Source organism: Rhinichthys klamathensis, unplaced genomic scaffold, assembly GCF_029890125.1.
Source record: "Rhinichthys klamathensis goyatoka isolate OS25496 unplaced genomic scaffold, OSU_Roscu_1.1 h1tg000391l_1, whole genome shotgun sequence".
In the NCBI taxonomy this organism is placed as follows: Eukaryota; Metazoa; Chordata; class Actinopteri; order Cypriniformes; family Leuciscidae; genus Rhinichthys; species Rhinichthys klamathensis.
Window position 1 is genome coordinate 2,310,593 of NW_026606894.1, and position 144,179 is coordinate 2,454,771.

At 39.5% G+C, this 144,179-nt stretch overlaps 5 protein-coding genes across 7 annotated transcripts; 4 read left to right on the forward strand and 1 right to left on the reverse strand.

The window, feature by feature from the left end:
• The first annotated feature begins 5,641 nt into the window (after positions 1–5,641).
• On the forward strand, positions 5,642–89,826 carry sphkap (SPHK1 interactor, AKAP domain containing). Of its 3 annotated transcripts, none has more exons than XM_056234160.1 (12): positions 5,642–5,730; positions 34,231–34,333; positions 40,677–40,787; positions 65,465–65,524; positions 65,943–66,080; positions 66,169–66,430; positions 67,826–71,198; positions 71,684–71,848; positions 76,500–76,583; positions 77,027–77,073; positions 83,411–83,595; positions 88,370–89,826. In XM_056234160.1, the coding sequence occupies exons 1-12, from the start codon at positions 5,687–5,689 to the stop codon at positions 88,523–88,525; spliced, it is 4,728 nt and encodes a 1,575-aa protein (XP_056090135.1). In that variant the 5' UTR covers positions 5,642–5,686; the 3' UTR covers positions 88,526–89,826. The 3 variants fall into 3 exon arrangements, with proteins under 3 accessions (XP_056090135.1, XP_056090137.1, XP_056090136.1); XM_056234161.1 differs by lacking the exon at positions 5,642–5,730 and adding an exon at positions 26,129–26,192; XM_056234162.1 differs by lacking the exon at positions 71,684–71,848.
• A 1,850-nt stretch (positions 89,827–91,676) lies between these two features.
• daw1 (dynein assembly factor with WDR repeat domains 1) lies at positions 91,677–99,884 on the reverse strand. The gene is made up of 13 exons (XM_056234181.1): positions 99,833–99,884; positions 99,641–99,713; positions 99,135–99,279; positions 97,425–97,483; positions 97,216–97,338; positions 96,875–96,974; positions 95,816–95,923; positions 95,123–95,229; positions 94,929–95,031; positions 93,467–93,581; positions 92,632–92,708; positions 91,801–91,963; positions 91,677–91,711 (listed from the first exon to the last, which is right to left on the reverse strand). Exons 1-13 carry the CDS (start codon positions 99,870–99,872, stop codon positions 91,677–91,679), a joined length of 1,248 nt encoding a protein of 415 aa, XP_056090156.1. The 5' UTR covers positions 99,873–99,884.
• Positions 99,885–100,451: 567 nt separating this feature from the next.
• On the forward strand, positions 100,452–106,090 carry slc19a3b (solute carrier family 19 member 3b). The gene is made up of 5 exons (XM_056234178.1): positions 100,452–100,780; positions 101,388–102,141; positions 104,543–104,735; positions 105,101–105,242; positions 105,834–106,090. The coding sequence occupies exons 1-5, from the start codon at positions 100,634–100,636 to the stop codon at positions 106,026–106,028; spliced, it is 1,431 nt and encodes a 476-aa protein (XP_056090153.1). The 5' UTR covers positions 100,452–100,633; the 3' UTR covers positions 106,029–106,090.
• An 815-nt stretch (positions 106,091–106,905) lies between these two features.
• Positions 106,906–110,819, forward strand: irf2bp1 (interferon regulatory factor 2 binding protein 1). Its single transcript, XM_056234172.1, has 2 exons — positions 106,906–109,069; positions 109,484–110,819. Exon 1 carries the CDS (start codon positions 107,218–107,220, stop codon positions 109,054–109,056), a length of 1,839 nt encoding a protein of 612 aa, XP_056090147.1. The 5' UTR covers positions 106,906–107,217; the 3' UTR covers positions 109,057–109,069; positions 109,484–110,819.
• A 6,817-nt stretch (positions 110,820–117,636) lies between these two features.
• On the forward strand, positions 117,637–120,470 carry foxa3 (forkhead box A3). Its single transcript, XM_056234180.1, has 2 exons — positions 117,637–118,085; positions 119,060–120,470. The coding sequence occupies exons 1-2, from the start codon at positions 118,014–118,016 to the stop codon at positions 120,308–120,310; spliced, it is 1,323 nt and encodes a 440-aa protein (XP_056090155.1). The 5' UTR covers positions 117,637–118,013; the 3' UTR covers positions 120,311–120,470.
• Positions 120,471–144,179: the final 23,709 nt, after the last annotated feature.

The following is a 144,179-nucleotide window of genomic DNA, read 5'->3' on the forward strand; positions in this document are numbered from 1 at the left end:
CTAGAAAATGTCAATTTTCAACACAAAATATATGTATAGCTATATAGTTTATTTCTCTTTTGGTTTAGTTATTTTTTGTTTTGCTTAAAGTGTACTTGTGCTGTGTTTCTTTTAAATTATGTATGTACGTTATGTATTGCAATGATACATTTTCAAGTGGAACTGTTAAAATCCTTTACGGTCACTCACTGTATTCGAACTCATAATACTCCATAATATTATCATATTCACACTTTAAATCTTTTCCAGCAAGTGTTCACATGTATAAGACTGATTAATAATGTTCTAGCAAGTAAATTTTTAAGTTTGCATTAAACAGAGGTGTGTGTGTGTGCGTGTGTGTGTGTGTGTGTGTGTGTGTGCGCGCGGGTGATCCTAGTATTCACTATGTTATGGGGACTAAATTTCCCCACAAAGATGGAAATATCCTAAATTGTTTTGATCCCCATGAGGAAAACGGCTTATAAATCATACTAAGTGATGTTTTTTGAAAATGTAAAAATGCAGAAAGTTTTCTATGATGAGTAAGTTTAGGGATATGGTTAGTGTAAGGGAAGAGAGAATACAGTTTGTACAGTATTAAAACCATTAAGTCTGGAATGTCCCCATAAAACATGAAAACCAACGTGTGTGTGTGTGTGTGTGTGTGTGTGTGTATGTGTGTGTGTGTGTGTGTGCGTGTGTGCGTGTGTGCGTGTGTGCGTGTGTGCGTGTGTGCGTGTGTGCGTGTGTGCGTGTGTGCGTGTGCGTGTGCGTGTGCGTGTGCGTGTGCGTGTGCGTGTGTGTGTGTGTGTGTGTGTGTGTTGAGTGCAAGACCTGAGGAGGTGAGATAAATTGTGTTGGTAATGCTGCGTGATGCCATTCAGCTCCATGCCTCGGGCAGTCAGGAAAAGAATGTGAAAAAGTATTATCATTACCATTTCATTGCAAATTGTTTTAGCTCGTATATTGCAACGGCCCCTGTGGAGAATATGACTGCACTGAATTGAATTAACGCTGAAGAAACTCTGGACAGAGCGAAAAGATGCTCTTGTGAGAGCTGAGCATGTTGTATGTCTTTAGTTGTGTGACATTGTGCACCTGTAAGTTGTGTTACGCTTTACGCCACATTTAGCAGATTTGGCTGGTTATCTGCCCCTCAATAGGGTGTGAACAGTAAAATCAATATTGCACTCGTCTTTCCGTCAGCTTAAAATGGATAGAGGCACTTTGGGCTTCAAGTGCACACATAGTAGCACACACACACACGCACACAGCACGCCGAGAAGCCAGCGTTTCAAGTGTAGCTGGCTAATGGATTACACACTGTGCCTCTATAACTGGACTTTAATGAATGATGGATATTATCGCTCTCCATTTCTGCCCATCATACTTTCTGTTTATCTTCCCTTCAGTTAAACACTGTCTCTGTTGACTCAGTTTTTCAGAGGAGAGCAACATACTAAATCAAAACTGTGCTAGATCTGTCTGTCATACAGCCTGAATCATTTCGTAATTACCCAGAGTGCTGTGCAGGATGAGACAGTTTGAAGGTAAGGGTGTTTCAATCAGCTCACTGATTCAATAGTAGATCACTATCTGGTGAGTCAGACATTTTATTCACTCCGTAAAAATATTCCCAGCATGCACCATAATCAGTGTGTCAGCCAGGTTTAAAGGGGGGCGTGACCAAAAAGTTTAAGAAATGGTTTGCGTTCCCAGAGAAAGTTTGCTTTCCCTCGCAAAAAAACTTTTGTGTTCTTTGCGAGTGAACGCAAAGTTTCTCGGGGGAACGCTAAACATTTGTGAGAGAACGCAAAAGCTTTGACTTATTGCTTTGAGGACCCCAATGAAAACGAGATGTTTCATCTCATGGGGCTGATCCTCTAATAAATGTTCATAAATAAATAAACTTATTATTTTTCAAATATTTTTTTTATTTATATAAATAATATTTATTTTAATATTATTATATAATAATTTAATAATGAAATAATATATTTTCCTCCCATCTCATATCCCCCCCACCACCACCACCATTTCCCCTTACGCCAGTGGTTCTCAAACTGTTTTGGTCGCGCCACCCTTTAAACCTGGCTGACACACTGATTATGGTGCATGCTGGGAATTTCTAGGAAGTCAATCTCTCAGTGCATTGTGATGATTTTGACATCAATAATTTTTTCTCCCATGTCATATTTTTTTTCTTCACCATGTCCCTTTAGGGGCTCCGTACATTGATACTTATTTTATGAGAAATCCTGCACGTATAATATAGTCAAGGTAAAGGTCCGTGAAAGTGATTTTGTGCCTCTTTGAGATGGCACCACGAGGCGACGTTCACTTGCAGAATGCAAGCTTCTAGATGGCACGTTAGTCTGGAGTAATGAGTTAAGGTAAAAGGGAGCAGAGCAAGACCACTCTTGCTGCAGCATCTGGATCAGTTGCTGAGGTTTGACAGTTGATGCTGGAAGGCCTGCCAAGAGAGCATTACAATTGCCCAGTCTGGATAGAAGAAACGCTCGGATGTGGTATACTCCGATTGAAGGATCTGATTCTCCTAATGTTGTATATGGCATATCTGCAGGACCGGGCAGATCTAGCAAAGTTGTCTGTGAAGTTCAATTGATCATCAATCACAACTCCAAGGTTCCCTGCTGACCTTGATGGAGTTATGGTTGACGAACCATGCTGAATGGAGCAGTTGTGGTATAGTGTTAGGTCGGCTGGGACCACAAGCAGCTCTGTCTTCGTAAGGTTTAGTTGAAGGTGGTGGTTCCTAATCCAGCAAGAAATGTCTGTCAGGCAGGCTGAGATGCGAGTATCTACCGTCGGATCCTCTGGATGGAATGAGAGGTAGAGTGATAGGAAAATCCTAGTGATGACATGTAGATGGAAAAGAGAAGTGGTCCAAGCACTGAGCCCTGAGGCACCCCAGTGGCTAGATGTTGTGACTTACACCTCATTTCACCTCTCCATGACACCCTGAAGGACCTACCTGAGAGGTAAGACTTGAACCATTGGAGTGAGGTTCCCGAGATGCCCTTCGTCTTTAGGATTGACAGGAGGATCTGGTGGTTATCTGGGTGAACTGAGGATTTGGAAGCTGCTCTTGCCAGTCTCAGAGCTTCAATAACCGAGACCAGGGCAGTCTCACTTGAGTGTCCGCTTTTGAAAACAGACTGGTTGTTGTCCAGGAGGTTGTTCTGTGTAAGAAAGGCAGAGATCTGGTTGAAAACAACTTGTTCAAATGTTTTTGCAACAAATGGAAGAAGGAATACCGGATAAATACTGGATTTAGAGAGGGTTTCTTAAGCAGTGGGGTTACCCGAGCCAGCTTAAATGCTGTTGGAAAGGTACCAGTGTGAAGAGAGGTGTTGATGATGTGAATGAGTGCCGGTACAACTGAGGAAGAAATGGCTTGAAGTAGATGAGTGGGAACAGGATCAAGCGGACAGGTAGTAGGGTGATTGGAAAGGATGAGTTGGAGACTTCTGCCTCTGAGAGCAGAGAGAAGGAGGGAAGAATGTGTGTGTTAGCTGTTAAGATGTGTGTGTCAGTTTGTGGTGTGGGAAATTGGCTGCTGATGGTGGTTGTTTTATTTATGAAGAATGTGGCAAAATCGTCAGCTTTTAGGGTTGATGAAGGAGGAGGAGGAGGGTTAAGAAGAGAGGAGAAGGTTTTGAAAAGCATGCGAGAGTCAGAAGAATGGTTATTTATTTTATATACATGAACTGTTTTAATAAGTAATAAAATGCAGGATAAATGCATATTTCACAATGCCAACATATATGACGCTAAATGATGCCATGTGCGTCGGATTTCGACGAAATGTCAAAAGCGTCACATGTATGACGCCTTGGGATGAGAACGGGCTGGATATGCCATACATCAATTTTGTTTATACCAGTTACGTTTTATGACCTGATGATGTAAATCCTCATAATCATGTCAGGATATTGAGTCATCAGTGCCTCAATGTTTAGTGGATCAAGGCCATTGCTAGTGTCTGAATCTGTGTTCACAATATACTGATGGATGAAGTAGGGAAACAGGGAGTGGATTGAGAGACGGCCAAAGAGTAGCGAGTGAACTACAACATAACGGAAAGCACTATTATTAAATCATCCTAGTTTACAGGCACAGTGTGATACAGGACCAGTGATGTGCTTTTAGGTTGAGGGCTGGAGAGAATGTAATTGCGTGTTTTATGTGGCAGTAAAATACACATAAATTTTAGCACACTCACAAATTGGGGGCGTTTGTGAAGGTATGTGTTTTGTGCTGAATTTTAGATGAATCCATTCTCACTATGCTGTAAAGCAGCAGTCCAGCACCTGTCACATGAAGCTCAGGGAAAGCACAGTGCTTAGCAGGAGCCGAAGAGACAGGCTGCCATCTGTTTCACACGCACAAACACACTCTCACATCCAAACCCACCATTTCACACATACAGAACGCATACCCGAGACTTCGCTTCATGACAGATGACCCCTGCTACAGTCGTGACTTCAAAAAACCCGGAAAGCTCATTTGCCAGTGGTTCCTCGAGATTTTCCGATGGGATTTTTCAATTTATGAGTAAAATATGGTCTGTGGTAAAAATAAGTTGATGATACTGGACGTTTTGTTCTGTAATGTAAACTGTACACACCTACACCCCAAACGTTCTTGTAGTTACTTATTAGAAACATACTTTTTTTTTCTTAAATTTGTGTTTCCGATATGGGTGTTCGATATGGGTTATGTTGTAGAGCAAAACGTTTCAAGTGTCATCAAGTTGTTTACCACAGAATATTTTACTCATAAAATTTTTAAAAAAAAAAGGAAAATCAAAAGGGAACCAGTGGCAAATTAGTCTTCCGGCTGCAGCACTCTAGCCTGGTTAAAACCAGACCATTCTCATTTGTAACAGAGTTATGGTCTAGCAAAGCGTCATAGACAAATCATTCCCAGAGGGGCGTCACCAACGGACGTCGCGGATAGACCTAAACCCAATCAGAGCGATGAAGGAGATGACGTATGCAGAGCGGCGGAGAAACATCTCCGAGTGTTGTTCTTTGCTCAGTTTTTAACAAAAAGGAAACGTTCAAATCGCTTAAAACAGACGCGATAGCTGATTCGAACGAGTGATGTTCGACGGCGGCATCCATCTTTGTAATGTCGGCTACAAAATCTGCTTCAAAATCCCAGCGCTGTCGTCATCGTGTAAAGCCCGCCCCAACGTTTCTGATTGGTGCCTCGATTTCGGCGGATTGGAAATGGGTTTGAATGAGCTCTTTGCCAGACTAACTTTCAGAGCAAATCTAAATTTGCCGGAAGTTGTCTGGGTTTTCCCAGGCTAGCAGCACTCTATTACACTGGACAATTGAGGATTGTGATTAGTGGATTAGAAGAATATTGTAATAGTGGATTAAAAGAATCTCCTTGAAAAATGGATACTTCCCTTCTTGCACTCTTTCCTTTTTACCTATAGTGGCCCGTAAAAAGTATTTGTACGCTTGAATGTCAAAATAAATACATTACATAACAAAATATCAAATGTATGTTATATGTATGTTGTATGTACATTAATAAAACTTTTACAGTAAACAATTAATTGTTGCGTTCTTTCTGTTTATTGTGTATTATCTTCATTTTATTCATTCTTTTCCAGGCAGAGCAACCCACACCCTAAGCACCGGAAAAGACGAGAAGCAAGGCAAACATGCTGTCTAACCTGCTCACCGTCCTCCGAAACTTCACGGAGAGGTGCGTTCATGATAAATACCCCCCTTTATTTCTATGTATCATCTCTCCATTTTTCTATCTGTAAATCTTTTCATTCATGTTTATTAGGCCACAATAAGACGTCGGCTCTTTAAAAACATGTGAGAAAGTCGGATTATATTCCTCTTAGGAAATGAAGGTGGCATCCAGGCGAGAAATCTACAGAGGATTAGTCTCTTTGGGTTGCTGTTATAATCGAGTGAATAATCTTCTTTTTAGGTGCTCCCTCTCCCTAGTGTTCCCTACAACATGCTCTCGTTCATCAAATATACACTCACCGGCCACTTTATTAGGTACACCTGTCCAACTGCTCGTTAACACTTAATTTCTAAGCAGCCAATCACATGGCGGCAACTCAGTGCATTTAGGCATGTAGACATGGTCAAGACAATCTCCTGCAGTTCAAACCGAGCATCAGTATGGGGAAGAAAGTTGATTTGAGTGACTTTGAACGTGGCATGATTGTTGGTGCCAGAAGGGCTGGTCTGAGTATTTCAGAAACTGCTAATCTACTGGGATTTTCACGCACAACCATCTCTAGGGTTTACAGAGAATGGTCCGAAAAAGAAAAAACATCCAGTGAGCGGCAGTTCTGTGGGCGGAAATGCCTTGTTGATGCCAGAGGTCAGAGGAGAATGGCCAGACTGGTTCGAGCTGATAGAAGGGCAACAGTGACTGAAATAACCACTCGTTACAACCGAGGTATGCAGCAAAGCATTTGTGAAGCCACAACACGCACAACCTTGAGGCGGATGGGCTACAACAGCAGAAGACTCCACCGGGTACCACTCATCTCCACTACAAATAGGAAAAAGAGGCTACAATTTGCAAGAGCTCACCAAAATTGAACAGTTGAAGACTGGAAAAATGTTGCCTGGTCTGATGAGTCTCGATTTCTGTTGAGACATTCAGATGTTAGAGTCAGAATTTGGCGTAAACAGAATGAGAACATGGAACCATCATGCCTTGTTACCACTGTGCAGGCTGGTGGTGGTGGTGTAATGGTGTGGGGGATGTTTTCCTGGCACACTTTAGGCCCCTTAGTGCCAATTGGGCATCGTTTAAATGCCACGGCCTACCTGAGCATTGTTTCTGACCATGTCCATCCCTTTATGGCCACCATGTACCCATCCTCTGATGGCTACTTCCACCATGTCACAAAGCTCTAATCATTTCAAATTGGTTTCTTGAACATGACAATGAGTTCACTGTACTAAAATGGCCTCCACAGTCACCAGATCTCAACCCAATAGAGCATCTTTGGGATGTGGTGGAACGGGAGATTCGCATCATGGATGTGCAGCCGACAAATCTGCGGCAACTGTGTGATGCCATCATGTCAATATGGACCAAACTCCCTGAGGAATGCTTCCAGCACCTTGTTGAATCTATGCCACGAAGAATTGAGGCAGTTCTGAAGGCAAAAGGGGGTCCAACCCGTTACTAGCATGCGGTACCTAATAAAGTGGCCGGTGAGTGTAGATATTAGTGCAATTTAATGCCTGCAAAATGGCTTTGGCTGTAAATAACCATTTTTGCACTTGATTAATCTTGGCTATCTGTTTCTGGGTTCTGTGCTGTTTATTACTTTATCCAGCTTTTGAATGTTTGAGTGCATTCACGCTGATTTAAATTGGCAAATTTAATCACATACAATCCTCATCGGATCTGTTTGCTTCATCCCTGCTTTGTAAACCACTGAAGTAACAAGATACATTTAGAATTTTTTTGAAAATTAACTAATTTTTGGGGTCTAAGAGACTCCGATAACTCGAAGTGTCAGGTTGATGGCTTTGTGACTTTTCCAAAACTTAGAGGAACTTATTATGTAAATAGAAAATCTAAATTACATCCATGAAACATCAAAAAGTTCCATTACTTCTGTTTGGAATTTCAGAGACCCCAGATATTAAACATGAACATTAAACATAAACATTAAACATGCAATTAGTTTTCACATGATTTTCTGATTAATGATTCATTCATTGTCACATACCATGTTACAGTAATTATAACATTCTGCTAACTTGTTCCCCTCCACACCTTTAGGGGGCAGCAAAATCTTCTCTTTTTTTTTCTCCCCTAGACATAAATACATTAAACTGCCACCACCCATCATGGTAGAGGCTTAATAGCTGAGTGCGTGCAGAGAGAGAGAGAGATATGAGAATGGAAAGGCCAGCACTTCTGTATGCCGCAGGGATACGCCAATGAGCGGGGTGGGGGGGTCGTAAAAACTGTTGTGGCTGACTGGGTGCTGAGTGTGCAGGTGTAAGAGTACAAGTTGTTTTTCATCGTACGCGCTCATGCGTTTGTGTATAGGTGGACTTAACTGCAGCCTTAACTTTGAGAGATGGCTGTGATTAAATAGATGTGTCTGATGTTGTTGTGTCTGTGTGTTGGGTGGGTGGCAGGATGTTTTGTAAGTAAAGATTGTTCCTGTAATCAAGCAACAGGAAAAGGTCATGTGTTCTTTCTTTAAATGCCATATCACGAAGTAATTTCTGTTATTCTGCCTCAGTATGTTGTTGGGGAATGATGATATCTGAAGGCATCTGATTAGCTTAATTATTTTAGATTTGTTTAAATGATTTTTGCATGGAAATGATAATTCATCACATGAAGCTTGAGGATATATACTCTACAGATACTGTATGCTTTAATCGTTCACACCGCTCTTTTCCATACAGTCTTTAAAATGTATTCTTTGTATTCCATAGAGGAAAAACATTTTAGTTTCTGTAATAGTCTCCACTCTTGTAGGAAGGTTTTCCACAAGATTTTGGAGTGTTTCTGTGGGAATGTTTACCCTTTCATCCAGTAGAGTATTTGTGAGGTCAGGCACTGATGTTGGACGAGAAGGCTTTGCTCGCAATTTCCGTTCCAGTTCATCCCAAAGCTGTTGGATGGACAAACAGGGCTCAGGGCTCTGTGCGGGTCAGTCACCAAGCTCATCCAACCATGTGTTATGGATGTTGCTTTGTGCACTGGGGCACAGGTATGCTGGTTAGAAAAGGGCCTTCCCTAAACTGTTCCCACAAAGATGAGAGCATAGCATTGTCCAAAATGTCTGGGAATGTTGAAGCATTAAGATTCCCCTTCACTGGAAGTAAGGGCCTAGCTCAACCCAAGAAAAACAGCCCCACACCAGTATCCCTCCTCCACCAAACTTTACAGTTGGCCCAATGCAGTCAGTCAGGTAATGTTCTCCTGCTATCCACCAAAGCCAGACTCGCCCATCAGATCGCCAACCAAAGAAGTGTGTTCTGTGATTCGTCACTCCCCAGAAAAAGTTTAGATTGCCGGCGACACACTGTTTTACACACGTGTTGTACAGTACTTGGTACATGGCATGCAGCTGCTCGGCCATGGAAACCATAGACAGTAAAAGAAATGGACACAGCGACCCCATAGACTTCAACGGAGAAAAGTGAAGTCAAATAGAAGCACTCACTTCCTGATTGCCAAGCGCACTGCGCATGCTCAAACTGAGCTTGAAGACGTAGTTGTGACGTGAGCAACCTGACTGACAGATGTACGTCTTCTAGTAGCGGTGCCAAGAGGAATCTGAATCATTCCCTTCTGAATCTTGCAGAGCCGGAGATCGTGAGTATTAGCTGTTCATGAGCTAGCAGCAGGAGCAACTTTACAACTCTCTATGGGCTTCTCCCTTGACTTTATGCCTCCACGTCCCCCGATTGCGCGTGAGCTTCTACATCTGTCTTTACGGTCATTTCTCTTCTATGCGACAGAGAGTCGCGTGTTATGACGCAATCGTTAGCCTATTTTTACAAAAACTGCTTCTACGGGGCCACAACGTAAGATACAAGGTAATGGAGCATTTTATACATTGTCGTGTTTCTTTAGAAAAAAAAAATGGACAAATGGAGTCTTTAAACGTCTCAGATGTAAAGTTATTCGCTGTCAAAGTGACGCAAAAATGAATGGGAGTCAATGGAATGCTAACAGCAGGTGAAGGCTTGTTAGCCAATGGCGGCGCCCGGGGAGACTTCAGTTTCCGGCTGGTGGATTACCCCCTTGATGGAAACCCATTCCATGAAGCTCCTGCCACACAGTGTTTTTGCTGATATTAATGCCAGTGGAAGTTTGGAACTCTATGGAATCATCAGAGTGTCGATGATTTTAAGCACCATGTGCCTCAGCATTCAGGGACATTGACTTTACAAGTGGTCTTCCACTTCGTTGCTGCTGTTCCAAAAGGCTTCTTCTTTATATTCCACAGAGGAAAAAAGTCATAGTTTTGGAACGACATGAGAGTTATAAATGACATAGATGAGGAGAATGTAAATGAAGCCTCTTCTATTTCTTTAACATAGTGAAGTGGTCCTGGAGGTTGCAATAATTTATGAATGGGACAGGAAGGACACATGGAGGATGTGTGTTTCAGTGTGTGTGTGTGTGAGTATAGATAATTAAAGAGGGTGGGTTGGGGGGATCTTCACCCTGATTGAGGTCAGAAAGGTAATGAAGAGATGCTCTCATTAGTGTGTTCGTGGATATGAGTGTTTGGAGGACTTGTGCATGTGTGTAATCAGCCTTCTGTCAGGTGTATTACCTATGTGTGGAGGGGGTCAGGAAGTAAATATGCATAAGGTGGCAAATAAACCCCCACTGAATGAACAGATAATCAGGCGACGCTCTGTTGTACTTGAGCTGAAGTTTGAGAGTCTGTGCCAAGAGTCCATAGGTGTGTATGTCAACCATTTGTGATTTGTTGTGTTCTAAATTCCAGAAATTAATTAATTTAGAAATTAAAGTCCAATTCTACTCTTATTTAAACTTAATTTAAAGGGGTGTGTCTCCTTAAGACTATGATTTGCTATCACCATTTCAAATAAAATAAGTATTACAAGGAACTCTTTCGAAAACGTTTATTACATTTGTACTATTATAGCTGCCGAGATTAACTAGCCATGAACATGTTTTATTGTAGCATTATATTTAGATCTATTTACGTCAGAGTATTGCAACCGATCACAGTCATGTCCAGGGCCTGAAATTAACACCCGACCACCTGCCAAATGCGGGTGAATTTTGCTATTGGCGGGTAACACTGTCAATCTACCTGCCACATTGGCAGGTAGCCAATGAGAATTGAGTGATTCATTAGGTTTTTTTTTTTACGTTTTCATTTTCATTGCGTTGGACCTTAGCTATAATGTGGCGGCACATTACTGGGGTAAAAAGGCCAGCTGAAACAAACAACCAACAAAAAGATGAGGATGAGTCAAAGAAAAGTAAAAGAAGACATTTTAATAAAAAAAAAAGTCAATTGGCGACAACGGCAAGGTTCGTGAGCGGCTCATTTATGACAGCCACTCTTGTTTCGTAACGTTTATGCGATCAGAAAGAAGATGAGGCCCTTTTCTGACTACGTTTGGATGTGCGAGTATTAAACTGTTGGTGAGATGGGATGAGATAATGTAACGCTGACGTAGGCTCCAGAACAATGACAGTTGCACAGATGTGTGCGTGTGCAACTGTAGTACATGTTGGGAGTTGGGAACCGGTGAGAAAATGTCCGGTACCCGGTAACTTTACCAGTAATTTAGTTCTGCTTAACGGTACCTGAACGCTGTAACTAAAAGCTGTCAGGACCTAGCTGTCTACGTGACTAAATCAGCCATCGACACAGCCGCGGGTGATTTGTTTACATACGAGCTGCGATAGGTCTATAGATCTGTTATGCGTGTGTGTGTCAAAATCAATGAATAAAAAGATTTTTTAAAAATGTATATTCTAAGAGTTATTATTACTTATATTGATTTCGTTAATAACTTGACAGCACTTAAATGTGTACAAGTTAAAGAACAATATTGTGAAATTCCCGTTTTTCACCTTTAGGCTGTGAGGCAAAAAAAAAAAGGCTGGTAAAAAGTCTCTGTGGCAGGTGAATTTTGATATCCACCTGCCACAGTGGCTGGTGGCCAAAAAAGTTAACTTCAGGCCCTGGTCATGTCTATTGAGCGCATGAATGCAATGATCTCGCCATGGCAATGGCGGTGTAATGTAATGTAAACGAATAGGTGCTGTGACCCAGCAACCCGTTGCTTATGATTTGTTTCTGCGTACTATCGATTATGCCATAAATCCAGCAGGTTGCCCCTGCTGTTAATACACGGCATAAGTGCATGTTTGATTATGGGATGCTGTTAGTTTGCTCTATCCATGTTTGAGACTCCAGCAGGTGCATATCTGAGATCATCATTCCCCGATTACAACAAACAAATGGATCCCTCAGGACTTGCCAATTCCCCCTCTTGCTTTTCCTCTTCTCTCCCTCCTTTTTTTTTTTTTTTTTTTTTTGCCTTCACCATATAGACCTGAAGCTATTCTTTGTGCTTTCCATTTTATTTGTGATGTTATGTGTTTATTGATTGGCCAGTAGTGTCTAGACCTGAATTGATTGAGGTCTTTTATGTCTCCATAGTGGGGTTATATTGGAGCAGCATGACTAGTAATGATATTAGCTGGGGTTTAGGTTTGCGAACACTCCCACACATACAAACACACGCACACAAGCAAACACAAAGAAACGTGATGCCCCAACAAGAGCTTTGGCACGAGGTGGTCTGATGTCTTGCAGAGGTCGGTTATGTTGGTCTACACTGACTGTCAATTAATACTTTGAGTGGTCTGCTGGCCTGCTACCTGCGTTTGTGAACAATAGATAGAGTCTGGAGAGTCTGGGATGAAGATGTTCTGAGAGATTAGTACGCAAAATAATGTTGTGCAAAAGAAATAAATGCTGATCTTCGTAATCTTTCATCAAAATGTAATAACTTACTCCGCCAACTTTCCTTTTCCAAGTATAGTGTTAATCAGTTTCCAAAACGTTTCTTAGGGGTTGTTTTATGCAGCTGTTGTAGATAATGCACCCTACAATTTAGCAAAATCTATCTATACATACAATTCAGTGCAGTATCCAGCTAAAAAAAACACTAGTGGCATTTAAACACCAAAAATGTTACTCCTTTTCAAACTAATTATGATCACAGGGGCATATTACTGATTAATAAAGACCTTTTCTCACACGTTTCCTTGCACAACACTATGTTATGAACTCAAAACTCGTTTACCATATGCGTTGTCTGTAAACTAATACGTTATGATGTTTGCATCACATAATCAGCTCCATATGTACTGCTTTTTTGACATAGTAAACTTGCTCTGCATCTCACCTGGTACAGCATTGCACTTGTGACGCAGTTGCTCGAGTCGCAACACTCAATAACAAATCCCTCAAACACATGTACTGTACAAGTAAGCTAATAGAGCATGGGCAGTAGAGCAACTTTGCAATAGAGCAAATACATTATTATCTCACATTTGCTTATGTGGTCAGGTTTAGTGTTGGTGGTGGTACATTTTCAAACACGATAGAGCATTAACCTTTCAGTGTCACTCACCACTGAGTCACCAGACATTCCACCTTGAAAGTGTTACAAAACATACAAGAAGCAATGTAATTTTGGAGAAATGTCAGGCACATATTTCCAATGAGCCTGAATTGCATAATCTAATGAGATGGATGGATGGATGGATGGATGGATGGATGGATGGATGGATGGATGGATAATGGATGGATAATGGATGGATGGATGGATGGATGGATCGGTGGGTGGATGGATGGGACAGAGAGCAGAATGGATGGATGGATGATGGATGGATGGGACAGAGAGAAGAATGGATGGATGGACAGATTAATAGATGGATGGATGGATGGATAATGGATGGATGCATAATGGATGGATGGATGGATGGATGGATAATGGATGGATGGATGGATGGATGGATGGATGGATGGATGGATGGATGGATGGATGGATAATGGATGGATGGATGGATGGATGGATGGATGGATGGATGGGACAGAGAGCAGAATGGATGGATGGATGATGGATGGATGGATGGATGGGACAGAGAGAAGAATGGATGGATGGATAGATTAATAGATGGATGGATGGATGGATAATGGATGGATGCATAATGGATGGATGGATGGATGGATGGATGGATGGATGGATGGATGGATAATGGATGGATAATGGATGGATGGATGGACGGACGGACGGACACATGGATGGGACAGAGAGAAGAATGGATGGATGGATGGATGGATGGGACAGAGAGAAGGATGGATGGATGGATGGATGGATAGATGAATGGATGATGGATGGATGGATCATGGATGGATGGATGGATGGACGGACGGACGGATGGATGGGACAGAGAGAAGAATGGATGGATGGATGGATGGATGGATCATGGATGGATGGGTGGACGGACGGATGGATGGATGGATGGATCATGGATGGATGGATGGACGGACGGACGGATGGGACAGAGAGAAGAATGGATGGATGGATGGATGGATGGATGGATAGATAGTGACTTCTAGAAAGAGAAGGTGAGAGAGTGAAAGGTGTCAGTCCGAACAGCAGAACCAATTTCATTTCACACTTGAAAGCCACCCTGAACGGAGGGCAAAGTGTCTCCTCTGCAACATGACATCATGACTTTGCGTAAACATACACGCCACTTTCAAGTCAAGTGGCGTGTTATCTATACGCATTTTGAGCTATCCGCGTGTCTGTCCACGCCGAAATCTTTTGCGTGTATGTCTACGCCATTAAATGTCCGAGTGATTCCGCGTGTATGCGTACGCCGTTAAATGTCCGAGCGAAACGAAGCAAAATCTATATCTGCATCTGTGGAGCGATATTTCTTTTCCTAGGATGGTAGGAGAAGACTCATAAATGGTATTAACCCCAGTGACGGGTAGGTTTGGGGACGGGGTTGGGGTAGGTCATATATCTATATATACATAATACAGTAATATAACGTTAAGTCAAAGGCGTTGATAAACACGCTGAAAAGCGATTATGCGTGTTGATAGCACGCCAAAAATGGAAATACGAATTGGCGTGTCATACATACGCCATTTCATGAGATCAGTCTGCTCCAAATAGAGTTACCCTTGCAACTTCTGACACAGATGCGCATTAAACCCGAAGGCATCCTCTGTGTTTTTGTCTCAAATCTAGTCCATATGTTTGTTGTTCCAGATCACAGTGCTTTTCTTCCTCTCCTCCCTCACTTTCTTTCTCTCTCTGTTTCTTTCTCTCTCTGGTCGGCGAGATAAACTCACGCAACACAATTTGAATTTTAATCCGCGACCATAATGCTCACACGTTTTTCTTCTCATTGCAGTCGGGCTCTGGCAAGTAAAGAAAGAGAGAGACACAGAGCTGGGCCTTAACTGTCAACCATGCGTAATGAACACAATAGGCATTATATTAGCCGTATCACACATCATGCCCATAAAATTACACAATGGTAAATTTCAGCACAAAAATAAATAGCTTATAAACGGAGCAATTCCAAGAGGGTCCTCACACCATCGGTGCTCGGGCCCTAATAAAGAGGTTTCCCCAAGATTAAATCTCTTGTTTTTTTACTTCTCTTTCTTCTTTATCATTGGTTTATTGGCCCGTGTCATGTTGAGTTGTGGTCTGATCATTTCATGCTGCCAGAGCACCAGGAACAGTGTTTCTCCTACTGGCACAGCAACCTACGGCCTTATTTAATAAATGATAGTGGCCCCTAAAGCCCATGAGCGGGCCAACACGACATGCGTGTGGCTCTCGGAGGGAGGGCAGCGAGGAAGGAAAGGAAATGTGGGTACAGTAATGCATGGCTATTTTTAGACTCACTCCTGCTCTGCCCTGTATGGCATCTGCAGATCGTTGTCTGTTAGCATCGGTGCGATGAGCCATCAGCTGAGACATTTTGCTGGTCTTAAAGGTGCACTGTCATTTTTTTCTCATTAAGAAACATTTTACACAAAAGAATGTAATATTATGTCCCCTCATGAGATGAAGACTCCAGTTATATCAGTAGCTTAAAAGCAACCGTAAAAAAACACCATAAAAGTGTGAAGGTGGATGAATTTATTTTTCTTAATTTTTCTTGCAATTCCTATGGAGGCCATTTGGGCCACGACAGAAGCTGAGACTCACACTTTCTCCTCTCTCCTTCTGCTCCTTTGATTCCTGTTACCTGCTGTTTCCATTGCAGGGTTTAATTTATAATTGATTTAAAAGGCGATCATACATAATTCATTTCTGTTTGCTAATGAGGCCTAAAAGACATTGACAGATCCAGTTGAGTATTCGTTTTCTACAGGCACAGAGTTAATTGACACTCCCAATGAATTTCGGCTCAGGTCTGAACTCTGTTTTATTATTGATAAGGATTGATTAACTTTGATAGAGACACCGTACAAGTCTGAGCGGTGGCTACAGAGAGTTGCATTACTGTGGTCAAACATGATCTCATTTGCACTTTTTGTAACCTTAAACTGTCTTTATCTCTGATTTTATTTACTGTATCTGCCTAGTTGCACAATATTTGGGTGAATGTTGTAGATCAGGTACATTTGATGAATTCATCCTTACAGAGGTCATGAGAACTCAGATGTTGCTTTGCCTATTAAAATAAGAATTCAATGTTGATCTACTATAAAAAAACATACTGTACTGCGAGGGAATAAGGCAGAAGATACTGTTACTCCTAAACACTGGAGCAACTAAAATGCCAAAGCATGCTGTTCCTGATTATGTTTTGCACAAGCTACACTGCATATCCTTCCAGAGCATCCCAACATTAGGGAAGAGTGCCTGAAGTTTATTTTTAACAAGGTCCCCAATCATTTCGGCCTGACCTTAACAGTTTTTGCAGCACATTTCTGCACAGATTAATTTGTAAACCCAATTTAATGCAAGCTTTGCATTGGAATGGCTCTTGTGAGAGCAGTTACTGCCACTGCAAGAGTCATCAGTACACTACATGCGACACATTAAACGATATATGTAGTTGCTTCAGCGCTACGACGTCCGTAGAGGACACTCCATTGATTTCCCTTATTTCCTCACGTCAGAGAGAGACTATTGGCATGGGGCAGTGCAAACTACATTTGATCCAATGGCAAACCCGCTGTGTGAGAACAGCAATGTACAATTTGTACACATTCTCAGGGGAAAAAAGTACAATCACTGGGGCGGTATACCCTTTCAAAAGGGACAGTACACCTGTGTACCTTATTTACCCCTTAAGGGTGCATATTAGCACCTAAAGTGTACATATTAGGAAAGGGTACCATCCCAGTGACAGGTTTTGCACCAATTTTTCTGAGAGTTTTTACTTTGAAACAATTTTCACTCAGATATTGCTAGTGCATTTCACAAATAATTACAAATGTGACAGCAATAACAAATTGAATGAAATGTGCATTTTGGAGATGAAAGACTTGCAGTGCACTAAAATAATCTTCAAGTTCAAAAAAATATTTTTTTACAGTGTACATCACCAGAGAAAAGTCAAGTCTGTCTTTTCACTGGGAGATCAAGTTCTGACATTTTTATTAAACATGACGAGCTCAAAAATATATGCATGGATTAATTATTTATAATGGTATGCATTTAGAAAATAGGGTCAATTTTTAATTCATGCCGACTTTAAACCCTGAAGTTTCTTTTTGTTTTAAAGGTTTTGGAGTCTCCTACATCCTTTAATTTTCTCATAATATACATTGCAGCATCAGCTCTTTTCTCACAATGTCTAAAAACGGCTCGATGAAGGACTCTGGTTTGTCTAGACCTGTCCTTTCCTACTCTGCTCTGATTGGTCAGATAGCCCAGACATGTCAGAAACGAAACACCCATTCTGAATTTGGTAATGAAAACGTATGAATTCTTACGAATTGGTAGTGAGATATATAGCGTTGCGATTTCTCATCCTTTGGAATTGCGTGCAAAGTGGATTTGCTTTCGCTGTGCAGAAAAGAGTGTCTTCTCAACATGTCGACAACATAAACTAAACTCTTCCAGTCTCAGCTACAACTAGTGTTTGAGGGTCAAAGTAGACGCTGTTCGCGGACATGCAGCCAATGAAGAGATTTGTTACAAACCTACGTAGGTCTGCTGTCAGGTTAATGCGTTAAGGAGATGCATGACGCAGATTAACAAATATAATTCACTAGGAGAGAGTCACTAGTAGAATACACAGGGAATAAACACACTTCTAACATTGATGAGAGTGGACCAAGAATTAAAGGGATAGTTCACTTTGAAATTCATTTTTGGTATGTTTTAGCTTACCTCAAGGGCATCCAAGATGTAGGTGTCTTTTGATATTTTTAGGTCAAACCGTTCTTGTCTGTCAGTCATATAATGCAGGTCTATGGTCACCACCTCAAAGAGCATGCACAGAGAAGTCCAAATTAAACATGATTTAATGACTCGTAAATGTAAGTACACATTGATGGCCTAAGACACGAAACGAGCGGTTTGTGTGAGAAAATGAACAGTATTTATATCGTTTTTACCTCTTGTAACCACAGCCATGTCCAAGTGATCTGAGGGCGCGGGCGCTTCGGTCTTTTCCGGCAAGCGCCGGAAGTGATCTCTCGCGCGTGTACGTCACTCATTGTTTACACAGAACAGAGATTGTAGGTAAGACGGCTAATTAAAATGGTACTAATTTGTGCTTATCCAAAACGATTGTATTAGTGACGTACACACGCGAAAGATCACTTCCGGCGCCATCAGATCACTTGGACGTGGCTGTGTTTACAAGAGGTAAAAACGATATAAATACTGTTCGTTTTCTCACACAAACCGCTCGTTTCGTGTCTTAGGCCATCAATGTGTACTTACATTTACGAGTCATTAAATCATGTTTAATTTGGACTTCTCTGTGCATGCTCTTTGAGGTGGTGACCATAGACCTGCATTATATGACTGACAGACAAGAACGGTTTGACCTAAAAATATCAAAATTGAAACTTCTGCGGAAACAAAGACACCTACATCTTGGATGCCCTTGAGGTAAGCTAAAACATACCAAAAATGAATTTCAAAGTGAACTATCCCTTTAAGCCAAACTGAGATTTATCGTGCACTTTCAGACCTTTTACATTCATAAACAGCTATATTACACACTACATGAAAGGTAATGTCCAAATACAAACAGGATAGTGGCGCTTTAATGATTTCTCATTGGTCTTATGCAGTGTCTTTCTGTGCAACACTGATATAGGTGTGGGTGTGCAGTCTGTGCCAGTGTAATCTCGTGCATTCTCACGCTGGCCAGCAGGACCACAGGGCTTGGCTTCTCATCACCGTTTTCATGCCAGCTAGTAAAGCATTTAGATGAGGAAGTACAGTATATTTCACTACAGACGTGAAAAATGAAAAAAGCAAACATTGATAGACAATCGTTGGCCTCAAAAGTATGAATATTCTCGTCTTGATGCTGGATGCAATAGTAATAAGAACCAGATTTATTAGAATATAAAATGAACGAAATTAACACGAAATTTGGTGCATGCGTATAATAAAGGATAATGTTACGATTTCATTTGAAAACACAAGACATATGTCACAAACGTCGTTCCCGCTGTTGTGTCAGCCTCGTGGCTTTGTTTTTAGTCTCGTTCTAATGATGCGCATTTCAGTCCCATTTCCACAGATCATTAGAACAGCTTCCATATTCCAGGAATGATTCTGGCCTTCTGTGTGCCATTATTAGCCGTGAATTATGCCTCTTTTGTATATGATAATGTCCTCTGATATGTCACTCAGCTATGTCTCAGTTCTAATCCTGATCCATAATTGTTGCATGTATTGCCCTGCCATGCAGGTCGACTGGCATTAAGGAGCGTTAATTGAATTGTGGAGACCAAACACCTGGTATTCCATTTGGTCTGCATGTTAATTACGGAGCATAATTAAGTTGTCTGAAGCATCCGTTGGACTAATTACAAATCTGAGTAATCCCTCTGGTTTGGATGACTACACACACACGCAAAACACACATGCTAACAAACAAATGTGTACACAAACATGGAGGAATTGAGATATATAAATAAGACAAATATTAAAGGACACAAAAGGTGTTCGTTTCTTAACAATAATGAGGTTCTATTTCATGAATGCAATGGTCTGAAAAGGAAATTGTTCTTAGAGAAATAATTTTGCGTGTTGATTTTCAGCCTGTGAAGATTTAAAGGAACAGTTCACCTAAAAAATGGTCGTTGCATTCTCACACTTATGTTGCTATTAAAGCAACACCAAGTAACTTTTCCTCTGCGGTCGCCCTACAGGTTGGAAGCGGAATTGTCCATTACCGCTGTCGTAAATAATTTAGCCTAGCGCATCTTACTGTCGCACGCACGCTCGCTGTTTATCCAGTAATCCAGCTTTGGAATGAACGATGTCCACAGACAAGGTAGAGTATGTTGCATGCTTTCATGAAAGTATGATGTATTGAGACATCAGAAACGAAGAAAAACGAAATAATGACTATTGTAACGCTTTCCGTAAAGCAAGTCAAATTTGTAGTTTTCTTATGTCTCATTAGAACTACAGAAACGCGACCGATCTGGCAATCTTACACAGCGTGGTTATAGCAGATATAGGACCGCAAAGCGAATCCAGAAGTGCCTTTTACCCTGTCACGACTTAATGAACCATTGAAACAATTTTGGAAACATTATTTTAAGGTAAAAAATATTACTTAGTGTTGCTTTAACCCATCTAGACATGTCAAATTGGACATTCATTGACATCAAAAGTGTATCATCAACCCTGGCACAGCACATCTTGACATGTCATATTTAAATGTAAATAAATAATATTAGATATCTATCTATCTATCTATCTATCTATTAGATATCTATCTATCTATCTATCTATCTATCTATCTATCTATCTGTCTGTCTGTCTGTCTGTCTGTCCATCTTGTAGTAGAATTAAGTAGAAGAATCTGAGACACATTCTGAGATTAATGTGGAGATTGTATGGATTTGCTCTGCATGGACATACACTGTTAACTTTATCTGTGCAGATCTTTACAGTAAAAGACTTAAAAATACACTGTTTTTGGAGAGTGTTTTGGAATTTCATTGCAGCTGTCACCATTTGCTTCTTATTTGGCTGTATTTTCTTATTTCATTTGAACTGAGAGACAGAGATATTGACAGTGGAGGATGTTGGGAATTGTGAGAGAAATGTCAAGTGAAAATGACTGTTAGGAAAAGGTGGAGAGGAGATCATAATCATAGATAAAATGGACAGTGAATAAAGATCAGTCAGATGACATATAGACTCGCCATGCCAGACAGACATGATGGACGACTGATGCTCGGAGAGAGGAGGTCTTGGCTCAGTAGACTCACTGTAGACTACTGGTCTGAATGGTGACGCTCTCTCATCAGTGGTCTGGAAACACAATCTTTCCACAACCGGAAACTCATAAACTCATAAACGCACACACACAAGGTTATCTATGTGATTTCCTCCTCGTCATAAATGGCTAGTTAATTTCACAACTAATTACAAAGAAACAGCAAGTAACGCAATTGATTTAAATATGAAAATTTAAAGTAGAAAGACTAAAATAGTATTTTTTTTTTTTGCAAAATGTTCAACGGTTTTATTTACAACTTCGAAAAAAAATGTTTTAAAGTGGAGTATCTTCTAGTAAATCCTAATCCAATAATCTTTGATTTACAAAAAATCTTTGATTAACTTTTTGATTTACAAATATTTTTTTTACAGTATAGTATTTTCTTGTAAGGCATACTCTAAGAAACTGTTTTATTTACAACAGTGTATTATTTTCCAGTAAAACATTCTCCTATAATCATTGTTTTATTTACAACTTTGAAAAATTATTTTTACAGTGTAGTATTTTGCTTGTATAACATAACCCAATAATCTGTTTTATTTACAACTTTTTTTTTTTAAATGGATTTTAAAGTGTACAATCTTTATTTCATTTACAACTTTAAAAAAACTTTTTTTACACTAGTATTTTCTATAAAACATTTCAACAGCTTCCTTTTACAGTCCTGTTACCCATGTACATACTATGTACTTATTATAGTAATTATAATTACTGGGTAATAACTAGGTACTAACCCTGAACCTAACCCATGTGCTTACCTTATATTAGCCAGTACTTTTTAGGTAAGTACACTGTAAGTACACGTAAGTACTGTACTGTAAAAGGAAGCGTTACCAACATTTCAAATAATCTTTGTTTTATTTACAATTTTTACAGCGCAGTCTCACGAGAACAGCGGCCACAAATGCACTCGCGTCGGAAAGAAACTTGCGCTCTGGTTTGCGGCGTGCGATTATCATAATCAGCGATGCAGGTCGTAACCATCTGAAATATGAGAGGTAGCTGATCTGCAGAGGACACAGACACACTTATAAATCCCCACGATTATTATAACAGCAGCCTCAGTAATTATACTGATCAACTATCCCATTAACGCTAATTACACCCACGTGTGTCGAACCCTGTGCGCCTCCTCCAATCACTCGGCACAGGAGACGTCACCTGATTGGAGTGTGTACTCTTGACAAAGGCCTTGTCTTTGATGATGAGATAAAAGGCCTGCTTATCTGACTGTGGGATTAGGTGGAAATGATTGTCAATTTAATTTCGTTCTCCAGCACAGCTGTATCGTAATCCATCACACACACTCACACACACAGACTGATCTGTCCATTACGATAGCATCTCATGCATCTGTAAAAACACCTTGCCCTGACTCTTACCCGTCCCTCCCAATTAGATGACAGACTCCTGTCTTTTTACGGCATTTAGATAACACCGGGTGTTAGCATATCATTAAAGTGACACATGAAATTTGCATTTGATTTGCATAACTCTAATGCGGCCCCTGGCGTACGCGCTCGTCATGAAAGAGCGCTCGGAAACGCATCCGAGTCTCGTCATGGCGGCCTGCCCTTTCCCAAGAGCCCCTGGGCCTGCGGGTCATGCCGCCCGTATCCCATAAATATCTCTGTCTGTGTCACGTCTCCTCTTCCTCATGTCCGCCTCTCCTTCATCACGCGTTTCTTTCATCTGTCTGTGTGTACAGTGGATACTCTCGGCTGATTTCCATAGCGCTCTCATTTTAACTTTTATTATTTTATCAAAGCAAGCTTCCTCGCAAGAGTCGTGTCTCTAGTTTTGGGGAAAAGCTCCTCATCTCTGACTTGACTGAATTTCTGAGGTTTTCAAGCCGAAGCCGTTTAGTATTCTTTTGCCGTCTGTGTTATTTTGCTCCTCGCTCCATCATCACAGCACATCTCTAGTCTTCCTCCTTCATAGGGAGACCTCTATAGCACTTTTATAGGGATACCACTTTGACAAAGCCCAGATTTTTATGGCAAGGCGACTGGGTCAGAGTATCTCTGAAACGGCAAGGCTTGTGTGTTGCTCCCGGTCAGCGGCGGTGAGAATTTACCAACAGTGTCCTAGGAGGGACAAACCACAAACCAGCGACAGGGTGTTAACTTGGGCTCCCAAAGCTCATCGACGCACGAGGGAAACGAAGGCTATCCCGTCTGGTCTGAGCCAACAGAAGGTGTGGCACAAGTCATACAAAAATGTAATGATGGTTATGGGAGGAACGTGTCACAACACACACAGCGCATCGCACTCTGCTGAATATTAGGCTGTGTAGCCGCAGACCAATCAGAATGACCCGTCCACTGTTGAAAGCATCTACAATGAGCACGTGAGCGTCGGAACTGGACCTTGAAGCAGTGGAAGAAGGTCAGCTGGTCCGATCAGTATCATTTTCTTTTACATAAAGTGAAAAGCGGTGTGCGTTATTTACCTTGGGAAGTGATGCACCAGGATCACTGTGGGACGACAATCGGGTAAAGGGAGTGTGATGTTCTGGGTAATGTTCTGCTGGGAAACCCTGGAACCGGACAGTTATGAGGATGTAAATATGACCCGTGCCACTTACCTAAACATTGTTACAGATTTAGGGATGTATAGCCGTTGCCAAAAGTATAGAGATAGAGAGGTTGTTGTTTTTTTTGGATTGTCACGGTTTGTTTTTAATAGGACATCAGACATGATAGATACGATAGAAGAAATATATAGTCTAAACGTTATTTGTCTTTGATTTGCAGACGACAAACTGACGTGACGTGGCTGCTACAGTGAAGGAAAGCAAAGCTATCGAATGTCTAAGACCTGGAATATAGTGCACAAACACATTTATGGTGGGTTTTTTTGTCCTTTTTGAGCTTAAATAGTAACAACCATATCACAGAGCATCGAATTTTTGGATCGATCCCGTCTGATCGAGTATCACTACTCCCTTATGACTACAATCTCTACATAATGAGAAAGAGATATTGATAAAGAACATAAACAGGATGAGCAAGATTGTATATCCATGTCGTAACCCTCAGGCCGGCTCTCTGCTGTCATCAAAGTCACAGTGACAGCTGTCAGTCATCATCACAACGAGCCCAGCACGACTCGGGCAGTTCTGAATAATGCACAGCCGACCTCTGTCCGGAGAGACATCGGACGCGTATCAGTGTTTGGACAATAACAGTCTTATCAGTCATTGAAAAAGTAGTGTGTTCAGAATAGTGTCAAACATCTGCTGCCTTCTGCATCATTTATATTGCACAATAAAACTGTAACAAATAATGTCATAAAAGCACGTCCCTAAAGAGACACATTTTCAGGCAACTTTTAATGTCTTAGTGTTGACTGTGGACTGAAGGTTAAAGGTGTACTAAGTAACTTTTTTACCTTAACCGAACAGCTTTGGAGTCATTGTAATGTTTATATTACTGATTTCGTGTTGAATGGTGGTCGTCTCGCACCCCCCTGGTGCCTGTGAGCCGCAAAACCACCCTTGCAACTTTGGGCCGGCCACAGTGTTAGGAAGTATCGTGTGATATCAGGTCTCGCGAGGTAACGAATTGCTTTACGGCAAAAAACAGATCTGATAAAATTCTGATAAAATGAGCATCAAACAGAAATAATCCGGCGCCGTATACATATGGTGTACGAGGCGCACATACAATACAGACTGCCGACAGTTAAACAGGGCGCGCAGCTCTTAAAGGGGCCACACCTTATTTCCACTCGTTACAGCGTCCATCCTACTGAACAGGTACCGGTGTACAGGGGGAGGTAATTCCTACTTAGTGCTGCTTTAAAAGAGGATATTTTTATTGGGGTTGAATTATACTAGTTACTTACTGAAGATACTGAATCTGTAATGGAAACAGAGAATCACTGCCGGGTTTTGTTAGTCTTGACATCTAATGAACTAAAAGATGCAGACAGCAGTTTCTCTTTTCTCTCACTTTCTCCCTGATAAATCAATGAAATATATATTATAGGGTGTGAAAAAACAGCACTTCTTTGGAGATGAGCTGCACTTCTATTGAACCACTTTTGATCTTCTATTTGCACGGTTCTCAGAAGCGGAAGTCATCGTAGACGGGCAAAACTATAATGGTGAACAAAAACGACATCAAATATCATTTTTGTGTTCCCATTTAATCCAATAGCAAAATATATAAGCCATGATAGACTTATATTTAGAGCTTGATTACGATGATCAGGATAAAGAAAGAGAGAAGTCACTCCCTCATGTATGGTAACCCAGTTGTATGGTTTTATAAATGAAATGTATAAAAACTTTGTCTGGAGGCATGAAAATTTAAGCAGTTACATCACTGTCCTGCGGTGTGACATTACAATTGATGTAAAGTGATTTGAAACAAAACTTTTCAGATTCTTCTGTGTTATTGTAGCCTACATATAGCTTGTATGACCTCATATTAATTTAGTGACTACATATCATATTTGTATTTAGTTTTTTGTAATTAGTGAAGAGGAAATGTGATTAAAATTGTGTAAAACAAAAGAAATGTTACAAAAGAAATGTTACAATGCAACCAATTACAATGCAAGATATACATTTGGGCATCTACATATGTGGCCCAAATTGACCAAACCTAAAATCTTGATAGCTAATTTAGAAAAAAATCTATCTATCTATCTATCTATCTATCTATCTATCTATCTATCTATCTATCTATCTATCTATCTATCTATCTATCTATCTATCTATCTATCTATCTATCTATCTATCTATCTATCTATCTGTCCTCATTTTCCTTTTACAGTTGGTCTTATTATGAGCACCGACGCGTTACAGCTTTCTGTTTATGAAATGAACCCGCAGTGACGTAGAGTTTTGATTATGCTTGCCCTGTCCAGCCGTCTCTGACATGCACTGCCGTCCAGCCTGTGCGCAGCTCGCGCGCGCGCGCGCCACTATATTAACTAACAGCAGAGCGCTGCGCGAGCGCTGGAAATTCCTCCGCTGCACTGACAGATTCACACTGTGATGTGCTTGCGCTCGGGACAGGGGGACCGGCACGCGCTACAGTGCTTTGGCTTCTTGGCACTCAGGATATAGGAACATAAAGCTACTTAGTGCTAATTTTTTTGTTGTTGTTTTTTTTTGTTGGATGAGTGGCAGAAGCTCAGTGCCTTCTGAAAACATTGGGGTAAGTGCTCGCATTCTTACCTTTTCATCTTAAATCGTGGAGCACGACACACGGTTCTTAACATGACATAAATCATTATGTCCGATTCTATCCTTTAATATGCTTCTTGGCAACATAGTCTGACATTTTTGGGTGTTAAACCAGATTCACTTGTACTTAAACGACACATAAAAGACTTAAATTAGTAATCAATAATTGTGCATGCACTTGCTCCAGACGTGAAAAAGGTGTCCAATATGCGGTGTGAATATGTATTTGAATTCGTTTGCTTTTTAAATACATTCGACTTAAAGAGTCGAGTTTGTTTAGATTTTAGATTGAGCGCCATTCTGCTTATTCAGCTAGTAGCTGTTTGCTCACTCCTCCAGAATAAACGTCAAAGGTATTGTATAGTAGCCTAGAATTCGTGCTCGTGTATCTGAATATAGCACAGAAAATAGCTCAAGATAATGTGTCTTTGTAAAACAACCTATTTATCTCAGGTGGCTCCTGACGTCGCGCAGCATTTATTGCGCATCTGTTCGCGCGCGCTGGCTGTGGGGAAACTCGGTCATTTTATTATTATTCTTCCCTCTAGCAGACCCACCGCTTTCCCAAATATATGACGAACTACGAGGATTACCAGCTGAGACTACTGTGACGGATATCTGGGCTCGGTTGTCAATCTTAAACCATTGTGAGAAGCGTGGAAAGCGCGGTTCTCCTTTCACCTCAATCTCTGACCTAAACGGTCAACAGGATCATTTTAAAACCATGACAGCGAAATGAATTTAATACGAAGTGCCATTGCAATCTTAAAGTTCATTAACCACATGAAATTAAGGATTAAACGTTCCCCGGTTTGTTTGAGGGAACAGCAGTCTATCACAGAGAGAAAACTATAGTCACGCTGCGCGTTCTGTCACGCGCGCGCGGAGAGCACAAATGCGCCAAACACATCTCGGAAATGTTAATTAACAACTTGTCTGTAATAGCTTTTCTGGACAAGTACGTATCGTGGAATTTTTTATTTATTTTTTTGGATTTAAAATGTTATAGTAGTACAATGGCCGAATTATCGCACTTTAAACTGCATTAAATAAACAGATTTGTAAACAGAAAAAGGCTCAGGTGAGCAGCCTGCCCTTGTGTATTATTAGCCAATCAGAGAGGTTTAATGCCTGGTAATCATTTTAGATGTTCAGGTTCCTTGGCATAGTTTTTAAGTATTGGGTTTTGGACAGAGGGCGCATGGTTACAGAAATGTGGGAAATTACATTTATTTATTGTTCATTTTGCAGATGCTTATCAAAATCAAGATCTTGTTTTATAGCTGAAGTTAGCAAATGAGTGACTATACTTGCAGTTGCACTGACATTTTAGTTATAGCCTAAACATGTTTTTCCTAGTTTTGATTCGATATGGTGTAAAAAAAAAAATGCAAACTGCCTATAGAAGTGTACGTTTTTTGTATCAAGTAACTAATTTATGCAACATTTGCATAAAGCCTTGTCATGTGCTCACATCCTGTTACAAAAGGTCACTGTTTGTCATGATGCCACTGGAAGTCACTACCCAGCTAACGAAAATATGTTCTAAAAACGTTTCATTTCATTCTCATTGAGTTAAAAACATTATTTTTAAATGTTCTCTGAACGTTTAAAACATTATTTACATGTTTTTAAATGATTTTTCTTGGTTATGAACGTCAAAGGGGAGTGTTTGGAATGTTTATTATGGGAATGTTTATTTTGAACGTTATCTGAACATTCTGAAACAAGTAAAAGTTAACTTTGAACAAACTGGTAGAATGGTTGTTCATAACTTTTAACTAAAGTTCTGAGAATGTTCCCTGGTTAGCTGGGCAACTCATTGGAAATTCAGTTCAGTTCGCTGGTGGCGTAAACAGGGCTTTAAAATATTTGCATCACTTGCTGAAGCTTTGACTGACTGACTGAGAAAATTGAATGCGCTTTTGACAGGTCATCATGTGCAAAGTGTTTATTATGTTTCAGCACCATTACTGTCTTCAGGCGATAAAATGTTTCCATTTTTTTTTGTTGATAAACAATAACAACCCTTCACATAACCATTGACATGATTTCCATAAAGACCGGAGATTCAGTGTGCTCAGGCCCACGACACATCCAAACACATCAGGCAGCTGCGCTCATGTCCTCCGGGGATAATTTGATGATTTTTAACTTCTGTTTTCATTGAGCTGCAAAGCAATCACAAGAGAAGTGCATCTGATGGCTGTCAAATGGCATTTATGGTTTTGTGTCATAAACAATTGCATTACAAGGAGAAAGAGAGTTCAATCTGACACGAGCTACACAGACGAGTGTGCTTTCATGCGAATGTTACAAGAATGGTTTTACAGTAAATTTAGCTAAAATCATGACTTCTGGTTGAGCTACGAGGATGCCACTCGAGACGACCGTCTCTTTAGCTGATTTACTTTGTCATAATTACAAATATGCATGTGCACCCAAACAAATAATGTGTGCGAAGACCCTGCTGTTTAATTCAACACATCAATAGTGAGGCAAACTTAACACACTAAGGGCCGGTTCACACAGAAAGTGACGCAGGGGAGAATGGCAAGGTCTCGATGTCATTTTTAAACGCTCAACTTATTTTAACTTAAGAAACACGTTTTTAAAGGGCATGCATGCGCAAGATTCTGCAAAAGACGTGAGACGTGAATGCAAATGTTATTGACATCCATCTAGCATGTGTTTACATAAAAAAAAAAAAACAGCCCATAAATGAGAAAATGCAGACGTACCATTAGGCTAAATGAACTGTGACCAACTGGCTCCAGAACTCAAGCCGACCCTTGATGCAGAACTTAGGCGAATTCACTATCTGAATATACTTGGAATTCATTTATACAACTCTTGTGATGCTTCATTTGCGTTAGATATATTCCTGCTGCAGCCCGCAGGATATTTCATAAAGTGATTTGGGAGAAAATCAGCAATGGCAAAAATTGTAGATGACTTATGCTTTACACAGTGTCCTAACAAAATGCGATGCAAGGTATCTCTTCCATGCTAAACCGATTTTTGTCCCAACCGTCTGTGATACACGACAAGCGACAGGGGACTTTATTTTTGCAATGGTTTCTATTTCGGGTACATCATGATGACTGACAGCTCAATGATTAGCTTACTTGTATGTTGTGTAACATACTAAAATTGAATTGAAAATAATTTTAGGTGACTAATGAAAGCGACAATGGATCATTTTCCTCAGACCGGTTCAAAATGCTATGTGAACAAACAATTAGTCCATGGCAAAGATTGTGTCGATCACTGTGTTCAGATTTTGAGTAATGTTAAAATCATTAGATATTTATTTATTTGAATACAAACAGTGTAGACAGCCCTCTTGTAGAGAGACTCCGCCCACATGCTCTTCTGATTGGCTGTGATTTGTGATTGATTTTGTCTGTGTCTGGTGTGTGGACAGACAAATTACTTGTCACACACACTGTTAGTCACATAGCCAGAAGCAAACAATTATTGACCATAGTGACGAGATAACTGAGCTAATCTCAAAATGAACTGAACATAACTAAAAAAGAACTCTGTTTTATCATTAACATGGCAGTCTTGGCAGCCCGAAGTGTTGATGGAAGAGATTCGAAGTACTGCGCGTTTCTCACATTTTCAAATCCATCACCTGAACCACACATTGCATCAAGACAATGGCTTGTGGTTGCAGCTATTTTGAGTGTTTCTTTGAGTGTTTAATGCCAAAGATCCCTCACGAGTCCCTCAAGGCTCACAGGTAATCCTCGATTCAGGCCAAAAGATATTCATAGTCATTTTAGGTGAATATAGGCTGACATCCCAAGACAGAACCTCAGAACAAAGCAGTAAAGCCTCCGGATGCTCAAGTGTTTGCCTTCCTGAAAGGAGAGCTTATGTCATTTGTTAACTAACCTTTATGACCTTGACGAAAGCCCTGTCGAACGAGTCTTTTCTCATGGGTGAAAAACAAGGGCCTGAAATAAAGAGAGAAAAACACACACACACACGTGATAAGTCACAATGGTATGCTAGTTACTGTTTTATATTTATTTTCTAATTTTGCCGTTTTTAGCGTGCTCACAGCATGTTGTGTTTGAGCTGTTAGACAGTTTTCACGGTATATAACCCTCTCTGAAATGTGAAAGACGTCACGTCACATCTTCAAGCTGTTCTTTTGAACATCCTTCCACGAGTGTTGTGTTTCAAATCACACCATGTCAAGTTCAATGCAGTCCAGACATTGAAAAACACTTGTCGTCTGTGCTCTCTTCCATTCCGTTGCACTCTGTCTAGCTGTTTTTGAACGCAAGAATATGTCTGAACGCTCCCTGAATCCGGCTTACTTATACAGGGCTTCCTCAAGGCCGATCAGTCGACTAGTCATTGAGGTAATTGATTTTGTAAAAAGTCCTTTTGAACATCGATAATATGTTTAACGGTCTATTTCAGAGTGTTTAAATAATTTATTATAGAAAATAAAGAATAGCTCACATGTTTTGACTCGTATTTAGTTCACATTTCCACAATTAGTTCATTTTCCCCCAGTTCCACAGACATGGCTTAACCAAGTCTCAGGCTAAAATGTATGTTTGAGCTGTTTTAACGGAAAGCAACTTGCACTGATATATCTTAAATTATGCTATTGTTTTGTCTCAAGATGCACATCAGTAATGTTTTTTTTTCTAATGTATATTTATAAAAGCTACTTAATCTCCTATTAAGTAAGGCCTAATCCTGGCATAATCTAATTCTGTGAAACTGGGCCATTGACAACAGTTCGTCATTTAAGCCTTGTGGACATTTTGTCTTTTCAGTTTTGTTTTTTGACCATTTTACCTGTTAATGACAACTGCATACATTTTGGCACAAGTGTGTATTTTTATTGGAATTTTATCATTTCACCCCCATTTCCTTTAATAAATCTATTTTGACGTACACAAAATAGTTTCACTCAGGACCTTAGGACAGAAAATGTCCAATTGTGCAATTTTCAATCCCATGGCCATTTAACTATAAAATAATGCAATCTTTTTTAACAGGATTTCAGTCTGTTGGCACGGCCAAATTAAAATTTGTTCTTTTTTATTTTTCAAAACAAAAATGTTTTTACCAGATGGTGCCATTTTCTCAGGTTTGGCCTATTAAGAAAATACTCACTTTATTGCTTTTTCTGCTTCTGTATATTATAGAGCCAATTGGATAAATGATGCAGCTATAATTGTGTGGGGTATTCATATGGATGTCAGAGCGTGGTTTGTATGTGTGTAATACATTTTTTATCATATTTAATAAATAAAAAAATTAAAATGTATTTAATAATTGATAATTATTTTAATACTTGAGAGAGAAAAACTACTGCAAATTACAAATCCAACCATTGTGTGCACCAGTGAAGCTTTGCTGAAATCTTTGCTGAAAATTAGGTAATTCGCCCAAACAAAATCTTACTGAAAGCTAATATTTTGAGATATCAAACTTGTTTAGATTTATGGCTTGGATTTTTTTGCAGTTCTGTAGCAGAGTTCAATATGTTTTATTAAATAAATATTTTATATAAATTAATGTTCATAAATCATTTTCATAAGCTTAAACCTCTATTACTTTTGTTTTTTACTTCAACAAAAGTCTTTAAAATGAGACCAAACTTAAGTCTGTTTGCGAAAGCTTCAAATTTTTGTGACAGTTTTTTGACATGGCCATTTTTGTCCTCTGAGGACTTCAGAGTATCTTTTTTAAATTGATGCACAAGGGTAATTTATTGTCATGTCATTTTCACCCCCTATTATTTTTATTTCGACTGGGAAACACAAAACACAATCTTGTGGAAATGTATGTTGATGCCACCGGTTTGGGCCCGTCATCGCTGCTCGCAGCTATATTTTATTATTATTATTATTTTCAAGGTTTTTGCCACTTTTGGGGCCCTTAACATGCTCAAAAACTCTTGAAACTTTGCACACAGGTCAGAACCCGTGGCCATCAGGGCTGAAAAAACACTGGACAGAAAAACACAGTAAAAGCCCCCACTAAAGCTATTAGATACCTTTATGTAGTAAAAAAAAGTTAAATTCTGTGGCTCCCAAATGTCATTTGTGTTTTTCAACTTGGGTTTGATCACATGAGATGATTATTTCATGTAATGATCAGATCGATTAATGATCCTTTTATGGGGCTTTTTTGTTCTGAGCACAAACATTCTGCAGGGAAAATATGAATATTTATAATATTATTTATAATACAAACAAAAGAGGCTAATTTGGCTGTGTTGAGGGAGAATATGGAGGAGCTGAGATTGAAATGTTCTGGAGCAGAAGAACATCATCACTGCACACTCTATGATCTGGGTAATGCTGTACTTCTGTCACCTCAGAGGATTGACTGTTTCATCCTCACTCAATGTGCCCCCAGAGCCAATTAATCTGAACAAATTTAATTAAATAGTCCATGTTATTTTCTTTTCCATTCCCACTCTCACTGTCTCTTTTCACTGTGCCATTATCTACAAATGCCATGTGAGAGAGGGAGCTTCATTTTATTCCGACATGCAAACTTTCAATTTCTAAAAGTTGCTAGCCCATTCTAGCACTTCTTTACAGTAAGAAGAAAATATAAGACAGTTGGTTAGGGCAAGAGTCAGGTTCTCCATACAGAAATAGATTTTTTGCAATAACTTATAAACCTTTAAAGGTGAATTGTGTAATATTTAGGAGGATCTGTTGACAGAAATGCAATATCATATACATAACTATGTTTTCAGTGGTGTATAAAGACCTTAAATAATGAACCATTATGTTTTTATTACCTTAGAATGAGCCATTTCTATCGACACACACCGCGGGTCCCCTTACATTAAAATAGCCATTTTGCGGCAACATGTTTCTACACTCTAAAAAATGCTGGGTTTCAACCCAATTTTGGGTCAAATATGGACAAACCCAAATGTTGGGTTAAAAATGTAATTAAAAATGTACAGTTGAAAGTGAAAGTTGAAGTTGGGTTAAAATTGTAAATTAAATTTTTAACCCAATTTGGGTTTGTCCATATTTTACCCAATTTTGGATTAAAACAACCCAGCATTGTTTAGAGTGTGTAGCCCTAAACGGACAAACGTGTTTCGTCACTACGCGCGCGCGAGAGAGAGAGAGAGAGAGAGAGAGAGAGAGAGGCGCGGGCGAGATCGAACATAAAAACCATACTCCGTCATTTTGTTCATACAGATCATTAAACCTGCAAAGTGTTTACTTATATTTGTGTACACTCGCAAATTCGCAATAAAACACAACATTGTGCATTTCAAAACAGTCTGTGGGTCCCATCTTTTGGACATTCGTCATATTGCATTGGTTTTCGTTTCTTGTCCTCGGAGCGCTAATCTTACACATTCTACATTGATTAAAAAAGAAAATAGAATGTGTTTTTAATGGTAGTATTATTTTATACAGAAATCAATTATTTATCATTCAGATGAGAATAATGTTACATTGTTAATTAAAAATTAAGGAAAACAAATATATTGATCTGAAATGCTCAAATTAATTTTAAATTAATTCAGGTACAATTACCAAACATATCGCAAGGTCTTTTTATTAATTTAATTAATAAACTAATTATATAAAACTATTGTCAGTGCACTACAAATAAACAGGTTCTATGCCTTTAATAATAAAACTTATATAAAAAATACAATGCCTTCTGCATTTTTGTTTTGCTTTTCCCTCCATTGTACCGAAATCCTACCGAACCGTGATGTCTGAACCGAGGTATGAACCGAACCGTGACGTCTGTGTACCGTTCCACCCCTAATATATATATATATATATATATATATATATATATATATATATATATATATATATATATATATATATATATATATATATATATTATTAAATCCCTATTGGAGAAATGAATAGGAAAGATTTTTTCCAGAAGCAACGCCACCGAGAAAGTGGATGGACACTGTTGCACTGTATTGAAGTGATTGTGGATTCAGTTGTTGTCTCTCTCTTTTTCCACAGTAATTTCCAATCATCTGCCATGTTTGAGGGGTCGGAGTCTGCGGACACAGAGGAAGTCAAATCTGACAGCACCCTTGGGTCCTCTGTCTCCGCCTGCAAGAAGGTATGTGTGTGTGTGTGTGCCACATCATGCCAGTGTTAAAACCTGAAACACACACTAATGCAAGTACAGAGCGCAAACACTTCCATCAATGTGAAAGCCGTTTAGTTGGCGTTCAGTCGGTTTTGGCCCAAGGCACCACGCCACACTCACCAGGTGAGCTCTTGTACTTGAACACTAGTAAGAATCGCTTGCTCCAATCACAGTGTGATTAACTTGAAGCGTGCTGATTGGCTGACTGCTTCCACCTGTCCAGGGAACAGGGACTTTGGCTTTTTGCCATCAGCACTTTTTACTCTGTAGGCAGCTGCACTACAAGTCAGGTTACATTAGCTGATGTTCTGCCAGTGTGAGAGAGAGAGGGCAGAGACAGAACAAGCAGCGTGATTAGCCCAATATCTCCCTTCTGTCTTCTAGCTCTTTTAACTTTGTCTCAGTCAGCCAGGCGCTTTATTAGTGGGCTGGGGCTAAATGAAAGTGTTCCCATGGGAGCAGATCCAGGATCAGGAGAAGAGGAAGTTACAATAGCGTGACACTGTACTAATCATTTTTGTAGCTCTCATGCGAGCTGTGACTGGCCATTATTGATGAGAACAGAGTTCGGCACCCTGTTTGACGTGGGGTTTTTAAAATAATTTTACTATTAATCATTGTCTTGTATCATCTAGATATTGAACATTGTTATTCTTTATGACTGATACAGCTTATTTTTACTTTTAAGTGTCCAATATCCACTATGTAGTATTGATTGTAATAGTTTTATATTTTTTGTTTTGATTTTGTTTTGATTTGTTCTGACATAGATAGATAGATAGATAGATAGATAGATAGATAGATAGATAGATAGATAGATAGATAGATAGATAGATAGATAGATAGATAGATAGATAGATAGATAGATAGATAGATAGATAGATAGATAGATAGATAGATAGATAGATAGATAGATAGATGGATGGATGGATGGATGGATGGACCGATAGATAGATAGATAGATAATATATATTATTAAATAATAATAAATGATAACAATTATTATTATTGATATTATTATTAAATAATTAATATTTTGTTTTATTCGTGTAGTGTGCTAAATATATATTATTATTTTTAGTAGTAGTAGTAGTAAAAGTAATTAGCATTATTATGTTATTATTGGTATTAATATAAAAATAATTAATGGTATTAACAGTTTATAATTAATAGTATTAACTGTATTTTAGTAATATTAAATGCATATTATTGTAGTGTAATTGTTTTCCGTTATTATTAATTATTTGATTATGGTATTATTGTTATTAGTACATATACATAATAATAATATAATAATAAAATATACTTAATGAAATAATATTTATATTATTTAAGTTGTTTTGGTCACAGTAAAGATTTCTTTTGGGCTTTGCCTGGATTGCGCTTGTTACATGGATCAACTTATTGAAGAAAAAAACAATACTGAAAAAAACATCCAGCTTTATCACACTTTTGTGAGTGTTTGGCTTTCCATGCATTTCTATACGAAACAGACTGCGTAACTACCAGGAAGGATTACTGTGAGAGGTCATTTAATGTGGCCAGCAGATTGAATAACTTCTCCATTTCTAAATGAAATAAATACACATTAATCTCTTGCGCACTTATCCCATGTGTGCTAATGATTACCCATCTGCCGGAGGTTATCTTTCATGTAACGGCATATTAGCTCTTTCAGTAGTTTAACAACGTTGAACCATGACGCAACTGTCCCGGCGACCCTGTCATATGGTCGTCTCTGCCAGGAAAACAGTCGGTACAGATGGCACACACAGCAAGGGCAAAGAAAACACACACATGTGCTCACACATAAAAACACAGATACAAACACCCACAAACTCGAATTAAACAAAGTAAACGCATGCACTGTCACACACACACACACGCAGGGATATGTGTTTACTCCTTAAATACACACTGAGATAATCAATGCTTACTTAGCCCCACTGATAATGACTCAGACTGAAGGTTACACACTAACAGAGAGGGTTTGTGTTTGTTTAACGTACCAGTAGTAGTGCTAATTCAATTAGAGGTCTATATTTATTTATGTAATATAGCAAACATTTTCAGTTTGCATTTACATTTTGTATCAAACCTTATTACGGTTTGTGCTTTAATGACATAAGCATAAGTTGAACACACGACCTGCACATATACATTGGCGTTACGCAGTATTAAGCAGTTCACTGAAGTGCCACACACTCAACCTTTCATTAATAATCCATAATAGTCCATTACTGACGTGGTTTCTTGGCTGTAAAGCTGGTATGTTACACACCAGCGACAGGATGATTGCCAGAAGTATGAGGCCATATTAAATATTCATATGTAAATTATAATAAATAAATGACCAATCACCACAGACATGGTGAAGTCAATGGGTGCTTGCTTGCTGTGGGCCGGATTGGTTAGAACGAGATGCTTGTGTGCTGAATATTTGATTGAGGAGAAATTATTTAAGACTGAGAAACTGAAAAGATATCAAATTTGTGCTTATGTGTATTGCAACAATTCAGTATTAAAGTAATATGCACTGTATGGAGATTATGCGCAACACACTTCCGTATTCTGTAAACCAGGTCACGTCACTTCCGGTTCAAGTTTTTTGAGTTTTTTTTTTCTTTTCAAAATATGACCATAATCGATCTCCATCGCATATGCAGACTGATATCTAAAAGTTTTTGTTTTCCTTCTTCTCACTAGCATTCAGATATTAAAATGAAATAAAACGCCAACAATAAAAATAACTAGGCTGCTTACTTTAATCTCCATCAGTTCACACTGCTGTTAACACTTTCTCTGACAAGCAGATGTGATGTTTTATTCATGTGACATTCGGCATGAAGCCTATTCTATACTGCTCACTAAATGTAGTTTTTTGCTTGCTTGTTTGTTTTTGTACAATATTTGGGGAATTTGGACAGTATGGCACCATTGTACTTAAAGTTTTATCAGTAATCCGATCAGTGAATAGGACTAAATACCGGTGTAAAGACTTTCAGAAACTCAAAGCACATTCAGAGGTCTTAATGGTGTGAACGCTAATGTGTCCTGAACCCTCCCAGAATGGCTTCTTACTCAAACTAACACATCGTCATCGTGCCGAAGGATTTAAACGAGGACTAGGTGCCACTTCAAAATAAAATGAAGAAATCAATAGTTCAGTCATTTTTTAAATGAAAAATCCCCAAAAGTAAACCAGTTTTTCAAATGAACGAATGCATTGCTCTACTATTGACACTCTAAACAATGCTGGGTTGTTTTAACCCAAATTTGGGTCAAATATGGACAAACCCATATGTTGGGTTAAAAATGTAATTTACAATTTTAACTCAACTTCAACTTTCACTTTCAACTGTACATTTTTTAATTACATTTTTAACCCAACATTTGGGTTTGTCCATATTTGGCCCAAATTTGGGTTGAAACAACCCAGCATTTTTTAGAGTGTATTATAATATTTAAAACATGTTTAAAAATTCAGGATTACGATAAATAATAATCACCATTTGTCTTAGCTGGTGATCGTACATCAAGAAGGCATGTCTTTAAATTCAGTTCATTTGATGTGTGTGAACTGTCCAATGGCATTTCTTAACACAATTGACAAATGGATCAACAAAAGCATGTGACAAAAAGATGAAGAAATGCATGTGACAAAAAAATTAAGAAAATCAATTGATTATATATTTTTTTAAATTCAATTTAAAATGAGTTATTAAAGTGTTTTATTATTACATTTAACTAACATTTTAAACATGCTTACGACTTCGTCAACTTGAAAGATTAAATAAACCGTTTTTAATGTTTATTTGTCAATTTGACCCATTTTTTAAATTAATATGTTTTGGATGGATTTAATTGACTGACATTTTTATGTTTAATGCCACTTCTAGTCGAATTGTCCGTTTGGGTATGAATTTAAAAGAAAACAGAATCCAAAAATGTGAAAAACCTCAACATAAAACTAATACATGCAAAAGCCATGCCAAACATTTCCAGGTCAAGTCACCTTTATTTATATAGCGTTTTATACAATGCAGATTGTTTCAAAGCAGCTTTACAGAGATAACAGGAAAATGACCCATTTCGGTTCAGTGTTGATTCAGTTCTGTTGTAAAGATCATCAATTATTCAATTAGTTTATTTCATCTAAAGCAGTTCTGCAAAAAAAAAAAGTCATCATCCAGCTCAGTTCAGTTCTCATACAATGGTGTCAATGCAGTCAGATCAATAATATAGTTGAATGTTAAGTGTCCCCAACTAAGCAAGCCAGAGGTGACAGTGTCAAAGTGTGTGATGAAGTGTGTGATCATGACATCAGAGATCTTTCTTGGTAAAATCGGTAACACTTTATATTACGACCCGCAAACAACTGCGTAAGTAAACCGAAATTACAGTGTACATTTACGTAATTATAGTGTACCTCCGTGTAGGTATAAGGGAACAATATGTTAAGTTTTGGGTAATAAAGGGGTACAACCAGATTTAATTTTGGTTTAACGTTAAGTAGTTTAGTAAGAAAAGCCAATAAATTCAATTTTTATCATACTGTGCAGGGCCGGATTAACCATTAGGGCAACTGGGCACTTGCCCAGGGGCCCACGACATCTAAGGGGCCCTGGGCACCAGGGGCGGAGTGGCAATCGGGAGAGTCGGGAGTTTCCCCGGTGGGCCGGTAGTGTTTCGAGGCCGCGAGGGCCGGTCTGATAAAATGTATTCATTGCAAGTTCGCCATGCGCACTTGTGGCCCAAGCGAGGGGAAGAAAAAAAAAATATTTTAGATAACGGAGCGTATATTTGCACTAAATGCCTGTCTTTTTACCAAAAAGACGCCCGTCACGGAATAGCTACAGTGGCGTAGGTCGTAGTGCGCGAACTGCTTGATAATAGCTTTTGATGCGCTCGACCCGAGTTCGAATCCGCCATTTGCCGAACTCTCTCTTCTCCCTTTTCCCAACACATATGAGATGTAAAATGTATAACCTAACAGAAAGGTCTCTAGCGTTATATTTTGCCAACGAAATAAAATCGAAACCATGATATGGCTTTGTGCCTTTATAAAACAGCACAAGACTTTAAGAATAGGCATCCTGTGTGTGCTGGGTGATTTAAAGAAAAGTGCGCTCTTTGCTCACGCGATCAGCATGGTTATCTGGTGTTTTCTCCTAAATAAAAGCTCAAGGGTTTCTTGCAAGTGAAGAAATTAGGACAAAAGTATTTTAATTTTCCTGTATTATAGTGTAATGTAGACTAAAATATACTTTTGAAATATTCATTTTCATTTATAGTACATTTATAGGCTATATGGATTTTACGTCATTGGAATAATTATATAAATCATTATTATATTATTATAATAATTGTTTGGCATCCTAAAACACCATTGATAATGTAATGTAGACTGAGACTCTCATAACTAAAAAGATGTTTGAGCCCTCTTTAATGTCCAGGTACAAATCAATGCTTTTTCTTTGTTCAACGAGCAGTTCATGGGTTGAAGCTCTTAATTTTGATCTCTCAAAGAGCACCAGATTGATGCATTTAACCTTAAAATGTACAAAATTTTCTTGCGGGGGAGCATGCCCCCCAACCCCCCTAGAGGCACAGAGGTCCACCCAACATAGTTTTACAAATTCCTATGGGAAAGAACGACCATTTATGAACTTTACTCCAGCATAGTACAACAAAGTTCCTTTTAAGTCAGTAGAACTGTAAATGCCATATTAAAATGTCCTTGGACAAAATATACATTTGGCCTGCCTAAGAGGGGGCCTACAAGACATTGTGCCCAGGGCCCTCTGAACTCTTAATCCGGCCCTGATACTGTGCTTACATACAGCCATATATATATATATATATATATATATATATATATGTTTAATTTACAACCCACAGATGTCAAAATTACCCTGTAACTACATTGCACAACAACATATTTTGCCAGAAATGTGATGATAACTTTTATATACAACAGACGTACAATTTTTGCCTGGAATATATTAACAGAATAGGTACCTGTTAGTTTTAAAATAATTACATTATAAATAATTTGCTTGTATATCTGGTTGTACCCCTTTATTACCCAAAACTTACCATATTGTTCCCTTATACCTACACGGAGGTACACTATAATTACAGAAACGTACACCGTAAAGTGTTACCGTAAAATCCAATCACACATGTGAACTTCACGAAATGTATGCATGGTATTTTCAAAAAATGTGGATGTAAACCCTGGCTGTAAGTTCACAATTGAACGTTTTGAAGTGTTGTGCCTCGGTCTGATAAAAGTGTGTGTTTGTGTCAGGTTTTGTGCAGTAACAGTGTTCTGGATTCGTCGGAGTACTGGCTGAAGAACGATAAGGCGCTCTGCAGAATTGGATTCCTGGAGGAACAGAATGATGGCGGATGCCCGACAGTGAGTCTCTCTCGCATATCACACACTCTCAGAAGAGCTGAAACCATCAACACGCATATATCCATACATGTGATTAACGTGTGTGTGTGTGTGCACATGTGACTGCGTGGAAGTGCGGTGGCATTTATATTGTGTTCAGCCTCCCACTGATAAATGTGGTCTTGATTGGGGTGATAATGGCTGTGGCTGAATAATAAATGCAGTAATTCTCTGAACTGAGAGAATACATTTAGCTGCACACGGATGACAGCTGCACAAACTGCAGGACAGGATAATTAGAGTCTAATGACAGATTATATTCCTCACTTTACTTTAATGACAAGTTTCTTGTCTCGTGCAAATGACGGCTTTGCAACCATCTTACTATGCATAAAATTATGCCACGATCACGCTAGCATTTTTGCACCTTGGTGATGAAACACTACTGATTATCTGGGTAATGCTAATTTTATGGAAAATGTATGGCAGGATTGTTCAGTGATGTAGGTCTTTGCTTCAATTTGTGAACTCTGAAGCATTTGACTAAAATTCAACAATAAAAAATTATGAATAGTTGGGAAATGCGGTGGACTCCTTTAAAAAAATGTCATATCTGAATGCTCAGTTTTGATTGGTTAGAACGTGTGCGTTATTGCATTTTGACAAAGCTACTAAAGAAAAACGCATTGCTGATAAGCGTCAGTATGAAGTCCAAGATCACTCTCATATCCGACTTTAGAATGTTGACCTAACTTAAAAAAAAAAAATAAGGCAACATATTACAGTCAACTTGGTAAGTTAACTCAACTAACAACTGAAAACTTAAAATCTAATTCCACCTTAAGATGGTTTAGTATTTAGCAATGCAAGGGGCTACAAACCTCATTCTTTCATCATGTTTGATTTTCAAAGCCCACTTCATGACTTGACAAAATATATTGAATCTCAAAGTTTCAATGAGATGCACAAATCTCAAAAATATTAATTCAGTAAAAATGATCAAATCTGACGTCTAACTAACAGTGACAACAGCAAAAACGGCAGCATAAATTAAGCCTGTAAAAACATTTTAATAATAGTCACCACATCATTATTTCAAGCTCCAATGCATGCTGGGAACTTGCAAAACATTGTTCAATGAAAAAATGTGTGTTCGGATGACTCAATATGGAAACATACTTGAGTATAAGTGCAATAAAAAAACTTTTGTTAGCAACATGTTTAGAGTATTCTTGATCAGTGCACCCAATTTCCTCTAAAAAAAACTTTTTTTTAATTTATTTTTTTATTGTTGTGCATGGGTTTTTTATGGAAGCTTGTTTCCGCCACTGAATAAAGAAAATTATAATAATAATTGCGACTTTTTATCTCACAATTGCGAGATATAAAGTCGCACTCGCAATTATGAGAAATAAAGTCGCAATTGCGAGAAAAAAAGACAGAATTGCGACTCTGACTTTATAACACATAATTGCGAGTTTATATCTCGAAATTCTGACATCTTTTCTCAGAATTGTGAGATATAAATTCGCAATTGCGAGTTATCAGGCCAATTCTAAGGAAAAATAAAATACTAACTTTTCCCCTCAGAATAGTTTATATCTCACAATTCTGACTTTACAACATGCAATTGCGACTTTATATCAATTAATTCTGACTTTATATCTCGCAATTCTGACTTTATATCTCGCAATTCTGATTTTATATCTCGCAATTCTGACTTTATATCTCGCAATTCTGACTTTATAACATGCAATTGCGATTTTATATCACGCAATTCTGACTTTATATCTCGCAATTCTGACTTTATATCTCGCAATTCTGACTTTATATCTCGCAATTCTGACTTTATATCATTCTGACTTTATATCTCGCAAATCTGACTTTATATCATTCTGACTTTATATCTCGCAATTCTGACTTTATATCTCGCAATTCTGACTTTATAACACATAATGGCGAGTTTAAATCTCGAAATTCTGACATCTTTTCTCAGAATTGTGAGATATAAACTCGCAATTGCGAGTTATCAGGCCAATTCTAAGGAAAAATAAGACTAACTTTTCCCCTCAGAATAGTTTATATCTCACAATTCTGACTTTACAACACGCAATTGCGACTTTATATCAATTAATTCTGACTTTATATCTCGCAATTCTGACTTTATAACACGCAATTGCGACTTTATATCAATTAATTCTGACTTTATATCTCGCAATTCTGACTTTATATCTCGCAATTCTGACTTTATATCTCGCAATTCTGGCTTTATATCTCGCAATTCTGACTTTATAACATGCAATTGCGATTTTATATCACGCAATTCTGACTTTATATCACGCAATTCTGACTTTATATCACGCAATTCTGACTTTATAACATGCAATTGCGATTTTATATCACGCAATTATGACTTTATATCTCACAATTCTGACTTTATATCTCGCAATTCTGACTTTATATCTCGCAATTCTGACTTTATAACACGCAATTGCGATTTTATATCTCTAGATATTTTATATCTAGAAATAAAGTCAGAATTGCGAGATGTAAACTCGCAATTGTGAGAAAAAAAGTCAGAATTGTGAGATAAAATGTCGCAATTACCTTTTTTATTTTTCATTCAGTGGCGGAAACAAGCTTCCATAGTTCTTACAGTGGAACAAACAGAAATACTATTGGTGCAGCTTGAAATAAAAATCAATACAACAATGTTTTTAATTGTGCAGAGTGGGTCTGATGTCCGCTGGTTCTGTAGCCAGAAAATAACAGCCGGTAATTTGTGATGGCAGAAAATCTCTTAACATGTTCCGTATGAGTGCGCTGGGCTGGTCAGACTGAGACTTCTCCACCCCCAGGCTCAGGTGCAGTCAGAACAGGTTTCATCAGGGCTGTGCTTTTACTGCGCTGATGTCACACATGATGTTCCTTTAACACAAAAGCTCCACACAGGGAATCAAAACCCACACACACCAGCTGGCGCCGAGATCCTAATGCCAGCGCCGAGTGCCAAGGCCACGGTGAAGTAGAGAGAGAAAGTGAGAAAGACACTCTCTAAAACTAGTTCAGGAGATTATTTCCCCAACTTTTATCAAAAATGTCTGCGGTCATTTTTATTTTATTTTTTATTGTGATGATAATGAAATTGTCTTTAATTAAAAAATTGGTCAGTGGATTTCCCAGCATGCTTTGCATAGAAAATAAATGCTGAAATAGTGTTATATTTATGTTTTTGTTTTTTTAGTAAAGGGAAAGACCTGTTAATATTTAAAGTAGCGGTTGACTAATATATCGCCATGGCTGACATATTGTCCGATATTTGGCATAAATTGCCAAAAATGTAAATATTGTTTTTTTTTTCTGTTTGGCTGATGTGTCAGAAGTGGGACTTTTATTTTGACAATGCTGAGAACACCTGACCAAACAGTGCTCCCATTCTCCGTCATAGTTTACTGTCTCCGTTTAACAGTTCTGTCTAATATGTTATTGATTGAACTGTTAAACAAAGAAAGTAGATTGTAATGGCTGTTAATTGCTCAAATCTTTGAATATCTCATAAACATTTAATTTCACAAACGAATGAATGAATACGAACATTACAGTTTTTCTCAACTGCTAAAACACTAAACCCTATTGTCTGAACCAAATGCTCAGTTGCCTGAACCCACTGATTGAATCAATTACTCTTTTGGCAAAACCATAAGCACTTTTCACCTGTTTAGACACAACTTGCCAACACATTTTCATTGTGATGCACCCATGCTGCATAATGGTGAGCACAGGTGACAAAAGTCAAACACAATTAAAGCACAGTTGTCACCACTTGAACACAACAACTCAAAATTGAACACACTTGTGGCTAATGATGTGAGGGAACATATACAGTAAGCCAGTTCAGAGAGCACTGGTTTGTGAGGCCCTACAATGGATAGAAATCTGAGAGGATTCTGAGAGAGTTTTCACAGAGCCCTCCAGGTTAGAGAGTGGTTCAATATGAACCAAGGTTTTACAGTATTAATCTTTGCCTTCCACCGTACTCCCCTTTCCTAAACCCCATTGAGGAATTCTTCTCCTCATGGCGGTGGAAGGTATATGAACGCCAACCTTACACCAGGGTAAATCTCCTGCAAGCCATAGGACTTGCCTGTGGTGACTTAGGTGTGGATGCATGCCAAGCCTGGATACGGCATGCCAGGGGTTTTTTCCCCGTTGCCTGACCAGACAAAATGTGGCCTGTGATGTGGATGAAGTCCTGTGGCCTGACCCAGTACGGATACATGATGCTGTGGCTGAGTAATGCACTTATTTGTATATTTTTGTACTTTATTTTTACATGGGCTTACTGTACACAAGTGGCAAACGCATAAGATTTCTGTTTGTTTTTACAAGTGCTACGTGTAAATGCACAAGATTTCTGTTTTGTCTTTTTGTACAAGTTCTAAATGCACAGTTATTTTTTAGGGCCGGGACTTTAACGCGTTAATTAAAATTAATTAATTACACACTTTAACGCGTTAATTAATTACACAAAAAAATATTTTTAATCGCACTTATTTTTGCACCGCGGAACGTTTCTCACTGGATGAGTTTCGGCGGACCGATTATACTGGCGCACCAACTAGCGTTCATGACGAAGAAGCTGACGAGATCGCTTTGGTTGGCCGGTGGCTGCAAAACGAACGGATGGAAGAAGCGTCGATAAGAGCATGGTTGTGTGCAAGCTATGCAACAAGGAATTCGCTATTGCTATTAGTGTAGTGTAGCAATATGCTATTTTGTTGCAATATGCTATTGCTACACTTAATGGCTATTATGGCTATTAGTGTAGTGCTATTAGTGTAGTGTAGCAATATGCTATTTTGTTGCAATATGCTATTGCTACACTTAATGGCAAAAATTGCACTGGTCTGCTGGACTTGGTTGAACAAAAATAAACAATATTTTGTTGCTTAAGCTTATGTATGCAGTCATTATTCAATGGTATACTAAAAATCCATGTGAAAAAAATTACTTCTCACAGTTCTCAGGTCAAATATTTATGCGATTAAAATGCGATTAATTTCGATTAATTAATTACAAAGCCTCTAATTAATTAGATTAATTTTTTTAATCGAGTCCCGGCCCTATTATTTTTGTTTTGCAACATGCATTTAGCCTACAGTGAACAATAAACATTTATTTCTCCAGCTTCATGTCCTGAGCATTGTGATTTCTATTTTTCTACGTAGTGTTTAGTGACTGTTCAGTATGTTTTTTATTTTGATTGACTTGGGGCACGATTTGACAACATAGTTCAGTTTTGAGCACAGATTGAACTGTTTTGAGGTGAAAGTTTGGTTTTGCAAGAAGAGTCTGAGGTTTTGTGAATGTTGCTTGAAAATTGGTGTGTGTGTCCACAGTTTAGAAAAAAGGAGAGCAGCTTTCAAGAAATGTGTCTTAGCAATCGAGAAAAACTGTAAAACGTGTTACTCTGTGCATGACGGTCGGTCCGTGCGACTTGAATGCGGACAGGAGTTCTGCTGTCTCTGGAGACACACGATAAACAAACTTTTACTAACTTTGACTAAAAGCTGATCATAAATGCAAGAACACTGCAAGGCATTACAGTAAATTGATCAAAAGGGACACTAAACAGGTTTATAATGTTACTAAAAAATTATATTTCAAATATAAATGCTGTTCTTTTGAATCCTAAAAAAATTTTTACGCAGCACAACTGTTTTCAAAATGTTTCTTGTGCAGCAAATCAGCATATTAGAATGATTTCTGAAGGATCATGAGACACTTAACATAGAAAACAGTTATTTTAAATTATAAAAATAATATTTCATTATATTACTGTTTTTACTGTATATTTGATCAAATAAATGCAGCCTCGGTGAGCAGAAAAGACTTAATTCAGAAACTTTAAAAAGTCTTACCAACCCCAAACTTTTGAACAATGGTGTATGTGCAAAAATACATTGAATTAGTGATTCCATGTGAAGGAAAATCAGGGTAACAGGTCAAAATGTACATGTAGTGTTGGTGGGTTTATCCGTTTAAGGCAGTGGTTCTCAACCTTTTTTTGGGCCAGCGCCCTCTATCCAATATCCAGGTCCCTGACCATCTTTGCCATATTATAATATTTTGGATGTATCATATACACATTCAAAACCTAAAGCTCTTCTTCTTGCATGAGCTTCTATGTACATTTCTGTACAAGATTGAAAGTAATTGGCTGAGAGATGTTGAAAAACACGAAAGCAAGATTGAAACCAAACTATTCTTTTTTTTTTTTTTACTGTAAGTGGTTGTACAGTATTACACAGTCCGAAAAACCTATAACTTGACCTTTGGCCTATTTATATGCCTATTCTAACGTCATGATTGGTTGGTGTTAAGTAAAGCAATGAGTGTTTGCACATGTGAGGAGTGTGTGTGAGGCACTGATGAATTAGTGTTGATAGGTTGTGTTTGAAAAAGGAAATCAAGATACTTCCTGTTAGATATTTGTGTGTTACATAGAGAATTGTGTGTTGTGTTTTGCAAAAAGTGTTTTATGAAATTGAAAACTAAGTCGAAGGCCAAGAATTGGTGTATGGTTTTGCAGATTTGGTGTGGTTATGGTGTTTGAGTGTCAGGTTTCAGGAATTGTGTGACAAGTAAGGATTTTGTGTGTAAACAGTTGAAAAAAACTGTAGGGATAAAATCATAAATGTAAACACAATCAATACACATGTTCAGCTCTTTCCCCTCGTCTCTATCCTCCTAATCTGATTGTTTTGTTTTTGGTGAAAAATCACTAGACCATCTTTCATACAGTTTTTCTCTCACCTTCATACTGGGTTCCATTGGCATATACAGAAATTAACTCTTGTGCATTAATCTCTGCTGGACGAGCTCAGACGAGGAATATGGCCTCCATTAAAACAGTCTGTGAGCAATTCTTTAGGTATTCATTCAAATTTAGATTAGTTGTCATTTAGCAGTCAGTCTTGCAGGAAAGGGACAGAATGCTAATTGCATAGCCAGTCCCTCTGGAGCAGCCTGGAGTTCGGTGTGTGTGTGTGTGTAACTGTGATCAAGAACCGGTGTGTGTGTGTCACTGTGATCAAGAACCGGTGTGTGTGTGTCACTGTGATCAAGAACCGGTGTGTGTGTGTCACTGTGATCAAGAACCGGTGTGTGTGTGTAACTGTGATCAAGAACCGGTGTGTGTGTGTGTGTGTCACTGTGATCAAGAACCGGTGTGTGTGTGTGTCACTGATCAAGAACTGGTGTGTGTGTGTGTCACTATGATCAAGAACCGGTGTGTGTCACTGTGATCAAGAACTGGTGTGTGTGTGTGTGTCACTGTGATCAAGAACCGGTGTGTGTGTCACTGTGATCAAGAACCGATGTGTGTGTGTAACTGTGATCAACAACTGGTGTGTGTGTGTCACTGTGATCAAGAACCGGTGTGTGTGTGTCACTGTGATCAAGAAGTGGTGTGTGTGTCTGTGTCACTGTGATCAAGAAGTGGTGTGTGTGTGTTTGTGTGTGTGTGTGTGTGTGTCTGTGTCACTGTGATCAAGAACCGGTGTGTGTGTGTTTGTGTGTGTGTGTGTGTGTGTGTCACTGTGATCAATAACCAGTGTGTGTGTGTCACTGTAATGAAGAACCGGTGTGTGTTACTGTGATCAAGAACCGGCGTGTGTGTGTTTGTGTGTGTGTGTCACTGTGATCAAGAACCAGTGTGTGTGTGTGTGTGTGTGTGTCACTATAATCAAGAACCGGTGTGTGTGTGTGTGTGTGTCTGTCACTGTGATTAAGAACCAGTGTGTGTGTGTCACTAAAATTAAGAACCTGTGTGTTTGTGTGTGTGTGTGTGTGTGTGTGTGTCACTGTGATGAAGAACCAGTGTGTGTCACTGTGATCAATAACCAGTGTGTGTGTGTCACTACAATCAAGAACCGGTGTGTGTGTGTGTGTGTGTGTGTGTGTGTGTGTGTGTGTGTGTGTGTGTGTGTCACTGTGATCAAGAACCGGCGTGTGTGTCACTGTGATCAAGAACTTGTGTGTGTGTGTGTGTGTGTCACTGTGATTAAGAACCAGTGTGTGTGTGTGTCACTATAATCAAGAACCGGTGTGTGTGTGTGTGTGTGTGTCACTGTGATCAATAACCAGTGTGTGTGTCACTGTAATGAAGAACCGGTGTGTGTTACTGTGATCAAGAACCGGCGTGTGTGTGTTTGTGTTTGTGTGTGTGTGTGTGTCACTGTGATCAAGAACCAGTGTGTGTGTGTGTGTGTGTGTGTGTGTCACTATAATCAAGAACCGGTGTGTGTGTGTGTGTGTGTGTGTGTCACTATAATCAAGAACCGGTGTGTGTGTGTGTGTGTGTGTGTGTGTGTGTGTGTGTGTGTGTGTGTGTGTGTGTGTGTCTGTCACTGTGATTAAGAACCAGTGTGTGTGTGTCACTAAAATTAAGAACCTGTGTGTGTGTGTGTGTGTGTGTGTGTGTGTGTGTCACTGTGATGAAGAACCAGTGTGTGTCACTGTGATCAATAACCAGTGTGTGTGTGTCACTGTAATGAAGAACCGGTGTGTGTCACTGTGATCAAGAACCGGCGTGTGTGTCACTGTGATCAAGAACTTGTGTGTGTGTGTGTGTGTGTGTGTGTGTGTGTGTGTGTGTGTGTGTGTGTGTGTGTGTGTGTGTGTGTGTGTGTCACTGTGATTAAGAACCAGTGTGTGTGTGTCACTATAATCAAGAACCGGTGTGTGTGTGTGTGTGTGTGTGTGTGTGTCACTGTGATCAAGAACCGGCGTGTGTGTCACTGTGATCAAGAACTTGTGTGTGTGTGTGTGTGTGTGTGTCACTGTGATTAAGAACCAGTGTGTGTGTGTCACTATAATCAAGAACCGGTGTGTGTGTGTGTGTGTGTGTGTGTCACTGTGATGAAGAACCGGTGTGTGTCACTGTGATCAATAACCAGTGTGTGTGTCACTGTAATGAAGAACCGGTGTGTGTAACTGTGATCAAGAACTGGTGTGTGTGTGTGTCACTGTGATCAAGAACCGTCGTGTGTGTCGTGTGTCACTGTGATCAAGAACTTGTGTGTGTGTGTGTGTGTGTGTGTGTGTGTGTGTGTGTGTGTGTGTGTGTGTGTGTGTGTGTGTGTGTGTGTGTGTCACTGATCAAGAGAACCGATGTGTGTGTGTCACTGTGATCAAGAACCGGTGTGTGTGTCACTGTGATCAAGAACCGGTGTGTGTGTGTCACTGTGATCAAGAACCGATGTGTGTGTGTCACTGTGATCAAGAACCGGTGTGTGTGTCACTGTGATCAAGAATCGGCGTGTGTCACTGTGATCAAGAACTGGTGTGTGTGTCACTGTGATCAAGAACCGGTGTGTGTGTGTCACTGTGATCAAGAACCGGTGTGTGTGTGTGTCACTGTGATCAAGAACCGGTGTGTGTGTCACTGTGATCAAGAACTGGTGTGTGTGTGTGTGTCACTGTGATCAAGAATCGGCGTGTGTCACTGTGATCAAGAACCTGTGTGTGTGTGTGTCACTGATCAAGAACTGATGTGTGTGTCACTGTGATCAAGAACCAGTGTGTGTGTCACTGTGATCAAGAACTGGTGTGTGTGTGTGTGTCACTGTGATCAAGAACCGGTGTGTGTGTCACTGTGATCAAGAACCGGTGTGTGTGTCACTGTGATCAAGAATCGGCATGTGTCACTGTGATCAAGAACCTGTGTGTGTGTGTGTGTGTCACTGATCAAGAACTGATGTGTGTAGTGTACTGCGCAGACTCTGGTCCTGCGTTTACCACTGAAAAGTCAGCTAGATTCACTACGTTAGTCAGCTAGAAAATTAACTATAGAAAGGGGCATTTTGCTAAATATATGCACTCACGTAATCCTTATATTTTTACTTAACCTGTTGTCTACATGAGAAAAAAATGCAAGGAGCTAAAAATGAAATTCAACACCACCGTATAATTGCGCGTGAAGAGCTTCCTTTCACCAAATGTACCTCTCAGATTTAACATAGATTGGGACAACATTACGACATACAACAACATTTTATAGTCTGTGACACTGGCTCAGATTCTGTGTAAAGAACAATTCTTTGTGACTGCATGTGGTTCTCAAGTTGGAAAATCAATTCAGTTCCTACTATAAGTGAATCTTAGTTCCCAGGACATCCACAAGATGGATGAAAATGCTGATGCTGTAAGGGAAGACGTGACAACACATGACAATATTAAAACACGTGTTTTCTTTTGTGGCACTTAAAAAAAATGTTGGCGCCTATTTTTTCCCTTTTGTCTGGAGCCGTGCCTCGTCTCTATGGGTCAATTCTATCTCATCTCACCACGAACCCCATATTAACCCCTTTCTTAAGCTCAGCGATATGACTTATTTGAAACTCTTATCTGACCCTTAACGTTGGGTTGAAATAACACCTATCATTATGTAAGTCAGTGAAAGATGACCCAGCAAACAGAGATACAGAGAGGAACAGACAAGCTGAGCTCTTCCCGTGTTAGAGGTTCACAATCACAATACATTACACAAATTAATGGCCTCAAATAATTTTATTTTTCCCTTTTCCCATGAGGTCCAATTATAATGTTAGTCATGGGTATTTTATTTCTAAAACAGTCACAATTTAGGTTTATATTACCATATTCCATCTTCTCTCTGTCCGTTTATAATTAACCAGGTTAATTATCCTGCTAGTAGAAGTTGTAATGACACAATCTAGACTCATAAAGCATATTTCTCCATTGATGTAAGTGAAAGTTTGCTATGAGCTGTTTTTGCAGTTTAGTTGCAACAAAAGGTCTGGAGAGAAAGTGTCCGGAAATGTACAGTGATATTAGCCTGGTTAAAACCAGACCATTCTCAGTTGTAACTGAGTTATGGTCTGGCAAAGCGTCATAGACAAATCATTTCCAGAGGGGCGTCACCAATGGACGTCGCGGATAGACCTAAACCCAATCAGAGCGATGAAGGAGATGACGTATGCAGAGCGGTGGAGAAACATCTCCGAGTGTTGTTCTTTGCTCGGTTTTTAACAAAAAGGAAACGTTCAAATGGCTTAAAACAGACGCGATAGCTGATTCGAACGAGTGATGTTCGACGGCGGCGTCCATCTTTGTAATGTAGGCTACAAAATCTGCTTCAAAATCCCAGCGCTGTCTTCATCGTGTAAGGCCCACCCCAACGTTTCTGATTGGTGCCGCGATTTCGGCGGATTGGAAATGGGCTTTGCCAGACTAACTTTCAGAGCAAATCTAAATTTGCCGGAAGTTGTCTGGGTTTTCCCAGGCTACAGTGATATATGATCCATTTAATGCTTATGTTAACCCTTTAAGACAGATCAGGACTGGACTTGTCAATTCATTAGCACTGTTTTTTTGTTTTGTTTTTTGCCTGAAATATGTATCATCACATAATACCTTGTAGATAAATATTCCTTCAAACATAGAGTGCTTACTACCTTGCATTTTGATATATGCATAGTTGTTACTATACCAACATTTTACATAGTACAAGTAGTACTGTGCAAAACCATCATGTTTTCCTTATTAAATTGTAAAATTTTATCGGTGGAGTTCTCATTCTGAAAACGTCCTTCAACACCACTTATTCGAATGTGAGCAAAAACCAACCAAGTTCAGCTATAGAAGCTTCAACGCTAATACTGTGCAACTTTGGAGAGAAGCGACAGCAATAGCATCCCTTGGGCTTATTATTATTTGCCCCAAGCAACAATCAAAATTTTCACAAAATGAAAAGATTCCTACATCTAACGTTAAAGTGAAATGAGATGTGTGGAAAAGAACGGGCAGTTTCTCGCAATGATCGCTCGCTGAGCCTGGATGTCAACGAAATGTGACGGCATGTGATTTCCATGGATTTTAAGACGGGGCTTTAACTGGTTAATGGTTGCAGGCAGATCGTGCCTTCAGGATGCGACAGGCTTACGTGGTCATAACCACGGGCACAGATGTGAATTTGTGAATTTGCTTCCTCACTGAGCACCTAGTGAACCAAGGACGAGGCCTCAGGCGACGCTCCCACAAACACACACACGCGTGTTTGTGTCAAAACCACGAAAACCTAAGCTCTCTGTGACATAACGGTCTGTCAAGTGTACATCGGTTCACTCTGATAACGTCAAATGGCAGGACACATTAAAGATTAACCATTCGATGGCAGCGTGTTCGAGCGTCCCCTTTTTCACTCCTTCCATGCCCCATTTAGAAGCTCAGCGGATGTGAAAGCGCAGATCAGTGTGTGTGAACCCACTCAGTCGGAAATGATAAAGAGCATGTCTGCTCTGTTCCAGTAGTGCAATATGGCAACATCTCAAAACAGCCTCTTTCCACTCCCATGATCCCCATGTTTTGTTATCTTATCCGTTCCTCTCCATCCCTTTCTATTATTTTCATTTCTCTCTCTCTTGCGCGCGACGAGGTGGCGAAGGTAATTTTTAGCCACGACGGCGAGTGTTTTCCATCTCCCCGCTGATGATAATGGGTGAAATGAGTTTGTCCTTGGAAAGGACGAGGCACAGCCATCTCTGTCCTTCCATCCATGTCTCGATATTTCTTTCCCACAAATTCCTCCCCCTCTCTCCTCTTTCCCAAGCTTGTATTTCTCTCTCTCCCATCTGACTCCCTCTTCAGTGAAGAGTGAAATGCTCTGAGTTGACCTCTCTAACCCAGCCATTTTGAGGACTCGTGAGACAGTGACAGATCATCCGAACTAGAGTTGTTACATCAAAATATCAGTTGTTGATATCAGGGATACAGTTAAGTACAGAGACAGGGATTACAAGCAATAGAACAAATAACAAAAACAACAGTAGAACCAAGATACAAATCAATCAAACAGTGCTTTAGGTATCTAATAGCGGAATGAAGTATTCAGGTAATCACATGTTTAACAACACTACATAAATTACTGGAGTAGTTTTTATTAGATAGAAAGATATGATTCTGAAATATGTAATTATAGATGAGATATTTTGAAATAAGGCTATTATGCTCACCAAGGCTGCATTTATTTTATCAAAAAATATGGTGAAATATTATTTCAATTTAAAAGAACTGTTTTCTATTGTAATAAGTTTTCAAATGTAATTTATTCCTGTGATCAAAGCTGAATTTTCAGCATCAATACTCCAGTCTTCAGTGTCACATGACCCTTCAGAAATCACTCTAATATGATGATTTGCTGCTCAAGAAACATTTATGATTATTATCAATGTTGAAAATAGTTGTGCTGCTTCATATGTTTCTGTAAACCGTGTAAAACAGTAAACTTTTTTTCTGGATTCTTTGATGAGTAGAAAGTAAAAAAATTAATTAAAATATGAATTTGTGTCTTTACTGTCACTTTTGATCCATTGAATGCCTCCTTAAGAGTTTCTTTCTATGGTTCTCTTTTCTCTATTGTTGTTTGATTAATGTTTATGCAAAATAGACATGCCATGGCAAATTATGTTTTGATATATTGAATATGTGTAAATTGCCCTCATGCTCATAGAAGACAAAGTTGGAAAGGAAAGGTTTTAGTAAAAAATGTTGAAATGTAAAATTATCATCCTTCCATGAGTTCTGATATGTGAGGAAGGCCATTTGTACAAATATTTTCAGGCAGTATATATAGAGTCAGACTGGTAACCTGAAGGTTGCAGGTTCGATTATCAATAACCGAGGTGCCCTTGAACAAGGCAAGTAACCTCCAAATCGCTCTCTGGGTGCCGCAGTGAATATCTGCCCACTGCTCTGGGTGTGTGTGTCCACGGTTTGCAGTGTGTGTGTGACTACTCACTGCTCCTGATGTCAGCGCACTAACTTGAATGGGTTAAATTTTCCCTTCACACACATCACCAGGGCTTGACTGGAAGAGTGACCCGCCAAATGCGTGTGGTACGCAGTCACTCCTACTAGACACTTTGGTGGGTTGAATTTTATATATAATATATACAGTTTCCAATTGTACTCTTTTAAAAAGGCATCTGAAATAAAAAACTAAGTGATATTGGTATGTATCTGAAACGCTTCCCATACTAATTTTCCTCAGAATAGACACAATATCAGCTGTTTTTTCTCTCTCTCTCATCTCTCCGACAACGAGTGACACACAAACCCGCCTCCACTCACTCACTCGCTTCATTTGCTCCGGATGAACTTTGTTGGTGTTACAGGGTTTGAATTTCGGCGTGGGATTGTGCGTAATTTTACTTATTCCTGCAGATGTTGTGCTCACACCCGACGTGCACGGACATATATCCGCCTCTCGGTACTAAATTGAGTTCTTTTTGTCTGCTTATTGTGCTTAAACAGGAAAATACACACAAAATAATGTCAAAATGCTGGTCTTGGCAAGTATTCACGTAAACACTGTCAGATATGTTTTAAGTGAACGTAAACAATTAAGAGAGAAAACACGTGTAATAATATGATCAATGGATCTGTGCGTCATGTCTTAAAGTGACAGCAGCCTAAATACATCTGCTGCCAAATTATGAAATAATATTGGGAAAATATATATATATACACTCACCGGCCACTTTATTAGGTACCCCATGCTAGTAACGGGTTGGACCCCCTTTTGCCTTCAGAACTGCCTCAATTCTTCTTGGCATAGATTCAACAAGGTGCTGGAAGCATTCCTCAGGGAGTTTGGTCCATATTGACATGATGGCATCACACAGTTGCCGCAGATTTGTCGGCTGCACATCCATGATGCGAATCTCCCGTTCCACCACATCCAAAAGATGTTCTATTGGGTTGAGATCTGGTGACTGTGGAGGCCATTTTAGTACAGTGAACTCATTGTCATGTTCAAGAAACCAATTTGAAATGATTAGAGCTTTGTGACATGGTGGAAGTAGCCATCAGAGGATGGGTACATGGTGGCCATAAAGGGATGGACATGGTCAGAAACAATGCTCAGGTAGGCCGTGGCATTTAAACGATGCCCAATTGGCACTAAGGGGCCTAAAGTGTGCCAGGAAAACATCCCCCACACCATTACACCACCACCACCAGCCTGCACAGTGGTAACAAGGCATGATGGTTCCATGTTCTCATTCTGTTTACGCCAAATTCTGACTCTAACATCTGAATGTCTCAACAGAAATCGAGACTCATCAGACCAGGCAACATTTTTCCAGTCTTCAACTGTTCAATTTTGGTGAGCTCTTGCAAATTGTAGCCTCTTTTTCCTATTTGTAGTGGAGATGAGTGGTACCCGGTGGAGTCTTCTGCTGTTGTAGCCCATCCGCCTCAAGGTTGTGCGTGTTGTGGCTTCACAAATGCTTTGCTGCATACCTCGGTTGTAACGAGTGGTTATTTCAGTCACTGTTGCCCTTCTATCAGCTCGAACCAGTCTGGCCATTCTCCTCTGACCTCTGGCATCAACAAGGCATTTCCGCCCACAGAACTGCCGCTCACTGGATGTTTTTTCTTTTTCGGACCATTCTCTGTAAACCCTAGAGATGGTTGTGCGTGAAAATCCCAGTAGATTAGCAGTTTCTGAAATACTCAGACCAGCCCTTCTGGCACCAACAATCATGCCACGTTCAAAGTCACTCAAATCAACTTTCTTCCCCATACTGATGCTCGGTTTGAACTGCAGGAGATTGTCTTGACCATGTCTACATGCCTAAATGCACTGAGTTGCCGCCATGTGATTGGCTGCTTAGAAATTAAGTGTTAACGAGCAGTTGGACAGGTGTACCTAATAAAGTGGCCGGTGAGTGTATAGCAGTTTTTCTCCATGGTATCGGTGTCAAATTTGTGGCCAGTGAAAATGCTGAGTGGCTAGTAACTTTGGAAAACCACTCGCCACAGTGGCTGGTGAGCAAAAAAAGTTAATGTCAAGCCTTGCTTGTCACTGTATAAAATGTTATGTGCGAAGGGAAATGTAATGTACAGATGGATACATTTTTGCCAATAGCAAGCAAGTAACCCTGCATATTTAGTTAATTTAACACACCTACACGCTTCCATGACCGTCTGTCCTTTCTAAATAATAAATGAAAAGTTGACATGCCACATGATGGCAGTGATCCAGACTATCCAGCCTGAGAGAGTTGCACCTGATTTGAAAGCACTGATTGTCATTAAAATGAATGTACTAATAATGAAATTGCTATGGTATTTGCATATTTTATCCTATAGACACATTAATATGCATTTATATAGGGCTGAAAAATAAATGATTTTCACAGCAGGTACACTGAGTTGGGACTCCTTTACACACACTGTTTTCCCTTCATCAGTATCTTAATTATTAAGTTCAGTCGCAGCTTCTGAAGGCAAACAGAGCCAGTGATTTCATCAGTTCATTAGAACAGCGCACATATTAACCATGGTATTTATAATAAGACAGGTTAAACCATGCATGGATCCTTATTACTATTAGATACAGTAAAACAGATGTAAATGCTTATTTGAGAATGACATTTCGAACCCGAATAGTTTCAACTACGTTAAATTCATGGTAAATATTTGTAAGGGTGGTTTTGAAACACCTTTTAATCCACGTTGGTGTCTGTTTTCTCTTGCCTTCCTCATCAATAATGTCTTGGCTGTTTAATGTTTCAGCTAGCTATACCAAGTAATTTTGTGTTCCTGTTGTGGTTTGTAACAGATCATTCAGATTGTGACCCATTTACACAGTCTGGCGCCCCGTGATGCCGATGTTGTATTACAGCAAATGAGGAGGAAGTAATAAGCATATTGCAGAGACAGAACTCCACAGAAAGCTCCACTGATTTCCACAGAATATAAACTCGCCTCGCCATTCTCAAAATTATTTGCATTGATTCCCATCCTTTAGTGTGTTCGTTTTTAAAATATTGTTGATTATCCTTTCAGCTGAAAAGGAGTGAAGTAATCAGTGAACAGATTTTACAATATACAAATCCATTCCATAGAAATACACAGATTTTCTCCCCAAGTCAGCACAGAAATTGCACAATAAAAAAAGATTTCATCTGGGCCTGGTAATAACTTAACACTGACAGCCAGAAACCATCTCGTTCGGAGAATGCAGTATTAGTATCACATTAATCCTGTATAGCAGGACACTTAGAAAAAACTACAATGCAAATCACACTGTAAAATTCTAATATGTTAATATTGCAGTCCAATTCAAACACATTAGTTTGCAACAATATAAATTAAATTAATTAAAGCTGCCAATGGGGAATGAAAAAACCAGCCCGATCTCATGAAAGTGCGTATCTATACAACGAATGTTATTTCTCGTGCCATTTGTAAGCCAAAAATAGTTTTTGGGTGTATGATACGCAGTTTTCGCGTGTAATCCTACACAAGGGGCTTTCATTGCGTAGCATATTGGCGTATAAATGGCACGAGAAATAACATTCGTGGTATAGATACGCACTTTCATGAGACTGTGTTGGAAAAAACGTAATTAAAGATATATTAATAAAATAAGTCTTAAAGGTGCAATGTGTAATAATTTTGAGTATCTATTAACAGAAATGCAATATGACATCCATAACTATGTTTTCAGAGGTGTATAAAGAACTTACTTAATAAACCATAATGTTTTTATTGCCTTAGAATGAGACATTTATATCTACATAACCGCGGGCACCCCCTTCTGAAGGTCGACATATTGTGACGTCATGTTTCTACAGTAGCCGAACGCGAACACACAGCGCTACAGAGCGCGTTTCGTCACTACCTTGAAAGAGAAGCCGCAGAAACCTAGAAGCTAGCCATAAACACCGTGAGTAGTGACTTTTCCCTTGTCAATGGTGTAAAATATGTAGTTGGATTGGTCCATGTAACTTAGTTCTTCTCCCTCGCTGTGTTATGGCTTTGCTATGTGGGGATAAATCTGCTGGTTACGTTTGTGAGACAGCTGATTATACTCTTGCCATTGGTCGTAAAACAGTAACGTTACAGGAATCACCAACCCGTCGATCGCGGTCGACAAGTCGATCTGGGAAGCATTTTAAGTCGATCGCGAAGAGTTTTCAAAATCAGAGAAAAAAAGCCTATTGTGTGTAGTAAATGGTGTCTAGGGGATGCGGAGGCGCGCGCGCTGTTACAATCACGTCATTTTTGCCGCGCGCACCTTTGGGCTCATGCGGACGCGTCGAGTTTAAACAAGGCTTTACGCTTTAACCAGCTCAGCCACAGTAACAGCTCATATTAGCCAGCTAAGCTTTTAATACCCTGTTCGAAAACATATACAGTGTTGGGGAGTAGTTAACTACAAGTAGCGACACTACTAACTTAACTACATTTTTCAGTAGCTTGGCAGTAGCTCAGTTGCTTTTTAAACAGTGTAGCTTTTCCAGTAGCTAACTACTTTTTGCAGCAAGTAGCGGTGTAGCGCGAGCAAAAGCTACATTGCGTTTCGTCGAGCCTGCGCGAATCAGCGCGATGCAAGGATTATTCTTCTTCTTCTTAGATTACAAACTAATTTTTTGCCATTACCGCCACCTGTTGTTTAATCACGCATCTTGCGGCTAACGGTTCATTGACGTACAGAAGTGGGTTGACACAGCCCATGATGGAGTAAGACGTGGCGGCAGATTTGGAGGATGGAGAAACAACTAACGTTAATTATCCATGGCCTTATTTGTCCAAGTTCATGTCTCTCAAAGAAACGACAAGTAAAGGTTACACTTTTGTATGCAATCTTTGCAAACCAAAGTTTAAAACGCTGTCTACGTCGAAGACCTCAAACACAAATTTAAGGACGCACATACAGTAATGGCCATTTTAAATGTATTATTTAATCCTGCTTTATTGCTCTCTATGTTAAAGCAAATTTCTATTTCTGATTTAATTACCATGACCCGCCATGATCTGTCCGCCAGTTTGGTAATGAACATAAAAGACCACTAACGTTTGCGCCATCGTGTTTGACAGTTGTACAAAAAATGTAGGCTAATCTTAGTTTGTTTATCGCACGACAAAGGCTTTGATCTAATTAAATTGCTGTATAGATTTGTTGTGACTGGTTTCAGAGCTAATTGTTTTAAACACTAAATATTTTACTTAAAACATTCCTCAGACACTTATTCAGTTATTTATAATATACGTTGTTCAAAAAAAGCAAAAGTAGTTTCAATGTAGCTAGCTACTTTTTGATAGTAACTTGTAGTGTAGCTAACTACTTTTCCAAAAGGTTAGCTTGACTGTAGTTTAACTACTTTAACTTGCGAGTAGCTTGTAGCTTGTCAAACTACAGTTTCAGAGTAGCTTCCCCAACACTGCATATATAGTTGCATAGTTTCATGTGGTTCTTCTCCCTCGCTGTATTATGGGTTTGCTATGTGGGGAGAAATGTGCTGGTTACGTTTGTGAGACAATCAGCTGATTACTATTATTATATTATATATTAAGACCCTTGATCCTCACCTGAAACTTTATCCATGATGTGGTTTATAATGGACTGTGGTACAGAAACAGTGACAATGTTACACACTCTTGGCTTACTCTGGCTATTCCTCTGCTGTCTCAGACGACAATATGTTTGTCCCGTTTTAGCCACCGTAGCTTCTTCGAAAGGGAAGGGTGAGCAGTGGGCTGAGCCCTTAGTGCAAACTCGCAACCGAACCACTAGATGTCGCTAAATATCACACACTACACCTTTAATGTCTAACACATTTTTACCAGAAATCGATGCATAAATAATTACTTTAAAAAATCCTTACATCGAGGGCCAACAGACCAATATGAGATCGCCAGTTGGAGTCCTTAAAAAGGTGGTGTGCATGCTGTATTACGTAAGTGATGAGGGGAGACTTCGAAAGACCGCCAGTGTCACGGCCGACTGTGTCTGTATGTGTCTCTGTCCACCTAGGTCCGTGTTTAGGAGCCGTAGATGAAACCCACAAGGAAATAATACAGCCATCTGTCAACTCAATGGATAACCTGAACCGGAAGAGTAGATATTCCCTGAATGTGCGAGCTGTATGTGACTACAAATACAGATTTACAGATGTCGTCATAAAATGGCCAGGGATTGTTCATAACACGCGTGTATTCGCCAATTCCAAGCTAAATAGATATTTTAAGACCGGAAATATCCCTACACTATAGAAGAAGATTGTGGGTGACAAGGAGGTGATGCCCATTTATCTTTTGGGAGATCCTGCCTACCTACTACTGCTTTTCCTGATGAAAGAATATGCAAATGGGAGCTCCGCTCCTCAAGAACAATATTTTGGACTTTGGTGTCTATTATTACTGTGAGACCATGAGATTATGGGTGACACTGTGTGTTCGATCAGGATTGCCAGACTCCCACACAGAGCAGACATATGTCTTATGAGTATTCTTTTCTGTTACTGTTTTTCTGTTGCACTTTATTTACAGTCCCGTTCCGCATGTACATACTATGTACTTATTATAGTCATTATAATAACTGGGTAATAACTAGGTACTAACCCTGAATTTACCTTTAATCCTAACCTTAAAGGTGCATTGCGCAACTTTTCATGTTAAAAATACCTGTTTTTCTATCCTATACATGCTTAAAGAACTGCCTGATGGGCTGAATGAGCCCTTCTCTGCGCACTGAGATTGCCTCTATAATCCTGTACAGTAAAATATATAAGAGGGATTCGGGCTTGAATTTGAGACTGGGCGTGACGTCATGCGCGTTCACGCTCACCAGGCTATGTCTCGCAGGTTTGTGTATTCGCCGGCGCCGCCATTCTTAGCATCAGCGAAGACAACTCGTGCGTCAAAGGTAGAAGATGGATTCAAAGAGACCGGCTTGTAGTCCATTCCAAACCCCAACGCAAACTCCACGTAAAGTAAAGAAAATAAAAATTTGGTCTAGTGCCACCAAAAGGTCCAAATTGGAGTCAGACAGGCATCGGAGTAAGATGAGAGTCAACCTCGGGAGGCATTCAACAAATGGAGAGATCTCCGGTCTGCTCTTGGTTTCAAACGGGATCCTCAGTTGGCTTTTTTCTTGATAAAACGGTAAGATATAGCCCAGTCTCTAATGTTTGATACGGCCAATCTATGTATGGCAACAAATGACGATGCGTAAAATGTGTAATGCTTTAGCGTAAGCTAGATACATGTACAATCAGAATTGGTTTTTACTACCATTGTTAGTGAACAGTTTCATAAACTAGGAATTGTGTTCGGAAGAATAGTACAACATGAAACATAAAACATATCCAATAAAAGATGCGTGTGGTCCATGAGCGTGCACAACTGGTTGCAGTTTCGCTTGTCGCCAGAGGGGGCGTAGTTCTGCAAAAACTCAGAGACTTGCGTTTTGCACCTTTAACCCATGTAGTTGTATTATTATTGTATTATTACCTTGTATTGCCCACTAATTTCCTAGGTTAGTACACTGTAAGTGCACATACTGTAAAATAAAGTGCAACCGGTACTTTTTACGGTACGAGTTTTGTAGCGGCACATTTTCTACTGAGCTTGTTGAAAATATCATTAGCTCAGTATAAAAACAGAAGTGGTCAATGGAAAGTTCCCACTATACACAAACAAATGTGTGATGTGTGTGTTTGAGAGAGAATGAGAGAGAGAGCATCCAGAATGTTGTGTGTAAGTACACTGACTGAGGTAGATGAATGTTAGTGTGGTACAGAAATCCATACAGACAGATGGGCAGTCGGTGTGCAGGAGTACTAGAATGAGCAAGCGAGAGGAGTGTGTTCTGTTATGTGCGTGTGAGATGCAAATTTCCACTCTGAATAAAAAGAGTCTAATTCAGGCTCAGTTGCTAACTCCCTTTTTGTCACCTTCACCCTGTATCCTTTTCCAGTTTCATTTAATATCCTGATTTAATGAGTAAAGTCATCACCATAACATCACTATACTCCCCTAAATCACCTCTCTTAACCTTAAACCTTCAGCAAATTCTGCTACTGGTCATGCTGTAACTGTGTGTCGCATTGAATCAGTTTTGATCTCTCAGCAGTGTGATGCGTTGATTGTGTTGTAGTCATTTCCAGAATGAGAATTTTCAGCTTTTCTTACTAATTTTACCGGGAAGACACCCACTATATTTGTATCATTGAGATACTATTATAGTTTTTATTAATATTTTGAAATAGTTTTAATTTTTTTTATTTCCATTTTCATTTAAATTTTAGTTACTGATAGTAAATCAGTTTTTATTTTTTTTATTATGTCTACATAAAATGTTTTTATTTTTAGTTTGAGCTATTTTAGTACAAAATGAGAAATGTTAGATTTTTTTTTTCAGTTAGCATTTATTTTATTATAATTTTTTTATCGTTTTAATTTCAACTACTTTTTAGCTTTTTAGTTAGTACTTTAATTTTTCGTTTTATTTAACTGCAATAACCCTGCTCAGGGAATCCCGTTTTTTATTAGTGGTGGTCCCTGTTATTTTTTCTCATTCATGGATTTGTAACCTTTCTTTCTATGTCCATGAATGACACCTCAAATCAGTAGTATCCAAAATGACCTTATTGCTTTGAATTGGTAACATAAACAGGCGAACATATTTTTCCAAAATGTAAACTTTAATTTGCATCATATTTATTTAAAATGTTAGTCCTTATAAAAAGGATTTTTAAATTACATTTTCCTGGAATATTAGTGATAAACAGCCCAGGACATTGAGAAATTAAATACGAGCAAATTCCCTTATCTGTGCGAATGGCACCTAGCAGCAATCACCTAGCAAAACACTGGCAACCATTTAGAATGGTTGCAAACCAGCATCCTAATATCATGGCAACATCTTTTGCATGGGCAAGCACAATGCATATTTTCTTCATTACGAAAAACCTAATTAGATCTACTATTTATTTTAACAATGCACATTATTTGTTTATATATTTAGTTGTTTACTAGGTGTGTGTTCGTGTGTGTGTGTGTGTGTGTGTGTGTGTGTGTGTGTGTGTGTGTGTGTGTGTGTGTGTGTGTGTGTGTGTGTGTGTGTGTGTGTGTGTGTGTGTGTGTGTGTGTGTGTGTGTGTGTGTGTGTCAAAAAAAGGCAGTGACTGAGTCACCCATCAGCACCACAATACATTAATAGTGCCACCTGACAGCTGAGACACTCCAAACCACCAGCGCAAGATCAGTTCTTATGTGTGAATATGACAGTTCAGGACAATTATGGCAGGTTACTCTCTCTCTCTCTCTCTCTCTCTCTCTCTCTCTCTCTCTCTCTCTCTCTCTCTCTCTCTCTCTCTCTCTCTCTCTCTTTCAAAAGCAGATGCATTCCTCAGGCCAGAACTATTAAACAGTACATCTGTACAGTATATACATATATACTTAACACTTATGGATGAGTACTAGATCATTTACTGTTGCATTAAGTAAGCAGCTGGAATAAGAGAGATTAAGTGCTACATCTGGGATACCTGAGAGTGAAATCCATCCTCGCTCAGAAAAACCTACAGATTCCAAAAACCTTGTCACTAATGTGATCTTAAGTGTCTTTAAGTGAAGAGGGAAAGAAGAGCTCTCTCACACACACACATCCACAAGGACACATTTGAGTTAAGCATGCGACTAGCAATACAATATGCTTTTAAGAGACTGATGAGTCATTAGAATCAATTAGTTGCAGAGTGTGTGTGTGCGTAGAGTGATGTGCGATGAACAAGATAAAAAAAAAAAAAGAAAGCTTTGTAAGAAAGCACTTAAGAGTGATAAATAAGTGAAAATAAGTGTTGTTCAAGCTCTGTAAACATGAGGGAGAAAGAGATGAAGGTTTTTATATGCAGTTGCTTAAAGTTACTCATCCTTGTGTTATTCCAAACCTGTATGCTTTTATTTTGTCGGTTCATAGTGACACAGCTGTCAAGCTGTCAATTGCCATGAAAGCGGTCCATGATGTAACTCATGTACTGAATTCTTCTGAAGCCTAACGGTAGCTCTGTGTGAGGAACCAAAATTTAAACTTGGCTGTCTGTGCAGCAGTTTTTCTTATTTATTGTTAAATCAGTGCTACATGACAAGAGAGAAAAAAGGGTTGTGGCATTCCCTTTTACCAAAAAGTTTGGGAAACTTCAACACCCATAATGCACTGTGCACTGCCTGTCGGAAAAAAATGCAACGGTACGATCTGTAGTTTTACCACAACATAAAATGGCGTGTTTTGTGTCATCTGGCAGACTTTTGCTCACAAATAAGCAGATAGAGCCGGGTGCAGGCAATATGGAGAAAGAGGTTTTTTTGGGGGGTTTTCATATCCTACCAGCATGATAACAATACAAAGCTGCTTGAAGAACTGTAAATGTATCCTTTAAGTCATTATTTTCTACATTCAATGCAAATATGAGACTTTTAGGCAACGCTCCAGATTTGACATGTTGTAAATAAAAGAATATGTGGAATGAAAATTTACATTTGAGAGCTGCAACAAATGAGAAGGTATATTCAGAGCTAATCTTCTGTGTCCTGTATGTAAGTAACCCCTCCGGTCCTACTCGCCCTGCTCCGAGCGGGACTCGAACCGGCGTCTCCGGCATGGGAGGCAGGCACGCTTACAAGGAGGCTTAAAGACTGAAGTCAGTCTCTAGTGCACCTCTTAAGATCAGGGGAGTGAGTTTTACCCTGCAGCTCTCACTAGCTGTTACATGCATAACTTTGGGTACGCTGTGTTTGTATACGAAAATGTATGTATACAGATAGTTTACCTTACTTTACCAGGTGCTATTTCTCTAAGATCAGCCTCTCTCTTCTCAGATCTGCTTTGTAAACCTGGACAGACATACCCCTGATCGACATGACGACAGCTACATCAAGGTGGGTGGAGATTGCCTTTCCTTTATTTTGAGCTGTGCATGATGTTAGCAATGCCAAAGTCATGGGCTTGGGTCTAGTACTAGTACTGCTTTGGATAAAAAGCATCTACCATTTGAAAATAACTCAATTTTAAACTATCACTAATAAATAGTCTAGTGTTTTATCATTCCCAGTTGACTGTTTTTTATTAATATCCAAATAAATATCCAATTCCCTTCACCCCCTCTCATTTCTAATTCATTCAAGTATTCTAGTTATTAACAAGTATATGAATGTCTTTCATCATTTCCTAAGCGTACAACATAAACAATGTTTCATCTAATTAAAAGGGAAATTAGAAACAAAACAAATTACCAAGATAATGCAAGCAAGGACCTTCATTTATGTGACTTGAATATTAGCATAAATTTTCCCACAGAAACTGGCCTCAGTGTGCCCAGAGCTGCCACGGTTAATTGAGTCTCTCGGAGTGCGGCAACCCAAAGAAAATGAGATTCTGCTTCTCAGCAGCCTAGAGTCACCGGACTCCTGCCAGCATGACCCAAGCCACCCACAGGTGAGATATTAATATAGACCGGAACAACTGACATAATTTTACAGCTTACAGTCTACCTTGTTAAACTGTTTATGTATGCATATTTCAGAACCAGAGAACAGCGGATGTCTGTCTGGTGCATTGTTCCTGTGGGCGCCGCCCTAACCAAACGAACAGTGTCGTTTTTGAGATCAACAAATTCCTGATTGGACTACAGTCAGGGCAAGAGAGGCAGAGACATGGCCGATTGGCTGGTCAGCGGGCTGCTGAAGATGACACCAACCGCTCTGTTTCATCCATAGAAGAAGACTTTCTCACTGCCTCCGAGCAGCTTGGAGAAGACAGTGAGGACAGTGACCCATTCAGAAATGGTAAACCGTCTATCCATCTACCAATCCATCCATCCATCCATCCATCTCTCCATCCACCCATTCATCCATCCATCCAAAAAATCACTCAGAAACCTCATTCTGACTCCATATTTTATCCACTGTGGTACTTTCTATGTCCTGGTATGTAATGAGAAAATGCGACTTTAGTGCAGCTCTGGCACTTTTGCTGCATCTTCCTACTGTCCACCTTTTGAATAGACAGAAAATTACTTGAATTATGGTTGAAAGAGCATTGAAAGAGCCATTTCTTGCTATCTGTGAGCCTGCTTCGATAAGAGTGGCCCTATTTGGAGGACTGTTTGGGAGTGTTTCCACCCCAAGGCTATTTCTTAATTTAGTAACACAAGTTACTAGCCCCAGTCACTACCAATGAGATTACGGTTTTCAAAACAATTTGGGCATGTCACATAAATTTGCAACCATAAAAAGCACTGGAAAAAAAAGTCTTTAGTTTTGCCTTCGGGAATTATTTGGACCTCAACTTAAGTTTTGTCTAGGTTGCACTGGTTATAATAGACTTTATCAAAACTGCAATCTGCTGTTCTTATTTAGATACAAAGTAACCAAGCAACAGCATGGATGCAACAGAAAAAACAGCAGTGAAACAATTAATTATCTTCAATCTATGTTAATGAGTATGTGTGTGGGAGAGAAAAATAAACAAACAAAGGTTGTATTTGCAGATATGATATACAAGACTCCATAACAAAGAAGTGCTGGCCCCAAAATGTCTTGTGCATTTTCATTGTGCATGTCTGAAAGCTTGTTTGTCTTGCATTATTCTGTGCCACTGCTTTGGCCTCTAACAGTAAGCCAGACCCCTGAATGTCTACATGTGGTGATACTCGTCCCATGTCTAATATTAAAGAGACAAGATACACTGGGCTAATCTATAATTAATCTCTCATATGGAATTAGAAGTAATACTGTGTGAAGGTTATGCTCTCCTCAAAGCCAATGTAATATTCATAAACAGATCGGCCCAGATAATGATCTGCATTTGTATGGGCTTGGTTATGGAAAAGGGAAAACTGGTACAAATATAACTGTGTGTTATGGATATCTTGCTCAGAGCTCTCACTCCGACCCTTACTATATCCACTGAACATAACAGGCAACGAGATAATTCTCATTTAGACTTTGTACCTCCTTTCCAGTTTCGTCTTTCATTTTCACATATCTTCTTTGGTCTGTCTATCTGTCTCTAATTTCTTTCTTGGGCTGTGAATGTGCTTCATTTACATGTGCATTAAATTTGACTTTTTGTGTGGGATTATGAAACAGTTTCAGAGGTCTATCTTTAATCTATTTCCTCTCTCTCTGCTCCACCACCCCATTCCTCACCAACCCTGTCACATGCCTTTCTTTCTGCAGATCCTGAGATTTCTATCATGCCGGTTAAGTCGGTTAAGGTGTTAAGAGCAGCCCACGCTCAAAGAAGGAGTGAAATGGAGAGAGAGGATAGTGAGGACTCCGAGACCCTCTGTACCTCTTCCAACTCCCAAAAGCTTTCAAGAACATATTGCTCCCATTCAAGAGGCCAACCCGCCACCCCAAAACAAGTCAATCGTCACACCAATGAGTCTGCTGGCCACTATGCCACCAATCTGGCTGAATCAGTCCTGCAAGATGCTTTTATTCGTTTGTCACAAGATGAGCCTTCTTTTGTAGCGGAAGCAGCTGTGAGTGTGTCCACAACCTCGCAAAACTCAAGTGATGCAAGTCATTCCACTGAAGAGCCACAGAGGGCTCGAGCCTGCTCTTTTGAACTTCCTAAAATTGTGATTGTCCAGAGTCCTGACAACAGTGAGGAGGTAACAGAGTGGCCAGATGAACAGTCACATGTGACATCAGAGCATGATAGTGTAAATATGGCCAGAACGAAACATGGTCACCCCCAGCACAACTCGCCAATTGGACCCCCCACTAAGCCGGTGGAAATAGCTTTGGCATGTGCTGCAAGTGTCATCGGTACCATTACCGCCCCTCAGGTCACAGAACAACTCACACTGGAGTCAGGAGAAGAAGATGAATGTGAGGATGATGATGATGATGATGATGAAGAAGAAGAAGGGAGTGAAACCGAACAAGGGGAGTATTCATTTTCCTCTGCAGTATGTGGAATGTCTCAGGTCGCTGGAGCCGTAGCCGCGGTAGATCTAGCAGATGACTCTGGGGATAATGAAGATTTGACAGACATGTATTCTGCCTCTATGGGACTTCTGTCAGTTGCCCAAGCTTCAACTGCAATACCTCTCCACTGTAGCATTGCAGAGGGCACCAGCGTTGAGGCTTTCAGAGCCAATGTGGCTGAAGTTCTCCTCAGGGAAGCTTCAGCTGTACTCACCCACAGACAAAGTTATTCAAGCGTTGCAAATTTCCTTGAAACCACACATAACAAGATCGTGGATGGCATCACAAGTCCAAGAAGGCCCTATCATGAACAACAGGACGTGGATAACTTTACCCAGGAAATATCAGACAATATATTTCAGAATGCCCTTGAGAAGGCTGAGAAGAGAAAAGAGCTTGAGGGTCCTGGAAAAGATGCCCCAAACATTGAGGGTTTCCTCTTGGATTGTGTGAATAATTTGCTCTTTGATGTCCTGTGTGTAACATCAAGGAAAATCAGTGAAATTTCAAAATGTAGCTTTAGGGAGTATGAGGCTGATACCAAGTCTGGCAGGGAAGCATTGAGCCAATTACAGCGTTTGATTGAGCCAAGCCAGGCTTATAATCATGACGAGAGACGAGGCAGTGTGGAGAGGTTGTCTGCTCTCATAGGGAAAAGAGAGAGAGAGCAAAAGCACATACAGGAGGAGAGAGAAAAGGAGCCCAAACTGAAAGAACCCTACAGACTTACTCTGAACAGAGTGACTGCCACTATGGTCAAAGAACAATCTGACCTGCAAGGGCAGCTGGGCAGAAGTGACAAGAGCACAGACTCTGCGCTCCCTTCAGCTGAGAGCTCACCACTTCACATGGCACGAGGGAGGGCAGGAGGAGAGAGCGAGATCAGACAGCAGTCTGTATCATCCTCTTCAGGAACACTTGTGGCACTTAAAATGGATTCGGGTGAGTTCAAAACTCCCGTCACATGCTTTGCGGAAGACTTGGCTACCACAGTAGTATCCATGGCTACAGAGCTGGCAGCGATATGCCTGGAGAACTCAAGCGGAAAGCAGCCATGGTTCTGCGCCTTAAAGGGTGGCTTAGAAGGTCCAGAGGGGCTGCTTCTGCCCTGCCGCACAGCTGCAGCACTGCGACGAAAGGAGATACAAAATGGCACTGCAGTCACCAAGAAACACAGACCTCCACGTCTCAGTGAAATTAAACGTAAAACCGAAGAACAGCCTGAACTTATGGAGCGTCTGGTCAACCGTGTTGTGGATGAAACTGTCAATCTAGATGAACCCACAACGTCTGATCCATTCGCACTCTTTGCGTCAGAGGTCACAGCCAGGATATTGAACTGCCCAGAATTAAGTGTGGTGGACACTTCCAAATCTGGCCAGTCATCTCGCAGTCGCAGCATTTCTCTGCAGTGTGAGAAATGGAGCAGCAGGGGGAAAGCGTCAAGCTATGAGAGCATTCCAGAGGAGGACGGAGATCCCTCCGGAATGCTAAACACTTTGGGACCAGGTAACAGGCTTGGGCATAATTTGAGCAGAGGTAGCTCTATCTCCAAGCAGTCCAGCTGTGAGAGCATTACGGATGAGTTCTCTCGGTTCATGGTGAACCAGATGGAGACAGAGGGTCGAGGGTTTGACCTTCTGCTGGACTACTATGCTGGGAAAAATGCCAGCAGCATCCTTGCAGCAGCTGTTCAGCAAGCTGCCAGTAAAAAAAACGGACACCTCAATGTGCGGACATCATCTTGTCTCTCTAAACAGTCCAGCACTGAGAGTATCACAGAGGAGTTTTATCGCTTCATGCTGAAAGACATGGACAAGGAGAACAAGGACTACAGTCTGACCAAGACCAAAGAGTGGAGTAATAGCCTATTACCCCCGTCCCCCAGAAGCCCTTTTTGTATCCGTCAGTCTTCTGTCCCTGACAGGCGATCCTCAGACTCCAGACTAACTGTAAACTCACCCATCAAGGCTAATTCATTCGATGGTTTTGCTCGAAATGTACATGGAGACTCACTCAACATCTATCCAACCAACTCTGTGTCATCAACAGGACTCTGCAAGTCTGATTCTTGCTTGTATAAGCGTGGCCAAACAGACCAAATCACAGACATGCTGATTCACGAAACCTGGTCCAGCTCTATTGAGTCTCTAATGCGCAAGAATAAGATAATTGCGGAGCCCTCAGAGGACAGTTTGGAACTCGATTCTGCCGACTCACAGCCACATGTACAGCTCTTTGCTAATCGTCTAGCGGCAGACATTGTAGAGAGTGGCAAATCCTTGCTTGGAGGCCAACAGGACATAATTGTGGCTGCTTGTCAGCCACAAATTCCAGTTGGAGAAAGAAGACATGGCTTTAAACACTCTCGTCGTGAAAATGGAGGAAACCGGCCAAGCTTGGAGCGTCAGGAAAATAGCTGTAGCTCCCACAGTTCCTCCTGTGTGCGGCAAGCGTGGCGGGGACAAAGGGAGGTACCCTTGATTCACATTGAACCAGATCAAAGAGAAGAGGCCTCGGGAGACAAGGGGAGGGTTGGGCCTCACCACTGGGAAGCATTCCATCAGATCCAGCTACAAAGTGGTAGAGAGAGTGAGACAGCAACCAAAAACAGGTACAGTCTAAATATATTTGCATACACATTCTTGCTATCAGAAGTTAAGCCTTAATTGTTGTAACTGCTCACAGCAATGCGTGTTAATGTGTGTTGAAACACTGTGTTAAAACATCTCGAATCAACCGTATGAATTTGACATGAGTGTGAGAGGTAAGTTGGTAAAGAAAATGACCGGGAAAGATAAAGAACAGCACAAATATTTAAGGGGTCATAAATTGCATTTTTTATAATCCTATACCCTGAGGTGCACTTATAATGCTTGTAAGATTTTTTTCATCACAAGGACATATTGTACTTTCTTGACCCAGGCTCTGGACAGCGAAAGACATTTTGGGGCAAAATTATCCATTGTAATTTTAAAAAAGAGCAATTTTACATTGAAAAGAACAGCAGCTGCTTCTTGAGGATCAGTCATCAGGTAGAATTACTAGGTCATTGTGACACTGCAGTTTTGCCGTGTGTCCTCTTTCCCCCCTCAACAGTGACAAAGACAGAGCCTCCTCAGTGGCCTCTGCAGGTGTGGAGGTGGAGCGACGCTCTCTCAGCGCTAGCAGTGAGGAAAGTGGCTCAGGCAGCTGGGCCCAGATTGCCCCTGAAGACGACCCCCAGGAGGAGACCACCAGTAGCTTTATCCAGCTAAGCGAGGGGTCAGTCTGCCAGTAGACCATCATGCCTTGCTGGACAGTGTGGCTTCTCCATTTGGCTTTTCATTAAGCTACATGTGCTAGATGCAATTTTTGACAGTGCTGAGCACTTCCAGAGTGTAGTGTAGCACCCATATGTAGTGTAGCACCCATCATTAATTAGAGCTCAGGCGAGAGTTAAGAGTTAAAGCACTTACTTTGCTCTCACTATGACTAATATCACAGTTTTCACATATCTTAATTGATATTAATTTGGTGTGGCTTGTGTGATTAGTCGTCACCCTGTCCCTCACATAACAGTGTTGTCTTTAAAGTCTGTAGCCGTTGCCCTTAAAGGGATAGTTCACCAAAAAATGAAATTTCTGTCATTAATTACTCACCCTCATGTCGTTCCAAACCTGTAAGACTTTCGTTCATCTTCATTTGTGTTCTGAAGATGAATGAAAATCGGACATGTTTGGAATGACACGAGGGTGAGTAATTAATGACAGAATTTCCATTTTATATATACAACATCTAGCACACAAATACACAGACATAGTGATGCAGAATGAGACATGTCTTGAAGAGACATTATGTATAAGAAAATTTCCTAATAGACTCACATGCCATTCCTATTATCCAGTACTTTTTGAGCTCTGTACATAAAAAAAATAAAAATAAAAATGCCCTAGATGTATATGCCTGAGATGTAATTACTAGTTTATGCCAGACCTTCGGTACTATTCTCTCCCCACGCTTAAAGGTGCATTGCGCAACATTTCATGTTAAAAATACCCGTTTTTCTAACCCATACATGTTTAAACAATTGCCTGATGGGCTGAATGAGCCCTTCTCTGATCACTGCGATTGCCTCTATAATCCTGTACAGTAAAATAAATAAGAGGGATTCGGGACGGAATTTGAGACTGGGCGTGACGTCACGCTCACCTGGCTATGACTGGCAGGTTTGTGTATTCGCCGCCATTCTCCGTATCAGCGAAGACAACTCGAGCGACAAAACTTTAGTCAACTTTCGACAAAAGTAGAAGATGGATTCTAAGAGACCGGCTTGTAGTTCATTTCAAACCCCAACGCAAACTCCACATAAGACAAAGAAAAGAAAACTTTTGTCTAGTGCCACCAAAAGGGCCAAATTGGAGTCAGACAGGCGTCGGAATAAGACGAGAGTCAACATCGGGGAAGGCTTTCAACCAATGGAGAGATCTCCGGTCTGCTCTTGGTCTCAAACGGGATCCTCAGTTGGCTTTTACAAAGTAATAACTTATATTGTTCATGAACGTGTTTCCATAATAATACAATCATAAGTGGATACAGTAAACGCATAAAACAGTTCAACATGGAGATAGATGGAAACAAAAACCGAAGCTTTCTACTACCCCCGTTTTCCCCTCACACATAAGTGTGTAATTTACTCAAATGCCTTTCCTTTCATATATTTAAAATGACTTGCAGATTTATAACTTTATTACCTCTGAAGACATTATGACTGTAATCAAAAGATTTGTGCGGCTGATGCTCCTTTGGTTATTGAACAGCTCGTGCAAGCGTGCGTGTGCGTGTGGTCCATGAGCGCGCACACCTCTGGTTGCAGTTTCGCTTGTCACCAGAGGGGGCATAGTTCTGCAAAAACTCAGAGACTTGCGCAATGCACCTTTAAGCACTTAAAAACTTCATTAATTTTAACATAATTATTTACACAATGGCAAAAAAAAATGATTTAATGATTCCCAACAGAAAAGAAGGGTGGAAATAAAGAGCCACAGTTAGCGCTTGCTCTGTGAGGAATTGAGAGTTAGCTTACACAAGGCTGTCAATTAAGTAAATTTGTATATTTTTCTTAACCATCTTTCAAAATCCTGATTGTTTTATGTAGTGATTTAAACAGAATATTTACCACAAAAAAATATCAAATCTCTTGAATGACCCATTTGTTTTCACATATTACTATTTTCTTCCGAACGCTCGCCTATAAACACACTCTTAGCAAGTGCCTGAGGTAGTGTAACTCTCTGAACTGAGAGAGTTTCCATTTGCGAGTGTAGTCCAGCACAGCTGTCTGAGTAAACGGCTCTGACAGCATGACTGGAGTCCCTGACAGGAAATGCCTCACACTGACAGGCAGGTGCCATATGTCACATCCTGTTGACTCTAGAATGAAAAGGATGTAATGGGTGTGTGAGTCCTGCTTGCTGATTGAATCATGCCCAGCCTGCCACGCTCACTGACACTGCCTTACCTGCGCCAACTCAACTCAACTCATCCTCACTTACCCGAGTCTGGGTATCCGGCCATTCGCCTCCATCTGGCTTTAACCCCCACTCCATTCCTAGTTTTTTTTTTGCCCTGGCAGGGGGAAAGGTTCCTCTCTGCTTGTCCACCCAGCTGTTGTCGTTATGGGCACAGCTGGCAAGCGTTCATATAGTCATCAGCTGGTAGGGGAGTTGCCAGTGATGCCCATGCTAATGAATCTCATGCCAGTGTTCATGCCCACTCCCTCTTCTGCAAGCCCCGCTGCTGTCCACGCCTTAGTGATCATTGCTGAGAGAATAAGTAGCTTCTGCATCGTCCGCATTCTTACAGATCCAACAGGAAAAAGGGTTGAAAGGTTCACATAACTTACAGTATCGATCAAAAGTTTGGAATAATTCAGATTTTTTTTAATGTTGCTGAAAGACATTTCTTTTGGCTGCGTTTATTTCATAAAAACAAATACAGTCAAAATATTAATGGTGTGAAATTACTATTTAACCCTCTGGGGTCCTTCATTTCAGAGTCACACTCAGGACCTTCGGGTCCAAATGGGCCGGAAGGGTGGGATTAATATTAATTTAAAAAAAAAATCATCTTTTTTTTTTTTACTTTTTTTTTATAATATTGGTTACACTTTAGTTCGATAGTCACTTTAGACATTCTACTAACTATAAGTAACTTTTCAACAACATGTCAAATGTCATTAGAGTATTAGTAGAATGTAGTAGACTGTCAGTAGACTGGTAGGTTATGGTTAGGTGTTAGGGTTCGGGTTAGAAGAACAAGTTGACTTGTAGTTGCTAAGTTACTTATAGTTAGTAGAGTGTCTGTTGGGGGACCAACAAAATAAAGTGTTAGCAGATATTAAGCAGACAGTCTACTAATACTCTAATGTTGACATGTAGCTGCTAAGTTACTTATAGTTAGTATAATGTCTAAAGTGGACTATCGAAATAAAGTTTTACCATAATATTTTTTCTTTTCTTTTTTGGTGTAATTATTTTGAGATAATTTCAAAAATAAAGATGATTTATAATTAATATTAATGCAATAATTATGACCCATTTTTTTTCCCATTGAATATAATAGAATTTTTTTTTTTTTTTTTTAAAGCTGTATTTCATTTTAGAGTCATGCCTAGGCCTCATGAAAGCAATTTTTGAAATGAGATGGATGCCATCTGGTGGACAAACTGAGCATTTAAAAAATTCAAAACCCATTTGTAATCTGAATTTATTAGTGTGTATGTGTATAAAAGTGTGTGTGTGTGTGTGTGTGTGTGTGTGTGTGTGTGTGTGTGTGTGTGTGTGTGTGTGTGTGTGTGTGTGTGTGTGTGTGTGTGTGTGTGTGTGTGTGTGTGTGTGGATGTGTCTGTTTTGCACTCTTGATGTTTTATAGATTCACCCCTTCACTGTTGTGTGCTTTTTTTTCTGGATCGTGGCTGATTTGTAGATTGTATGCACAAAAAAACTCTGTATTTTCACATTTTTGCCAATTTCCCATTCATTTCCTATGCGGGTCCATTTGGACCCGAAGGTCCTGAGTGTGGCTTTTTTTTACAACCACTTAGACTATTCAAATCCTGTCCCCAATTTTTTTTGGGTGTTCATATACCAAGTACCAACAAAGTCACCAAATTTCGGACCATTCCGATAAAGCTATGATTAAAAAAAAAAAAAAAAAATTTAAATGCTTCGAGTCCATTTGGGCCGAAGGACCCCAGAAAAATAACTGTTTTCTATTGTAATATATTTTCAAATGTAATTTATTCCTGTGATCAAAGCTGAATTTTCAGCATCATTACTCCAGTCTTCAGTGTCACATGACCCTTCAGAAATCACTCTAAAATGCTGATTTGATGCTCAAGAAACATTTATGATTATTATCAATGTTGAAAACAGTTGTGCTGCTTTAAATGTACATAAATGTTCTTTAAATGTTTTGAAAAGTGCATAAATGAATACTTTTATTCAGCAAGGACACATTAAATTGATCAAAGTGACAGTAAAGCCATTTATAATGTTCAAAATTCTTTTGAATTTTCTATTCATCAAAGAATCCTGAAAAACACGAAACAATTTTAAGCCGCACAATAAATAATCAGCATATAAGAATGATTTCTAATGGATCACGTGATTGAAGACTGTAATAATGATGCTGAAAATTCAGCTTTGATCACAGGAATAAATTACATTTAAAAAAAGTTACAACAAAAAAATTTAAGAATATTTCACAGTATAACTGTTTTTACTGTATTTTTAATCAAATAAATGCAGCATTGGTGAGCATAAGAGACTTCTTTCAAAACATAAAAAAGTGTCATTCTAAACTTTTGAGCTGTGGTGTGTCACGTGTAGTGCCTGTGCACGCTTATCTTTTTATGTGCATATCTGTGTTTCAGAAATGGAAACAGCAGTGCCTCTAGTCTGGGATTTGCAGACCTGGAGGGCTTTCTAGACTTCTCCATCTCCAGCAACCTAATCAGGTATCCAACGGCAACCCGCTAACTGCGGCACACTTAGAGAGACTTGCTCAGAACGCCGGAGCTAATGGATGTTAAGCGCTCATCCATAACCCAGAGCGCTGGCCAAATCCTTATTCCTGCAGCTCCTCTCGTGAGGATACGGACACAGTTAGAGGACATGAAATTTGGCTCAAATTTGGATCACATTCTGTCATATTAGAGCCGATAGTGTCTTCTACAAGTTTGTAAATGTGCTCACTAAGTGCTGTTGTTTGCTGTGTCTGTCTCAAACATTGGCAGTTCTAATGGGCTTTGCCGCCAAAAGCTTGCAGTCACGTACTATTTCGAGGTCTTATTAGAGGAGTGCAATATACTCCTGGCCCCTGAAAGGCTTCATGAGGTGACTGAAACATGGCAAGCATTGCTCCATACCGCATGATAATGAGTGTGTCTCTGTGTTTCAGCGAGGAGAGAGAGAGGAAGGCATCGCACTGTCAGGATCAGGCGGATGGTGAGTGATACGTCCTCTACGAGCACACACACACACACACATCTGAATTAAAGATATACATCACTGGAACGTCACAGCGGTGTTTGGAATTAAAAGGAAATCATGCTCTTCACACTTCTGCGCTAATGTATTCGGTCTGAACTAAGCCGTTGTCTGGCAGTCTGATCGTTTATATAAATGTTACATATTCTTCTGGAGAGTGAACTTCATGTTATTTCTCTGTGAATGAGGAAATTGGACATTTTTCAGGAGGCACCAGAGGCTCACTTGGTGCACTAGATGAGATACTTTTTCAACTTTATTTGTTCTTCATGCAAATGAAAGACAGAATGGTCTCTATTACTTGATTTTGGAAGTTATTGAATGTGATTATTAAAATAACTTTTAGCTCAAAAAACTGAGGAGGCAGTGTGAGTGAGTCAAAAGTTAACATGTTGGGCTGCAAACAAACAAACATTGCGAAATAAAACCGGCATTACGACATGGTTCGATTGTCTAATCGTGGTCAGATTCTGATGACACCCAGCGGACAGTAAAGGTTTAGTCTAATGCCTGAGTTTATATTGTAATCACAGAGAAAATCTTGGCTTCCAAAAGCATCATAAACCAACTGCACTAAAGGTCTCTACGATCTATTTTAAACGCAGCCCTGGATTGTTCCCTTCTTCATAGAAGCCATTGATTGGTTGGGAAACGCAACCCAGATCATATCAGTTACTGCAGAGTCTGGGGCTGTGTCTGAAATCACATACTCTCTTGAGTAGGTACTTATTTTGAATAAGTAATTACTTCACAACCACTAAAAAGTATGTTCTATATAGTATAAATGTGTGTAGAATGAATGTAATCTGGACGTACTACATTCGACATGTTGTCATTATCATGTGACCTACCAGCGTCCGTTGCATCGCTTCACGGTCATTCACAGATTCTCTCCTGTGGCCTCATGGGATAGGAAAGTGTCCATCATACACACGCTTCTGAATGTCACCGGATGAAGTAGTTCATCCAGGCACTTTTTGCCTAGTTTTTATAGAACCCAGACAACTGCCGGCAAATTTAGATTTGCTCTGAAAGTTAGTCTGGCAAAGAGCTCATTCAAACCCATTTCCAATCCGGCGAAATCGTGGCACCAATCAGAAACGTTGGGGCGGGCTTTACACGATGACGACAGCGCTGGGATTTTGAAGCAGATTTTGTAGCCTACATTACAAAGATGGATGCCGCCCTCGAACATCACTCGTTCGAATCAGCTATCGCGTCTGTTTTAAGCGATTTGAACGTTTCCTTTTTGTTAAAAACCGAGCAAAGAACAACACTCGGCCGCTCTGCATACGTCATCTCCTTCATCGCTCTGATTGGGTTTAGGTCTATCCGCGACGTCCGTTGGTGACGCCCCTCTGGAAATGATGTGTCTATGACGCTTTGCCAGACCATAACTCAGTTACAACTGAGAATGGTCTGGTTTTAACCAGGCTATAGTTTTTAATGAGTCCTGTGAATTCAGACACACTTCTTTTGTCACATACTGCTCTTCGCCTACTATATATTAGGAAAGTATATGATTTCAAATGTAGAGATTTTCTCTCTGTGATTACAAAATATGCACAGGCATTAGTCGACAAACCTACCGTCCGCTGGGTGTCATCAACCTCGTCGATGGTTGCGGATTTGCAGACGTGCCGGGAGGAACGATCACATAAGTAGCTGGATTCTGTTTCGGGAAAACCGTGGTCGCTACAAAATAACTCGACATAATGCGAAAAAGTGAAAATAACTTACAAGTCTTCAGTTGATCTGTTACATCTCGTATCAAACTCCAATCTCTATCGCTTAGTTATATCTGACGCTTCTGCCTGAGCTCGTCTCAACCAATGATGCACTGGAGCTACGCAAGGACCGCCTCCATAATTTACATGTTGCACACGGAAAAGTAAAAACTAAATAAATGCATAAATCTGGAAATAAATACATTGTGGGAATTAATAAATATAAAATACATTTCAAAATAAATACAGAAAATAATAAACAAAGGAAAAAAAGCACTACAAAAATAATTTATTTTCCTATTTCCTATTTATTTTGCTTAGGATTTGTCAATAGCAAAGCATTGGACTTATCATGTTCTTAGTTTGATTTTCCATGCATCAAACCTTCCGCACATACAAATTTCTTAAAATAGTCTTTTCTCATTATAATTTTTAAAACGGCAAGCAACACAATTTTGGCACTGTTTACACCCCATATTGTGGTTACGATTCTACTCATGACCTTAAGCATTTTTCTCTTTGCTGTTCTTTTCATTAACCTTTAATCTTTGACTTCTTCTATCTGAGTAACATCTACTCCACATGTCCTGCATTAGCATACAGTCAGGCTTACTTCAGGAGCATTGCTCGGCCTCTGCCCCTCGGCGCTCGGGGAGCTTCTAGTCTTTGGCAGATGGACAGGCGTTCTTGAATGAGAGTGAGTGAGAGAGAGAGAGAAAGCTAGAGACTTTTGTATTGCCAGCACAAACTCACGCCTCACAAATGACTCATTCACATGCAGGAGAACAAAAGAGACGTTCAGGCACACAGACACAAGAGCTGACAGGCAAAGCATCATCATCCTGCTGGGAGAGAGAAGGAGGGATGAGGAGAGGGTGTTAAAACGGGAAGATGTGTGATAGAGCAAGAAAACAGAGGACAGATTCATTTCGGAACAGATCTTTACGTTTCTGGAGCACTGAGGAGGAGGATAGAGATGCCATGCTGAAATGAATATTACTGAGGCAAAGAAAGAACAGCTTGAATAGCTTTTTAAGAAATAAACTTTTTTTTTTAAATACATTTGAATATTACTTTAAGAAAGTGGTAGGGAGAAGAGATTAGCTCATCTCCTGTAGGGTTTATCCGAATATTTAAGCCCCATCTCTCTCTTTATTTCCCTTTATCGTTCACACTTATCCACATTCCTGTAGAACAGTGGCTCTTAAAGTAAGGGTCTCGACCTCGGCACACAAACGGAGATCTGCTGCGAGGAGACGTTTCTGGCGCTTGTACTGAACTGTAATGGGCAACATAATGACCAGAAGAACCAGCTATACTTGATCATTCTGTCCTTTATGGGTCGTTTAGATGTCTTTGTTTGGTGTTGCGTTCATTCGTTCAGTCGAGCTTTTAAAACTCAAATTAAACAAATAAGATGAATTACTAATAAAAATATGTAATACAGTTTTAACGTGGAATCTTGCTGCTAAAAATGAACATGTAGCAGGGGAACGTGTTTGTATATCAACTGCAGCAGTGCGTAATGTTTCATATCATGAACAAGATGAACGATTATCAACGCGTGTCTTACAAAAGACCGTTCACCTGGTAAATGAACAAACTAGGCTAATAGCGGATAATAAAACTGGGGGGGGGGAAGGCATTGTAACATAAATTACACACAGTCATACCCAAACATGAATTTTGAAGCTGTTGATGCCAGTAGAGTTGGTACTGTTTTTAAGAACTCATATTAGCCAATATATAAAAAATAAAAAATAATAATAATAATAAATTCTTGAAAAAAAGCAACTTGCGATAGTCTTTTCTTCCCTATTGAGAATGAGAAGGTGACGTCACGCGTATCACTCCGCGTTGCATTGTGGGAAGGATTCGCCATCTTGGTAGGATACGCTATCCGTTAGGGGTGTGCAAAAAAATCGATTCACATTTGAATCGCGATTCAATCTTTACCGATTCAGAATCGATTCATAGAATTCCAAAAATCGATTCATTTTTTTTTTTTTTATGGCGTGCACGGGCGGAGTGGCAATCGGGTGAGTCGGGACTTTTACCGGTGGTTCTGTAGTGTTTCGAGGCTGCGAGGGCCGGTCTGATAAATAGTTACATTGCAAGTTCTTGCCGCCCGCTGGTCAAACTGTGCAGGCTCTCTGCTCAACCCGTAAATAAATGCATCGATCCGCAGATTATGTTTGAGTTCTTAATGGTCTGTAGATCTTTTGCCAAGCGTGTCAGAGGTTACGGGTTCTAAACCGCACTCGTATAGTTTTTTCTCTCTCTCAGCAAAACCGAATATGTTCATCACGTTTGTGTGCATTTTATTTTGAGATTTTACCGGAACCACAACGGCGATATGAAGCGCGCGTCCGAGTGAAGACTGCGCGAGCCACAGAGAACACTGTATCCATGACACTGATAGCAGCGGACGCGAGCGCGCAGCTTGATTTCAAAAACAACAGATCTCTTATTTAATAGCGAACTAAATGAATGCTCTGCTAGTTAACTGGAGATACCCGCAAATTACGCCTATGAACGACTTCACTAGATCTAAACAAATCAATCTAACCATAGATGTTACCAGTAGCGGTGGCTTTTTAAAATCTATTTAAAATTATTTCGCAAGGGTTCTATGACATTAGTATATTTTTAGGAAGTTCAATGTGCCCAGTCGAGTTCACATTTCAACAGTCAGCCTGGTAGCTGAAGTAGTCCTTAAACCACATTTAGCATAATTGTTTGTTTGATCTGACTACAGCACTTTAAAGCTAAATGTAAAAGCTTTTTATTTAAGTTTTATTTTAAACTTGAATTAAATGTATTTGAAAGCTGGCCAAAGCTTGGCACTTTGCACTTTTTAGTTGCAAAAGTTTTTATTTTTGTATGAAGACATAAAGTAATATCAAACTACATTTAATTTGTTGTGTTTTCTTTTTCTTTTAAATTGTGTCTACTGCAATCAATCACATAGGAAAAAGTAAACTACATTTATATACTGCGAATCGTTTTTTGAATCGAGAATCGTTTTTGAATCGAAAATCGATTTTGAATTGAATCTTGAGACAAAAAATCGGTATCGAATCGAATCGTGACATTTTCTGAATCCAGCACCCCTACTATCCGTTGTCATGGTTACTTCGACCGTGAGACCGAGAGAAATGGCGACAGAGAGAGAGAGGAGCTTGATATTTGTTTGCATTTTTGCGATAAGGCACAGTTTCTTGGGAATAAATGAAGAAGGGGGAAGCAAAAGGAAAAGGGGCTCTATCGGGAGAGACTAAATAACAACACCAAGCAGCGTTATTTAGAGAAACTACTTGACATCAACATGGACCCGTACGACCTGCTACAGAATGGACGAAAGACCCAAAGCACCACTACCACCTTTCACATACGCTGACATAGTTAATTACCTGGTTTGTTTATGGTATCAGTGATTAACGTTACTGCCTACACAATGCAAGAGTTCAGAAGCTTTAAGTCATTAGAAGCTGAACAAGTCTGTTGCGGCTGCGGGTGCAAGACTTAGAAACCCCCAAACCTGTAACGTTAAACTGCGAGAGTTCAGTCATACTTGATGTTTCAGGCCTCATTCATATGTGGAAATAAATCTGATATGAATCAGATACGTGCATTTGCACCTGCCGTGCAACGTCCAGCGGACAGATCGGACATTCCCCTGTCAATGCGAATCGTACGTCATTAAAAAAAGTGTCTTTTTAAAACATTTCGCGCTACAGATATATCTATAACAAATGAAACAACTCTAGTTGAATAACAGAGTATTAATTTCGTTCGTTTGTATTAAATAAAAGGCGAACTGTGCTGAAATGTGTTGCTTTTGAAAGCAGGCTTTGCTCGCTGTTGCTGCTGTCAGTTTATTGACAAGCAGTTTCTCTAAGCTGGCTAGCATTGTTATTTAGTCTCTCCCGATAGAAGCCCTTTCATTTCTCTTCCTTCTCCATATCTTCCAAAGAAACTGCGGCGTAACGGTAAAATGTAAACAAATACTAAGCTGCGCTGTCTCTCTTTCGCTATTTCTGGAATGTTTAGTGTCACGCCTCTGTGAAGTTCTGAAGGCGTTGCCCCTGGCATCCGATAGCGTCTCCTACCATCATGGCCGACCGGCTCAGACCCCGCCCAAATCGGCACGTGACTCCTCACTCTCAATTGCAATGTCTTTTCAAGTGAAACTGCTTCTGGAACTAGAGAAAGTGTTGGGCGGGGCTTGATTATGTCCATGGGGAATTGATTGGATCATTGGATGGTTGTGGTTCGCTATTGGTGGATCTCATGTGAGTGACAGGTTGCCCCGCCCTCGCGCCTGTAAACACCTCATCAGAAAAGAGATCTCGCTGCAAAATGGCAATGACCCATAATACGGTATAGCCTTTTCCTTCAGAAAAATACCTGTAGTCGACGCATGTTTGTTAGAGCTACTCAGTTCTACACCTTCAAATGCTTTATCTTTCCTTTCCTTTAGATTCTGCTTGCAACATATTAGATCTATTGAAATCTGACGTGCACAGAAGTGTCTCAAAGTAACCAGTCTGATTTTTGTCCGGCAGAAGTGACATCGGGTTTGTCCACAGCCGGCAGCAGCTGTCAGAGGGAGCTTCTGGTGCTGAACTTTGACCTGGAACCAGAGTGTGTGGATGGAGAGCTAAGAGCAGCGCTTCAGTGGATCGCTGCGTCTGAGCTCGGCGTGCCGGCGCTTTACTTCAGAAAGACTCAGGAGCACAACCTCGCTAAGGTGAGGGCAATCGGAGGTCGTGCGCAATGGTTTGTTATAATAACTAACCAGGTCTGGAGGAAATGTACGCTTGCAGAACCTCACAGAGTCGGAGCGCCAGTCATTCAGGACAGAAAATTATTTTTAAAAACTGCAGATTTTTTTCTACAGTTAACTTTATTGTTATTCAACCCAGACATGGGAGAGTGTGTTTCTCTACAGTTCCTGGCAATAATTCAACATTTAATGTTACCAACATGACAACAATATATAGATAATAAACATATAGGCATAAAAATAAATAAATAAAACACTTTCTCAGATCCTGCCAGCTAGTAGTGCTGACGATCACTCAGGAGTTATTATTCTCTGAAACAACTTGAATGCAATCGGTTTATGTGACGACGATGTTGCATATTACAATTTCAAAGCATTTTAACGGTGCTGATAGCAATAAACTCAAATACTACTACTACTACTACAAAGCTTTTTAACATTGCACATTACATACTATTGCATAGTTTCACATACTATTTTTAGAGAATACAGGATGAAGTGTGTATGGAGGCAGTGTAGTGCGAAGCAACGAGCCACAAACCATCGTAATTGTGCCTTCAGCAAGGCTCCAGGGGTGTCGAGCTGTTCAGACTGTACTCTTCAAATCTGGAAAAGAATTAGCATGGATTCCCTCTGGAATTTCTAATGGGTTTTTAGAATAGCAGTTTTCGATTTGAGTAAAATAAGGGCTGTGGTTAACATCACCTGAGGAGACTTTCACATTGTGTTCGACAACACAAGTTACGTAATTATACCTCAAATGTAAAGCCAGTGGAGTTAGTGCTATTTTTTAACATTCATACTAGCCCATATATACAAGAAGTGTATTGTACTTTTGAAACAAATAGTTTTTGCATAGATTTAGGCTTTTAAATATATGTATACATGTTGCCTGGCCCCAAAAAAATAGCTGTTTGGATTTAAATAGGCAAATACTTAAGAGTCAATGACTGGATCATTATTGCAGTGGTTATTATGTTTCTAGCATGTTATATGTTTGGCAACAGTTCTTGTAACCCATGATGGGAGTGTGTAGCTTTTCATTTCTTAAACAACCATGTAAGAAGACACATCATGGCTATATTCCAGGATAACAAAGATCCTGACCACAATTTCATGCACCTCTTAATGGAAATAACATCACATTTATTTCCATCAAGAGGTGCATACATTTTTGGTCAAGATCTTGTATATTCATATTCATATTCAATAAAGAATGAATATGAATATTCACGATCCAAGAGTCCAGCACTCAGTAAAGTGTCCTCCAGCACATCCCAAAGACTCTCAATGAATTTAAGATCTGGACTGAGAGGAGCCGATTCATGATTCTTCATTCTCACAATTTGAGCCTGATGAATCTTGACATTGTCATCCTGGAATATGTCCATGATGTGTTGGGAAGGTTCATTTTCTACATGAACTAGTTCAAAGTTCAGTTCACAAATTTTAAAATGAACTAGTTCAGTTCATAGTTCATACTTCAAAAAATGAACTAGTTCAGTTCTTTTTTTCCATATGTTGCTGCGAGCTATTTTTTATTTTATTTTTTATTATTGCCACAGCCCATATACAACTACAGACAGCAATTATTTTATCGACGGGCAAAGTTTGCACAGAAATGTAAGATTTTTCCCATCCTCACCGACCTTGTCATACAACTCGTTTAAATGATCATACGACGCCTCCTCGCTCGCTGTTTTGTCGAATACATCCTGCTTTTTGTCTTGATGACGCATGCGGCGGCCGCCGTGCGACCGGGTGCGACACTGGTGGCTGGTGTTGCCAGATTGGGTGTTTTATCGCTACATATTAAAGCCTGTTTACGCATGTTTTAGCCGGGTTTTCGCCTGAAAGGCTCTATAGAAATCTGGCACCCTATTGAACGAAGTTAAACTGAGAGAGCGTGCGTTCACACACACCAGAATGAACACGTTCACCGCAACGTTCATCAGGCAGTAATTCAGTACGTTCAGTTCACGTTCGCCCAAAATATGAACGAGTTCATTGAACGCGTTCAGGCACAACACTGATGTCCATGATGTGTCTTCCTACATGGTTGTTTAAGAAATGAAAAGATACACACTCCATCAGTAAGGGTTAAAACTGTTTTCAAACATATAACATGCTAGCTCTTAAGCATTTGCCAATGTAAATACAAACAGCAACTTTTTTTTGACCGGGCAGTGTGTGTATATAGTTTTGTTCGTATGTTTATGCACCAATGAGCCAAAACATTATGACCACCTTCCTAATATGCTGTTGGTCCTCCGCGTGCTGCCAAAACAGCATCGACCCGCCGAGGCACGGGCTCTACAAGACCTCTGAAGGTGATTGGATTGAGATCTGGAAAATTTGGGGGCCAGGGCCTAAACTCTTCAATATGTTCCTCAAACCATTCCTGAACGATCTGTGCAGTGCGGCAGGGTGTATTATCCTGCTGAAAGAAGTCACTGCACTCAGGGAACACCATTGTCATGAAGGGGTGGACCTGGTCTGCAGCAATGTTTAGGTAAATGTCACGTGTCAAATTTATGTCCACATAATATTCCCCAGCAGAACATTGCCCAGAGCATCAAACCCCCTGTCGTATTGTCGTCCCACAGTGATCCTGGTGCATCACTTCAACGGGTAAATGACGCACACGGCCGTCCACTTTATGCAAAAGAAAATGATACTGATCGGACCAGCTGACCTTCTTCCACTGCTTCAAGGTCCAGTTCCGACGATCACATGCTCATTGTAGATGCTTTCAACAGTGGACGGGTCATCATGGACACTCTGATTTGTCTGCAGATATTCAGCAGAGTGCGATGCGATGTGTGTTGTGACACATTCCTCGCATAAACATCATTCAAATTTTGTATGACTTGTGCCACAGTAGACCTTCTGTTGGTCATCGATGAGCTTTGGGAGCCCAACACCCTGTCACCAGTTTGTGGTTTGTCCCTCCTCTCACCGCTGCTGACCAGGAGCAATCAAGTGTGCTCCACAAATCCTGAAAAGTTAAGCCAAAACACTTTGATCGCCCCCCCGGTGGTTGGTCCCAGTATAGGTCATAAACCCTGCCCTCTCCATGTAATCTAATGGGACGCGAGACCAACTGAAGTAACTAAACAATCGAATTACACTTTTTTTCCAAAGATGGTTTCTGTAATTTTAGGTAGTTTTTATCACGCTGATGTAAGTTCAAGTGCTAGTTTTTTTAAATAAGTTTGCTATAAATGATGCTATAAAAACGGGGGTGTGACGTCATGATTGACAGCTGTGATTGACAGCTTCTCTGAATGATGTAGTCACTGAGACAACAACAGACTTTTTTCGGGATCTTCAGGAGCTTTAACTTTAATTTCTACATTTCCATAGCTGTTTATTTCATTGGGACATTGGCGGCTTCACTTTTCTACAACGGAAGAGAGTGAAGGTGCGTCGTCAATCTTTTTTCACAGTCTATGGGAGCAACACACAAGCCTTGCCGACCGTTTCAGAGATACTCTGACCCAGTCGCCTTGCCATAACAATCTGGCCCTTGTGAAAGTCGCTCAGATCTTTATTCCTGCATTCAACACGTTGATTATGAGAACTGATTGTTTGCTCACCATCTAATCAACCCAGACATTGATATGTGACCTTGTTTGGAGATGATCAACGATATTCACTTCATTTGTGACTGGTCATAATGTTTTTGCTCATCAGTGTGTGTATCCCTTGCAGAGTGTGCAGTAAGATAATCATTTTAAGAGGGATTCTAAAAATTGCTTGTTATTTTTTATTTAGTAATGTCCTGAATACGCTAATGTAAATGCTTCGTAAACTTTTGAACAGGACGAGATTGGATTTTTATTTTTTTCTTTAAATATTTAATTTAACACTTCCCTTCAGAAGCTACATAAGATTCCCAAGCTTTTTTTTTTTTTTTTTTTTTTTTTTTTTTTCTGCTAGGCTTTGGCAATTATGTAATGTATGTTATTGTCACATGTATGTTGAATGACAAAACTGATACGTATACTTTAAAACTGAATAAAAAGTTGATTACAAAAGAGGGCCAGTTCACACAGAACGCGTTTCTTGCTGTTAAAGGGATAATCCACTTTTTTTGGAAATAGGCTCATTTTACAACTCCCCCAGAGTTAAACTGTTGAGTTTTACCGTTTTTGAATCCATTCAGCCGATCTCCGGTTCTGGCGGTACCACTTTTAGCATAGCTTAGCATACATCATTGAAGTGGACAAGACCATTAGCATTTCTAAAAAAAAAAAATGACCAAAGTGTTTCGATATTTTTCCTATTTAAAACTTGACTCTTCTGTAGTTACATCGTGCACTAAGACCGACTGAAAATGTAAAGTTGCGATTTTCTAGGCTGATATGGCTAGGAACTATACTCTCATTCCTGCGTAATAATCAAGAAACTTTACTGCCGTACCATGAGTGCAGCAGGCGTAATGATATGACGCAGCGCCTGAAAATAGGCTACCTTCCGTCAACACAACAGAACTATTTTCAGGCGCTGCGTCATATCATTACGCCTGCTGCTCTCATGGTACGAGACGCTGCAAAAGATGCAACTCACAAGCGCAACAGTCAAACACAAGCCTGTTTACATAGAAAAACAATGGAAAAGTAGTGCAGTGGAATGCACAAATGTGTTCTATGTGAATAGCCCCTAACTGCAACGACTGTTGATGTCTCAGCAGTCGTCTGCATGAAGAACTGAACAGCGTGTGTTTGTTTCTCAGTTCCACAGAGTGGTGCAGTTGGCAGGTCAGAAGGCTTGGCGTGTTGGTGACTTGTTCAGCGCTGTGGCTCAGTTCTGTCAGCTCCACCAGGACCTGGAGCAGAGAGGACGGCCAGTGCCCAGCCTGTTTGACTGGATATTGAAGACCAAGCGCTAGAGCGCCACCCATCTACAGACCAGAAGCTGGAGACGCCACATATACACGTGTATAGTCTGGAGCCAGTGTGAAAACACCGACAAACATCCCATTTGAGCCGCCAACACACCCTCACCACCACCAAATTCTTTCAACTAAAAAAATATGCCTCTTCGATTCAACAGACCAATCCAAAACCACCGTCATGACTGTACATCAGAACATTTTTCTAGAGCTCAGCTGTGAAACTCTCTGTTTATCACAAGTTAGCAAGGTTTACAAGATGCCCACACACATTCATGGCTCTCAATCCCACAATTCTTAGCATGAGGCTTCCTAAGTACCGAACTTGCCAGCTCTAATCACCAGCACATCCCACATTAAGATTCACATCTTACAGCCGACACAAACTTGTATTCCGATACCTCCATCCCTGTCACACTTGTATATGTCCTTGCTAGATAACAGGAATTCTGGGATATACTGTAGGAAGAAAATGCCTTGTCCATAAATATGTGCTAGAGATGCTCATTCGCACATCACATAGATTGTGATTTGAGGATTTTTCCCTTTAAATTAAGCATGTTCCTGTCTTTACGCGCACGCAAAGTTAGATCCACCGGTTACCGGCCAGCGCTGGTTAGAGGAACACAGTTTAAACCAACCAATCAGCCTTGACGTTTTGTAGCTTGCAGATTTTTACTGTACGACAAACCCGTTTCAAATGCACAACGTGACTTTTTATCAAGAAAAAATAGACATGCGAGCTCTGGCAAAGGGATTTAAAAATATTTAAATGTTTGTATTTAAAGTGAAATATAGTGAGATCCCATTCCAAACATACTTTGTTGTTTTAAGTTTTCATTGGCGAACACGTTCAGTCCTTTTATTGTACCTCTGAGACTGAATTCTATGTTTAGTTTTATGTGACTACTGTTATTTAAGAGATTTTATTTTGGCTAGATGTAAATAGTCTAGATTGTGAGCTATTGTACCTTCGGGCTGCAAATGGAAATTTAAGTTTTCGGTTTTACGATTGCAAAGACAGGCAGACAGACGGGATTACAGCACCAAAAGTCTCCGCAGACTACTGTAAACATTTGAGTATAAACATAAAAGAGTATATTTAAAGTGTAAGTACAGTTTTGTCACGTAAAAGTTGACGTGTAAATGTGAAATCTGGTGGCATTATGGTTTTCTCCGCATAGTAACATAATAGTAATGTGTTTTAATATCAGCGTTGAAGGCACACAACTGTATCCAGTCTGTCACGGTATACCTGAATGTATTTATCTTTTCAAAATAAAATTTGCGTAGAGTGAGTTTGACGTCAACGGTCTTTATTTGAGAAGAGCCACACGTTTGTGAATAAAGTCCATACATACACAAACTCAAAAATAGACTTGCATGCTAAAGAGAAGATATTCCAGGTTAAATACACCAGAAAATCATTTCAATTTAATATAGCAAGTCTTAAAATTGAATAACTGACTTAATATTATGTTGACAAGTATGCACTTACACTGAAAGTCTATAGAGCAAAAGATTCTCCATAGAGCATTTCTGTGAGCATTTTTAACAAAAAGGCATGAGTTGAAAAAGAATGACAGCATGCAGACAAACATATATGCCTATATATCATGGACACGAATAAGAATTAGCTCCCACGAATTAAGAATTTGATAATTTGAACTATACAACAAGAGAACGCATTACTACAAAGTGGCCATGATATAGTAAAACGAGGGAACAAATTCTTAATTTGTGGCCCCGATTTAAATACAACGGGGAAACTAATTAATAAAACTAGGGAATGAATTGTGGCCACAATGTATCCACGCATGGGGTCCATAGCATACGGAGCCCCTAAAGGGACATGGTGGTGGGAAACAATTGGAATGGGAGAAAAAAATATGTTTGTGTTCTCTCGCAAAACTTTTGTGTTCCCCAGAGAAACTTTGCATTCCCTCGCACAGATGTTTGCGTTCTCTCGCAAAACCTGTTGTGAGCTCGGACAAACACTTGCTGGTAGTGTTTCAGACATTGTGACGTTTCGTAGTGTTTGAACTTAGACTCAAATATAAAGAAATGCTGTCAGTGCGAAGTTGGCAATATATTCACAGATTCCCGGATGAGCTCAACGTTGTTAAAACACAAATGACACCTATTTCCAATCATAGTAACGTAGACAAGGAGCTACAATCCAGCTTTATAATATACATGGATCTCTATGAGCAGGCGGCTGAGAGACAAGTCCGAAGGGACCGTCTGCAAAGTGCGAAATCCCGAAAAGCGTTTCTACAAAAATAGTAATTAACTTCAATATTACACACTATAGTGTCACCTCACCAAATTCAGTTTACACATCAATGGTCTCCTACTGGTCATACTTCAACACTTAGTTTGGCAAGTAATAGCACATACAAAATAAGTAGGTCTATTCTTTACACAAATGGTGTTGATACCCAGCCAACATACTTGTTACAACCATAGCTTTTGCATGATGATTGCTTACTGAATTTGATGGCATTACACTGTATAACACTGAATATTTTCCCTAATATAAAATGTGGGTTTTGCACTTTGCAGACTTTCCCTTCAGACTGTCTCTCAGCCGCCTGCTCATAGAGACCAATTTATATTATTATAAAGCTTGTTGTGAGGAAAACTGGGTTGTAGCTTGTTGTCTACGTTACTATGATTGGATATAGGTGAAGTTCGAATCTGTGAATATATTGCCAACTTCACTGAACTCCTTGAGTTAAGCACTGGCCGCATTTCTTTATATTTGAGTCCAAGTTCAAACACTATGAAACGCTCCATTGTTAACGTACGGAGCTCTGAAACACTACCAGCGGGACATTAGACAGGAAGTGTTTGTCCGAGCTCATAACAGGTTTTGCGAGAGAACGCAAACGATTTAAAAAGTATTTTTTTCTCCCGTACAAATGTTTCCACCACCATGTCTCTTTAGGGGCTCCGAAATAGCATACCACAAATGGGTTTAACTTGTATTTAACCCAGAATATTCTTTAAGAGAGGGAAAATATAACAGCAAAAATATCCTCAACATACTACTAGTTTTCCGTGAATAGAAATACTATGGTAGTGTGACAAGATGGCACACAATATCTTAATCCAAAGAGGTGTAGGAAAGAATACTGTAAGAATCTCAGTGCCAGATCCTGCAGGTGTTGTCTTTACTGCCTGTGGAAAGATTGACAGCAAGGCTTGAAATTACTGACGTATGACTACTTTTGTGCATGCATGAGTCCTACGCAGGTGCGTGTAATTGCCTGTAATGATGGTGTCTCCCTCATAGTTGAAAGCGCAGGAGAAGATCTCATCAGAATGTCCCTCCAGCACCTGCAAACACACTCCTGTGTTCACGCACCACACGCGAGCCGTCTTATCCACGCTCGCCGTCAAAACACGGCTCCCCTGCGGATTAAAACACACCTACGGAGAGGGAGAAAATAAGAAGCAAATTATATTTCTATATTATTCAGTCTCCTTTTGTTATGATAATGCATCAGGACGGCTCTTTATCATATTCCATCATGAAACAATTACTTTTTGTTTTGCATGTGAGAACATCCTATTTCAACGTGCAGGAGAAAAACATGAGGAGGAAGAAAGTGTCAGTCGGAAAGAAAGACAGCTGAACTTAATTTGACCTGTGTTGATATGACAGAGCAAGTGTGTATGTGCGTACTTGAGTTATCACCTTTGCACAGGAAATGGAAATATTCTGGTGATGATGATGACGGTCGGGAGGGGGGATGGAAAAGAAAGGAGCACGGATATTACGGCAAGATCGTTTAGGGATAGGCCAAAGAAAAGAAGAGCAGACAGATCAAGAGAGAGCAATAAGAAAGCAAGCGGTCGTATGAATATGCTGAGAAGATGACGAACGACAGGCAGGATGCGGGGATGAAGGCAAGAGGGCAGAACAGGTGGATATAAACAGGAAGAGACCTAGACAGGAAATAACAGGAATGGAAGGAAATGAGTGCCTTTGCAGATGAAGAAAGAGACTGAGTGAAGAGATTTGCGAAAAGCAGAGAGGATTATTGAGTCCGAAGCTCGAGTGACAGGGTGAGGATGGAGATGATGGGATTTCTTACCTTTGATATCTCTCCATTATGACCCTCTAATTGACACAAACTCTGGAACGTTACAGCGCTGAACACTCTTGATGTACCTGCACGCAAACACCACAGCAGTTATGTGTGAATGTCACGAAAACATGCCCAGCTCACAAAATCGGATTATCTTTAATAATCCGTTACGCTCAAATGTACACACAATAGGGTGTCCTCTAGGTGAAGAGAAGGGTAAAATAAATACTCCTAATTATATTTCAGTATTTCTGCTGTCGCCTGAAATGAGAACAAAGCGTCTATAACACAGCCATGGAAACATCTCAAACAAAATAGCCCAGTGACACAACTTACCCCAAATTAGGGGTAAACTGTGTCATGTAAGTGGTAAGTTGAATTATATGGTAATACATGAATGATTTACATTGTAAATTAACCTAAAAACCGATAAACAGACTTTTTCATAAACAGCCAGAAAAATAAGCCATTGAATATAGTGAAACTATAAAAATTATTCATAATATTAACAGTATTGGTAATAGTATTTCTGCATTAATTTGTATTAACCTGTATATTTAATGAGCCTTTTTTATAATTATGGTCACATCACAAATTATGGGGTGCCACAGTTTACTTGCTGACACATCTTACCCCACAATCCCCATATATTTTGTCTAAAGAAAATAAAGACTTGTTAAGGGCCCATTAAGATGTTTTGTGTACACATTCCCAGAAAAAGTAGTTCTCATTACTTAATTACTTTTCATTTTAGAGTAACATATATATATTTTTCACATATTCTAGGCGAGTTTTGTGAGACTGAATCAGGTTGTGATGTGTGGAGATGGAGATGTCTCACCATCAGCAGAGGCCGTAGCGATCAATTGACCAGTGTAGTTAAAACACACATCCAACACCTCATCGTTATGACCTAAGAGAGTAGCCAAACACTGACCGTTGTCTGCGTCCCACACCTACACACACAAACACACACAGAATCTGTTATATAACACACTAAAACCACATGATGACCAAAATAGCCTCACAAACACACTGTATACTCGTTTGGGTGAATTCCATAAGAAAGTGGGCATCGCTTTGCCCTGCTCACTCATCAAGTGTGAGTATTGTGAAGGGTGTAGTGTGTGTCCCACCCATAGTTCCCGTCAATGGAATCTGCACATTCTCTTAATTTGACACCGACATATACATACAGACATCTCAATGCTATTATTTAAAGGGGTCCTGTTATGCTTTGTTACATGTTCATCTTTCTTAAGTGTGTAATGTTGCTGTGTAAGCATGAAAAAGGTCTGAAAATTTACAAAGTCACTCCAAAGAGAGTTATTCTCTATATCAGTGCGCACTGTTTCTGAACTCCCTGAAACACCTCCATTGTAGTTTTAAGTTTTCTTTCGGGAACGAACACATCACAATATTCTTCATTTAAATAATTCCCGCCCAAGGCATACGCTAAATAAAGGGGCTAGGCCTGGTTGAGTTAGATAGAAGTGTGTTGAAACTCGCAGTTATGGTAAGGAGTGTGATTTTTCCGAAACACACTCAAAGAGGTTGACCAATCACAACACACTGGTCCAGCCGACCAATCAGAGCACATCGTGCTTTTCAGGAGGGGCTTCACAGAGGCAGGAACTAAATGTTACTGACAGACTGGGAAGAGAGGAGCTGCAATAATGTAAAATATGTGAAAATAATGTTTTTTTGAACATTCAAGCATGAAAACCTATTCTAGTAGAGACCAAAAACAAATCAAGACTTTGAAAAGGGGCGTAATAGGTTGGTTCCCATAAACTACAGACACACCAATTTAACTGACACTTTTAAAACTCTGCAAAACTGTGTATAAATGAGGAGGATTTTGTCTCACTATTTTTCAGAAAAATCAGACTGTGCTGAATAATTAAGAGCCCTCACACTTCTAGGACAGGCAATCAGAGCGAGAGAGTTACACAGACAGAAAAAGGAAAAGAAAAAGAGGTCACATCATGAAAAATAGAATTTTCCTTTATCTATTGAAATGAAAGTTGTGGTCGTGTAAACATAGTTTCAGAACTCAAAACTCAAAAAGGCACACGTCTTGTTCCAGAATTGTTGTGTTTTCAATTGTCAGAAACCTTGCTACATAAATATATAAAAACAAGCTAATAACAACCAAATTCATTTGATTTAGCATCTTGGTATCAAGCTGCTTTTGAGGCAGCCGTCAAACATTGGAAAGGGAAAAACTAAATAAAGAATTAAAAACTAAAACTTAATTTAAGAGGCTCTTTTACAGACTTAGAGTGAAGAGAAACAGAAACCTTGCATGTTTTATCCAGAGAGGCCGTGACGATGAGGGAACAGTCCCAGTTGAACTGAACACAACTGATCTCTCCACGGTGACCTGTGAGAACATGAACTTTCCTGGGAGAGACAGACAAAATAAAAAAAATGCCATTATGCTGTCTGAAAAGAGGTTAAAGCGTTAAACATGAACTGTGGTGTACACACTGACCCGCCAGACGGAACGTCCCACAGAATGGCAGTGTGGTCAAACGACCCTGTGACCAACCGATCGCCCGTTGTGTTGAAGGAGAGAGAGATGATCTCGGCGAAGTGACCCTGAGAAAGAGAAATGCTGTGAGTGGAGAGAGGAATAGAAAAGGCACCCTTTTTCACTTCAGCAAAGAAATATTATATTAATTTCCCCAATTCATCGGTAAGAACTCACGGGAGCTATTCATAATTTAGATTCATAGAGAAATAATTGGAGAGTTAAGAGGGGTAATTACACAGCACACACACACGCACACACACTGCTCTGCCATGTGCTGCGGAGAGGAAAAGACCTCCAAACGCTCCGTCTCATCCCTACATCCACATGTTTCTACACAGCTTCGGTTCAGAGCGACGCGCGTCGCGTGACGCATCTGTTTGCACTGTGTGTGCACGTTACGCTGCTGTGCGACTAAACAATGTGGAATGCTTGAAGAATCCCACAAATACCCGTAATGTAAGATTTGATGACAAATTAATTAATAAACATACGCATGGGTGAGTTTTCACTGATTGCTGGAGATCACTGCGAATTAAAGAGAAATGATTAAAAATCCCTTAGGAGAAGAGCAGATGAGGGGGAAATGATGAAGGAGGATAGGCGGCAACTTGTAAGATGAACAATACAGAAAAACAAGAGGATGATACGTACAGCCAATGTGGACACCTCTTCCCCGTTCCCAACATCCCATAATTTAGCCGTGGTGTCCATGCTGCCCGTAGCAACCAGGGTACTCTGAGGGTTAAAGGCCAGGCACACCTAATAGTTGACACACACACAAAATTAGAGAAAGTATTTCTGATTTATCGAACAAGTGGTGTTTGATCAATTCCAAAAGCATAATATACGTACACAGGGTTCTGCAACGTCTGGCATCCCAAGTCAAAACCCTCGACACAGTTTGTTCAACATACTTAAATTGGGGATCACCCTAGATAGATAGTCGGATATGTTGTCTAATGGATTGAAAGGCCTCGACCAATTTCACCAGCCATTTTAATTTGTTCAGTTAAAATATATAAAATAAACATGCTCTTTGCATTTGACCTTAAAAGTGGATTGGATCTTATTTTGGTCCACTTTAGTCTCATAACTTTCCATTTACACTGTTGTCTTTTGGAACCCATGCAGTTTAGGCCCCCTAAAGTTGTGGTGTTAGGTGTCCTGTCCTACTTAAAAAAAAAAAATAAGAAGAAGAAAATCTCATCATTTACTCACTCTCATGTCATTCCACTTTCTTTCTTCTGTGGAGTTTTTTAAACAATGTGGGTCACCAAACAGTTTTGGTTCCCATTGACTTCCACTTTATGGACAAAAAAATACAATGGAAGTTAATGGGAACAGAACATGCTTAGTTGCCAACATTCAGCAAAAAAACATAAAAGCATCATAAAAATACCTGATATAACTTGTACGCTATATTCCTATATTCCTCCAAAGCCTTTGTTGGAGAAAGACAATTAAATGGTTTAAATCTTCTTTAAGTTCACATACATTGAAATCTATCAAGACACGTCGTGCCAGGTTTGATGTTAAAATATCTCTGGAAGAAAGAAAGTCATACAGGTTTGGAACAACACGAGGATGAGTAAATGATGACAGAATGATCATTTTTAGGTGAAGTGTTCTCCAAACTGCTGAGACTAGTGTGAATGCAGGAAAACAGCGATGTTGGGTTTTAGGCAGAGGGAAGTGAGAATGCAGACGTACGATTTCTGCGGTGTGCCCTCTAAATGTGTAGAAACACTTCCCCGTTTCAGCACTCCACAATTTGCAGGTCTTGTCAAAGGAGCCTGTGGCAACCCTGTCTCTGAGAGAGAGAAAAGAGAGAGCGAGTGAGAAAGGGGACAGAGAGCAAGAGAGAAAAAAGGAAAAGGGCTCCTGTTATGACTCAAGGTGACAAATGGTCCCATTGTAAAAACAACACCAGTTACCCTGCAGTGCCCTAACCCTGCAGAAAGAGACTGAGAGGGCTATTCTCTACTTCACAGAGAGAAAAAAAAGAGATTAAGAGTAAGCCATGATCAAATGCGACACAGCGGTGCTGTTACCCATAAGGGTTGTTGAAGGCGATGGCATACACAACGTTCCTGTGACCCTCCAAAGTGTGCAGCTCCTCTCCGGATGCGGTGTCCCATATTTTACAAGTCCTGTCATAGCTTCCGGTTATAAAACTGCAAACAGACGGAAAGTGAGGGAGAGAGGCAGAATTAGAGGGAGAGAGGGGGGGCAGGCATGTGAGCACAGCTGATAAACTCACCTCGATCCTGATTTATTGAAGGCTACATTCGTCAGGGGCAAAATGTGAGCCTGAAGTGCCTGTAGACGAAAACAGAGAAGACGAATGCTTGGGGGGGGGGGAGCACTTAACCACATTAATTCATTTCAGATATATAAGCTTGACAGTGTAATTTCCAAACATAATTACTATGCCTTTGATCTACAAAAACAGCAGTTTTCCCTCTGCTGCCATCTTGTGGGTAATATCGATATAAGAGGTCTTGATCAGAGCAAATGTCTTCAGATAATCATTCAAATAAGCATGAGGTATGAGGTGGTATGTAATCACCAAAGGCCCAACACCAAATAATAACCTATTACAAAATTTGGTGCGATGTTCAATTCATGAAATCAGATAAACAAGGTGGAAAACTACCTGATCATTTCATCCTGATCATTTTTTTTCATGCTATCAGATAACAAGCTGGATAACGCTAAATAAGCGGTTAAATTACTGGAATGAAATTTAATGAAAAATCAGCTAAAATTATAATAAAAAAAGTTTGTTCCGTTTCTTTCATTACATTCTGCACACAAAATTTAATAAATGTATTAATAATAAATGTTTTTAATTTATGTTCTTTAACCGTTGTATTCCCCAACTGATATGAAATAACTTAATATTCCATAAATTAATAATAGTAATAGTTGACATTTATGACATTTAATTTTGAAGATTAAAGGGATACAGTAGTCCATCCAAAAATGAAAATCCTTCTCATTAATTACTCTCCCTCATGTCGTTCCAAACACCGTAAGACTTTCGTTCATCTTCGGAACACAAATGAAGATCATTTTGATGAAATCTGAGAGCTTTCTGTTCCTTCAAAATCTTTCTGACGCTTCAAAAAGTTCATAAAGAGATCATAAAACTAATCCATATGAATTGAGCAGTTTAGTCCAAATTTTCTGAAGAGACACGATCGCTTTATATGATGAACAGATTTATTTTAGGCTTTTATTCACATATAAACATGAATCAGTGAACATAAACAGAAGTTTATATGTTTATTTGGAATATTTATATGTAAATAAAAGCCTAAATTCAGATTTAGATTTCATCAAAAAGATCTTAATTTGTGTTCTGAAGATGATCGATAGTCTTACGGGTTTGGAACGACATGAGGGAGAGTAATTATTGACCGAACTACCCCTTTAGTTAATTAATTGAAGAAAAATGAATCACCAAATTTTCTAAAAACGAGCAGGAAGCTAAACAGAAGCATAAAATTATAATTTGTGCTTCTAAAAATAGGATAACACTTTATTTTACAGTTAGTATACTTGGTAATAACCATAAATTAGGCATGATTACATGCAACTAACACTAAAGCAAACCCCCATCCTTCCCTAACCCTATAGTACATGTAGTTAATTCAATCTACTCGGAACTTAAATTTATAATTACACTAAAATAAAGTGTAACCAAAAAAGTAATAGCAGTGTTATTAATAGTCCCTTTCAAAACCTGCCCCCTTTTGTCATAAAAATAAAATAGTAAAATCTAGCAAAACAATCTTCAAACAGTAATGCATCTAGTTAACGGAACACCTCCGGCCCACCAGGAACATCCCTCGGCCCACCCTGCATCTCAAAGCTGGAGCCGGGCCTGGAATCACAATATCTAAAGTAGATCGAATATGCTTGGCCTAAATATGTTGGAGCATGACTGGTCAGTATTTATTAGTACCCTGAAAAGGTAGAACTTGCGTTCATCCTTTTGGCCGACTTTCTCCTGTAGTTTGCAGAGCAGGACTTTCACCTGCTCAACACAGGATGAGGTGATGAGAGGCTCTGCGGCTCGAATGTCTGACAGCAGCTCATTCACATCAGTCCTACAGAAGGGAAAATACACACTTCTTTAGCACATAAAGTCAGTTATACTGGTAACACTTACAATAAGGTCATGTTAATGTTACTTTGTTAGAGTATTTAAACATCTTTGTTAACATTAGTAAACATAAACAATAATAAACATTGGTAGGTTCCAATTTTTAACTACATTAGTAACTTACATTAGTAATTCTAAAGCATTTATTAATCGTAGATAATGTTAATTTCAACAAAAACAAAAAACTTGTAGGCTTCTCTATTAATATTATTTAATTGACCTGAGCAAACATAAAATAACAATGAACAGTTGTATTTTTTAGTATTGAAATGTGTTATCACAACTAGTTTGATAATCATACTTACTCTGGAGTCAAGTTTAACAGATCGATGGATTTCGTCCTTAGCTTCCCCCCTTTCTCATAGTCGAGGAATATTCCTGCACAGCAACAAAACAAGCTTTCTTTTGTAAATGCGAGCTCTTCAATTAACCAGGTACTCAACAAAACTGTATGACGGGAATGGTATGCAATATAAAACTTTAAACGTGTATATTACCTGGTGGGTAGTATCGTATGTGTAGCCGTTTCAGTCTCATCGCGCCACTGAAGACGGTGCTGTCAACACACCGTTACTATGGTGACGAGACACATGTGCTGCGTACTGCGCATGCTCAAGGTCTGGTGATGATTCGTTTCTATCTGTACCTGTGTTATTCGAGCATTAATAAAAATAAATAAATAAGAATACGATATAAACACCACGTAAAATAATTACATTTACTTATGATATCAGGGGTGGGGGAAAAAATCTTATCATTTTACGTTTTCCAACTCATAGTAATGGAATACTGAAAATATTAGCCTACATAATTATTGACACACTGCAGATGACTCAATTGCCTAATCTATGAATTTTCCTGAATCTTACTAAGCTACTAAAACCTGGTCATATAGCCTACCTGTATTTTATTGTATTATTATTTATTTGAAACATGTTTTTTCTGCAATGTATAGGCTAATATAGGCCTATATTGAATTGAATCGGATATTATGGTTAAATGATAACAATGATAAATCATTAGTATTGGTTAAATGATTACAATGTTAAGTCATCAACGCTTTGTTTTGTCAACACACACACACACTATGTTCACACACCAACAATTAGGGCGTAGAAGCACAGATCAAAGTCTCCATCATAAATATGTTCAGTTACCAGCATTGCACAGGATCTTTTCGTGGGATTCAGGGACTGGACTTGGCTGGCTTTACACTGCACAGCAAAAACACAAACCAACCGTTCCTAGACCTAAAAGGAGAGACATAATCTTGTGGCAGTGAACACAGGGAGATAAGAATGAATTTCTGGAGGAAAATGAAGAGGTCAGACTGGGTCTTCCCGACTGCTTTACTCTCTCTTTATGGTTTCTTTGCCAACTGCAGACCGGCAGAGCCTTTCCTTACACCTTACTTAGTGGGACCCAAAAACATCTCAGAGGAAGTGGTGAGGATTGATTTGTTTAAATTTTTTTATTGGCTTAGAGATTGTTTAAGGGCTCAGACATATCACAATAGACTGTAAAGTATGGGCCAATATTGTGTTAATTAATATGAAGGAATTTTCCACATTGATTTATCACAGTCGTTTCACTCACATTTCAAATTACGCATTGCATTGTGCTATAGGGTTGAGGGTCAGTAAACTTAACAGAAAAGGTATCATTTTTTGCTAGGACATTCTCAAGGATTTTTTTTTTTTAACAGTGAACAGTGAGAAACAAACACACACAGCTCAATTTCCAATTTAGTATTGCAAACACTCCCAGTACAATAGAAATGATGAAGGATGACTGTATTGATTGGATTTTGTAAGGTTGATGTATAGGGGCTCTTAAAAACAGATTTCCTTGCCCAAACCATTTTCAGATATGGCGTAATAATCACAATAATCATCTATTAAAAATATCAGCAGCTCGAAATTAAGCTAAAACAGTATGATTATTGCATTTATGACTATGCCTCACTCATACAAGTGCAGTTTTATCTTAATAATGTCTGTTACGTAATTTAACTCAAATGACCAAAAAACTATCTTCTTTCCTCTCATCTAGGTAACAAACTACCTGTTTCCTATCTGGACATACTCATATCTGGCAGTGCTCTGCCCAGTCTTCCTACTGACAGATTTGCTTAGATACAAACCTTTAATTGTAGTTCAAGGCCTTTTTCTTGTCATAAATTATATACTTCTGTGTTTTGCTAACAGCTTGACCGCTCTGACCTACCTACAGTTCAACTTTGCAATGGTCACCTCCACCGAAGTGGCCTATTTTTCATATATCTACAGCGTCATACCTCCTGAGCGCTACCAACGAGCCACGGGGTACGTCCGCAGCGCCATGTTGACTGGCTATACCTTTGGAGCCACATTAGGCCAGCTGTTAATATCATTAGCTGGCACAAGCTACTTCCATATAAACACTATAACTCTAGGTCTAATGGCAGTGGCTTTCTGTGTTTCTTTGGTCCTGCCAATGCCTCAAAATGGAATGTTTTTTAAGAAGAAGGTGGATGTGTCTACGGAGACACTGAACGAGGTTGGAGGAACGGATTTAGCAAAGGAGGCTACAGGAAGATGCTGTGCTTGGGGAAACATTATTAAAACTTCCGGAAAACAAATGTGGAAGAGTCTCAAAGAAACCTACTCCTCCAGAAGTGTGGTGCAGTGGTCCCTCTGGTGGGCTCTGGCCACCGCTGGATATGGACAGGTCTTCAACTACGTCCAGCTGATGTGGGACCACATTGAGCCCTCCAGCACTGCCTCTGTGTATAACGGGGGAGTGGAGGCCGTCTGCACACTTGTAGGTGAGGCATTTCGTGGAATACTTTAGTGAGGGTTTCTGATTAGACTCTGAACTCAAAGATTGTATTTACCATAAACACTATCAAATGTAATAAAGCCATTATCTTTAAAGTAAATATATCAGAATATGCCTATAGCCCAGAGGTTCCCAAACTTTTAGATCTCCCTGAGATTTTAAGTTAATATTTCAATAATGTATTGACACATTTGCATGGTCATGGTTCTCTGATGTTGATCAATTATCAAATAAGATATAAAATATCTTACCACTTTTAGTGGGCTGCGTATTTCTTTCTTCTTCTTTTTTTAGGGCTGCACAGATTATTATTATTATATTGTTTTAACTCTAATTTTAAAATTGTTATTGTAATCAAAATTATTCAACCCCCATTGCAAATCAGGTTTATTGGCCAAATTTACAGACTTTCAGCTGTTTGCAGTGAACAAATCAAACAAAAGTAATTGAAATAGCTCAACACAACAAATGTTTCTAGTGGTTTCCAAAAATTCTACTGAAAATGCAACTTTTAGTGACTCCTGCAGTCTCAAAATTATTCATATAAACATTTATTGTGTTGAACAGCTGAAAGTCTGTATATTTTTCCAATAAATCTGATTTGCAATGGGGGAATAATAATTTTGATTACAACATAATCAAAGTCCTCCTGAATATTTGATAATTATCGATATTATTTTACTTCACACTGCAAATTACAATACTAATATTTATGTAGGCTATTAAAATATCTGCTTTCAAACATTTAAATTTGTATTTTGTCAGAATACTGGTGAAATGCTGTAAACTTCTTTATCCACAAAAAAAATGGAAACTGTGTAAATGTGTAAATAAAGTGAACCTATAGTGCACAACTCTAGAAACACTGTAAAATGCACACGTGTAACATATTGCTGCTCTTCACTCTGAAACACGCAGCACAACAGATGCTTATTTAATTAAAGGTAGGGTAGGCAATTTCAGAACGGCTAGCATTAGCAAGCTAGCTTTGAAAGCATTAGATCCCACCCTCCCTTCAGAGCGTCTCCAAAGCCACGCCTCCTCCAAAACACATGATCTCTCACAGCAGAGTCTGCAAAGCGTCACGAGAGACGGCGTTAAATTACCTCATGTCTCAAAGCACATAACATTACTATAATAATGAACATAAACATCTTGACTTGCACCAACTGACTGATGCAGATTCATTTCAGCATTGATAGTGCTGCCAGAGAAATGCATAAATCTGAGTCTGAGGACGTGAACAGCTCCGGGTAGAACGTCACGGGTTGTCATCTCGTAATTATGGTTATTACAACATGGCGTGAACGCAGCATAAGCTTGTTGTTTTGGTTCAGGAGGAACTCTGCATAGCCTTATGGAACGCACGTGTGATGGCTGTGCGAGAGGGTTTTCAGGCAAGTAAGACATCCAACGCATTCTCATCCCAAGGCGTCATATACTGACGCTTTTGCCAAAGCGTCTACATCCGACGCACATGGCACCCTTTAGCGTCAATATAACATATAACTTCGGTTATGGGTAGGTATAGGTCTGGGGTAGTGTTAGGGTTAGACCACTAGGAGGCGCCATATATCTGCGTCTCATTTTGACGCTAAATGGTGCCATGTGCGTTGGATATAGACGCTTTGGCAAAAGCGTCAGTATATGACGCCTTGGGATGAGAACGGGCTGAGACATCCCATCATTGCATTCGGACCAAATGCATTAATTGGACAAACATTTTTTGGTCCTGAGACTTCCACAGAAGATATATGTGAATTGTTCAATATTTAGACCACTTATAGAAGTTAGTGAATAGAGTTTCAACCAGTATAACAAAAAGTGTTTATAAAAAACATTGCCTAGAGCCTAGCTTTAAATCACAGCCTTTGATTTAATAATCGCGCTGTGCTAAAATATTAGTTTTGTTTCAATTTATTCTGCAGCTATATTTATATATATTAATTTTTACATTCGATAGAAATATTAGCTTTTCATCAACTGAACCCCCTGCAGTTCCCTCATATGTGTGAACTATTGGGAAACCATGAGCAATATCCGCAAACCATACATTGAATCATCATATGCGTTGAGCAGAAGCCTTCTACCGCTTAATTGTTATGCAGATTGCATAGGAATTCAGCAGCCCGGTTTGTGTTGGGAAGATAATTTAAGCAACAGTAGGGGTTTAGTCACTTTAATTGCAGCAGAAAAGAATGTCTCTCAGTTTTGATGTCTTGACAAGAACATTCAAACAAAGGCAACAGAAAGTAGTGCTGAGTACCATACAGAATAAAAATGAGTCTAAATGCATTTCTCAGATTTAATTGTTGTCTTCCGTTGTGCCTCTTCTTTGTTCCCAGATTTGGCATTATTGTGAGTGATGTTGTGACTGTTGCTTCCAGGTGCAGCCGCAGCGTTCTCCGTGGGTTATATCAGAGTCCAGTGGGGGGTGTGGGGCGAGCTCTCTCTGGGGGGTTTCTCTGCCATCGGTGCAGGGTGTGTCTTTCTCATGGGCTTCACTGATAATATCTGGCTGTGTTACGCAGGCTACGCTGTCTTCAAAGCGTCATACATGTTCCTCATCACAATCACAATGTAAGTTAGTCAGTACACAATAAGTGTATATATATATATATATATATATATATATATATATTATGTATGTCTTAATTATATTATATATTTTTAATTAGTTTAATATATATTTATATATATAAAATTAAACTCATTTAAAAATATAATTAACACACATATCTTGATAACGTGTTTTTACATTATACTTTAACTCATCAAAATAAGTTAAGCCAGTTACTATACTACAAGTCAGTTTAATATAATTTGTTATAAGTTGAAATTGCTTATACAGCCGAGTTGATTGTACTTTAAAAAATCAAAACTAAAGTTGGTTTGTTTTCTCCTTGACTAACTTGTACGTCCTTCTCTTTTCCCCCTTTTGGAAGGTTTCAGATCGCACTTAACCTCTCTATGGAATGTTATGCTTTAACTTTTGGCATTAACACTTTTGTTGCTCTTACACTTCAAACTATACTTACTGCTGTTGTGGTGGACAATTCAGCCCTGGGACTGGACATCACAACACAGGTATTAGCTCTCACTACATGGAACTGTTAGTGCCTGTAAAGCCTAATATAAGAAATAATAGTCATATTTGTTTCCCCTTGAAAACAAACTGTTTATTGAACCTGTAGACATAATATAAAAAAATATAAAAACCTGATGTTTCATATTTGATACTCATTTTTTAACATGATTTTTCTATAATAAAAAAAAATGTAATAATAATGCTGTATGCCTGATCAGGTATACCTAAGTTTCTTCAGTCCAGTAATCATCTTGAAATAGCCTATTACTAATAATATACAAGTTATTCTTACGTTTACTTAATAAAAATCAGTAGACCTATACATTTCACAGCAAAAAATACACATGACCCACAACCTTTTACTTGCTAGAAAACTATAAACTATCAATCAGACGACAGAAGGCATGTAGTAGATTGCATGTAGAACAGGTTTTTCAGCAAAGCTGATCATTCAGAGGCCTTAGAAATTAATGTATAAAATATGAAAACAGTAGGATTTATAGGGTTAAAAGATTTTCATGAGAGGAAAAGATTAACCATGCATGGTTTGAATGTTTGTATAAACCTGCATTGTGGCCCTTCTTTTACAGTTTCTTGTATATGGAGGTTACTACAGCACCATCTCTGTGCTCTTCCTCATGCAAGGCTTGTACACAGTGTGTAAGCATTACTGTAACTCTGCAGCAACAAACACAAGCCGGCCGCCTTCTGCCATTCTGGAGGAGAAATATAAGGATCTTGATCCACAGACAACACAAAATAAGAATGAACATTCAACACTATAACTTCACGCACAAAAAGAAAGCTACAATGTTTTTTTTTTTTTTAATAAATCACAAGCCCACTGCCTTTTTTGCCTTTCTTTTAATGTTGTTATTATCCTGGAGAGGATATTATTGTGTATTGTATAATATGTATAATTATTTATTCAACCAGTATATTTGCATATAGACTGTTCAGTCATTTCCTGTTTATAATTTAAAAAGAAGTGATACAGTTTGCGCGCAGCAAATATTAATCAACTCTAAAAAATAAAATAAGCTTGTTTAGACGACTTTCATGCAAAAAAAAAAGGCGTTTCAAACATGGTACCGTTATGCTTTAGAAATCAAAAGTTTGTAAATCATCTTATAAACAGAATCAAATAGTTAAACCAGTAAACAACAGAAGATCCGCGCTCACTACAGAAACATGGAACGTCATTTCTGTAATATAACACCGGAAGTTTTTGAAACACGTCATTGGGAATAGCGGACGTGACGTTAACCATTTGTAAACTGGGAATTGCAGTCGAATAATCTTTTTGCAAGAAGAACATATTGTAATTATTCACATTTATCTATATTGCTAGAGTGGTAACTTTTTATTTGACTAAGCAATGCTCATTACAATGATGTTTCCATAACCCCCAAACAACGAACTATACAATATGTCATTGTAGTTCGAGATAAATCTAATACAATAAATTATAAAAAAAATATATTCTAAATAAATAAAAACAAATTGAGAAAATAATGATACAATAAATACATACAAGTTATTTTTCGCAATAAATATAATTAAATAAATTGTTTTACATATAAAGTGAGCCTAACAATAAAAAGATGATGTGATGACTGATGCTTCTCTTCCATAAATATCTTGGGGCTTTATTTAAAAAAAAAAATAATAAAGAGGTTCCTTCAGGCAAAAGCACTACGAGTGAAGCGCGCGTTCAGCTGTTCAAAACTACACTTCCCAGAATTCAACGGCTCAGAGTTGCGTAACTTTCGGAACGTCTTCCAGGAGAAACTCTGCGGCCCAGGCGACTTGGCAGAAACATCAAACACCTCGATTCTGAATGACACAAAATCCGACGCAGTTGTATATAGTCGTCCGTAACAAGGAAACCGTCGACCGCAGACGCTCGGAGGCTGACTGTGAAAAGGATTCAGGGTGGATTTGAGAACGCAAGATCGCGAGGGCCTATCAAATATGTCCTCTTCCTCGCAGGCATCTTCCAGGCGGCAATGGTGCTACCTTTGCGACCTGCCAAAGATGCCCTGGGCCATGATTTGGGACTTCAGCGAGGCCGTGTGCAGAGGCTGTGTGAACTACGAGGGCGCGGACAGAATCGAGTTGCTCATCGACACGGCGCGGCAGCTCAAGCGAACACACGTGATGCAGGACGGCAGATCTCCGGGTCCGCAGCCCGCCGGTAAACACGGTCCCGCTGGCAAGGAGGGTCCTATGGAGACCGGTAGACCGCCCTCCGAGCGATATGAGCGGGGAAGGGGAGATTATGTGTCCGGCAGGCTGCCCAACGGGCTGCCTAGACTGGAGGATGGTGGTCCGCCTGAGGTTAGTAGGCAGAGTCCTACTGCCAGGAGGACTTTGGTGGGGGCTGTGCCACCCAGTTTAATGGCGCAGGGGCTTGTCGGAGCCCCTCATGGTCTGCTGACCGCCATGCCTGGTCTGAATGCCCGAACCGGTGGCGCCCCCTTGACCATTTCTGCTCCCATGTTGAACGAGATCAGTAAAAGACAAGCCCTGGGCATGGGGATGAACGTGGGTGTGGCGTCTTTCATGAGCCCTGAGTTTGAAAGGGAGCTTAAGGAGAAGCAGAGGAACGCTGAAGCCCTCACCGAGCTCTCCGAAAGCGTGAGGAACCGCACGGACGAATGGCCCGGACGCCCCAAACACATGCGCGACGCCCTGCACACCCTATCTAGCTGCACCCCGTTTAATGTCCGCTTTAAGAAGGACCACGGCCTGGTGGGGAGGGTGTTCGCGTTCGACGCCAAGGTGATGGTTGAGTTTGAGCTGAAGGTTTTCGTCGAGTACCCGTGCGGGTCAGGTAACGTGTTCTCCAGCGTGTTAGCGCTAGTCAAGCAGATGTTTCACGACTCTCAGAAAGACACTGGCAAGGTCATTAACTCGGGCTACAAGTACGTGGAGTATGAGAAAAGGCATGGCACCGGCGACTGGCGTCTCCTGTCAGAGCTTCTCAGCGACGCGGTGCGGGCGTTCAAAGACGCGCCAGCCCCGGACGCCCTCCCGCAGTCGTACCTGGACGCCAGCTGCTCCATGTTGCCCACCGCGCTCTGCCACATCGGCCGTCCCGCGCAGCCGAGAGTACGCCGACGCAAAGCCTCGCCCGAGCCGGAAGCCACCGAGAGGATGACCTCAGAGGAAATCCGCCAGCACTGGTCCCTCGTGTACCCTGGCATTCCCGGCCACATGCCCGCTGCATCGCTAGCCAGCGCAGGACAGCCTCCAGAGGCCCACAGTAGCGACCCTTCGCCCATCACTGCTCTCATGAGTGTGGCTGACAACGTTGGCACTGCCACCCTGAAAGATGCTCCGGGCAGCAGCGGAAGCCACTCCGCCAACGCAGGCCGGCAGAACAGCACCAGTCCTTCACCCGCTGGCGGTCAGCGGCGGCTAGCGTCACGCAACGGGGAACCGTCGGCTGGCAGTAGCTCAGGAGGGCCGACCACGACCGTCACCATCCCCCTCGCGGACCAGAGCGCTGTTATGGGAGCTGAAGGCTCAGGAGGAGCCGGAGGCGGAGCCCCTCTCTGCTGTACCATCTGCCACGAGCGCCTGGAGGACACACACTTCGTCCAGTGTCCATCGGTGCCCGGGCACAAGTTCTGCTTCCCCTGCACCCGAGACTTCATCCGCAGACAGGGCTCGGGGAGCGAGGTGTACTGCCCCAGTGGGGAGAAGTGCCCTCTCGTGGGCTCCAACGTGCCCTGGGCCTTCATGCAAGGCGAGATCTCCACCATCCTGGCAGGTGATGTGAAGGTGAAGAAGGAAAGAGACCCCTAATGGCCAGCAGCAGGTTAGATAACGTGCATAATAATGCTTTAATTCCAAAAAGACACATCAAAAGTGACAGTTAAAACATTTATAATGTTGCAGAAGATTTCTCTTTCAAATGAATGTAAAAGAAAACTTTCTATACATCAAAGAATCCTGAAAAAAAAAGGTTTCCACAAGATAATAATAAATGTTTCTTGAGCAGTAAATCAGCACATTAGAATGATTTCTGAAGGATCATGTGACACTGATACTGAAAATCCAGCTTTGCATCACAGGAATAAATTACAATATATTTGACAATAGAAAACGTCATGATATTAGTGTTTTAAAAACATTGCGTTTCACCATCCCCAAACTTTTGAGTGCATGTGTGTATTATCTATACTATAAATAACGTGAAATGTTAACATGTATATGTATGCCTCCCCAACAGAAGCAAAGCTCACTCTGAGGGAGCTGCGATCCTGAGCCCTAAAGATGGCGGCTGTGATCGAGTGGCCCACAGCTCTGGAGAGACGACTGCTGGTGGGCAGATCCTCTTCCTCCATCTCCCCCTCTTGCCCTCCTCCGTTTCCTCCCCTTCACCGACTCTCTTTCGGCCAAGACCGAGGAGAACACAGCCATTTCTCTCTTTAGAGATGCCCATGTATTAATCCCTCCAGCACTTATTTCAGACTCTTAGATTTGTCGGCCCCTGTCAATTCCAGAACTTCCAGTCCTGCAAAGTGAAACCAGGTTCACGTACCGTGTGGTATTTACTATGAGAAGAAACACATTTCACAGATCCGGTGGGGTGAACAGTGATTTCCCAGAATGTGCTCCAAACCACCTGACAGATGCAGATTGTACAGCGGGAAGCATGTTTGCTAAGGTGACTTCCTTCACAATCACAGAACTGCACCGACTTCAGGCCCACTCTTGTGTTTGCTGTTGTATATGCTGCATAAAATAGTCCAGGAATATTACTAAGTGCTAAAAGCCCTTCCTTCAAATCGCTTCTTGATACGGCATGTATAATAGATATCTTTATGTTTTTTACTCCGTGTAGATTGTTACCAGAATTATCCCTTTCGATGGTTATAGATGTGCAATCTCTAGATTTGATACTATGTTGCTTTATGTACCACTAAGTCTTTGAATGAATAGAAAACCAAAGATAGACATGCTGAATATTGTCGTATCATATGATGCTATAACATATTTTTGTGGCTTTCGTCAGATTACACGGACAGATATGGGGAATGTTTTACATTGGAAACTTCTATTGAACCCTTTATGGGTAGACACACGATAGATTTTTATTACGAGTAAGCAGATCGCTATATTTTCTATTGTAACCCATTGGCTTTTAAACCCTTGGAGGCGATGACTAGTTTAATATTACGACAACAGAGCCACTCTGTGTTTTTTTTTTTATAAGTACGTGTTGTTGTTTTTTTTTCGTTTTTACATGTAAAAGGCATACTTTATGACAATTGTTTTAATGTAAGCGATGAAAGATTTGGAAGAGCCGGCGTATATTAGACGGGTAGTCCAATAAACGGTGACCCCCAAACATATTTTGGACTCTTCCAGATCTTTTTGGGCCCATGTAGGTTCGGTTCTTCACATTGTTTTGACAAATCTTCAGTCTTGTTTTATGACATTTGAAAAAATATATGACTAAATATATAAATGCACAAAGTAGTGTTCTGTAAGACCTCTTGTTTAATCGGCTTTTATGTTACAGCTTAAATTGTATTTAAATTAAAAGATTGACTTTTCACAAACTCTCAGAGACTGTTGTTTTGTTTTGTTTTTAGTGATGCAAGTTTTGGCAGAAGTCTGCAGATAATGCTAAGCGTTGACCCTGAAATTTGCTTGGAGATTACAGTGTTTATACTATTCAACATTCCCAATTTTTTTAATTGGTGGTATACAGCACTTCAATATAGTTCATAGTTGTTTTTAAACATCTGAATATGTCTATTATAGCTAAATGTTTTTTGTCATGAACATTGTTCAGCTCAAGTTTCTTTATTCTAGACTAAAACTGTGCCTTGAAAGTGAGAACGTTAGCTGAAGGAGCTGATTTAACTCTTCAAACGACTTCCACTGATGTAATATTATTTCCTTTTTTTGACTTGAATTACAGTTTTAGGTTAACTGGCTAATCATTTTTACAGCATAGCAACCTTGGGAAACTACACAGTGCGGTGTGGAAACGGTGTGACCCAATAAAAGGTGGACTTTGAATCGATCGTTATGAAAGTGTGATTGTGTGGGTTGTTTTTATACCTACTGGAGATTCAGAAACTGTTCAAGGTTGGAACATGTGTGCTTTCTTACAGTCCGCTTATCTGCTGTGTTTGTGTGGGGAAAGGACATGATTTCAAACGTCACAGATCTATTTACAGCATTTTCGGACATACGTGATGTTTTTGTTGGCTGTTAAACCAGGTCACTTTGAATGTTAGCAAACCTCTGACCCACCGCAAAATACAGGTAATTGTCAATTTGCTTGAAGGCAGGGTTAGCTAAAGTGTGACCAACATTTTTCTTACTTGAAATAAATGCTTATATGCTTAAAAAAATGTAAAGGAAAACTTGCCAAGGAAACATCTCATTTTCATTTAGTTTATTTTGATGTAGTCAAATAACTAGCCAAAACTTGAGTATAAACTATAGCCTATAGACATGTTAAAAAATAAAACGTTTTTTTTTTAATAATAATAAAAAATAAAGCGTTGAATAATAGCTAATTAAAACGTAAAATATAACAATAAAACTATAATAGGATCGCAATGATTCTACATGAACACAGAAGTCTCAAGGTTTTGTCATGGTCCCTCTTTGCTGTAGTGTTTAGCTTTGTCCAGCAGATGGAAACATTCTCCTAACACACTGCAACAGAATGAGAACTGTATCGGGGTGTGTAGTAAACACGGTCTAGTAAACGCTTGATTCAGTTGATAAGCGGTGGAAGGAAATGTGAAACAAAAAGTAGCCTATTTAGTGTTCTGTAAGTGACATTACACCTCATGGGACTAAAATAATAAAAAACACAATAGGGACATTGGTTTAAACTTCAAAACAATAACATTTCTAACTTTTTCATGCATTTTGCAAAGTGTAAAACCTAAAAAGAACGTTCTGTGTAATTCTACAGATTCGAATAGAATATGCAGCCTCAGCAAAATGATTGGCAAACCATTGTCCTTACAAAAAAAGAATAAGTATAGGATGATTGTATTATAGGACGCATCAGTTTTATTATAGATTGCATAGTATACTGATAGTTTACTAGTCAAATACTTGTAGCAATTTTTTTAGTTTATGAAAGTAGCCTACATCTTGAAGTATACTCTCAGTAAACTACTAGTTTTTTTATACTGCACGCACTTGTAGTGTAGGTTTTATTTAAGTGAACTTAACATTATTAGCTTACTAAACACACACGCGCACACACACACACTCATATATATATATATATATATAATGTGTCTCACAAAAGTAAGTACACCCCTCACATTTCAGCAAATATTTTAGTATATCTTCTCAAGGGACAATACTATAGAAAAGAAACTTAGATATATTTTAGAGTAGTCAATGTGCTGCTTGTATAGCAGTATATATTTACTGTCCTCTGAAAATAACTCAACATACAGCCATTATTGTCAAAATAGCTGGGTGAGTACACCCTAAGTCAAAACTGTGTCCAAAGTGTCAATATTTTGTGTGAGCAGTGCACCATTGTTATCTGGCACTGCTTTATAGGCATGGAGATCACCGGATCTGCACAGGTTGTTGCTGGGATCCTCTTCCACTCCATAATGACATCACGGAGCTGCTGGATGTTAGACACATGGCGCCTCTCCACCTTCCGCTTGAGGATCACCACAGGTGCTCAACAGGGTTCAGGTCTGGAGACATACTTGGCCACTCCATCACCTTCACCTTCACCTTCCTCTGCAAGGCGGTGTGTTTAGGGTCGTTATCATGCCGTTCGGCACAGTTTCTGAAGGGAGGGCATCATGTTCTGCTTCAGAATGTCGCAGTACATGTTGGAATCCATGTTTCCCTCAATGAAGCACAGCTCCCCAGTACCAGTGCACTCGTGCAGCCCCAGACCATGATGCTCCCACCACCATGCTCAACTGTCATGACATAATTTTCTTGGTACTCCTCACCAGGGCATCTCCACACATGCTGGACACCATCTGAGCCACACAAGTTCATCTTAGTCTCATCAGGCCACAGGACATGGTTCCGGTAATTCATGCTCTTGGACAGGTTGCTTTCAGCAAACCGTTTGGGGGCTTTCTTGTGAGCCGGCTTCAGAAGACGTCCCCTTCTGGGACGACGGCCATGCAAACTTGTTGCAGTGTGCGACGTATGGTCTGAGCACTGACAAGCTGACCTTCCTCTTCTGCAACCTCTAAAGCAATGCTGGCAGGACTCATGCGTCTGTTTATGAAGTCAGCTTCTGCACCTGACTCAACTTCTACTTAGTTACGAGTGGATCAAGTCTTGTATGACCCTGGCCTGTACTGTCTTCGGATAGCCTAGGCCATCTGTGGAGAGCAACAATTCTAATTCTCAAATCCTTCGACAGTTCTTTGCCATGAGATGAACATCCAGAGGTCAGTATGAGAGAATTGTATACTCAAAGCACAAATTTTAACTGCTCTAATACAAGATACACAAATTTGTATGGTCCTGTCAAGCAGACAAAAACATTAACATGAGGACATGTGGCTTTGCTTGGTTAAATGACCTACAGAAGATTTGTTGCCAGCTATTTTGACAATAATGGCTGTATGTTGAGTTATTTTCAGAGGACAGTAAATATAGTATATACTGCTATACAAGCAGCACATTGACTACTCTAAAATATATGCAATTTTTATTTCCATAGTATTGTCCATTGAGAAGATATACTAAAATAATTGCTGAAATGTGAAGGGTGTACTCACTTTTGTGAAATATTGTATATATATATATGTGTGTGTGTGTGTGTGTGTGTGTGTGTGTGTGCGTGTGCAAAAGTACTTTGTTCCTATTTGGGTAGGGCCTATTCATTTTTACACTTTAAATATACCTTTAACTGTACTTTAAGTATTTGAAGTAAATTTCTATGTAGGCCTACACTACTTTCACATAATTTCACATAAAATTCACATAGCCTACTCAGAATTAGGAATATATTCTTTAGAAATCAATATTTTCAAACAATGTAAGTTTATAAGACAGTATGTAAATCAAAAGAGTAAACAACACACCTCCACTTAGAATAATTACTTTAAAGTACATCTCGATCAAAAGAATGTGTACAAGTAGGCCTGTAGGCCAAATGTAGGCTACTTAGACGTTTCTGTCAGGATAAGTCAAGTAGGCCTGTACTGTATTTTTAGGCTATATTTCGGAGTAATATAGGCTACATTAAAAAGTTGACTGAACAAATAGGCTAGGCCTACTTATTTTTAGTTTATTCACACTTGAATAAACTTTTTGTAAGGGTGGTCAGTGGATTTTTTTTATTTCAGAAAAAAACGATTGTTCAGTCTTCTGAATATTAGTCACATAAAAGACCCCCCCCCCCCCAACACCAGTGTCAGAAAAGTTGAGCAATTTTACTTAATTTTATAACGTTGATATTTACGCTTTCATTTCTACACGCTTTAATTGAGTTCTAATATAGAATTTACTTCGTTTTTTTTATTATTACTAACCTTTTCATGCAAATTACACTGTTTTTTTTCTGTAGTATTTAGGCTACTTCACCACAAAATCCTTTTTATCAGTGTACACTTACAGCCTACAATACATAGGCCTTTTTAAGATAAATACACATATTGATATTGTCCGTGAAGGACTTTTTTGTATTTTTTCTACTACATTTTAGGGTGGAAGCTCCCAGTCTGAAGTCTGCTTGTCATCTGAAGGCTTCCATGTGAATGTCTTCGTATTTTCACCAGTTAGACTATCATTAATGACTCACTGCTGTTTGGCTCCTCAAAAGCCCTAAGACACGTTTCTAATATTCTACTTCCTCCATTAGCGTCACCCATTAAGACTATTGTTATCCAATTATAGAGGTGTTAATGAACGATGCGCCGCTGCATTGCATGAGAAGCGCAGAGACAGCAGGAGGATGTTCAGATGTGTGTTCGCCAATACACCATCCTAAGCGTGCCAAACACTGGATAGACCAGCCTGCAAGTTCTTTACAACGTTATTATTATTATTATTCTTGATCATGTGCACCCACAGGTAGGCTAAACATTTGCTGAAATTTCTCTGTCGAAAGTCCCATCTGGTTTGGTACAAGCGATCATGAAATTAACTGGCCAATCAAGAAAGACATGCTGTGATTAATTCTAGTTATAGCTAATAACTCTTTTAGATTGACATAGACAACTGTTGTGGGAACATCTCATAAACTGCATTTTGGGGGTCAGGTCTCTCCTAATCCTGTCGACCCCCCGCCAATTGATCAATTACATCTCCATTCATTAGCCATTAGGAAATGCATTGACATTGTGATGTTCCTGTCTGCGCCTAACAACAGATGTGTATTCACATATACAGTCGCATCTTCACGGGTCATTTCAAGCCAGGAAAAGTTCACAGATGTTCACAGTGAAAATTTATGGAAATACTTCAAAATTCCAATCTGCTTTTGTCCAGGAAAATGAAGGCTAAACTCGCAAACAAAAGCGATTCGCTTGAAATAAAATAAAAATGTCCAAATAGAGGCTAATTAAAAATAATATAATCCCAGCTAGAATTTTTTTGTTCTAAAAATGTTCTGAGAACAACCATGCAGTGTTTTCAGCGGGTAGTTTTATTTTTGTTCCCAGAATGTTCTCCTAAAAGGTAGGATAACATTCTCTAAAAACATAATCAAAATGTTACATTTTTTAAAATGTTCTAGTTTTGTTGACACGTCACATTACAAGAACGTTTTATAAAATACATTCCGTCATCTCAGGCCTCAATGATATATATCCTCAAAACATTTTGCGAACGTTCATTTGATAATGTTCCTCCTTTGTTATTATGGAACATGTTTTCTTGAGAACACTGTATAATCTGTTATCTCAACAACATTCCCAAAACATCCTCAAAATGTTACAGTTAAAACGTTATATCTTAGTTAATATTTAACCTTATTACATTATTTGAAATGAGAAAACATTCATAAAACATTCTTTGAACATTAATTTCAAATGTTTTCTTTAAAACATTAACCAAACTTAGGGAATGTTAGCCAACTTTCCCTGCTATCTGGGATAGCCAATAAGATCAAATTAACAAAGATACATTTGTAATTAAAACGAAAATATTTTTGTCGCATTATGCTACAAATACTCAATTTCCTGTATATTTTCGTTTTAATTACATCAATTACATACAATGTAATATAGCCTACAATTAAATTTAATTACAAATGTATCTTTGTTCATTTGATGTTCATTTTGTTTAATAAAGGTCGCTAAAAATAAAGCTTTCTTTATTGGCATCGATGGTTCCATAAAGAACCTTCAACATCCATGGAACCTTTCCATCGCATAAAAGGTTCTTTATAGTGTAAAAGAGTTCTGTAGATTAGCCTAAAAAATGTCCTTCACACTAATAGGCTAAAACGGTTGTTTTAAGAACTATTCACTGAAAGGGTCTTTGGGGAACAAAAAATGCATTTCTGTTTTAAGAGTGTATTTTCGAATTTCATTCTGTACAAACCTTTACAATCAAATGAGTATATTTTGATTGTCTTGTATTTTGCTTTAGTTCTACACTAAACGAACGTGCATTTCCTCGGGTTTGAGAAAAGACGGCATGAGATCATCTTTTTAAATCTGGAGAATTAATCATCGTCCTTCGCTTATAATGTGACCGACGTGAAAGTGATAGCCGAGGGGATTTAACAACTTTTAAAATTGGCACCTCAGATTACTGATGTGGAACCCCGCCGTGATGAGTTTAAACCCTGACGAGCTTAAACCACCCTGAACACATCACTGATGACGGAATCAAATGAGCGACAAATCAAAAACAAGACTATATGTCATCGGTCATGAAAGAAAAAAAATCTATCTATCTATCTATCTATCTATCTATCTATCTATCTATCTATCTATCTATCTATCTATCTATCTATCTATCTATCTATCTATCTATCTATCTATCTATCTATCTATCTCATCAAATGTTTCATATCTATCTATCTATCTATCTATCTATCTATCTATCTATCTATCTATCTATCTATCTATCTATCTATCTATCTATCTATCTATCTATCTATCTATCTATCTATCTATCTATCTATCTATCTATCTATCTATCTATCTATCTATCAAACATTCTATATTAAGCCCATCCTTCTTTAAGTTATAGAGGCCCGAAATCTTCTACATTTCTTTCTATTCATTTTCTTTCTAGGCCTGAAGTTGTCTGGGATGACAATTGAGATGGATGTGTCGGCTGGCCAATATACAGAACAGCAGGGGGCAAGAGAGACCTTTAGGGAGTCTTCCTGAGTCCCGGGGCCCGTGGCGCGGCCCCTCCCTCACCTGCGCGTGTTTAAAGCCTGAGGTGAGGCTTTTCTACGGGACTCACCACAGAGACCTGACAGACTCCACGACAGCTTCTCGATTGGACTTCTCAGGATTACTTGAAAATGTTTACGGGTCCTGCCACAAAAAAATACTGAGTGAACTAAGTTACCCAATCATGAGAAACCATCTGATTGCTCCACGGGACTGAAGACAACAGACGAGCATAACTTTATTAAACTTTGTATTACAGTTCGTGCTGTAATATTACGTGGAATTACAAAGTGTGTCGTCTTGTGGGACGTTTTTCTTTTCTTTTCTTTTCTTTTTTAACAAAATCGCTGAGAACAACAAAACTGAAGGACAATTTAATACACGGTTAGTGTCCGATCACTTTCTTACGAGTTACAACTTTATTTGGGGATGTTGAGCTCCGTGAAGATGGAATCACATGAAATTCCGGAATGGAATCCTTTCTACAGCGAGGCAAGCGAAGTAAGTTCTGGAAAATCTTAAATTTTCTTTTATTTAGTTAATAAAATGTATTTTTTATATACAATAATTAGATAGATAGATAGATAGATAGATAGATAGATAGATAGATAGATAGATAGATAGATAGATAGATAGATAGATAGATAGATAGATAGATAGATAGATAGATAGATAGATAGAATTCGAAATAACATGTTACATTTAAACATTTAATAAAATGATCTATAACGATGTACTGTTCGCATGTTACTATCATTTTATTGATTGAATAAATTAGGCTATATTAGGCTATTTTTAAGAGTCGTCATTTAGCTTTCGATTTGATTTCGATTTTAATTTTACCATGCATTCTCGTGCACTCGTTTTACATGCCAGTGGAACCAATAGGCTAGAAAGTAAAATAGATAACTGTTTATTCATAAAGCAGCATTCATTTAAAATGTAAATTCTCCGTTCTCCATTTGCGTTTTTACATTCAAATTTGTGTTATTGCTGGCCAAAACTATTTTGTGAGCACGAACCCTGCGCCACAAATGTAATTATAATAGTTTTTTTTTTTTAATTTAGTATTTCTTTGTATGTAATTCTATTTTTGAGACTCGTTCTAAGATTGCTGAAGAATTTTAAATACACCGACGGTTAAAATCGCACAATAGTCCTATTTTAACTGAAAATTCGTTTTATATTGTAGAAATAAATACATATAAATTAAATATTCATTATAAAACACTTAAATTACACTACACTTTAATAATTGTATACAAATTATTTTGTAATAACAGAAACTTGGAATATAACAAAGTTAGGCTATATTGTAGTTTGGCAATAACTTTATATGATAGGCCTATAAGCCTTAGGTGAAAAAACTGTTATATTCTAATTTTGTGTGTGTGTTTATAAACTGTTAGATTTTGTTTTATAGTTTCTTTATTGTTGAGGGCGAAACATTAATGTCATGTGTTATTTTCTTTTAGATGTATTCCTCTCCGAGCGCCATGAACTCAGTGAGCAGCTTGAACAGCTACATAAATCTGAACTCGGCCTGTTCCGCATCCAGCATGAATATGGGCTATCCCAGCTCAGGTCTCAACAGCAGCCCATTGGCCAGCATGGGTGGAGGCCCCAACCACATGAGCCTGTCCCCTGTAGGCTCCTCTCTGAACCCCAGTTCTCTGACCCAGCTGGGCTCTTCTGCCTCCTCGCTGGGTCCCCTCTCGCATTACCAAAGCATGGGCCAGCCTATGTCCCAGATCAGCTACCCCTCTCCTACCTCTCTTAACCGGACTAAGGAGATGCCAAAGCCCTACCGTCGCTCTCTAACCCACGCCAAGCCACCGTACTCCTACATATCCCTCATCACGATGGCGATCCAGCAGTCCAACAGCAAGATGCTAACCCTCAACGAAATCTACCAGTGGATCATGGATCTGTTCCCGTACTACCGCGAGAACCAGCAGCGCTGGCAGAACTCCATCCGCCACTCTCTGTCCTTCAACGACTGCTTCGTCAAAGTGGCACGTTCGCCCGACAAGCCCGGCAAGGGCTCCTACTGGGCGCTGCACCCCAATTCCGGGAACATGTTCGAGAACGGCTGCTACCTGCGTCGGCAGAAGCGCTTCAAGATCGAGGAAAAGTCTGGGAAGAAGAGCTCTACGAAATCCCAGGAGGGCGGTGGCAAGGGCGGGCACAGCGGTGAGGGCATGCAGGAGGAGCACAGTCCCGCCACCGGCTCCGAAGGTGCCGACTCGGCCCACTCCGACAGCTCCCATGCCGGATCAGCCTCGGAGGAGCAGCAGAGGAGCCTGGTGCAGATGGACTGCCCGTCTCAAGCACCCAGCCTTTCACACACCTCGCCAGTGCCAATCCCGTCTTCGGTGTCCTCCTCAATGCCCCCGTCCGCCTCACACCTGCACTCTCAGGGCATGGGCGGCAGCCCTCACCTGTTGGGCAGCCCGATGCAACACCTGGACCTGCAGAACGACACCCTGAAGTCCATGGACCCACACTACAATTTCAACCATCCGTTCTCCATCACCAATCTCATGTCCAACGAGCAGAAGATGGACCTCAAGTCGTACCAGGACCAGGTGATGGCTTACAACAGCTACACCACATCTTCTCCCATGGCCGCCAAACAGATCTATGACAGCGCTGGTCCGTCCGCCATTGACTCTGGTGCGTATTACCAGACCCTCTACAGCAGGTCTGTCCTCAACGCATCCTAATGTGCTGACCAGCCGTTTGAACTCCACAGACTCTTAATGGCAGGACATCTTCAACTTCAAGAGCTTGCTTTGCCATCAGTAACTACGTTTCCGGCACTCTTAAAAATAAAGGTTTCAAAACGAGGGGTTAGCAGTGAATCCATATAAGAAACATCTTCGGCTCCCCGAAGAACCTTTCAGTGAACATTTCTTAAAAAGTACCCTTTTTTTTTCTTAGCGTGAAGAAAGAACCTTTTGTGCAATGAAAGGGTTCCATGGATGTCGAGGGTTCTTAATGGAACCATAGATGCCAATAAAGAACCTTTATTTTTAAGAGTGAAATGCTTTCACCAGAACCAAGGGACGAGTTCCAATGCTACTTTACAGAAACTAATTTAACTAACATATATTCAGAAACTCAACATTTTGGTTTTCGGATGTAACACGGAAGATGTATAGAAATGATGCCATGTGTATATACTGTTTTTGGGGAAGCAGGAGTCAGGCATTTATTTATGAAGGGAAGAATTTAATATATCTTGTATGATTTTGTGTTGTGCAGTTACGTAAACAATGTGACGATAAGAGGACGTGAGCATGATTGCGGAAGCGTTTGAGTTCAGGTTACTGCTGTGAGCAGGTGTTACTGTGTTACAGGGAAACTCTCCTGTTTTGTGTTACAGCATAACGCATGTTCATTTGAAGCGGCGCGCACTAACACACAGTGCACGCGCGTGTAAGGAGAGTGTGTATCGTTATGCTTGTCCCTTAGAGAAGCTGAAGAATTACTTTTTTTTACTCTTGGCCATGAAGTCATTTTGTATATTCAGAAGAATTGTGTGTTATATATATATATAAAAGTTTGACAAAGATGGATTAAACTGTGGTAAATCCAGCTATTTGTTTTCCAGACTTCCCTTTTTTATTTTTTGAAATTCTGGCAATGACGTTCACGAAAAAGATGTCAAAGACCTTTCACTGTTATTCCAGTGTGCCACATGTTCTGCTCAGCTCAGCTCAGCTTCGGCTCTTACTCAGATCAGCAGACAATGCACTAAGGGCCATTTCCATACAATACTTTGCACTAGTGACCTCTCTGTTCTTCACTGTTGGGGAGGGGTGGGACTGTTTTGTTACAAAAATGCTTTGTAACGACCTTTTTATCAGCAAATCATACAGACCCTAGTGAAATCGCCATGATGTATTTTTGTAAGATCTCGTCATTTAAAAATCTCCTTCAGAGATTTGAAAGCAGTTTTAATAATAAAACCATTGTCTCAAGCCATCATATCATAAACAAAATTCTTGCAAGTCTTTTTGAATTTTGTAAGAAAGCAGGTCAGAATTGATGTTCTTGTACTGTTTAGTTTTATTTAAACCCAGCTTTTTGGCCGTTGGGCTTAAAAGATAAGTGTCTTAATATATATATATATTGCTTTATTTGGTTGATCGTTTCATGGTATGTTCTTAATGTTTGTTATGTTCTCTCCTTATTAAAAACAAACTTCTCACATATGCTTTGGCGTTATTTTAAACATACATATTCCTAAAATATAAATGTGACACTATTTGAAAATGTTTGGATATTTATTAAAGGAAAATATAAAAAATATTATGCATTGATGAATCTAAATTGGTTGTATTTTAGAACAGCTTGTACACTGACTCTTATGGACAGAGCCGTTTTATAAGTTTTCGTCGTTTTTATGATGTCTTAAAATGCCAGAAAAAAGATTTGCATTTACCCCTAAAAGGTTCATAGTAGTTCCTTAAGGTACATATTACTACACTAATGTACTGATATGCACCTTTTAAGGTAGTTGTACCTTTATGGCCCGGTTTCACAGACAGGGCTTAGATTAAGCCAGGATTAGGCCTTAGTTTAATTAGGACTTTAAGTAGCTTTTATGCTTTAGAAAAAAAAAAAACATTACTGATGTGAATCTTGAGACATATTTTAAAATATGTCAGTGCAAGTTGCTTTCAGTTAAAACAGCTCAAACAAGCATTTTAGTCTGAGACTATAGGCTTAATCCAAAATGTGTGTCTGACAATATGATCATTGCAGAACTGGAGAATAATACAGAATTGCAATTGCCCCATTTTAACATTTGAGATCAAGTAACATGATCATCAGGTTTGACTAAACTTCACTGCTTCAGTGCTGATAATATGAGTTGCAATGAGTTGTAATGTAAACCCTGAAAAACAGAAGCGTTTTGGATCCCACTGTATGTCTAAATAAAACAATCACAATCTGAAGAGTGACATTTTGAAGACCCTTACTGTAAAATGAGCACAAGCAATATAATAACCATGTAGCAGACATATTCCATCTGCCAGGATAATAGCCCTATCATGTTTTATTGTCCCAAGAACATCCGGTAATAATAAATCATCTATACCTCAAGAACCAAAAAAGTTTTCATAATGATTTTAAACGTGTATTTTATCGTGTTCTTTCTTATTTTGGTGTGAAATATCCCACCCTGTCTGTTTTCGTCGTCTGAGTCTGGTGGCGAGCAGAACTCAAGCCACGCGGTTCAGCTCAGTGTTTTTTCCGCTTTATCACAGAGAGCTGTGAAACCATTCTCTCTCGTCGCGTCACTCTGGAGAGCTTTTTCAAAGGCAGAGCGGATCACATGCAAAAGTGAGGGAAGGATGAAAGATAGACGGGGCTGGAGAAAAAGAGAAAATGTAAAGTAGACTCTGCCCTGGGTCTCCTGGTGGGAATCTATAGTAGCTATTTCTTCATGAGAAACACAAAGGGACCTTGCTGCTGGGCCACCAGCCTGATAAGATACGCCAATACGCCACTGATATGGTTTCCACAGTGACACAATGGCAAATTAGGGACAAGTAACAGAGGGCCCTTCCCATCATGGCTAAACTGGAATGTACCTTTTCCCTTGTGACCTAATTAAGATCTTTGATTATTTCAATCTTAATGGAATAGTTCACCGCAAAATATACTCTAATGTTGTTCCAAACCTGTATGCCTTTCTTGTTTCTCCAGAAAACCAAAGAAGATATTTGTGAAGAACTGTTTTTGTCCATGCAGTTTAAGTCAACACTGGGACATTAAGACTTAAGTGGGACTTCTTTAATTTCATAATTACTTCGGTAACATTTGTTTTAACGTGACATAGTTACACATTATGTACTTTCTATAGTAACAAAAGTAAATTATGTACAAGTATACTAACCCTAAACCAAACCCTAACTGTATAGTAAGAACATGTACCTAATTAATATTACTCAGTAGGCCTACTTATTTGAGTAGGTAGCCTACACTGTACAAAAAAGAAGCCCTACATTTTTAAGTACAATCAACTTGGATGTTCAAGTCAGTGTAACTTAAATGACATTAAACTGACTTTAGAAATGAGTTGAATCTTGTTAGGCCTAATAGTGTTCCTAAAGTGCGACAGGTGCTACACAGTGGATGGAAAAACATCACACTTGTGACGTTGGCCTTTTACCGGACAGCGTGAAGGTGAGTAATAACTTCCGTTCTTGCAGTATTAATCCTGGCTGTTATGAGCCATATTCTGCTGATAGGACACCAGACGCTGATAAGAAACATTCATGTATAAAATCACTTTTATCTCTATTGCTTCCTCAGTCTTGCCACGTTTCTGATCATCTCTATCCTGTTTGCCACTTTTTAACCCGTGCAAAACGGTTACGAGGGCTAAACGAGAAAACTGACACGGAGAGAAGAATATGAGGAAAAGGTGATCTAAAATACACACTTGGCTGTCCCAGAAGATGTGCTTTATGCAAACGACAAGCACAGCATCCTTAACTGTATCCTGTAGGAGGGGTGAGCTTTTGTTGACTTTCTTTAAAGACGTGCTCAGCGAACACCACCCTGTTCATGCCACAGGCCATTGCTTAGGTGTCAGGTTTTTTCAAGGTGTGCCTGAGGCGGATGGATTTAGACTTTCTTTTCTTCTCTCTCTCTCTTTATGAGTGCAGTTTGAGTCATTTATGATGATAAATGCGCCATTTGCATATTAGTCATTAAAAGGCTGTCAGAGTGACATTCATTTGAAGCCTTTGCATATCAGTACAATGTTTTTTTCTTCTTCTCTGAAATGGAAAGTGACTTGATTATTATGAATGTCCGATGTGGTTTTGAGTGAACTGTTGTTGTTTATATGTGCAGGACATCTAATCAGGAATGAAACCAAATAATCAAGGTGGGTGGGACCAAAATGTAAAACTTTTAGAGTCAGTCTTTGAAAAACCCATTGGTGTATTGCATGCCTCAATGTCTATTAATTCACTCCAAACTACAAGATTTTCAGTGTATTTTAACTTCAAACAATCCATAAACTATTTTGAGCAGAAGTCACTGTCTCTCCATTGGCTGGCTGGCTGTCTACAACAGGTTTCGGTGAGGAAACTGAGCCAGCAAAAGAACATAAACAAGAGCGGGAAAGAGAGAGAGAGAGTGTGTGTCACAGGGAGCATTCATAGTGTGCAGGTTAGAGGCAGATAAAGAGCTGGACTTTGCTCTATGGCATGCTGTGGGTGAAGGTAAAATGGCTGCTGATTAGGCCAGACAGAGACAACGACAGCCGAACAGCATGATTAAATTTTCCTTTCAGAGGCAGATTGATCTTGGCTTGATCACTGTGTCAACAAAACAGAGACCTGGTGTTCTCGTCACTGTAGGCCTCATAGCCGCAGTCAAATGCAGTTTGTCAATGGAGTCAGTTCATTCTACCTTCAACACACACATCAGAGCTACACCAATCTATACTTAAATGCTCTAAATCCTTAACATAGCTTTATTTGAATATTCTCTTCCAATGTCAATTTCCTTTGTAATCACATGTAAAAGGTAGCTACATAGAAATTTAAGTTAAAATGGGTATTTTTATCATTTTTTTATTTCTTAGCTATATAAAAACAATGATTGAAAGTCAAAAGTATCACCATTTAAATGTACTTTCAGTATTCATGAAATTAATCAGAGACGGAGGAGATTTTCTCATTCAAACTCGTTTATTCTCAACAATACGGAAACCATCCAGAAACCTGTTCTGAAATTGATTAATTTGAAATTTAACCTCATTCATTTAAAAAGATGTATCGTTCACAGTTTATAACGATGTGTATGAAATAATTTAGCCTAATGCATTAATAAAAAAATTCTTTGGGTCAAAATTGCTTATAAAGGTGTATTCATATATAGTTGTTTCCTATTACATTTTACTCTCTGGTCTAATGAATCCTGTTGTTTTAAATAAAAGTAAAGTAAAATTATTTGATTTGCGTGTTAGGATCAAAACAAAGATGTAAACGTAGCTGAACTAAGAAACTCTCTATCGCCATCTATGCTTGACACATACAATTACCTTTAATTTTAGAGATGATATTAACGCCTGTTGTGTTTCGTCACTTCGATCCTGCAGGATGAATCGGATGCATTTAAATATCTATCAAAGCGGATGCTGACAGTAAGAAAAATTTCACTAAAATTAATTTCGGGAAAAAATGTCATGCAATTCACAATATCCCATCTGAAGTTGTCGATTTTATTTGCTATTACTGTTCTGTACAGGCTACTTTCCTTGTTTGATCGCGACTCTTCAGTTCAAGGCTTCTAACGTAACGTTACATTTTGACTGTCAGGGTAAGGGTTTAGACTAGAGGGTTACTGTTTCTATGTCAAATGCTATCTAGCTAACTAGTTCAAACAACTAGCAACACAGACTGGACTTTTGTTTAAGGCCATGATGTAAACACGCAAGATTTCCCGCGAAATACGACCAGACAGCTCAAAATCGAAATTAATTTGATAAGCCTACCATAACATATCAGGATATGTCAAGAAGAGAAATTTGAACAAGTTTTTTTATATATATGTTGGCTACTGGCTCAAAATAGAATTTCGTTAATTATTAACCAAACAATCAAGCTTTAATGACCTGCAAAGTGTACTTAGATGGTCTAATGAAATTGTAAATACATTTAACATGTATTCAACAGTACTTTAGTAAAGTAAAAATCCGCAAAATAATGGATAAATAGGCTATAGTAGTAATGAAGTACAATTAGGCTTCTTTGCACCCCTGGTTTTTATCAGGTCAGACTGAGTGAATACATTTGTGTATGTGTGCGTGCCTGACTTTCTGGTGGTAAAACTGACCAAACTATGTTGAAATTACTCTTTTGTGTTGAAGAAAAGAGGTTATAGTCTAAAAGTCCCATAGAGACGGCTGTGTTGGTGTGTGAGTGTGTGTTGGTGCTTTGGTGATTTACGAGGCCACGGATAGTGGTTGTCAAGTCAGGCTGTGTTGTCTTTTGGTCTAGTCAAGACTGACACTTTCTTCCTGATCTGTCCCCTTATGTCCACATGGACCCCAGATGTGCACACACATTCCTGTTGAGTTCATTCCCATAGTGTCTTCAAACACACATACAAACCCTCAAACGTCACCTTTGACCTCTGAAGACACTTTTGAGATCAAATAACTGACTGAATCGATAAAGGCCCTTCCAAAAACCTTTGACTATAGTCCTAAATGTTTCATTTGTCTGCACCTATTGAGCTATATTAGGGTTGCTACTCATTTTCGTCAAATTACTGAATTTTACTAAACATTTTTTCAAAACGTAGTAGCCAATAGCCAGGTTTGAACATCTTACACACCTCCGTAAGTAATAAAAACTTGCTCATCTGAGTGATAGTGTCTAGAGTATGCTGAGGTTAGTGGGTCTAACCTAAAAGTGTTAGTGGAGTTTGACCAAAAGACTACAGCCGAATGACTGTCGGTCATAACACACAAGCATAAAAATATGGTAGACTGATAACAAGCAGAGTTATTGTGTTGAATTATCTGCTGAAGCAAAACACGCCCCCTCTCCCTCACACACACACACATTAGAATCATTGGTCACTGTCAGTCACAGGCTCCGCCCCCTCATAGATGACCTCACCCACACCATGAATACTCAATTCTCTCATGTCAATGATTCAATCAATTATTTATCATGTTAATTGCTATACTTTAACATTTATCTAGAGAACTGTAGAAACATGTTTAATAAGCAGTAACAATACCTTTACTTTTCACTTAGCAAACTATAAAATAAAAACAAAGTAGCCTGTGTTTAAAAATAGCCCATATTAATTTTTTTTAATATTTTATGTTGTTTCCGTTTGTTTAAGTGCTATTTTTTATTGAGTTGGTTGTAAATCCGTAATCTACATGCTTTTAAAGGCAGAACTACCATTTCATGGAGATAAACTTCTGGTTATGTGTTTCCTGCATGCGTGAATTACTTTTCATTTCTTACCAAATTCTTCATTTCTCAAGTATTTTGACCAAATCAATTTAAAATGAAATAAAGGTTGTGTAAGAAATAAGTTACAGGATCACACACAATTAAATCATTTAGTTATTGTTATTATTATATACAGTATTTGGCCACAGACAGGTTGACACAAAATTCAAGTCTTTGATATCCTTTCTTGTCAAATTGAATAATATCTTAATCTCAGTATATTTTATTAGCTCACTACAATAGTAAAGTATAAAATAGTTCACACAAAAATAAAAAATCGCCTAAAATGACAAAATAATTTACTAAAGCAATCCTAATTGTATATGACTTTTTTCTCTCAGCCAAACACAATCAGAGTTACATTAAAAAATATCCAGGCTCTTCCAAGCTTTATAATGGGAGTGAATGGTAACCGTTTTAGGAACCGGAACTAGACTCGCGTACGGCCTTTACCGGAAGCCAGTGATTATAGTTTAGAAAGTTATAAATATGGATATTTTTCTTACAAACATGCATCACTTCACCTCAGTAGGCCTTTATTAACCCACTGGAGTCGTATGGATTACGGATGGATGCGCTTTTTTGGGCTTCAAAAACGCATTCACTCCCATTATAAAGCTTGGAAGAGCCAGGATATTTTTTTAATATAACTCCCATTGTGTTTGGCCGAGAGAAGAAAGTCATATACACCTAGGATGGCTTGAGGAAGAGTAAATTATGGGATTATTTTTGGGTGAACTAACCCTATAAGTAAACTTCTTTGAAAGCAGCTTCTCATTTGCATGTATATCCCGGGGGAACTGTAAAGAAACATCGCAGTGTTTGTAGTGTACCAGCTTGTCTCAGGTAACTGAGTGATGCGCTCAATCGAAAGGGTTTTTGCCTGTGGCCACAACTGTAGCTCTTGACAATTACGTATATTTGAAACGTAGCAATGCCTGACACCTCACTGAAGATGGTCAGATAAACATCTCTGCGTGGTGAATACAGGTGAAAGTATCTTAGGTGTCGCCCAGTTCTCAGCCCCCCTCCGGCTTCCCAGCCCCTGCCACGGGCCCGTTACTGGGGGGTTTGTTTTCGTGCCCTGCCAATCTCAGGTTCCCCTCGTTTGCACCAATTAGCAATGACAGGAATCCAGCTGGGCCAAATTAATGGTCCACCAGCACCCTCCTCTCCTTATAGCAGCGCGAGGGTCTAAAAACAACACCCGCGTGTGAGAAAGAGAGAATCACATCATTCACTAGCCGTAGCACTGGAATGCGTCAAATACTTCCCTTCCTCATGCACTTACTCATTCTCTCATGTCTGCTCTCATACACACACATCTGTACATTCCACTCCTATATAATATATATATATCTCTTTACGTGTGCATTGCCAGGAATATTTAGCTAACAACACACATTTGTTTTAATGCTCACCAGAAAAAGTATCATTCTCTGAGGCTGCGTTTGACTTATGACTTCTGAGACATTCTGCCTCACAACCTTTATAATGTAATATTTAAAGGACAGTAAATCAATCTTATTTAAAGAGATATTTAACCACAAAATAAAGATTCTTAGTCACCCTCATGTCATTCTAAACCTGTATGAATTTCTTCTTCTGCAAAACAAAAGTTATTTTGAAGAACGTTTGGATTCAAACCACATCTAATCCCAAAGACTTTCATAGTGTGCACAAAAAAACACAGACATTTCTCAAAATATCTTAAATGAAAATAAAACTGGACAACAAAGAACAGCCGATAACACATTGCAATAAGTTTTTGTTTGTTAACATTAGTTAACTAGTTAACATAGCAATGAAAAAATACTTTTAAAGCATTTATTAATCTTAGTAATTTCAGCATTTACTAATACATTGGTAGCACTTTATTTTACAGTCCTGTTCCCCATGTACTCATTTTAGTTATACAATAACTGGGTAATAACTAGGTACTAACCCCTAAACCTAACCTTAACCCATGTAATACTGTTTATTACTTTCTTAGGCAAGTACACTGTAGGCACATGTAAGTATTAAATATAAATAAATGTTAAGATCAAAAGTTGTATCTTTTTTTGGTCCTGAGCTAACATGAACTAGCAATGAACAATTGTATTTTTATTAACTAATAATAACAAAGATTAATAAATACTTTAACAATTGTAAGTTAATGCATTAACTAATGAGACTTTATTGTAAAGTGTTACCAAACAGCCCTCAACTCTGAGAGCCATGTAAGAACACTAATACAAAAAAGGGCAATAATTAAGAAAAATAAGGGTCGTGGAAAAGGGCTAAATAGACAAAAAAATCCATAAAATGTTTTGAATTTTGTGAGTTATGAAAAATAAGTGATCTAGGACCTTTATTCAGTGCACGCCATTGTAAAGACTTTAAAGGTGCGTCCCAATTTGCATACTTATGCACTATTCTATGCTGTTTTGTAGTATAAATAGTGCGAGTAGTCCGTTCACACTGAAAAGTGCACTTTAAATAACCGGATGTTGCCCTTATTTGACCCAATAATAAAAACTAAGTGTGGAATATTGGACACTTCATGTACGGTACTCAACTGTCACAGCTTTAATTACGTATTGGCGGGGGAGGGGCATCAGACTCCCATGTTGAATAACAAAATCACCATAAAGTTCATACACTACACGGTTGAGTACATAGTGCATAAGTACATAGTGTATAAGTACATAATGTATTGTGCGTCATTTGGGACACAACTTAAGTCTATCCCCCACAGCCTTGTTTTCATCCGTGTTAAATTCAAAATGGCGTCTAACCTGACTAAGGTGAATGGCCTTTTCTCAATATGTGTTCTTAAGCGATCTAGCGTCCTTGTGTTCTCGTACTACGTCATCATCAACCATCGAAGTTCAATTCTAATACTCAAGAACGCAAGTACAAAGGAAGCATGAAAGTACCCGGATGTGTTCTTGATATCGAGGATGCATTGAATACAGACTTGAGAATCAAACTGTTGTAAACGCTGCAGGCGGACGATCCTGTAAGCTTTAAATTTCTTGTTATCACTTAAAGGGATACTCCACTTTTTTTTGGAAATAGGCTCATTTTACAACTCCCCCAGAGTTAAACTGTTGAGTTTTACCGTTTTTGAATCGATTCAGCCGAACTCCGGTTCTGGCGGTACCACTTTTAGCATAGCTTAGCATACATCATTGAAGTGGACAAGACCATTAGCATTTCTAAAAAAAAAAAGAGACTATTTTCAGGCACTGCTTCATATCATTACGCCTGCTGCACTCATGGTACGGCAGTAAAGTTTCTTGATTATTACGCAGGAATGAGAGTATAGTTCCTAGCCATATCAGCCTAGAAAATCGCAACTTTACATTTTCCGTCGGTCTTAGTGCACGATGTAACTACAGAAGAGTCAAGTTTTAAATAGGAAAAATATCGAAACTCTTTGGTCATTTTTTTTTAGAAATGCTAATGGTCTTGTCCACTTGAATGATGTATGCTAAGCTATGCTAAAAGTGGTACCGCCAGAACCGGAGATCGGCTGAATGGATTCAAAAACGGTAAAACTCAACAGTTTAACTCTGGGGGAGTTGTAAAATGAGCCTATTTCCAAAAAAAGTGGAGTATCCCTTTAAGAGATTCCCGCTGCACACTCACAAATACATGACGGCTCATGAAAGTAAACATTTGTCCGCTTCTTTTGCTTAATTTTAATAAAGTGATAGAGACCTGAAGAAAGCCTGCAGTATTTTTTATGGGCATTTAAAAAAAAATCTTAACATTGACAAAGTATAGATAACACATGCTTACTCATTTTCATAAGTACACGCTGTAAAATAAAAAGATGTAAAATTATGTGAAAATAATGTCTATAATAAATAATATGAAATATATGTAGGTTATGACACTTGTTTGTGATGTTATGTTAATCGTGCATTAACCGCTACTTATTATATGCTGGGCAATAAGATCGCAGCACATCTCAATTCTCACAAGGATGAGTTCTGTGTCCTCGCGTTGTTCTGAGTTCGTTCTTTCAAGGTCGCCTGGCAAGACAAGAACGCAAGTCCGTTCTTTGCTTTCTTGGATTGAGAAACAGTCAATGTTTTAATGGGTGGAGAGGTTTCCCGCCAGAACCTCTACTGAAGCTGCTCATCCAGAGCAGAACAGAGTTTTACCTTTTTTCCTCTCCTCCCTTCCTTTTTCCATTTATCTGTTTTTAGGCTGCTGGGGTCCATAAACAGCCGTGGCTGGAGTGGAGGGGGAAAGGGAGAGAGAGTGAGGGATGAATAGAGGTAATGTCCTGCAGCGCTCATTGCCACTGGAGCTGTGAGCGTCACACACAGATGTGTCTTAATCCACAGGAAAACACTTTTAACAAGATTTTGTAGTTCAAATCTGAATAGTGTTTGCCCGTGCGAAACTCACCATAACTGTCATGCTGTGGCGGATTGCCAGAGCATTGCTGAGATGTTCTGAGTGGTTGTTGTTAGCATGTTGTTTTGTGGTTGCTAGGGTCCTCTGGGTGGTTGCTAGGTTATTTTGGGTCAAAAGAGATATCTTTTGGTCCCCTCCTCTGGCTGGAATGAGATTTTAATGGCATGGGCTGAATCAATCACACACCCTATTTGAGATTTTAAGGGTTCAACCAACATAATTTCATGCAAGTTGTAACTGTTTTATGGTTTGGCAAATTGTTGGTTAATTCGTATGTTTTCGTACGATCTGCTTACGCCCCAATGGCAGTTTTGTTAGACCTTCAAGCTTTTTTTTTTCTTTTTTTTTAAATCTGTTCACATTGTAAAAATATGCATTACAGCCTATTGTTTTTAATATACCACACAATAAAAATGAAGTATAGTTTCAGTGCTTTTAGATTAGCCTTGAGGACAAGTTAGGTGAGAAAACTATTTAAAGTCTAGTAAACGCACAAAAAATGAAATGATGGCCAATGTTTAATACCTACGTTTAGTGGTCGCAAGCAGTGTTTAAAATTATTTCCCCTAGTTATGTTCATATGCAGATTCTCACTGTTCTCATGTCAATCCTTGTGTTATAATAGGACGACACCTTCCCTTGTGAAAAAGAAGTACACTTTAGCAAACTTTTAAAAAGAGTGCTTATTACACAAATAATATATTTTAAAAGAATATGCTTTCTGCATTACAAACTGAATGTAATGTTTTCGGACACTTAATTGTATGTTAATTGCAATTAAATGAAAATGCACTGTAAACAAAAGTTTTAAGTACAATCTACTGGATGTTTAATTCATTTCTACTTAAATTACAGTAGACTGACTTAAAAATATTAGTTGAATCTTGTATAACTTGTATAAAAAAGTTGAAAATTGCTTAACTTAGTTTTATGCGGTAAAACAATGTAAAATAATGTCATAACCTATTGTTCATATAATTATTTACAGTGTGGATTATAGTTTAAAGGTATATTATTAAATGCTGTTAGCTTAACCTTTTTTGACCCGCTTAAGTAAGACTTAAGTACATCTTTATATGTAATTTCATAATTACTTGAAATAATTTGAAGTATGGATATACACACCTGTAGTGTGTACACTGACAAGCATTTTTTGCTCTACTAAAATATACTTTATTTTAATTTCTATTGAAACTTATGGAAGCTTGTTTCCGCCACTGAATTAAAAAAAATAATAATAATAATTGCGACTTTTTATCTCACAATTGCAAGATATGAAGTCAGAATTGTGAGAAATAAAGTCGCAATTGTGAGATATAAAGTCGCAATTCTGAGAAATAAAGTCGCAATTGCGAGATATAAAGTCGCAATTCTGAGAAATAAAGTCGCAATTGCGAGATATAAAGTCGCAATTCTGAGAAAAAAATGTCGCAATTGTGAGATATAAAGTCGCAATTCTGAGAAATAAAGTCGTAATTGTGAGATATAAAGTCACAATTCTGAGAAATAAAGTCGTAATTGCGAGATATAAAGTCGCAATTCTGAGAAATAAAGTCGCAATTGCGAGATATAAATTCGCAATTCTAAGAAATAAAGTCGCAATTCTGAGAAATAAAGTCGCAATTCTGAGAAATAAAGTCGCAATTGCGAGATATAAAGACAGAATTTTTACTTTTATCTCACAATTGCGAGTTTACATCTCGCAATTCTGACTTTATAACACATAATTGCGAGTTTATGTCTCTAAATTCTGACATCTTTTCTCAGAATTGTGAGATATAAACTCGCAATTGCAAGTTATCAGGCCAATTCTAAGGAAAAATAAAATACTTTTTTCCCTCAGAATAGTTTATATCTCGCAATTTCGACTTTATAACACGCAAATTGGGACTTTATATCACGCAATTCTGACTTTATATCTCGCAATTCTGACTTTATAACACGCAATTGCGACTTTATATCAATCAATTCTGACTTTATATCTCGCAATTCTGACTTTATAACACGCAATTGTGAGAAAAAAAGTCAGAATTGTGAGATAAAAAGTCGCAATTACCTTTTTTTATTTTTCCTTCTGTGGCGGAAACAAGCTTCCATAGAAACTTGTATGTCATGTATAAAAATACATTTGTAATTACATTTCTGTAATGATGAAGCTGCAATTTAGTAAATAAACTGAATATAAATGTAATATCAAATAACACACTACAGTTAAAAATATAATCAAGTACTTTAGGTGTGCTTTACTTAGTGTGCCTCTTTAAGGCACGACAAAAGATTATTAAAACATGATTTGAAATGTAATTTGGCATTATCACAAAGTCCTCTGTGTAAGAAACATGTAGTGTACTCTCTAATAGTGCACATTCAATACAATTAAGCGTGCATTAAGCAAGCGATTTGTGGATTTCCGTGGCCGGTCAAACAGCAGGGTAGTGTTGAGCTCAACGCGGCTCCCTGTGAATTTACCATGTTCTCCTAAGAGCATCCCCTCCTCACCATCATCATCAATGGGGCCTTCTTCTCAATGAAGTCTGCTCCGAAAATACCTGTTCTCTCCCCTCCGCTCTTCCCTCGTCCCTCTCCTACCGGCCACTGTCTAAACAAACAAGTTGAGAGTCTTTTTTGAACATTTTAAGTCGGCCTGCTGCACGCTTCACAGGTGATATTTATAAACACCTCAAAAGCTGCTTTTTTCCTGAAGGGTTGCAGGTATCTGACCGAACGAATGCGAGTCTGTCTGTCCCCCTCTCTTTCTCTCTTTTGCGTTCCTGCCAGATAGGACCAGACCACTGGGGTAACTTTCCTGGCTCTGCAGGGCCCCGGACAATCGCTTCTTTCATTGAGGGCAAAAAATTCGGCCCCTGGCTCCTTCCTAGCAGTTAGGCCGCAGGGAGAGTTTCTCTAGCTCTCACTCTCTCCAGCGCCCGCCTTCACAAAGCTACCTTTTACAGGTTTATATTTAGCCTCCTTCTTCACCGCTGTCCATTTCTTAGGTGCGGGTAGTTGTGTGGAGTAAAATTAAAAAGGCTTCTAAACGGCGGGGTTCGCAAAAAAAAAAACATTTGGGGAAAAAAAGTGGAGAGTATATGAAAGCGGAAAACAGGAGCCAGGAGTGATGGTTTTCCATGGTAGTTCCCGTAAGCGAGCTGTGTACCTTATTCAAATGAAGGAAAGGTGAAGGCCAAAAAAAGATGATAAACAGAGAAATATGAAAACTCTTTCGCGTTCAGAAGCCGTTTGTGAAGATGCAGATGTCTTCAGTGATGGTTTGTGCTGTGGATCAACACTGGAGCTGCAGTGTTAGCAGAAGCACAGCTGTGTTCTTCTCTCCGCTCTGTCTTGCATCCTGGTGTCACGCAGGACTTTTTTTTTCCAAGAACTTGCGAGGATTTTCACTGAGCTAACAATGTGTGCTCATTCATGACTCATGGCTGCTTAAACTTCACTCAACCTTTTAGCCTTCTTCTGTCGCGCTCTCTCTCTTTCTCTGTCTCTTTCTATATCATTCACTCTTTTTTAGTACAATTAGAGGCAAAAAGATGGTTTTGGTTTATTTATTTTGTTTTTAAAAACTGATGAATGAATGGACACTGACCTCTTCCAACAAAACAAAAAAATGCTAAATTTTACATGACTCAATAATAAGAATATTTTCCTCTGGCCAGACCACAAAAAGATTTTGTTTTTAGCAATAAAATTGTATAACATTTTTTATACATTTTTTGTAAAATGTATATATATATATATATATATATATACTGTATATAATGCATCAATAATTAAAATATTAATATTCATATATTTATGTAAATTCTTGTGCATTTAACAATTTTCAACAAATAATTTATAGGTTTTTACTTTGGAATAATAGCTTGAAATTATACATCCTGGGCCATCCTGAATTTATTATTATTATTACTATATATGAACCTGTGAATATTTATATAATAATTATATAATAGAGTATATATAGTAAATGTATTTTTGGAAATATAATAATAATTAAATATGAACAATAGTAATAATAATAATTCATATATAAGTTATACATTATTTGTTCAAAACACACACACACACACACACACGTTTATTAAGTGATTATAATGAAATTTGGCAAAAAAAATTTTTTGGAAAAATATATAAAAATGAGAGAATCAGTGCTTTTAAATCATAAAACAAAGTACAAACAACACAGTTTTCCTTCCATTGAATGGGTGCGGTGAGGTTGACACCTCTGCCTGAGTGTGAGTTTGCGTGTGAGTATTTGTGCGAGAGACAGAGAGGGAGTGTGTGAGAGTGTGTGTGAGAGCGGCTGGATGGTGTATGTCCACTGTAGTGTAGCACACACAGCTCTGGTCTGTTTGGCCCTCAAAGTGCTTTCATTCGTCCGGTGGCCGGGGGGAGACGGAATTAGTGATACGGCGGGTGATTTTTCACTGCTCCAAACTAAATAAATAACACCGACTCATTCACTGTTCTCTCTCCACACTCTCTGTCGCTCTCTCTCTCTTTCTATCTCTGTCATACAGACATTCCACGCTGAAAAAAAAATCCTTCCCATTTGGCAACATAAATAGGTGAACAAATAGGAAAGGATAAATAGCGTTTTAATGTGTCGGTTGGTTGAACCTGTGTGGGTCAGTTAAGTTTAGCAGGCTCTGCTCAGGGCCTCCATACTTCAGCCGTCCTGACGCTAACTTTCCAGCATCTCACCTAGAGGAAGTATTCTTACCTGCCTGGAACACTAATGACCGGAAAAAGAACAGCCACCTATGCCAAGCTGCATTCTTGCCATTCATTTTAACATGATGAATAGGACAGAAATATATTTCGCCCATGCTGGCGTCTCCACATATACTGTGTCCACAAGAACTATTTGAACACATAAGCCACTGTTAAAACGTCTGATTGTCAGCATCTGCACAGGTGTAGTTCATCACATTACCTCTGAACACGATCCAAAAAGTCACCAAATAGTAACAAACTTCATTTTGGGCCAAAAGGTGTCTTTTTAAAATAAATTAAAATAAATAAAAATGTTTGTGATCTAACCCTTGTGAAAAGGTACACTTTAGGTGTACCTAACCCTAACCCATCCATCATTATTATTCAAATAATATACTTTATATATATATATATATACTTAAGTGCGAACTGAATGTAATGTTTTCAGAAACTTAATTGCATGTGATTTACAATTAAAGAAAAATGTATTACAGTTTTTTTGTGCCACTTAAAGTAGGACTTATATGTTTCATTCTATTGTCTTTGAAATATGGTATATACTTTATTTTCATTTCTATTGAAACTTTTAAGAAATGTATTTAAAAATGTATGTGTAATAATGATGTTGTAACTAAGTACATTTAAAATATCTTAACTTTAATAAAAAAAAATCTGTAAGAACAGAAAACAAAGGTTAAAATTATAATCAAGTACTTTAGTAAATTAGTCAACACATCAATTAAATAAGTCAAGTCACCTTTATTTATATAGCGCTTTTTAAAATACAGATTGTTTCAAAACGGCTTTACAGTGATAACAGGAAAATGATGCTATAAAGTTTGTTTCGGCTGTACAGCAGATCTAGAAGAAAATAGCGTCGTAGTCCAGCTCAAGTAAGTTCAGTGATGATTCATTTTAGTTGTAAACAAGTTATTAATTTTCTTAATTTATATATACAGCCGCTCTGGAGAAAACAGTGATGTCATCGTCCAGCTCAGTTTAGTTCTCATATAATGGTGTCAATGCAGGCAGATCAATAATATTATTGAATATTAAGTGTCCCCAACTAAGCAAGCCAAAAGCCAAAGGCAACAGTGGCAAGGAACCAAAACTCCATCAGGTGACAAAATGGAGAAAAAACCTTGGGAGAAACCAGGCTCAGTCGGGGGGCCAGTTTTTCTCTGGCCAACAAACAAAGAGTGTATGATTATGATTCAGGCAGCATTATAGGTCAGAAGTCAGGTTGGATCGAACATTCAGAATATTTATCCAGTTGGTTGAAGATTGGAGTCACCATGGAGACTTTGTTGTTGAGGATTGTTGAGGATCAGTGCCACTGGCTGTTGTGTCGATGAGGCCTCCACAGGGGAGAGTCTAGTTGACACAATCTCTGCTGACACTTCAGGGATGTGTTGTGGTCGTGTCTAGGCGCAGGTCCTCCATCTGATCTGGATCCAGCTCGGATCCGGCTGACTACATCATGCATTGTGGTCGTGTCTAGGCGCAGGTCCACCATCTGATCTGGATCCAGCTGACTACATCATGCATTGTGGTTGTGTCTAGGCGCAGGTCCTCCATCTGATCTGGATCCGGATCGGATCCGGCTGACTACATCATGCATTGTGGTCGTGTCTAGGCGCAGGTCCTCCATCTGATCTGGATCCGGCTAGCTACATCATGCATTGTGGTCGTGTCTAGGCGCAGCTCCACCATCTGATCTGGATCCGGCTGACTACATCATGCATTGTGGTCGTGTCTAGGCGCAGGTCCACCATCTGATCTGGATCCGGCTGACTACATCATGCATTGTGGTCGTGTCTAGGCGCAGGTCCACCATCTGATCTGGATCCGGCTGACTACATCATGCATTCTGGTCGTGTCTAGGCGCAGGTCCTCCATCTGATCTGAATCCGGCTGACTACATCATGCATTCTGGTCGTGTCTAGGCGCAGGTCCTCCATCTGATCTGGATCCGGATCGGATCCGGCTGACTACATCATGCATTGTGGTCGTGTCTAGGCGCAGGTCCACCATCTGATCTGGATCCGGCTGACTACATCATGCATTCTGGTCGTGTCTAGGCGCAGGTCCTCCATCTGATCTGGATCCGGATCGGATCCGGCTGACTACATCATGCATTGTGGTCGTGTCTAGGCGCAGGTCCTCCATCTGATCTGGATCCGGCTCGGATCCGGCTAGCTACATCATGCATTGTGGTCGTGTCTAGGCGCAGGTCCACCATCTGATCTGGATCCGGCTGACTACATCATGCATTGTGGTCGTGTCTAGGCGCAGGTCCACCATCTGATCTGGATCCGGCTGACTACATCATGCATTCTGGTCGTGTCTAGGCGCAGGTCCTCCATCTGATCTGGATCCGGCTGACTACATCATGCATTGTGGTCGTGTCTAGGCGCAGGTCCACCATCTGATCTGGATCCGGCTGACTACATCATGCATTCTGGTCGTGTCTAGGCGCAGGTCCTCCATCTGATCTGAATCCGGCTCGGATCCGGCTGACTACATCATGCGTTGTGGTCGTGTCTACGCGCAGGTCCTCCATCTGATCTGGATCCGGCTCGGATCCGGCTGACTACATCATGCGTTGTGGTCGTGTCTACGCGCAGGTCCTCCATCTGATCTGGATCCGGCTCGGATCCGGCTGACTACATCATGCGTTGTGGTCGTGTCTACGCGCAGGTCCTCCATCTGATCTGGATCCGGCTCGGATCCGGCTGACTACAGCGTTGTGGTCGTGTCTAGGCGCAGGTCCTCCATCTGATCTGGATCCGGCTCGGATCCGGCTGATTACAGTAAACCTCGGAATAAACAGAAAGACTAACATTAGCGCAGATGCCATTCTTCTTACGAGTACATCGGGTGTTATAGGAAGTGTTCCCGGTTCCGGCTTACCTAGTTTATGCAGCCTAATAATCATTAAACTGATTTGAATAATAGAAATGTATAATTTTTGTATGTGTATACCATGTTTGAGATATGTGTTTTTAGTCTATATTTAAACTGACAGAGTGTGTCTGCTTCTCAAGCAATGCTAGGAAGACTATTTTAAAGTTTTGGTGCTAAATAGAAAAAGGATCTACCGCCAGCAGTTGATTTTGATATTCTAGGTATTATCAACTGGCCAGAATTTTGAGATCGCAATAGACGTGAAGGACTATAATGTGTTAAGAGCTCTCTCAAGCACTGGGGAGCTAAACCCTTTAGTGCTTTGTAAGTAATCGGCAATATTTTAAAATTTATACGATGTTTAATAGGGAGCCAATGCAGTGTTGACAGAACTGGGCTAATATGGTCATACTTCCTGGTTCTAGTAAGAACTCTAGCGGCTGCGTTTTGGACCAATCAAAGAGCACACCCAGGTTTCCTAACCAACGACGAAGACTTGACAGAACAGCCATCAAGTGTTAGACAATATTCTAGGTTATTACGTGCAGGGTTTTTTTGCCGAATAATTGTTTTTTCAGAATTAAGTAGTAGGAAATTACTAGTCATCCAATTTTTTATATCAGCTATGCATTCCGGTATTTTTATATATAAGTTTCGCTGGGGCGCGAAGAAATATAAAGCTGTAAGTGTGCTTCTTTAGAGGCCCACTGAAGTGCCTTGAAATGCGCAGCATTATTTAATTTGTTGACGTAATTTCCAGAGAAACAGAAAGACGGGGCTGGGCATATCGAACAGCTCCTCCCCTTTTTTTAAATAGCCAGTAGCGTTTCATTAATATCACAGCTCAGCCAGAGCCATTAAGCTCGGTAAAGCCGCAGTTTCCTCCTAATCTCGAACCGTTTCTCTTCCTAATCTCCTCCATATCGCTTTGAAATATAGCATTCTGTGCAGAATTCAAATGGGTCTGATACGTTTTCTGGTCTGCGCCGACTCGCGCATATGATCCACTCTGTGCTACCGTGTCTCTGGACCGGAGCAGACTGTGTGCGCTGCGAAGGTTCAGCCCAGGTCCAAGTCTCCTGTGTCTCAAGTAATCCCACCCAGCCTCCCTCTCCCACCTCCTCTACCAAAGACAGCCAGTACTTCGGCCCTGCCTCTGTTGGTTTCCTTCAGTCCCTCGGCTTCTCCTCTGACTCCACTCTGTTACGTGGATCTGCCTCGAGTCTTCCGGTCTCCAGCTCCGCCTTGGCAAGATGATTCCCTGGCTCCGCCTCCAGCCACTGAGCCCGTCACTCCACTTCAGCTCATCAACCAGTCTGGAATGCGTTTCCCGAAAGCATCGTTATCCAACTATGATCGCAATTTTCATTGAACTCTATTGGTAACAACGGAACTTGCAACCATAGTTGGTTTTGGGAAACGCATCCTGACTGGCTCAGACTGCTCATCTACTCAGGGACTGTCTCTTCAACCAGTCGTCTCCACCTTGGCTCCTCCATCCCTCGGTTCAACCTGGGATTATTGACCTTACGGCTCCTCCAGGATCCCTTGTCCCTCTGGGTATGCCTTGGTCAGTCATCACTCTGCCTGCGCCACGGACATCCGGGCCTTCAGCTGCGCTTTGTCCCTTCACCCGTTTGGCTCCTCCTTCCCTCCTACTCTGCCTTGGTCCTCAGTCCCTCCGCCTCAGTCCTCTGGCACCCTGGCTTCACCTCTGACACTCATCGCTGCGGCTCTGCCTCGGTCTCCAGATCCATCTGTGATGCGTGGTCTAATTGGCTTTTCGGCTCCACCTGGGTCTCCACTTCCATTGGCTCCATCTCAGTCTGTCATCCCACTGGGTCCACCAGCCGAGTCTCCAACATGGCTCCTCCCTCCTTCAACTCCAACATGGGCCTTTGTCCTGGCTGTGTTCTGGATCCCCGCCTGGCTTCTCCTGCTCTCATCTCCTCCCTAGCTCCTCCCACCATCATCGCTGCCATGGTTTCTCCCGCCATCATCACCACTTGAGTCCTACCCTTCACCAGCTCCTCGTCCGCCTCCAAAGCCCCTTCCCTTCCTCCTCAGCTGGACTCTCATTATGGCACGAGGACACACCTTCCCGGGTTCCCAACACTTCCTTTCTAGGTTTCTTTGCGTTTCATTTTTGCATTCTTCTTTTTCCTTTGACAGAATTCTGTTTGCTACTTAGTTCCCTTAGTTACTGATTAAGTTCACCTGCTCATTTAGTTTCCTCATTACTACCTGTGTATTTATGCCCTTAGTTTCCTCAGTTCATTGTTAAGTGTCGTTTCAGTTCGCTGGTTGCCTATATATTTTCTGTCTCCTGAGGTTTGTGATTAAAGACTGTTCTTTTGGATATGCAACTGTTTGGTTACCCACATAGTGAACTGTCCCTTTAAGTGGTCTTTTATTTCATTCGTATCTTATTATCTGCAAGTACAGGTGCATATTTACTGTCGTACAATTAAGCACATTTCTTTTTCACAAGGGAATACAATTATAAAATGCATTTTTTTTTATCCGTGCCTTAGGAGTCAAAATTATTTTTGGGGCCATACACACAAATTTTTATTCACACAAACACACATTTACGCTCACACGCATGCTGTGACGCCAGCGGGACGGGAATGGCAGCACAGAAGAGGTTGGAAGGGCAGAATCGGTCTGCACAGCGACATCCTCAGACAGTTTCCTTCAAAACATCCGCTCCATGAATTAGACATCTTATTTACCTCTCCAGCCCTGGGCTGAAGGCCTCTGGCTTTCCAGGTCCTCCGCTCGGCTTCGTTTGGAATAAATGGAAAAATAAAAACGGTGTGCTGCTGCCTTTCCCTCCCCCAAACCTTCTGCTTTCAACACACTGTCTTTTGTACAGTGCACCTATGTAATGAAAGCAAATAAATAGATTGGAGCCTCATTTACATTAATGAGAGTTGGTTAGAAAAAAAGAGAGATGATTTTTGCAAATAGCTACTAGCTATAATTATTACTAAATTACAATTTTATTGTTCAGAATTCGTCTTTATAGCTTACATTTATCAGTTCTGTATCATTTTGATTACACAAAGTCTTTCCTGACTTTGCTTATCAAAAAAAAGTACAGTTCAGATTTCATTATGTATGAATGCTGTAAGAACAATATGCATTCTATTCTTTTTCTCATTGTTTTTTCTATTTATACCTTCCTAATGGGGAAATACAAAATACATTTCTCCCCACCTGTCTCTGTGACTGTAGTGCTGTGGTTTAGGTGGTTGGCCGATACAGCACTTCTCTGTGTGGTTAATGGATAACTGCCGCAGCCGGGCGGCCATGATGAAACGTTGACATTTCCCTCCGATTATTCATCCGCCCCTTTGTTCTGAGTGTTTGCTAATGGCCTGGGCGCTGGGCGGAGTGCTCTGGAGATGGAGAGACAGGAGGAGGAGGGTGAGAGAGACAGAGACAGAGAGAGGGGTATCTGAGGCACACCCCACTGTTTGTTCCTTGTGTTTGCTCAATATGGCATGTGGGTGGAGGGTTTTAGGGACCAGAGTGACCTGCACTGTGCTAGTTAGGGTACTAGCCAAGACCCTTGGTGAGCTATGCATGTAAACAGACATTATTATGATCATTACAAATAATTTCAGGTCCGTCTAATGTCACAACGTATAATTTGGATGTTACAGTAATTTAGTAAATCGCATGATAACATGTCCAATCATATTTCGGTAACACTTTATTTTAGGGTCCAAGTCTCATTATTAACTAGCTGTCAAAATAGTCACACTTGTGCTCCTCGCGGTCAAAAATGAACGCATTGGAAACTAATGGGAAACGAATTTCATCAAGTGGAAACTTTGGGTTCTGCGCACAAACAAAATCTTTGCTGAAAGCTCGTTTTTTGAGATTGAAATAAAACTAATACAATTTTTAATTGTTGACCTCCACGCAAACAGCACCAGAGGGTTTAATGATAAATAGTTGTGGTTGTTTTCCACATTTTAGTAATACGATTGAGATTTTTGCATTACAAAAATATGAGAATTGATTAGGTAGAAATGTGCTTACTTTTCATGAAAATAATATCACAAAAATGAGGTATAGGACTGTGGCGCTTTGGGGGTGTTGATGGACTCGATCTAATCCATTTGTTTTGATCATCGTTCTGATCACCACAATCTAATTATTTTTTTAGCTTTTTGTTAAAAATGTTGCTTTTTTAATGAAATTCATCCACATTAAAGTGAATTCAAGTGAAAAAAAAGAATGCATGAAGCTAGAATAAAATGCTTTTTTGTTTGTTTGTTGTTGTTTTTTAAAGCAGAGGCTCCATTCTTTCTTTTGATAAATTGTATGTTCAGATATTCATATACCAATATATTCTGTGGGCCATAAAAGTTTTGTGAAAATGATCAAAATGATGCGCTGGCTAGCAACTTTTTTAGAAAACGGGCGCTGGGCTATGAAAGATATCAAATTTAATTTCTTATTTCCCTTGTTTGATCTTGTGAAAATGTGTGTAATATGATCTGGACATTCTTGACATTCAGAG

Coding starts and splice junctions, on each gene's coding strand:
- sphkap (XM_056234160.1), top strand. CDS start 5,687: ATGCTGTCTAACCTGCTCACCGTCCTCCGAAACTTCACGGAGAG. Junction 40,788..65,464: donor ATGATGGCGGATGCCCGACA/GTGAGTCTCTCT, acceptor CTCTCTTCTCAG/ATCTGCTTTGTAAACCTGGA. Junction 83,596..88,369: donor AGGAGCACAACCTCGCTAAG/GTGAGGGCAATC, acceptor TTTGTTTCTCAG/TTCCACAGAGTGGTGCAGTT.
- daw1 (XM_056234181.1), bottom strand. CDS start 99,872: ATGAGACTGAAACGGCTACACATACGATACTACCCACCAG. Junction 93,582..94,928: donor CTCTGGATAAAACATGCAAG/GTTTCTGTTTCT, acceptor TTGTGTGTGTAG/GTGTGGGACGCAGACAACGG. Junction 92,709..93,466: donor CGCTACGGCCTCTGCTGATG/GTGAGACATCTC, acceptor GTTTGCGTGCAG/GTACATCAAGAGTGTTCAGC.
- slc19a3b (XM_056234178.1), top strand. CDS start 100,634: ATGAATTTCTGGAGGAAAATGAAGAGGTCAGACTGGGTCTTCCCGACT. Junction 100,781..101,387: donor AAAACATCTCAGAGGAAGTG/GTGAGGATTGAT, acceptor CCTCTCATCTAG/GTAACAAACTACCTGTTTCC. Junction 105,243..105,833: donor GACTGGACATCACAACACAG/GTATTAGCTCTC, acceptor CTTCTTTTACAG/TTTCTTGTATATGGAGGTTA.
- irf2bp1 (XM_056234172.1), top strand. CDS start 107,218: ATGTCCTCTTCCTCGCAGGCATCTTCCAGGCGGCAATGGTGCTACCTT.
- foxa3 (XM_056234180.1), top strand. CDS start 118,014: ATGTTGAGCTCCGTGAAGATGGAATCACATGAAATTCCGGAATGGAAT. Junction 118,086..119,059: donor TCTACAGCGAGGCAAGCGAA/GTAAGTTCTGGA, acceptor ATTTTCTTTTAG/ATGTATTCCTCTCCGAGCGC.